This window comes from Castor canadensis, chromosome 6 (genome assembly GCF_047511655.1).
Source record: "Castor canadensis chromosome 6, mCasCan1.hap1v2, whole genome shotgun sequence".
NCBI classification, from domain to species: Eukaryota; Metazoa; Chordata; class Mammalia; order Rodentia; family Castoridae; genus Castor; species Castor canadensis.
Window position 1 is genome coordinate 92,765,203 of NC_133391.1, and position 144,179 is coordinate 92,909,381.

General features: G+C 33.9%; 1 protein-coding gene across 1 annotated transcript; it reads left to right on the forward strand.

Moving 5' to 3' along the window:
* Nucleotides 1-10,162: 10,162 nt before the first annotated feature.
* Nucleotides 10,163-109,721, forward strand: St8sia4 (ST8 alpha-N-acetyl-neuraminide alpha-2,8-sialyltransferase 4). The gene is made up of 5 exons (XM_074077033.1): nt 10,163-10,785; nt 17,206-17,337; nt 25,951-26,208; nt 62,833-63,126; nt 105,386-109,721. The coding sequence occupies exons 1-5, from the start codon at nt 10,673-10,675 to the stop codon at nt 105,666-105,668; spliced, it is 1,080 nt and encodes a 359-aa protein (XP_073933134.1). The 5' UTR covers nt 10,163-10,672; the 3' UTR covers nt 105,669-109,721.
* Nucleotides 109,722-144,179: the final 34,458 nt, after the last annotated feature.

Sequence of the window (144,179 nt, forward strand, 5' to 3'; positions counted from 1 at the left end):
CTGTCTTCAGGTTCAGGAGATCAGCTCTGTAATTCACTATTTGTCCTGCTTTCGAGGTGGCTTTTCATTGTGCTTATTTATTGTTTCTGTGCTGAGGGCTTATTTCTTTGCCCTGCCCCTTTTCTCTGAGGTTGGGTCAGTGTTCCATCAGCCCCCTGTGCTGTCAGTGTGTTATGATGGTTCTCTGTTTGTTTTTCAATTTTGAGGGGCAGTTTGACTTTGGGTGCTGCTCACTGGCTCAGGAGATAAACTTTGTGATTCACTACCTGCTCTTGCTTCAGGGAGTGGCTTATCACCTGCCCACTATAGGCCTTCCTGCTTTTCCACCATTTGTTTACTTATAGTTCTGCTGAGACTAGCTCCTTGCTCCTCCCCCTTTCTCGAATGCACTTTCAACAATCCTACCCCTTCTACTGTGTGCTAGATAACAGTTTGCTGATTATTGTTCAGGTTTTTTTGGGTCCAGGGGTTGTGCTTGTTTATCCTGGGGGTGCCTGGGGGAATTTCAGAATTCCACATGATGCATGATGCTCACCTGTTTGGTCTGCCAAATGTCTCACAGGCAGGTTTGGAGCTGGCAGTGACAGTGGCAGTGGTGGCAGCCACAAGTTTTCTCAGTGTAACAGTGATGTGGAGAAGCTTTCCACAGGCTAGGGGTTCAGGGTGTTGAAATTTTGGTTCTCCTTGGTGTTTTATTTCTGCCAAGTGTGGCTTTATGGTCTCAGTGAGGTTTTGGAGTCCCAGAGCTCATTGGATCCTCTTCTCAGGATTTCTTATCTATTCAGGATTTTTTGTGTTTCCACATGAATCTAAGGATTGATTGTACTATTTTTGTGACTAAATGACATGGAGATTTTGATGGAGGTTGCATTGAATCTGTGGTCTGTTTTTAGTAGTATAGCCATTTTAGCACTATTAATTCTGCTGATCTGTGAACATGGGCAGTCTTTTTGCAACTTCTAGTTTCCTTTCTTCAGTTTCTTTAATATTTTATTATATTCATTGTAAAAATCTTTCAATCCTTAGGTTTATTTCTGGACATTCAATTTTTGAGGCTTTTATGATGAAAATTGCTTTGCTGTTTGTTATTGGTACATAGAGAAGCTACTGATTTTTGCACATTGATTTTGTATCCTACTATTTTGCCAAATGCTTTCATGAGCACTGAGAGGGTTTTTTTTTTTTTATGGAGTCTTTAAATTATAGGATCATATTACCTGAAAATAGGAATAATTTGAATTTTTGTTTTATTGTTTGTATCCCTTCTCTTTCTTTAACTTGCCTTATTGCTCTGACTAAGAATTCAAGTACTGTATAGAACAAAAGTGGAGTGAGTAGACACCATTGTCTCCTTCATGACTTTAAAGGAAATGCTTTCAGTTTTCTCCCTTCAGTACAGTGTTAGTTGTAAGTTTATCATATATAGCTCTTTTTATGTTAAGGTACAATATATTCCTTCTATTCATAGTATTTTCAAGGATTTCATCATGAAGGACTATTTAGTTTGGTCAAAGACTATTAAGAAAGAAAGACTAATGATCATTTGATTTTGTCTTTTATTCTGTTTATGTGCTGTATTGTTTATTGATTTACATGTGTTGAAATATACTTTCACAAAGACAATTTGATCAAAGGGTATGATCTTTTTTGATGTGTGGTTAAATTTAGTTTGCAATTTTATTGAAAAACTTTGAGTTTGTGTTCATCAAAGAAAGTGGTCCATAATTTTTTTGTCATACTATTATTGGTTTGTGGCATTAAGTTGATACTGGATTCATAGAATGAGTCAGTAACATTCCTTCTCTTTCTATTTAATGGGACAGTTCAAGGAGTATGGGTGTTAGTAGACTATTTCAAGAATGAGGGGTAGAGGGTATAGAGTTGAATGATAGGGGTGATTTCAATTATGATATACTGTAAAAAGCTTTGGTAAATGTTGCTTTGTACACCAAGTACAGCTATAATAAAAATAATTTAAAAAAAGAAAGTCTGGTAAAATTCAGCTGTGAATCCTAGGCTTTTCATTTTTGCAGATACTTTATTACTGATTTAATTCCCTTCTTTGTTATAGATTTATTTAAGTAATTTATATCCTCTTGGTTGAATTTTGGTAGATCCTATACATCTGTAAATTTATCTGTTTTTTCTAGATTTCTCAGTTAATTAGAACATAAGTTTTCAAAGTATTCTCTAATGATCCTCTGGATTTCATTGGTATTTGTTGTAACATCCTTATTCTCATCTGTAGTTTTATTATTTTTTGTCCTCTTTCACTTTCTTTTGATTTGATTGGCTAAGGTTTTGTCAAACTTGCTTTTCCCTTTAAAGAATTCTGTGTATTATTCATTTATTCTCCATTTAGTTTACTTCTACCCTGATCTTTATTATTTCTTTCCATTTAGTACTTTGATTTGGTTTGCTCTTATTTTTCTAAGAGCTTGAAGTGAATAATTAGATTATTTATTTGAGATTTTTTTTAATGTACATGCTCATAGCTATAAACTATACTCTTAGTGCTATCTTTGCTAGGTCTCAAAGGTTGTGTTTTCATTTTAGTTAGTTTCTAGGATTCTTTTTTATTTCCCCTCCTATTTCTTCAATGACCCTCATATCACTCAAAAGTATATTATTCAGTGTCCATGTATTTGAATATTTTTGTAGTTTCTTTTGTTATTGATTTCTACTTTTATCCCATTGTGGTCTGATAAAATAAAGGAAGTTCAATTTTCTATGTTTGTTCATATTTGACTTATGTACAAAGGTATGATATGTTTTTTAGAAAATTCCACGGGCTGCTGAGAAGAATGTGCATTCTGTGCCTATTGGTTGGAATATTCTGCAGGTGTTTATTTAAGTCTATTTGATCTATAATGTCAATTAATTCTGAAATTTCCTTGTTGACATTTTGTTTGGACAATCTATATTTTGGTAAGAGTAGGGTATTAAATTCACCCACTATTATTGTATTGGGATCTATTTGTGCATTTATGACCAGTAATATTTGCCTTATGAAATTGGGTGTGCCAATGTTGAATTGTTCTTTTTTTTCAATATGAAGTTTCTTGCTGACTAATTTTGGTTAGAAGTATGCTATGTCCACTATGAATAGTTACTCCTGCTTGCCTTTGGTATCCAAGTGCTTAAAAAACATTTTTTTTATCCTTTCCCTTTAAGTCTGTATTTGCTTTGCCAGTAAAGTGCATTTCTTGTAAATAACAAATGGTTATGTCCTTTTTTTAAACTAATCTCCCAATCTGTGTCTTTTGATAGGAAAACTGAGACCATTGATATTCAGAGTTATTATTGAAACATATGAAGTAATTCCTGCTATATTAGTGTTTTTGTAGTGTTTGATTCTTCTTTACTGTTCATCTGATTATGTACTTGAATAGTAACATCTATTCTTTCGTGTATTTACATAGTTACATTTGTCTTTCTCTTCTGCATGAAGGATTCCTTTAACTTTCTTTTGAAGCACTTGTTAGTAGTCAATAATTGTTTTAGCTCTGTTTATAATGGAAATTTTTTTTCTTTTCTCCTCAATTATAAAGCATAACTATGCTGTATACAGTAATCTATGTTAGCTGTTTATTACTTGAAATAATGACAATTCCAAGGCCAGTTATTTTTAACATTTCTGTTGAGAAGTTTGCTGTTGTTCTGATGTCTTGTCATTTTTCACATATAGCTTGACCTTGTCTTTCCTTGTTCTGTATGTATAATGTTTTAAGTATAATATGCTTTGGGGGAGATTCTTTTCTGCTCTTCTATGTTTAGGGTCTTAAAACTCTTCTATTCCTTAATGAATCTCCTTTCTCAAGATTTGAGACATTTTCTGCTATTACTTTATTGAATATGTCTTCTACATCTTCAGCTTGCACCTCTTCTCCTTCTTCTTTGTCCATTACTTGTAAATTTGATCATTCAATAGTGTCTCAGGTGTCTTGTATAGTACATGTATTCTTCTTTAGAGTTTTTTGTTGTTGTTGTTCTTTGTTTGCATCTGCATGTTTAGTGCATTTACCTTATTGTCTTCAATTTGTTCCAGTCTACTAGAGTAGCTTTCAGTTGAGCTTTTTACTAGACTTATTGGGCATTATATTTTGAGAATTTCAATTTGATTTTTTAAAATTTCTACATAATTATTGAATTCCTCTTTCATCTCTTGCATTGTCTTCTTTATTTCATTTAGCTCTTTGAGATTTCTTGGAATTCATTCAGCCATTCATTCATGTCTTCGTTTCATCAACCAATCCTATAAGCATTTTCTAAATTTGCCTGAGATTTCATCCACTTCTCTGTTACTAGTCTTTGGCACTGTGAAGTCATTGACTTTTGGTAGAGTCCTGTTGCCTTGTTTCTTGATATATTTTGTGTTTCTACATTGAGATTTGTGCATCTGAGGACAAGTCAATAGTTGGAAGTTTCAATCATCTGCAGTCTTTTAGTTGAAATATTCTCAATGTTCAAGCAAGACAATGTAGTGGCCAGGTTAAGGTGCTATTTCTCTCCACTGGACTGAGAGATATAGTTCAGCAGCCAAGCATTTGCCCATATGCTCAAGGCATGAGATCTGATCACCACCACAAAAACTAGCAGGAGTCTTGTAGAAGGGTGAAATGTCTGCATCTGCTCTATTTTCAATATAGAAACACTCCTTCTTGTGTACTAGGAGCTGTTGCTGGCTATAGTGAGCCAGCAGTTTCCCACTTGCTCTAGAATCCTGAAGTTTTCTTCCCCACAGTAGCAAGCATCTAAGCTCATGTGAGAACCTAGAATGCATTGGGGAGCAGGGAGCATATAGAACACGGATTGGGCAAGGGGAGAATTTCAGGACATAGACACTTTGTCTTCTGATCTCTATGATTTCAGTCTCTGCCTAGCATTCACCTCCTTGTGGGAGAAGGAAGGCTACGGAAGTCATATGATTCAGAGAGTTTGATTCAAGGAGCATCAGAGATATGATTCAAGAACCTTAGTGTCGCCTTGCACAAACACATATCAGCTTGTAGTTCTCAGAGATGTGTCTCAGTGTTTTCAGACACTATCCATCAGTTCACCTCTCTGTGTTGGGGAGGAGAGGGTGGATAGTTACATGAGTCAGAAAGTCTACACTAGGGACCCTCAGGCCTCCCTGATAGCAAGTACACACATACCTGGATGTAGATGTCAGTTATGGGTCTCAATGGTTTCAGACCTAGCTCAGAAGTTCACCTACCTGTAGGAAAGGAAGCAGCTGTGGAAATAACATAATTAAAAAATCCTGAGCTTTGAGTTCTCAGACCTTCCTGACAGTAAACACCCACTAGGATACATTTCATGGAGGTAGGTCTCAGTGCTTTCAGACTCTGCCCAGCAGTTTACCTCTCTGATGGTGGAGAGGAGATTATTGTACTTCCATGATTTGGAGGAATTGGGTTTTGGGTCCTCAGCTGCACCTGGCAGTCAATACAGATAACCAGGAAGCAGGAGCTGGAGGCTGAAGTATAATTTCAAACACTGGCTCAGTGCTCAGTTTTCATCATGATCCTCAGGCAATGGGAATAACTTCTTGCCTGGTATGTTGGGGGTCTCTGACCACCTGACCCTATGCTGCCAGAGCTTCAACTTCTCTGCTGGTCCACATCCTTCTCCATGATAACCTCTCATGGCCATCTCCAACCCAGGCTTTGTGACAGTTTACCAAATAATATCTGAGTCACAATTTTTACTTGTTTTCAAGTTCCTAGAGTAGCTCAGTTTCAATAGTTCCTGCTCTCAAGATGGTGCCTTATCACTCCTCTGTAAGAAAAGGGAATGACATAATGTCTTTCCTTGCTGATGCTAGCCTTCCACACCAAAGCAGTCACTATCTCACCAAATTCTCACACTTTTCTTTAAGGTTTGCAGGACTTGTGAGCTTATCCTGCAGCTAGATTTCCAGTCAGTCTCTGGGGCCATCTGGTTTACCATGTAATTTTTCCCTTTGCTTCTCTGGCCCCCATGGATACCAGCAACAAAACATTTGAATGCAATGAAAAAAACTTCAATATCATTTATGTTAACTCCAAAACAACAAAATACTTAGAAACTGTAGACCTACCTAAATATGTTTAAAGTCTCTGTGAAGAAAATTACAAACTCAGATTAAAGGAATCAAAAGAGTTACTAAATAAAGAGATAGCCCACATTTATGGATGGAAAGATTCAATATTATCAAGATAATAATTCTTCCCAACTTGTTCTATAGATCCTGATCAAGCAAAACACCAGCAAGTCATTTTGTGGATTTCAACAATCTGATTCCATAGTTTTTCACCAAGGAAAATAATGCATGACCAATGCTCAACATCACAATTAGGAAATTGGGGAATAAAACAATAATTAAATACCACTATACACATATTACAATGGCTAAATGCCAAAACATTGACACTCCTAAAAGCTGCCAAGAGTATGGACCAGTAGGGACATTCATTCATTGCTGATAGAAATATAAAATGAACAATAACTTTGGTAGTTTCTTAGAAAACTTAATCTTAATTTAAAATCTCACAATTTTGTTTCATGTTTTTTACTTAAATAAGTTGAAGACTTTATGTGTACAAAATCCTGTGCATAGGTATTTGTAGCCTTTTATTCACAATTTCTTAAATTTGTAAGCAAAAAGTAAATGGATAAACAAATTTATAACTTGTTTATAAAACTCCATAATTTGTTTATTTGTTCATAAATGGATTATTCAGTGCTAAGAAGATAAAAGGGGTAGATGAATCTTTTTACTCCCATTACTAAGTGATACAAGCCTAATATAAAAGAATTCATGCCATGATTCCAAAAGTGCTGTATTTGGAAAGGCTAAAACCATAGACCCAGTGAAAAAGATTAGTCGTAGACAGTCTGGGGCCAAAACACTGAGAAATTTTCTGACAGGTAAGGCATTTTTTGTTACAGTATTTTGCATGTCATCATTCATCATTCATCTACAACATGAATGAGACCAAGAACCAATCCTAATGTAAACTGTGGGGTGATGAAGTCATATTAGTCTATATTCATTGATTATATAAAATGTATTGCTCTGATCAGAAAAGTTGATAGTGATGGAAGCTATGAGTGCATGTAGAAGACAGGTATATTTGGACTCTATGTGTTTTCTGCTTAATTTTTCTATAAACCTAAAACTGCTCTAAAACATACTCCATTAAAAAATTACCAATGTTGGGTGTGGTGGTGCAGGCCTGCATTTCTAGTACTTAGGAGACTAAGTAAGCAAGGTTGTGAGTTCAATGTCTCCAAAAAAAAAAAAAAAAAAGAAAAGAAAAGAAAAAGAAATAAAAAATGTCGAGTCATTAAAAACCTCTCTAAGTGAGAAAGGTTTTTATGTGCAAAGCCAGCACATAGAAGTTTGAATTTCTATTAAGATACAGAATAAAGTGGCATTTTAAAACCAAATATTATTACTTGCATTATTTATTTGTACCATAAGGTATAATTGCAGAATCATGCTGAATAAAGATAAATATATTTTCTTCAATGCTGATACAGTCCAATGATAGAATGGAAATTTAGGAAGAAAATTCTTCGATTCTCAGTATCTCCAAAATGACATTGTCATGGAAGGAGGCAATTCCAGAAGACTCATTGTATAGACACTACTTACCTAATATGCATAGCTCTTATACCTAATGATGTAAGGAGAACCACACCATCCTTACGTCAGCCTAAGTGTCGTTCTATGTTTTTATGAGCAAATTGTGATCTGGATACATACAGATTTTATGAATCTAACCATATCAAACACCTGCCATTATATTAAACACCAAAAGCTAAATTTTTTTAATAAAAGAAGGTGGAGCCGTAAGTCTCACAGAATCATTATGGGTCATTCAGAATTGTTCAACCTAACAGAAAAGTCTATAACTAACAAACTTAGAAACAAAATTGCAGCCTTCACTTTTTGTCTTCTGGGCATTTAAATTTGTGTTATGTGTTCTCACAACTACTTCTTAGAGTTATTTTGGTTTGCCATAAAGTCAGATAGATAGTGTTTCCTAACATAATTTACAGCTAAATAGATGAATTAAGCCATTTTTATCTTGAGTATTTTCTTGTGACTTTCTCATTAAGCTCCAAGTTGTGAAACTGTGAAATACTGAGACCACACTGAAAACTTATAGCCTCCCTTTCCAATTCCCATTTTAACAGTGCTGAACTGCTTGAAAGTTCCCCAAAACACTGGTGGTTTATTTATTCCTGTCTGAAAGGGCACATGACTGCTTCTTCCCCTTCAACGTTTGACCTTCTCTGCCTGGGTAACTCCTTAGGTGTGTAAGCCTGTGAAATCTGTGTCTCCATCCACCAAGAAGCTTCCCTTCCCCCTGTTGTCAAAAACTTAAATACCCTATGTACTTCTACACAGATACCAACTGGTATTTCAAATTGTATTTCTAGCTCATTGGTACCATGTTGAAAATTATTTGTTTTAAGAGCTGTCCCCCTCTGAGTCAGTGAACTGCATGTTTGTGTTCCTATGACCTCAAACACTGACAGATACATAGCACCTGCTCATGGAATTGGATAAATTTAGTTTCATGATGCACAGTATTCCATCCCACTCAGAGTTGTGCTTTATTTAAAATCCAAAATAGATTCATTTTCTTACAAAATGTAACTTAGAGAATTTAGTATCCTAACCATGGCTTCCCCTCATCTTTCCAGTTCACTTTAACTTAAAAAGATGCTGTTTGTTCTCGAAGTTTCTGCTAGTTGAGAAGTCAGTGTAATAGAAATGCATTAACTTAAGAGGGATTTGCCTAGACATCAATAAACTCAAAAGGCTCCCAGCAGGCCACTTGTAGTGTCAATAAAGGCTCATAATTACTTGCTCCTTGGAGCATTTTAGACCCAGCTCTTTAGTTCCATCTACTGCAAAGACTGAGCCCAGGGGAAGATTGGCAAGCATTAGTAGACACCCTGGTTTTTTTGTTTGTTTTGTTTTTCAGTGCCAGAGATTGAACCCAGAGCCTCCACAGCTAGGTAATGGTTCTACATCCTCACCTCTGGAACCTTGGGTTTTTAAGCAAAGGTTCTCCTTGTTATTTAAACTGTTGGAGGAGGAGTAACTCAGACCTCCCGTTCTTGTTGCAGGCAGGAGAGGGGAGATTGGTGATGACCCTTACAATTCCAGGTGTGGAAAAGTGTATACTCCAAAGGACAAGAGTGGATTACTACTAGTCACTGGTCAACCTGAAAGGGCAAGGATCTTGATTGGGACCATTGCATAGAGACAGTGGAAATTCTGACTTTCAAACGCTTTCTTATGCTGAGTAGCAAGTGCCTATTGGGGTGAGGCAGGAAACCAAAGAAGAGTGAAGACGTACTCAGACTTGAGAACCGAGAACAGAATTCCACATGTACAGAGAAGTAAGGAAAATGGGAAGAGGGAAGAGAGGGTGAAAAATCTGAGGTTAAATACATATCAGTGAGACTTTCAGAGAGGAGAGTGCCTTTCCTTCTTTTCTTCTTTCCTTTCTTTCTTTCCTGAGCATATGAATGTGTTTGCGATGTGCTTGGGTTTTTTAAAAACAGGTCAGGTCTAGGCAGCTGCTTTTTCTGAGAATCGTGTGTCTCCACCGTGAAGTTTAAATGGTATTGGAGTTTCCTTGACTTCTTCGTGAGCGTTTACGAATGACAATAAGAGAATCACATGGATAGCCACAAAGTTCCTAATGACACCTCTGACTTCACTTGTTTCCCGCAGATTCTTGACCCGACTTCGTCATCCACTTCCAATTTTAAGTGAGATCAGTGAATCGACTCACGTATGTTTGTACTTTCCAGATGGAGCTGCGCACGGAACAATGGGGATCCTCCTTGCTTCCCCTCCCTGCTTCTCTCCCTCCACCTCGGAGGGCGTTTATTTGCGTGTGCGTGTAAGTATGTTTAGCAAAGACGCCTGGAAAAGCGACTCTACTTGCAACCCACCTCCAGCTCTATCCAAAGCATTCCTCCCGCGGGACGAGTCTCTCATCTGTTTCCAGCTGAGGTGCACCTACTACATGGATTCAGACAGTCTATCTTGGAGCTTCCGGGTCCGGAGAGCTGACGCTTTGGTATCCTTGGAGATGGTGTATGCGCGCGTGTGTAGGGTATCTGTGTACGTGTGTGTTAGTGTGTGTGCTTTAGGGGTGTGTGCTTGTGCTCAAGCTTCCTCTTAGGCATAGGGCGTGCAGACAGAGACCGCGACGTTACTCTCCAGGCAGCTGCCAGTAACGCGAGGCAACAGCAGCCTCCGCCCCCTCAGCCCTGTGATTGGCTGGTTTTGCTCATCATTTCCCTGCTGGCAAGAGGGAAGGGCCAGTGACGCCCCCGAACCCAGCTGCAGAAGCGGTCGCCACCTCCCAAGCACAAGGTGTCACATTTGAAAAGAAACCTGAGCCCCAGGGAGGCAGCGCAGAGAGACCTGGGCAGCGCTGGCGCGAACCGCGCGGGAGAACACTGGGCAGCAGTGGAACACCAGCGGGAGCTCCGCCGCAGAGGACCCTAGCGACCTGATCCTGGGATCCTGGCAGTGACGCTCTCCTCTCATTTTTCAGATTTTTTTCCTCTTGACTATTTCCTCAACACGGAACCTTTATATCAAGAGAAGGTGCGGGAGCTGGGGCAACCAAGACTTTCCCGGGCACCCAAGATGCCCTCCATTAGGAAGAGGTGGACGATCTGCACTATAAGTCTGCTCCTGATCTTTTATAAGACAAAAGAAATAGCAAGAACTGAGGAGCACCAGGAGACGCAACTCATCGGGTAAATGCAAAGCTTCATTTCAGGATAAGACAAACAGTCAAACTGTAAATGAAATGTGCATATAGACGGTAGAGTGACTGTTGGGATACTCTTTGTGATCGTTTGAGCTTGTGTGTGGTTAGTCTCATGAATTAAATAACAAAGGCTGTTGTTGAGGTATGTGTGCTTCTGTATGCTGTTCCTAGTAAGAGTTCAACTTGCCCTGTACAGTGGTGGTGACACTTGTTATTGGCGCTGGGTGCTCAAAGGCCAAAGGAGAAGTCAATGCAGAAGTGTCAACAAAGAACGTATGCCCTTGTCCTTTTAATCCATGGGCAGAACTCAAGTGAGATGTCTTTATTTACCAAACGGTTTCCTTTCCTTCTCTGTCTGCCCTGTCACTGTAGGGACACATTAGAGAAAGCCGGTGTCCTGAGACACTCAAGTTAAAGCATACAAACAAGGAAATGGGAATCCTGTGATTTCTGCTCTTTTTGACGTCCGGTAGATCTGTGAATTTTAATTTGAATTAGAAATTACAGTACCACCTTACTTGCTCTTCCATGGGTAAAACCTTGGGGTGTATGGTTACAGTTTTAGAAAGAAACTGGGTACTTTATCTTCACAGACTCTCTTTCTGTTATTTCTTGAATTTGTCTAGAGGAGCTCAAAATCTCCCTGCCCCATTAAGTTCTCTAAATATCACACTTCCTTCCTCCCTCCCCCTTGCTTCTGTGCCTTTGAAGTTTACCCACAGGGTAGTGCAACTTTGTGTTGCTTATATAGCTTGGAAGCGTTTTCTGAGGATGTGAACCTTACTGTCAACTCTGTTCAAAGTCCTGTTTCGGAAATCCTCCCTGGTAGGGAGCCATCCGCTGTCGGAAACTCTGTACTGGCAGAAATGTCCTTCTGGGTTTTATTTTCTTAAGATTATTAAAGCGAAGAAAGGTAGTATCATTTTGCGTGTGTGTGTCAGTGTGCGTATATATTCGTGTGTAGCACAGGACTGCTAAAACACACATTATTCAACTTCTTGCATCACATTTAATATTCCTGCTCTTCCCCTGTAAGTGAGCAAAACGCAGGTTCATTCTTTCAGAGGAACTGCTTTTCTGTAGAAATCAGGACAGCAGTAGTATTGGGACTGGAAAATAATTAAAAAGCTAGTAAGGACTGGGTTTAAATGATACTTATGCACCAGCAAATCTATTCAGAATCTATACTGGCGAAAGGAAAAAAATAAATAAGAGCCATATAGGGTCGTTTACACAGGAATGAGTGGTTTGAAAATCCGATCGTGACAACTGTCAAAAAAGAAGTATGAGGTGGAGGGGGAGCTTCCCTGGCAGACCTGTGCTTGCCAGACAGACAAAGAGGTCTTTAGCAAGGTGGTGAACCCGCGTTTGGGCGCTCAGGCTCCGGTGAGAGGCAGAGGCTGCGGCGTGAGGGTCTAGGCTCTTTGTTCATTTCCTTCTGGGCTACTGGGCTCCAAGGATGAGCCTCAGCCCAGACAAAGCGGCCAAGGCTCTCCGGGACTCTGAGGGTTTGGGCCCTGCGCTAGGGACCCTGGAGAGCAGGAATAGGCAGCGTGAGTGAGAAGAGGGGATTTATAAGCTCCCCAGCATTCTCTCAGAGCCTCCCTAAACTGCAGGAGTGGACAAGGAGCGCAATGGGAATCCCTTCAGAGGAGTTAACATATCCAGGACACTCCACATTTCACAGGCTACGTTCCTTCTGTGGACCTCTTCAGGCCGCGGCCCGGGTGTGGGTGCAGTCCTGGGCGCTTAGGAAGAAGAGGCGGGCAGGGGCGCGGTGGCTGGACGGACAGCCCAGCTTTCTCCCGCACCCGTTTCAGGCGGAGCTACGGTTTCTTCCCAGGTCCTCTAAGAAGGCGTGGGGCGGGCGCTCGTGTTAACCAAACAGGAAGAGAAGTGCGCCCCGGGTCCATCTCCTCCTCCCGGAGAGCTAGCATCTAGGGCAAAAGAATGTGTGAGCAGAAAGGAAAACAGCCTTTTTTGCAAGAAATCAAACTCCCTTGTTTAAAAGAAACAAACAAGAAATCACTCTCGATGCTTAGCCGGCAACCCACTTCGTCCTCCTTAATTAAAGCCCTCAATTGCAGTCCTTTGGGGCGAGGCAGAGAGCTGGCTTGCCACCATCCCTCTCACACACAAGCCCTGAGGCGCTCTGGCTGCAGTGGCCAAAACCAGGCAATTCCCAGTTGGGATTGCCGGGAACAGTTCGAGAAGGGTACCTAGTGTCGCTGAGTGCTCATTCCCTTTTCCCAGGATGAAACATTAGTGGAAAAGCTGGTGATCACAAACTCATGGGTTCAACTCCAAAACGGTGCTACTGGTGGAGCAGTTCACTCATCAAACAATCTAATATCTCAATTACTTCCTTTCTACCCAAGCTGGAGAGGCCAGTTTTGAGATGAGTTAAACTAGATTGGAGGTTAAGCTCAGGAGCCCAGGTCAATACTTCATTTTTAAAGTGAAGGAATAGAGGCAGTCTCTGGCCTTTGGGAGGCGCTGCATGCCTGATGCGCGGGCAGTAGTTTCAATGAAAGGCCTTCCAGTCTTTTAATCTGACGCCATCCCTATAAATTCGTACTTGGCTTTCTTGCTACCATTTTTATTTTCAATAGGCAGGCAGTTGCTTTTTCTATTTGATGCCTCTCCACTTTTAATGGAAGGTCCCATATAGAGTTAGTGGGATGTTTCTCTTCTGTATACAATATTAAGCAGTCATTCTGTGCAAAAGGAAAAAGAACATCAGCAAAACTTTTCCATGAAACATTCACCTTCTCATGTTCCAGAACACTAGCAGCATTCTCCCTCCCCCAAAAAGGAGTCATTGCAGAATAGTTCAAGTAATAATAATTGAATATATAAAACTGATCTTTCCATAAAAACATACAAAGTGGTTATTATAATAACTTAGTAAATAAAGTTTAACTCACAGCTAATTGGGTGTATTAAGTGGTCTATTTTTGACTGACTTTTTTCTTAATGGGCCTCACGTTTGGCCTATGATTTAACTTTCTCTATGTACCTCTGATAGGTGTAATTGGATGGATGTAGGTTTTAATATTCCCACATATAAGATATATAAGTATGCTCATTTAATGAAACTAGTATTTAAAAATGTGACAAACTTCAATATCACACAGATACGTGTTTTGACTGTTACTCCTTGAAACTTTGTATACACTATTTTCCTGGTTAACCACACATTAGACATTAACTTACTGTTCCTGTCATCTAGAGGTCACCTTTATAATTGGCTGCTCACCTTAGGTTATATTACTAAACAATCAGCAGAATTACCTTCAAAAATGATAAACTTGATAGTGGAGATAAGCACTCATACTTAGAATATTATTATTATTAGACAAGTTATTTCCTTTTTTCTAGGGTAGAATATACATTTGTAAATCAGGAACCCCACTTCAACATTACATTTGCAACTGAACTAGAACCCATAAGCAATAAATTAACATAGAGCATCGAGTCTCTATTTATAGTTATTTTTGACAGATAATAGAAACACAAAATCATCTTGCTGTTTGTGTTCAGGCTTAGTTTGATGTAAGTTGTTTTCCTTTAAATGACTTTTACATTTTTTAATTAAGGAGAAAGTTTAACTTAGTCCAAAGGGAACACGTTCATTCATTCTAGTCAGGTCAGGAATAGTTTCAGTGGAGTTGAATGGGCTTGGGGAAACTAATTTTCAGCATTGTATTTAATTGCATTTGTTGCCTACTGTAGAAGTAACAAAATAAGTTGGGGTAAAGTCTAGAAACTCACATCAAAGAAAAAAAAACTGTAGATATTGGGTAACAGAACCCATGATTATTTCTAACCACTGGTGTCTCAGACATGATACTCTTCCTGGATTTTTCTTAGCTTCATATAAGCAGAAAACTTTGCAACATATTGTTTTATGTTGAGTGATTTCTTTGACTCATTTTGTTTTTTCCCCTTTAAAAACATGCGTTGAGTATTTTTGTGGCTAGCCCAGTGCAGCTGTCCAGAAGTCGTGTCCGTCTAGAATGAGAAGCAAGCAGGGGATGGCAAGGCAACATCCTTCTGTGCCTTGCATTCACGGGAAGGAAGTATTTACTAAGTCAGAATGCTACCAAACATCAGATGTGAAAATTCCCTTGGGATCCATTTCACTTTACACTGAAAAAGAAAAAAAAAGAAAGAAAAGGAAAAGGAAAGAAAAAAAAACTACTCTAGAGCCTCAGACTGCACTACTAATTTTCTTTCTCACAAATGAATGCCATTGACTATAAAGAACAAATGTGACTACTTGTAGACACTTCCATTCAAAGTTCTTTCCAGACATAAAAGCTTGAAATTTGGCCTCTTACCAGTTCAATAAAAAGAATTAAAATGTCATAGTAACAGGGTAGCATTGTGTTCATATAAAACTGACTTGAAGTTTTACAATTACTTTCTATTTTAATCATGGAGGTTCTGAAAAGACTACCTATCAGGTCATCATAAAAATAATTGGGCAGGCAAAATGCCCAGATGTCAGTGTAGCAGTCTTCTTTCAATTTTAAAAAGTGCAAGCCCATGTATGTTTTTACTTCTGTGAAAATGTATTGGTGGAAGGAATTATTGTTATAATCACAGCAATCTGTGAAAAGATGTTATGGACAGGCCATTTATTAACGGGGTGAAGATTGGAAAGACCTATCCCTTTTATCCCAGAAATAGAGGTAATTTTTGCCAGTTCTTTTAAAGGCATTTTTCCAAAAATGTGAGGGTTAACTCTTGCGCATATCCACATTTTTGTCCACGTGTAATTATTATCATTAAATGTGTAATCTGAAAATTGACTTCTGGGTCACTGAGTAGTAAAGTGCACATTACGTCTCCTTGCATTCTAAGTGATCTGTAAAATGATTACTATCAGCCATGCACAGGCATGTGAATGTGTCATTTTCATCAGTAAGATTGTTTAAAATACTATTTTTATGGCGTTTTTAAGTTCCACAGGGAGTGCCTTGACATGATGCTTCGAACTGCTTCAATTTTAACTACATGTGTAAAAAAGAATGTAACCCAAAATACCAAACTATAAGCCTCCAGTTACAGAATTCATCCAACAGCTGTTGCACAAGCAATGTTGCCATTGATAGTCAGAGAAGATTGCCTACATAATAAACACACATTTAGACTTTGTGACAGAACAAATAATCATGTTACTTTTTAGCCATGCTTCTTAGACTCTAAAACTTGAAAGGTGACATATTTAGGAATAAATGCACATATTGTGAAGGCTTTGGTTTTTGTTCCTATATCACAATAAGTGACCTTTTCATTCTCTGAATCTGGGTTTATGTCTATAAATTATAAGGAAAACAGTCTATTGAATAATTAATGATTTAGCTATAAATGTCCTAATGGTATAAATGATATCATAGGTGCCTGTCATCATCACCAATATCACTAGCACCTCTGATATTCCCATTCTAAATGGAATTATAAGCCATTGCATATTAGATAATGTTATTTTGATTGTTAAGGTTAAGGTAAGGTCACTGTGACCATGAAAAATTATTGCTAGTAAGCAATATTTTCTAGCTTTGAACACAAAGCTAGTAAGCCACAGAACCAAGAACATTCCCTGCTCTCCTGATGTTCTAAAGTTTGCATCATCTAAATCAAAAGTTTTTCCCATTGTGTTTATAGGCCTTCTATGAAAGTAAAATTAATCTTGAAAGTCACAGTTACAGAGATACAGGATAATTACCAAACATTATGTCTTTATTACCTAACCAGAGTAATGGGATAGTAGGAAATGGGGCTTTGAAGAGAATTCTTTTTTCTTTAAATAACATTAGGTCTTTACTTTATACAAAACAGTTTCTGTTTAAAAAGAATGTTTGTTATGATGAATTTATGTTTGTTTGTTTGTTTATTTATTTATTTATTTTGGTCCCAGTATTTGAAATCATGGCTTTGTGCTTGGTAGATAAGCCCTGAGTCACTTGAGCTGCACCTTTAGCCCTTTTTGCTTTGGTTATTTTTGAGATAGGGTCTCATGCTTTTGCCCAGGACTAGGCTTAGACCGCAATCCTCCTAGTTAGGACTCCAGTCAAAATAGGATCTCAACACAGACATATGCCACCACACCCAGCTTCTTTTTTAAGATGGAGGTTTCGCTGACTTGTTGCCTAGGCTGGCCTCACACCACAGTCCTCCCAATCTCTGCCTCAAGAGTAGCTAGGATTATAGGCTGAGTCACTGAATCCTGTCTCATTTAATTCTCACAGTACTAGTCATCATACTTATACCTTTTCTTTTAACCTGCAAAAAATACTATATCTAATTTTTACCAGTGGCATGAATTAAATTATGTATTACACTAGTTAGACAAAATAGTTCTTACTTTCACAAACCTGGCATTTTTGTGTTGTTTCAGAGATGGTGAATTGTGCTTGAGCCGATCGCTCGTCAATAGTTCTGATAAAATCATTAGAAAGGCTGGCACAACAATCTTCCAGCACTCTGTAGAAGGTTGGAAAATCAATTCCTCTTTGGTTCTGGAGATAAGGTGAGTTTTTCAATAAGGCACAATAAATTTCACATCATGTTCTCAAATACATTGTGATTGTCAAACTTATATTGAACACTTGATTGATAGTTTAATTATAAATTCTTTAATAAAAAATTGAACCAGCTGTACTTAATGTTGATCACTGAAGAATATAAAAACCAGAAAAAATGAAATCATTGTATAATCAAACATTTAATGATTAATATGTGAATTTTGAATGTATTCTTTTATACTAATGGGATAAAATTTTCAACTGAGTACTAACATTTAACACTTATACTGGATTTCTCAGGATGATCATATATTTTGAAAATTATTTTTATTTCTTCCTTATCAGACTTCATTTTGAGTGTCAGCTCTGATTTTATTGATTTGATTTATCCAATGGTTTTGCCTGTGAGTTCATGTAAAATGTAGGTAAAAAATCAGAAAATAAGTTTTCTATACTACTAGCTTAGTCTGTAAAACTAGGGATTTTAGCTGAGACTAACTCTTGAAATAAAATTCAATGGGTACATATATCCATTACATTTTCTATTATTAATAAGGAAAGCAGGGATATGCTTTCCTAACTATGGAGGAAGAAAGCATGTTATTTTTTATGCAGTTCCATTACAACCCTGTTGTTTGTTAATTTTAAATTAAAGCATTTTAGACATGAATCGGAGCTTTAATCAGAACTGTAAAAGTGATTTACACAATAAAAATCACTGCATTTTTCTAATATTGACAAAATTCTAAGGATTGTCTGGTTATTAACACAGATTTTGTTAGATTACCTTACTGATTACAAGACAAGGAACTGACCTACTCGCCTAGGTTTCTACCTACTCATTTTTCTTCTCTTTCTTCTTTTTCTGGTACTGGGGATTGAACCAAGGGCTTCACAGCATGTGGCAGGCAACTGCCCTACCACTCGAATCACTTTCCAGCCCTTTTGTTTCTGTGTTGTGTTTGAGACAGGGTCTTGCTGTGCTAACTTTGCCTGGCTGGTCTTGAACTTAAGATCCTTCTGCCTCAGCCTCCTGAGTAGCTGGGATTATGGATGTATGCTACCACATCTAGCACTTAGTCCTGTCATGGTTCATGTCTACACATAATGCAGTTTATAAGCAACTAGAAAGAAGAGTCTATGACACATAGATTTAGAGTATGCATAACAATTCATAGAATGTGTTTCAGCAAAGGTACTCACTGCATGTTGAAATTTACTGGAAAGAAGGTCTGGAAATATCGAAAGAGATGGATGTCAGAGAAACTCAGGAATGGGTAGACCACTTTTATCTTAAAGGTTTGGAAGTGACTGGAAAAGGAAGCAGGAATAAGTTTACAGCAATGTTGAGTGGTATGTGTTTGGTTGCTTCTAGTTTAGGGGAAGTTTTATGTATTATTGGGCCTAGTGTAGGATCTGATAATTTTATAAATTGCTATGCTCTGCATAGAATATGCCTTGCAAGTATGATTTATTAGACTGGATAAAGAAAAAATTTAAAGTCAATATTAAAAATCAGGAGATTCCTTACAATAGTATAGACATTTGAAAATTCTGGGTCTGTATTCTTCCTCAGAGCCATTTGATTAAAGACAGGAAGAACAGTCTCTCTCCAGTTTGACATTTTTATACTTGGAAATCTGTTCTCACACAATATGTGTACAGTGTCTTACTCTCTGTCTCAGCTCCTTGTTTGAACTTCAGAAATCTGTAAGAAATAATTATAAGGAATGGGGTGATACAATATAAAAAGTGCCTATATAATTTAGCTTAATGATTCATATTTCTCGGAGATAGTTTGCTAAGAAAGAAATATAATTGACTAAACAGAAAACATCTGATTTATGAATAAGTCTGCAAAAAGAAATTTCAAATTAGGTAGTTTGGCAAGTAAAGAGCCAATTAGATTAGGCAAAAGGGAACAGATAATTAAGAAATCATAGTTCCTTATTTTACATATCTAGCCAGGCTAAATAATATCTCAGATGAATTAAAATTTAACAAGTGCATGAAATAAGTAACACTAATCTAATTAATATTTCCAACCAGTTTTCCTAATGTCTATAAAAAATGAATACTGCAGATATTTATGATACACATGATTTACATTTTGCTAATAATTAAGCTATTGAAGCTAAAGGTGTTAAACATAACTTAATCCAATTCATTTACTGCAACTTTACAAATGAGTGAAAGTTACATTTGCACTTTCAAAGGTGAGCTGTTTTCAGTTATAATAACTGGTAACATGAATGAAATTAGTACTAGCTATATTTATATGGTTCTCCTTGATCACTAAAGATGTAAACAATAGAAAAACATTGAGAAAATATTGAATAATGCATAGAAAGTTGTCTCTTATTTCCAAAGAGAATAACTTGTAGAATGATCATTGTTCAATGTACAGTTCATAAAAATTATAATTGTCTTTATCAGCAATACCTAGTGAGTATTAATCAGTTTAATGCTTGTAATAAAAATTGAGAACAAGAAAATGTCTCATGTTTGATTTAACTTATGCAAATATGTTTTGAAATTCCTGCTGGTTAATAATCATCAAGTAGTTTGGAATTTTTCTCCTTATTTCTTCTTCATCTCTCTAGTCTTTATTTAAGAAAAACCTTATCATTTGGATCTCAGTATATTGTGCAAGCCTTTTTCAAACTTTACTTGGATGTTTTTGATTTAACTATTCAAACTAATTGTTTTTTCTTGTATGACTGAACTGTACTTAAAATTCTTTCTTATTTAAAAAAAATCTCATTATCTTTTGTGATATTCCTAATAAATTATTTATCAATCCATTAAAATGTGTAATAATTACTAAAGATAATTGTTCTTTATATTTTAGACATGATTTTCTTTCCTATTACTAATTCCTTCAACCTGCATGTCCACTATCATTTTCATAAGCACATCAGCTATTGGTCCATACATATTCATCGAGCAGCTATACATCTGGAGGGATGTTTAACAGAATGGTACCACGTATTAGTTTATTAGTACTTTGAAGATTCATCAAGATTTAAGGAGTTAAATCATTTTACACCTAACTTCACAGTTAAAATAGTGACTTTGGTTTAAGGGCTTGATTTTGTTGTTAATAGTTTGCGCTCTACTAACGTAACTTAACAAATGGCACATAAAATGCATTTGTTACCCATTGTGAAGAAATCTGTGAGCACTGTACAGAGAGATTATTTGATCATGTCCAATACTTGTAACAACATATTTTCAATATTTGGGTTGTCTTTTTTGCTAATTTTTCATATATTGAATAAAATGCCAAGAAGTACATATGACAAATATAGATGTAGAGAAATATGTAAGCTCTGCGACTCATCAGAACAGCTTAATCACATAATTAGTCTGAAAAATATTTTCAATTCTTAGTAGCATATATATCAAAATTTTTAAACCAACAAGACTTTGAGTTAAATAAACAATTACAAATTTATATATGTTTTCCTGTCAAGAAGAACTTGTTATTTATTATGTTTCTAGATTTAATTTAGGGGAAGCTCCCCACAATTGTTAAGTGACCAATAGAGCTACTCTTGGGTCACAAAGTTTATTTGGTGGCAGACACAAATTCTGTTGTTGTTTTTTTTTAATTTGGCCATTTAAAAATTATTGTATTCTGTTTTTCTAAGACCAGTAAACATTTCAAACATCATTTTAAGCATCAAGTATAGAACATCAAGTATAAAAAGTATTGCATTATTTGGAGATTAGATTAATCTAATCCTGTCTTATAAACCTAAACTCTTAATTTAAGAATAATTGATAGCTATCTTGATTGCAAGTCACCTATAGGTGTCCTTTTAAAAATTATTTTTTTTATTTATTCATATGTGCATGTCTTGTTTGGACCATTTCTCCTCCCTGCCCCCCCACCCCCACCCTATTCCCTCCCTCTTCCCTCTTATCCCCCTCACTTCCAGGCAGAACCTGTTCTGCCTTTTTCTCCAATTTTGTTGAAGAATAGACATAAGCAAAAATAAGAAAGATACAGCATTTCTGCTAGTTTGACATAAGGGTAGCTATACAGAGAGATTCCTAGCATTGTTTCCATGCACAAGTGTATTACAACTCAAATTGATTCATCTCTACCAGACCTCTTCTCTACTTCCCAGTCACCTTCCCAGAGTGACCTCTGTCATTTTAAGGTTACTATATTAACTCCTGTACAGTGAACACATCAAACACTTTCAAGTTTCAGGTTTCCTACCTTTCCCTGTTCCTCATGTATGTGTTCTCCCCTTAGCATGTGACCCATGTCTAACAATAATACTGCATTTGTTTTAGGTCTAAAGTCCACATATGAGGGAGAATGTATGACTTTTGGCCTTCTGGGCCTGGCTAACTTTGCTTAAGATGATGTTCTCCAGTTCCATCCATTTACTTGTGAATGGCAAAATTTCATTCTTCATGGCTGATGTCATCTCTGTCTGTTAATACAAAGTCTTATCACAGAATGAGCCTTGGAAGACTATATTTCAATACTAAAATTACAAACAATTAAAAATGCATCTTTAGAGTATGTAACATTTTTCTTTGCTCTAAAATGACAAAATAGAAGATATTATTCATCCAATTTTACCAAATTCTGAGCCAGGAGTTAAGTGGTAGTAGTCTGAGGTGCAAATGTAACTAAAAATGCTTTTCTTGAAGTATTTTGGGGCAATTTTGAATTTTCATTTGGTTGTGATTGTTTAGAATGTTTCTTTTAATACTAGAATATCTTTCCTATAGTGGGTAGAACCAGCAAAAGTAATCTTTTGAGACAAAATTTGTGTTCTCTTTCTTTTTGTTTGTAGGTATAATAAAACACTTGGCATTTCTTAAGGTTTTGTTTTAGAGAACTGTGCCGTTACCAACTGAGCTGATTTAGTGATATTTTTTTTTGTCTTGAATCACTATCCAGAGTTTGCAATGTCTGATTCTTAATATATGCATCATACCTAGTTTGATTTTCAACTTGTGATGCATTCCAGCTGTATGATTTGTCACACAAGACTCTCTGACCGAGTTAATACTTTTTAGATTGAATTTTAGCTGCTGCAGCACGTATGCTTGTTGTTGACAAGAACCCTACATGAACAAAGAGTGGCATCTGGTTATAGGTTAGCTATATTTAACATTTCACAAGTGAAAACAATGTTTAGTAAATTAATTCTCTGGAACTGTGCAGCTGCTCTTTCAAGTGATGGGTGATGTTGAAAGGGAAGTTCTATTTGAAAATTCAGTTGAGAAGTTTCTGTACAGAAACTATTCCTGTCAGTTTAACAGTCTAAACCAACCTTTCAGTTTAAGCCAAAATTTCTTCACAAATGATAGTTTTTTTATGACTAAGATTTTTTAGTCCTACTGAAAGTGAAACATGTTTTCAGATTCTTTCAGTTATTTTTACATTAAAACAGTTGCTGGATATAGGTGTTTGTTTATCTAAATAAATTTCAAGAGTTGCATTTGAATCACCAAATGACAGTTAAAGACCTCTAAAAATCTTTTATTATTGTTCTTTTAAGTCATACACAGAAAACACAAGCCCCCTCCTTTGAATATCTGTTACTACCTTGATGACATATTAGGAACACTTGTACTTGTATAGACTGTATATTAAACATTAGCTACATTGATTCAAATTTCTTTAGCTCTCATAAGTTAAATTGAAATTTCTTTTTCTTATTTCTGAAAAATATCAATTATGTTATGGGCAAAGGTATAGATATATACCCTGGTGAAACTTAAACTTTTTTAGTTCAACTTAAACATAGCAATTTTTCATACTTCCAATGACATTTAGCTAATTATATGTAAGTACCAGTTTTAGCTTTAAAATTTTTCCCTATATGTTAATATTCTGGACAACAAGAATTGTTAAAAATCACAGAACTTTTCAAATTCCACTATACCTATAACTTTAAATTTGTGTTTAGCATTCTAGGGAGACAAAAAGTAAACTTTCCTTACTGTTTCAAAAATTATTATGCACTTAAGTCACAAAGGTTTTCACTCATAGTAATCATTTTCAATCTTTAATATATTTATCTCAGATAATTTTTTCATGTATAGATTTAAGCACTAAAATAGAAATTAAAAATTTGATTAAATAGAAAAAAAGAACATACAAGAGTCATTTCTCTTACTCATTTGTCAGTTTATAAATTTAAAATTTACACTAACAATTGTTTTAAATTTTGTCAAAGAAAATTTTCATATATTTATTTTGATCAATCTACATGAATTATTTTTTATTGCATTAAAAGGCACTTTTACCATTTTACTGCCACTATTTAAAAATAAACTGCTACACTGCTTAATATAAAAATCATCTTTACTTACTAATTATATCATTGAACACTATTTTATTCCAAGGGTTTGACAAAATCTTGTATTTTAAAACTTTCTTCAGCTCTTTTAATCTTCTTTTTACATCATTTTCTCAAGCATGAATAAAATAGAGATGTTCCATTACACTAAGGAATTTATAAGACATATTTTAAAGTGTTTTGCTGGTCATTTTCTTTTACACAGAAAAAGTACTGTTATTGGAAAGTCCCTCTTGCTATTAGCTAACAGGTATGGAAGTATTAACTTTTTAACGAAGTTAAAGGGATTTTCTCTCTTTTGCATTTCCAAGCTGCAAGATCTTCTTTCATATTTGCACCTTTAGTCTACTCACCTCAAGCTTGTAAACGTGTCACTACTTAGACCATGCATCTTCAACTACATTTACAGCAACCCATTTAAGTGATGTTTAAAGGAAAATGATAGCATCATCTAGTTTGATCATTTAACCACATCCGTGCAGTTTTTATTTTAGAGCTCGGCTTGTCGTTTAACAGGAAATGAGAAATTTTTGTTGAAAGTCAGGTGTCAAAGTTTTACTTATTCTTCCCTAAATAAATGGCAGTTAAAAAGTATAATCCAAAGTTTCTTTTTGTTGAAACTTTTAGTTCTATATGCTAACTTTTGTGAAGAATCACTGTGCTCTTGACATAATGAAAGCCTTCTACATTTTTCAACTTATAAACCCTATCGCTGCTAATTTAAACTCTGTTCCTCTTCATATGTAATATGTATTTTATTAAAGATAAACTGCTATGGTGTTGAAAGTATTTCTACCAATTTTGTGGTTTCATTAGTTTCAGATATAAATTACCTCATCCAAAGACTTTTTTTTCTGATCATAGTTACTAAGCCTTCTTATTCTGAAAATTATTATGACCTATCCCTGCCTTCTCTCAATTTAATGAAAGCTACCCTTAATGTTATTTGAATCCACAAACTTACATGGAAAAGTCATATCTCTCTTGTTGCTGGAACGGCTCCAAATCATAGCCATCTCACATGCTAATTTGAGTACAGAAGCATTTGGGAGGTCCACATGACTAGACACTCACACGGTTTAGTTTATACATCCTTGGCAGAGATTGACGCCCTTTCATCTCAGATTGCAACTTGGCCACTTCATGCCTGTTTTCACATCTTTTGATGCCTTACTTAAGAGCAGAAATCAACGTAAACCAACATTAAACACTTTTCGATCAATTTTCCAAGAGCAACAGAATTATTAGACATAATAAATGACTTCCAAATTAAGAGGAACCAATAGGTTCATCAGGTGCATTTCTACATTATGCCAAGATTGGGCAGCTCTCTGGCCAGCTATGTCTATTTTCTCATTTCCCATCATCCAACTATTCAACTATATAGCATATACATATATTTTATGTTTGTATGGCATCTCACATCTGTGATCAGTTTGTATATTAGGATCGGATAGGCTAAGCTTCCATTTAACAAGACATCTTAAAATATATTCACCAAACAAGTTGGATGGGAAGTTTATTTCTCTCATGTAGTCATGCATATTTAAGAAAACCAATGCGTAGGACCAAACCAAGATTTACTCCTGTTTAAGATCTGGGAAATATTCTAGATGAACATCTAGTGTCTGGGTAAAACACTGAAAATTCAAATACTAAAAAGTAAAATGACAATAAGAGACAATTAGTGATTTTGCTGTGTAAAATACAATGCTGTATCTACTCCCTTTCCCTTTACTGTACCTATCTTACTTCTGCCCTTTAGAATGTGGAAGAAAACTTTCATATACATTTAATAATGTAGCAATGTAGTTTTAATTCTTCTTCATGTTTTATAAAATATATGATTTATATAAACATGTATGTTTTGTTTACTGGGAAATTCAATCTTTTTAATAGTGTTAACTATGGTCTAATCAAAGTAACTTCAAGTTATTTCCATTCTCCATCACTACATATCATAAAAATAACTGTAGAAAATTGAATAAGACTGGCAAAATATCTAGTTATGCAAAGTCTAGTCACCATAACTGTATTTTTACTTAATAAACTAGGGTTTTTTCAGTATATTTGGATAAATGAAGTGCTTTTCATTCCACAAGCGGATGTGTATACTATACATTTATAAAACCACTGTAAACATTGCATGAAAGATTTTTTAAAGCACATTATATTTCCTACAAAATCTACTTATTCACTAATTCATGTAATTTTGTAAATGACTTCAACAGTTCTTGGGTATGCTGTAATTAATGCAAAACTTTGCTTGTGTTTCAAATATAGGAAGAACATTCTTCGTTTCTTAGATGCAGAGCGTGACGTCTCTGTGGTCAAGAGCAGTTTTAAGCCTGGTGATGTCATACACTATGTGCTGGACAGGCGCCGGACACTGAATATTTCTCATGATCTCCATAGCCTCCTACCTGAAGTTTCACCGATGAAAAATCGCAGGTTTAAGACCTGTGCTGTTGTTGGAAATTCTGGCATTCTGCTTGACAGTGAGTGTGGAAAGGAGATTGACAGTCACAATTTTGTAATAAGGTGAGTTCTTTTTTTGATTTAGGCATTGTATTTATTCAAAGGCATTTTACTTAGAAACAGACAATTGGCAGAAATGTTCAAATTCAATATTAAGTATGAGAATTCAAACTTTTATCTATGATTCTTTGGCTGTGCTGTATCCAAACCTACCTCAGAAGAGAAAATTAGAATTACTTTTCATTGGAAGAAAAGGTGATTGTTGTAGCAATGATTAAAACAGCCTTGGGGGCTGATTAAAAACAGGGTTTGGGCAAATAACAATTTTATTACATTTCATACTTACAAAAACAGTATTTTCTTAGTGCCTTATCATTATGTTCATTAGTTTTGTATCACTTAATTTGTGGCATATGATTACGGTTGTCGATAGTGGTACATGCATGTAATCCCAGCTTGCAGGAAGAAAAGGTAAGAGGATCTTGGTCTAGGTCTGGCTCCAAGGAAAAACAAAAACCTTGCCTGAAAAATAGGAAAAGCAAAATAGGGCTAAGGTTATGGTTCAAATGATAGCAAGCATGACACCCTGAGTTCAAACTCTAGTTCCTTCAAGAAAGAAAACAAGATTATGGAGATTCCTGAGCAACGATGTCATAGATGTAAGCCAGTTTTACTGTTTTTATTGATAATGATTTTCAAAATTCTAAAACATAATTTAAAAAGATTATGTTTGGTATCCGGCATCAAATTGCCTTCATTACTCTTATTTATGGCACTTGTATATGTGAGTATATTTTACTTTTTAAGTTTTCTCACATAATTAAATATGCTTGTTTTTATTGATCATCACCAAACATTTGATGAATTATGTGGCTGGTGAGCTTTTTATTAACTAAAAAAATTATGAAGAGAAATGGAATTTTGATATCACTGATAATAGCAGTTTTTAATTCATAATTCAAATATCTGTACAGTTTTTGGCTTGTTTTAGTTTCAAAAAATTGTTAAATGAATGAAATATGTATATTGAAACATGAAAGATAGGTGTATAATATAAAGATATTTGGAAAAGTATACCAAATGGACATGTTGGTAAATTCTTTTTTTTTTTTTTTAGGAACAAGAATATTTATTAAGTCTTTTTTTTTGGCATACTCAGTCATTTTTCTTTCTTTTTTTTATTGTTTTATTATTCATATGTGCATACAATGCTTGGGTCATTTCTCCCCCCTGCCCCCACCCCCTCCCTTATCACCCACACTGCCCCCTCCCTCTCCCACCCACCTCCTCGATACCCGGCAGAAACTATTTTGCCCTTATTTCTAATTTTGTTGAAGAAGGAGTATAAGCAATAATAGGAAGGAACAAGGGTTTTTGCTAGTTGAGATAAGGATAGCTATACAGGGAGTTGACTCACATTAATTTCCTGTGCATGTGTGTTACCTTCTAGGTTAATTCTTTTTGATCTCACCTTTTCTCTAGTTCCTGGTCCCCTTCTCCTATTGGCCTCAGTTGCTTTTAAGGTATCTGCTTTAGTTTCTCTGTGTTGAGGGCAACAAATGCTAGCTAATTTTTTAGGTGTCTTACCTGTCTTCATACCTCCCTTGTGTGCTCTCGCTTTGGTAAATTCTTGATGTCCCTTAAATACATGCTGGAATACCTGTGAAAATATAAGCCTAGAAAAGATCTTCTTGAAATAAACTCTTAAAAATAGTTGATTGTGTATGCATCAATAATGAACAGAACACTATTTTTTATAAAACAATTGTAGACATGAAAAATCACACTACAGCATTATCAAGTCAATACAATTTTTTTTCATTATTCATTTATTCATATGTACATACATTCATTGGACCATTTCTCCCCTCTGCCTCTTGCCCCCTTTCTCTCCCCCATATCCCCCAGGCTTGCAGGCAGAACCTGTTCTGCTCTTTTCTCCAATTTTGTTGAAGAGTAGACATAAACAATAATAAGAAAGACATAGCGTTTTTGCTAGTTGGGATAAGGATAGATATACAGAGCAATTCCTAGCATTGCTTCCATGCATAAGTGTAGTACAACTCAAACTGATTCATCTCTACCTGACCTCTTCACTACTTCCCTATTACCTTCCCATATTGACCTCTGCCATTTTAAGATTACTGTTTTAGCTCTTTTGTAGTGGGCACATCAAATACTTTCAAGTTTTGGGACTATCTTACCCTATTCCTCATGTAGGTGTCCTCCCCTTAGTGTGTGAAGCATGTCTAATAATATTACTGCATTTGTTTTAGATCTAAAGTCCGCATGTGAGGGAGAACATATGATTTTTGGCTTTCTGAGCCTGGTTAACATTGCTTAAGATGATGTTCTATAGTTCTATCCATTTACTTGCAAATGATAAGACTTCAATGGCTAAGTAAAATTCCGTTGTGCATAAATACCACATTTTCTTAATCCATTCGTCAATAGTGGGGCATCTTGGCTGTTTCCCTAACTTGGCTATCGTGAATAGCGCTGCAATAAATATGGGTGTGCTGGTGCCTCTGCAGCAACTTGAGTCACGTTCCTTTGGGTATATCCCTAGGAGTGGGATTGCTGGATCATATGGCAGATCTATGTTTAGTTTTTTTAAATAAGCCTCTATATTGTTTTCCAAAGTGGTTGTACTAGCTTGCATTCCCACCAGCATTGTACGAAGGTTCCTTTTACCCCATATCCTCACCAATATTTGTTGTTGTTGATGCTCTTGATTGTAGCTATTCTAACAGGGGTGAGGTGGAATCTTAGTGTGATTTTGACTTGCATTTCCTTTATGACCAGAGATGGTGAGCATTTTTTCATGTTTTTTTTGGCCATTTGAAAATTTTTTCTTTTGAAAAAGTTCTGTTTAGTTCAGTTGCCCATTTCTTTGTTGGTTCATGGACATTGGGGGACTTTAGTTTTTTGAGCACCCTCTATATTCTGATTATCAGTCCTTTGTCTGATGTGCAGCTAGCAAATATTTTCTCCCACTCTGTGGGTGGTCTCTTGAGTTTAGAGACCATTTCTTTTGTTGTGCAGAAGCTTTTTAATTTTATGTAGTCTCATTTGTCCATCCTTTCTCTTAGTTGCTGAGCTGCTGGGTTCTATTGAGGAAGTCCTTGCCTATACCTATTGCTTCCAAGGTAGTTCCTGTTCTTTCCTGTACTAACTGTGGAGTTTCAGGTCTCATATTATAGTCCTTGATCCATTTTGAGCTGATACTAGTACAGGGTGATAGACATGGATCTAGTTTCAGTTTTCTGCAGGCAGATAACCACTTTTCTCAGCAACATTTGTTGAAGAGGCTGTCTACCTTCCATCGAATGTTTTCGGTGCCTTTGTCAAAAATAAGGTAGATGTAGGTGTGTGGATTCATATTCAGGTCCTCTGTTCTGTTCCACTGGTCTTCATAACTGTTTTTGTGCCAGTGCCATGCTGTTTTTATTGCTATTACTTTGTAATATAGTTTGAAGTTGGGTATTGTGATTCCTCCAGCATTGCTCTTTTTGCTGAGTATTGCCTTGGTTATTTCGGCCTCTTGTGTTTCCAAATGAACTTTAGGGTAGATTTTTCAATCTGTCATGAATGTCACTGGGATTTTGATGGGAATTGTGTTGAACATGTAGATTGCTTTTTGTAGTATAGTGTAGCCATTTTTACTATGTTGAGTCTACCAATCCATGAGCATGGAAAATCTTTCCACCTTCTGTAGTCTTCCTCAATCTCTTTCTTCAGGGGTTTGTAGTTCTCCTTGCAGAGGTCATTCAAATCCTTTATTAAGTTTACTTCTAAATATTTGATGTATTTTGAGGCTATTGTAAATGGAATTTTTTACATATATTCTTTCCCAATTTCTTCATTGTTTGTGCATAGAAAAGCTCATGATTTTTATAAGTTAATTTTGTATCCTGCCTCCTCGCTGAATGTGTTTATGGTGTCTAGTAGTTTTTAGGTAGTGTTTTTTGGGTCTTTAAGATACAGGATCATGTCATCTGCAACTCCTAGAAAAACAAGAACCTTAAAAGAAGAACTAATACCAACTCTCCTTAAATTTTTTCCACAAAATAGAAAGGGAAGGAACACTGCCTAACTCATTCTATGAAGCCAGTATTATACTCATCCCAAAATCAGACAAAGGCACATCCAAAAAGGAGAATTTTAGGCCAATCTCCTCACTGAACATAGATGCAAAAATCCTCAATAAAATAATGGCAAACTGCGTCCAATAACATATCAAAGAGATCATTCACCACAACCAAGTCAGCTTTGTCCCAGGGTTCAAGGGTGGTTCTACATAAGCAAATCTATAAATGTAGTATATCACATTTATAGAAGCAAAGACAAAAACCAGCTGATCATCTCAATAGATGTAGAAAAAGCCTTTGATAAGATCCAACACCACTTCATGATAAAAGCTCTAAGAAAACTAGGAATAGAAGGAATGTATCTCAACATTGTAAAGGCTATATATGACAAACCTATAGCCTGCCCATGACTTGCATGGGTGTGCTACATTAACCTGGCTAGGAGTAACTGGGAATGAGAAATAAAAGAACACATACAGATATACAGGCATAAAACAGAAAACTGGGATCAGGAGGGCTACACATTCCTAGTGGGAAATGTGAGCACCTACCTGAACCAGAGTGTTTATTTTATAGGTAAGTACAAGAAAAAAGACTCAGGTAAAAATCAAGCTTCAACAATTCTTAGATCTAAGGTAAAAGGAATGAGGTCTTGTGGACTAATTTTCCTAAGGCTATAGAAGCTTAATTACAACACTTCTGTTTTGGAATCATCAAGGCATGAAGGACACCTTATCTAAGGTATTGATTAATCTGGTATCAGGGAGTCTCTAAATAGTTCTGTTACTTTATCTAGTTTTGCATCAGGGGGCTGGTATGCATACACAGCAGGTTGTATTCTTCAAGGAGATGTGAGAACAAAGGTCAAGATACCAGATGCAGGGAAAAATATGGTAGGAGAGACTGTGCAAGCTCCTACTATGGAGAGGCTGTGCAAGCTCCATTATTTCCCAGTCCAGTGTTCATACCTGGTCCCCAACATCTCTCCCTACTCTATTTCTTAAAAGCTCCCAATACATTTCTAGGTCTATTCTGAAGAGTCACCTTTTGATCTTTCGAGCTCCAACTGAAAGAAAGCAAAAACAACAAATTATTAATAATACAATGCCAACAAAATATCAGAAGAAGTATTTCAGAGTACCTCAAGTGTTAAATACTTGTAATTCATCTAAGATACTCTGCTTTATCTGCAGGAGCAGCTACCTGATTGTGTGCTCGCTGAATGGCTGAAATTTGCTGTCTTAAGGCTAGCAGGTTAAGGGAATCATTGTTATTTTCCCAGGCTCCCATGATGTGTGCTTTAATGAGCTTCCATGGGAAGTCTGTGGCATTGTAGGTGCTGCAGTAACACAAATATGTTGGAAGCCTGCATGGCACAGTAAGTCTCGATGGAATTTCAGCATTTGAACTTCATCTCCCATAGCCAGCAAACCAGCTTCTAGAGAATTTAAGTGAATATCAATTTTTTCATCTATAGCAACTTTTTGTTGAAAGACATAAGTGACATTTTGTGTTAAGGTATTAATGTAATGAGCATTTTGAGTGCTTTGGGAGAGGGCTACTGCAGCAGTAGTCATGGTGGCAATAGCAGTAATGACTGGCACAATGCCTGTTATCAAGAGCCCTATAAATTTTTTTTCTGTTACTAATAATGACTTTATTTCTTTGACAACATGTAGTCCTCTATTGTGATACCATGGTCCCATGAAATTTGTAGGTAGGAAGATATAGGGGCTTTGTTTTACTATAAGTAGGCTGCCATTTATGTAATTCTACACACATGAGGTTAAATTGCAATTAGAATAAGAGATATCAAAAATGGTTCTATTTTTAGAGATGTTAACTGATCCAGCCAATAAAGCAAAAGGATGTTGAACACAAGCTTGCAATCCTTCAATAACAGAGCTGCCTAAATGGCTAGTTAGATTAATATTAGCAGTAGCAGATCCAAGTTTCCATATATCTGATTGAATGGCTTCTCCATCTGGTCCCACCAGAGCAGTGGTCCAATACCCCATTATAGTTTCAGAAGTGCCATTAGAAGACCAGTACACAAGCTTATCTCCTGCAACATTAATAGCCATTGGAGAAGCAAATATGCATTGTTCCCATGTGGCTCCCTTATGGGGGTGCCAAGGAATGCTTTTGTCCAAAAGGTGGAATGTGAGTAACATCCATCAGCCGTAATGTTACAGGGCAAAGGCCATGAAGGTTAACTCCCTCAGCAGGCACAGGCAAATGAGGAGCACATTTTGAACATGACTTAACAATCTGTTGAGCTTATTCTTGGGTGATATGAAAATGCTTATGAAGAGCTCTGGAGTTTTGGTGGAACTGAGAATGACTTTGCATGGCCTGGTTTACTGGTGATGAGGTATCCACTGTAAAATTAATGCAGAAACCAAGGCATTGGCCTGGTAATTGCCCTCTGCCAATGGCCCAAGAAGGCCAGAATGGGGCCGGAGATGGCCCACAAAATAGGGATGTTGGCATTGTTGTAATAAAGCCCTTAACTCATGGAAGAGATGAAAAAGCTGTTCATCATTAGCAGGTCCTATATAAGCAGTTTCAATAGTCTTAAGTACACCATTAACATATGCACTATCTGTATACAAATTAAAAGGAACATGAGCAAAGTCCTGACAAGCCAATATAACTGCATGAAGCTCAGCATGCTGAGTAGTGAAAAAACCTGTTTGTACAACCTTTTGTCCCTGAGAGGAAAAGTAAGCAGTGTTTCCAGAACCTGAAGCATCAGTAAAAATCACAAGAGCCTGAGATATGGGATCCTCTCAGATATTTTGAGGAAATATAAAAGCATGTTGAGAAGTAAAATTAAGAAATTTAGAGGAAGGCAAACATTCTTCAAACTGTGTAAAGTTTGCTAATATATTTTGCCATATGGCATCAGTATGCCATAACCAAGCCTGTTGTTCCTTGGTAAATGGGACAATAATAAGAGATGGTTCTAGTCCTAGCAGTTATTTCCATACTGTTATTGATACTTACTCTGGTTTTGTTTTTGCCTCTCCAAGATCAGGGGAAGCAACACGCCATGTCATAGATCACTCTTTAGCTGCCTTTGCGGTGATGGGCAAGCCATTCCATATTAAAACTGATAAGGGCCCAGGCTATACATCTACTGCCTTCAAGGCTTTTTGTTCCTCCTACAAAATTCTTCTTGCCACAGGCATACTGTACAATTCACAAGGCAAAGGTACAATGGAACGAGCTCACCAAATTTTAAAAGTTCAATTACAAAGGCAAGAAGGGGGAGATAGCTCCCCAGCCATTCAAATTAACAAAGCTCTTTTTACTTTAAAATTTTTGAATTGCTCTAAATCTGGCTTTACTCCAGCTGAAAAACACTGGAAACAGCCTAACAAACAAAATTCGCCACAGGTATTGTAGAAAGATGTAATGACTGGGGCCTGGTAAGGCTCTAGCCTGGTTTTTTAAAGGGGTCTAGGCCATGCTTGTGTTTTTCCACTAATCAGCCATCAGATGCAGAAGCTCCACCTGTCAGAACCTTCATATAACATTCTCAACCCTCTGATGGTTTGTCCTAATCCCTCCTCTCCATATTTGGAAAAATCCTTAGGACAAACTCTTCTTTACGGAATCCTTTCTCATCCAAAACCATTCCTTTTTTCCTTTAACTTTTCCCTAAAAGTACACTCAGTACCTATCTATATCCATTCCTTTTTTCCTTTAACTTTTCCCTAAAAGATTTTGCTTTCCTTTAACTTTTCCCTAAAAGTACACTCAATACCGATCTATATCCTTCTTACTTATTCACTTTGTAACTTGTATTTTAAAATAACTTATAAGAATTTTAAATTTAAATAAAATTGTTTTTTCAATTAGCCTTTGTTTTAAAGACACCTTTTGTTAATTATAATCTAATTATAATAGAATTGAATGCAAATTGCTTATGATAAAATGAAACAGATTAAGATTAATGTCCATAAAATAATGCCTGTAATTTAGTTAGATATGATTGACATACCTTTGAAAAACTGTTTTTTTTAATATAGCAGCAAAAGAGGTGGGGAAGAGAAGAGATCAGAAACCTTGTATTTCTTTACATTAATTTTATAATAAGAATCATTCTAAAGATGTTTAAATAAACATATATGTAAAAAAAGTTTTAAATTAGGCATGCCATAAATGTCAATTTAAGCACCCATAGATTTAAGAGCTCAAGAACATGTAAAAATATTCTAAGTGGCCACTTTTAAAAATTTTTAGGAGCAGATTGAGAAGTTTCCCATTCTCTTCATTTTTTAGTACTCATTTTGGGCAGCTTAACAGCTCAAGCAAGAGTCAATTTTAGGAATAGTGTTTTGAGTCAGTGTCAGTCTCCAATAAGGTTTTTGTCTCTAATAAATTACTCATACAATAGCCATACACAAAATTTATACAACAAAACACAAAATAATTACATTAATACAATAGCTATACACAAAATTTACACAATGAAACACAAAACAAATACATTAATATACACAAAATTTACACAACAAAACACAAAACAATTTCATTAATTTCGAGTGCACTCTTGGACATTGAAAACTTTAGATTTACCTCAAGTCTTAAGCATCTGTAGATAGATATCTTTTTCTTTTGATACAATTTGTCCCATATTTATTATTCCCGATTATATTCAGAATTGCACTCTCCCCTTACCTTATTTTCCTTGTGGATGCGTCCTTCCGGAGCATTCCCTTGCATTACCCAATGAGTTCTGCTGTAGTCAGGCCCCATGATTGGGTGCCATTTGCCTGCAACCTGCTTGGGTGTGCTGCATGAACCTGGCTAGGAGTAACCAGGAATGAGAAATAAAAGAACACACACAGATATACAGGCATAAAACAGAAAATGGGATCAGGAGGGTTACACATTCCTGGTGGGAAATGTGAGCACCTACCTGAACCAGAGTGTTTATTTTATAGGTAAGTACAAGAAAAAGACTCAGGTAAAAATCAAGCTTCAACAATTCTTAGATCCAAGGTAAAAGGAATGAGGTCTGGTAGGCTAATTTTCCTAAAGCTATAGAAGCTTAATTACAACACATCTGTCCTGGAATCATCAAGGCACACAGGACAACTTATCTAAAGTATTGGTTAATCTGGCATCAGGGAGTCTCTAAATAGTTCTGTTACTTTATCTAGTTTTGCATCGGGGGCTGGTTTGAGGACACAACAGGTTGTTTTCATCAAGGAGATGTGGGAACAAAGGTCAAGACACCAGGTGCTGGGGAAAATATGGTAAGAGAGACTTGCAACCTCCTATTATGAAGAGGCTGTGCAAGCTCCATTATTTCCCAGTCCATGGTTCATGCCTGGTCCCCAACAATAGCCAATGTCATACTTAATGGAGAAAAACTGAAACCATTTCCCCTAACATCAGGAATGAGACAAGGTTGCCCACTATTCACACTCCTATTCAACATAGTCCTGGAATTCCTAGCCAGAGCAATAAGGCTCGAAGAAGAAATAAAAGGAATACAAATAGGTAAAGTAAATACAATTTGTAATAACAAACATAACTATTTACATAACTGTAAACACTTTACCTTATTATTTTGTCTTTTCTCCATTGGGGGTAGGGTCAAATTCTGATTTAAAACTAGTTGAGCATTTAAAAAAAAAACCAATCACTTAAATTGAATGAATTGTGAGAAAAACAATTAACATATAGATATGCAAGGAAAACTTCATATAAAGTGAAGGAAAGGATACTTGATGAGGGATTGAAAACAGAATTGGAATTAATGAGCTTCTAACATTGGTTTCTGACTTTACTATAGTTGTGAAGAAAATGTATGACTTCTAAAATTTCTGAAGTGACTAAAATCACTGGGCAGGTAAAATAAAGGAGTAGAAATGTGAAGGTAAATTGGAAAGTGTTGCTATGTTAGGAAGAGTATTTTAAAACGTGATTGGTACTGGAGGAAATTTTCCAAATGTGACTCACTTCTTGATCTTGTATTCCTCTTACCTTTGGCATTGGGACCTTTCTTAGCTCTTAGGATCAACCCCCTCTATGACTCCAAAGTGAGCACTGCTTTGACTTGTGGGTGATGAGAGTGTCCAAACACCTAGTCATGCAGTTTAATGTCATTTCATTGATTTTGCTTTCTGTTAACCCAAGTTATACTGACTTGGTTCTTTGCATTATTCCAATTCAAAAGTTACTGGATTCTCTCTCATTGCACTGTATCTCCAGTGATTGGATTCCTACCTCCTTTCTGTTTCTTAACAATGACTGGTGTCTGTCCTTGCATTATAAAACAGCCTCTCACTTTTTATTCCTTCATTCAGTTCTTAGAAACTGTCTATCAAGCACAATATCTCACTTTCCTCTAATTAGCTTTGTTTAAACACCTAGGATATAGTCCACCCATGAGTAAAATCCTCATTCCATTTAATTCTACTTCCCAACTCTTTTATTGAACAAATAAGAGTGGAGTTCTCTTTCACTGGCCAAGCAGAAACACTAGGTCACCTGGCAGCATTATGCTCACAGTTCTACTATAAATGATTGGGAATTTAGATCACTACTAATCTACTTTGGGCTCCTCTAGCAAAATACTGAGGATCCAGGGATATGGCTAACACATGTTTCTCTTCCTTTAATGACTCAAACACCTTAGTTTGTGCCTATTTTGTAGATTTAAAAACGTTTTCTTCTCTATTAGATTACTAAGCTCACATTGGAACTTTAGAATAATGTTTGATCATTCTTACAGCTACCCAACTCCAGTAATTTCCAGTACACTGGTTTAACTGTTTTAACTGTGTATTCTGTGGGTCCTGCATTTTTAATCTGCCTTACTGCTAACTGGCAGATGGATTTGTGGGTTTACTGTGGTTCTTAGGTCACTATTGTCCATCAGCTGAGGATGAATGCTTCAGCAAACAGCAGGAGGAATGTCTTTCCTAGGTGGGAAGGTTATTGAATCTTCAGTCATAGTCAACCTCCCATGATGTGTGTGTGAGATATGAGTTTTATCTGTTCTCAGATTTACTGAGTATGTGATAAACACATCCAAACTTTAAAATGTAAAATTCTTTTCCAGCATACTTAAAAATAATAATTAGTGTGGAGAAAATACTTTGAAAATGAAGTGGTATTTAATAGTATTTAAGACTACTATTGAAATAGTTGACCAAGAAAAGATTAAGATAAAATAAAATCAGCTATTATGTCTGAATATATGGCACAGAGAATACATACAATTTCAACTTATAGAAGACTTATTTGAATAATTATTATATGAGAGTTAATAAATAAAAATAAGCTTATTGGAGTTTAATATGTATTTCAGGCTTTGGAGCATAATTGATAATTTTTTCGTTATGCTTTCCTATAAATTTACAACCTATGAGAGCCCATGTTCTATTACTGCTGATAAAAATTACCTGTATATGAAACTAAAAATTTTTGATCAGGCTATGAATTATTTTGTAAAAAGGAATTTGTTTTGGATATAAGCACATAAAGTTATACGTGAAACCAATAACTATATTTGTCACTTTCAGATTCACATACATTCTCATGTGCACATACAAATATCTTGTTTAAATTCTGTTTCATGATAAGTATGCATGGGAAAATTATAATCACTGTAAAAGTAGCCTTAGCCTATTTCTTTCCTTAGCATCATACACTCAAAATATATCCTGATCTATTCTGAAGTTCATATCCTCCTTGACTGCATTACATGAAACATTCTCTACCTCTGCCACAGTTTCCTTGCCCTTTGGCATTTTCTTATTACATATTTATCTCTTTAGTGTTTGTCTTTACAACTACATGCAAGAGAGAAATATTTTTATAGCTTCATTCACAGTCCATAGATAAAAGTATTTGACATTTATATATGCTCTATAACTATTTACTAAATGTAGATAGGGAGGAAATTAGGCAATAAACAAGAAAGAAAGAAAAGAAGAAAGAAGGTAGGAAATAGTCCATCATTTGTCACTTTGCATGAATAGAAACCACTTACATACAGTTCAATCTTGTTCTCAGTGTTTTTAAATATCTGGAGTGAGAGTACCACATCATCTCTGAAACTCTGGCCTGTTCAGTTATTATCTCCTCTAAGCCATGGGTGGCCAAGAATCAGAGGAGGGTGCAAACCCTTTTTGTAGTTAATGCAGAAGCCTTCATGCTGTCTGTTATGGGATAAAAGATTTGGTATCTCTTGTCTGCACTTTAGCTCACAATCTCACCAAAGAAAAGAAAGATTTCTGCTTTATCTGCCTCTTCATTTGCTCATACTAATGTTTTTATGTTTATAATATTAGGGTTTAGAATTCGAAATTTGTAATATGTGCCATTTGGGAAATTTTTCATAAAGTTGAATTTGCATAATTTCACTATTCTATAACCTAATGAGATGCTGTAAGGAAGAGGTTACTATATATATGAGCATTTGAGATCTTTTTGTAATTTTTCTCTTTCTATGCTCTCATCCTATTATATTATTCCCTAAATACACAACATTTTAAAAGATGATAAAGCAAATTGAGAACAAATCCATTGGGCTAGTTAAATTTTTGTGACCTTAACTTTGATGAAAGGTTTTTAAACCTTCCTGCATTAACATGCATTATACAAATCATTGACTGGTGCTTGAGTTTTATAAATGGTAGAGTCTCTTAGAACTGGAACTTCATGAGGCTCTTTGTACTTTTCTAAGCTATGATTACTAGTTTTTACCTTATATTTTGACAGTAATGGAGGCTGAATTCATGGCCTTGAGCTCATTTGACTGGCACATTGCCACTTGAGCCACTCTGGCAGCCCATCTATAAAAAAGCAAGAGTAAACATATTAACGAAGGCATGAAAATTATCACCACAGTCATTTTGTTTTATTTTTTATACATTTTTACTAATTTCCAGAAACAGATGTTGGGCTGTTCTAGATTAATCTGTGAACCAGAGGAAAATGGATCAGAATTTTCTGATTTTCCAAGAAAAAATCTGATCTTCCAATAAAATATTTAGAAAGCATTGCATTTGTAGAAACAATATCTGCATAAAACCATCTTTTAAATTTAATAGCTAATTGAGGAATATATTCCTGAGGATTCATTGTATCATTTTAATTATGGATTTGTATGATCATGTACTATATTCTATAATACGCAGTAGTGGACACATTTGGAAGTTTTTCTCAATACTTAGGGCTAAAACCTCTATTCTTTTCCTCAAGGAAGCAATAGCAAGAAATCAGCTGTTCATTAGCATTGAAGAGTAGGTGGTTGTGGCAAAGTTCAGTTAGCCCTTAAGAGCCATCGTTCAAAAGAGGGAAAAAGCTTTATGTGAGAATACAAATTTTGTCACTTCTTAATAAAGACTGTTACTTGTTGTCGATGGGTATATGATACTATTTCATCCATTTTATTAATGAGCACATTCCTAAGAATGTAACATCCTTCAGACTAGTGAGCCAGAAAAATTGCTTCTCTGTCTGGCAATATTGATGAACCAAATTCTTCCAGTGCCGAAATGAGCTGCATGTTAGGTCCTTTAGAAAAGTTCATTAAATGACATGAAACTCTGAAATCGAGGAATTGTGTCAGGAATAAAACAGGATCCAATGTTACCCTGTTTTTCTTGAAGATAAAAGTAAGCTAATTTCATTTTAAAAGTGCTGATTTGTGATTGATAGGAGGTATGTGTAATTTAAATGCACAGCATGTGTGATAGAGATAAAAATTGAACTAATAAAGATTAGTATGAGATAGTTCTCCAGGTGTGTGTGGATTTTTTTAAAATTATTTTTACTTTTACTGTACTTTCTGTTTTGACAGTTTTATTATGTTACCCTTTAGTAACTGATGTTTGCAATACTCTTCAGAAAACAAAATTCTAATATGATTTATGAACATCAACAAATCATTTGATTGTGGCCCTTGAGTCTTCAACAACACAAATAGCCTGTGCTTCCATTTTATTTATTTATTCCCTAGTTTTTCTACTAGATAACAAATTTGTTGAGGGAGAAAAATTTATGCCTGGTCTGTTTTCTGTAGGGTTGAGCAGTATAGAAGTTCCTTAAGAGTCAGATTCACTCAGATATATCCTCAGGTTGACCTCTACCTTTATGAAGGAAATTACTATCTTTAGATAAAATCTTTATTCAGTATTAATGAAGTTTTTGGCTTGACTTTTTTTTTAATATTCCTTATCTGTATATCTTAATGTACTTGTGTATGCAAATGGAATCTCTTGATCCAAACAGTTGTCCCATTGGGGGAGGGGAAAGGGGCATACAAATGCTGATGATGTCTTTTGGATGTGTAGATTTGGAGGCTGTTATTTGCAATATGCAACACGAAATATGTTAAGATAAGTCCGTGAAAGTGACTATGTGCATTCGTAAGAGGCATTCTCAATGGTTGGTTTTTAAAATCATTAATTAATCAATTATGTTCAATGCTGGTGTCAGTGAGATATTACATAAAAGGGATCCCTAATCTTGCCATTATGTGCTGTTTGAGGGAAAAAATTCATGAAGATAGGAAAATCAATTAAAGTTTGACTGTGATACTCTAAGTGATTAAATATTCATATGATTTCTATAATCTGTCTCATATACACGTGTCTAAAAAAGCAAAAAGATAGAAAATTTATTTCTTGATTAGAAAGTTCAAAAATCATAATTGAAACACTATTAAGTGCAGTATGATCATTTATTAATATGCAAAAACCTCAGGATGCCTTGTACATGTTTCCTTAATAAGCAAATATTATGCTGGATGGAAGGAAGCATGGCTGAAATTTAAAAAAAAAAAAACAGTCAAGTTGAAAATATTTTCATACCGGCCTGCGATCTCTTCTGACAACAGTAGCTCAAAAAATCTGATAACGGTCTATGATGTTACATATTTTGTCACATGACTCCAAAGGAGGAAGTCTCTGACTAATATATCCTAGCATTCATGTGTCAGTTACATATTGTCTGCTACCTGCAAGATAAGAAGAATAAATGGAAGCATAACATCATATTTTATTTTAGTATGATCTCTCTAAACTATTTTTTCAAAGATTGATAGGAATTTTGAATACTTTGGATTTTACTCTATTGAAACTACAGGAAAATGTGATTTTCTTCTATGAGATTCCTATCAGAGTAGGCACAGGCCATGATTTATACAAAAGAATTCAGTTACATATATGATTTCATTTGCAATATTCTCTTTTTCCTCTTGAGCACACTTCTGTTCTTCAAATAGCCTCCATGACTCTGATATTGTTGAGTGCTGATCTTCTATCTTTTGTTATTAATTAATAAAGAGAAATTCCAAATTTTTACTTGAGTGATGCTACATTTTTAACATTGATAGAAAGAAGGAAAAATAAGACATGAAAATTGGACAGCATCAAATTACTACCTTACACTAATACTTATGACATCAATAAATTTAGCAGCCCCTAGAAATAATTTAACTGCTACACATATAAACTAGAATTTTAGAAACAACCACATTGATTTCATATTATTCTTACAGTATTTTTTAAATAAAACAATTATTTTTTCAAAGGCACTGATAACTTATTACTCTATTTTATTCACAGAATAAACCATAATGTATGTCAACCATGGGCCAGTCATAAGCAGGACTGGTTATAGAATTGAATATATTTACCTTTTTCATGGAAGCCTGGAGCTGAGTTGGTTCAGAAATAAACTAATAATCTGTAAAGACACATGGAGAATTTAAAATATGTGTCTATGACTGTCTCTGTATATTAAATAATGTGGAAGGAGTTATACTGTTTAAAATAAGGCATGATGAATAAGGTTGATCAAACTCAAAATTTTACCTAAAGTCATTTAGATATTCCAGAATAACTCCCCAAAGTTTTCTAATCTTCAGATATTATATTCAGTGAAGGAAGAAATTTTTGATAATTTTAAAGTACTAGTATGCCATATATCATGCAGAACACAACAAACATACAAACAGCTTATTGAATTAGACAAATCACCAACAGATTCATTCACCTTTACAAGGTTCTCAACAACATTCAACATGGTTCAAATGTCCTGATCTATGATAACTATTTATAGAATAGTTGCACTTGCTTTTGTACTTTATGTGTAATTTTTGGAAAAATCTGAGTAGCAGCATTTCTGAGCCAAATTTTATTTAAGTCGAATTATTTTTAATGATGGAGGGTAAGAGGGGAGGCGGGCCAAACCATGTATACACATGTGAGTAAATGTAAAAATGATTTTAAAAACCCCAGAAGCTTGAAATAATGCCTACCATATGGTAGTAAATACTTACTAAATGAATTAAACTGCTTCTACAAAAAAAAACCTCTGCTATGAATGCAAAAAAGAAACCTCATTAAATTAACAAAACTATTAATTATTAGAGGAATTGTCCAATTGATATTATTTCTAAATTTCATATTTGAATTATCTAACTTATTAAATATTGCAGTATAAATATATAGATGATAATAAACAGATAATGGAAAATCAGAAAGTTGATAAGTAAAGGAAAATGTGTGAGACAGAATATGACTATTATTACTGTTATCACTAGGCCTGCACAGGAAAATCATCACTCAATATAGCATCCCAAAGTGTAATCAGAGTTTATTGTAGGTGATATTGGATGAGATTTTAACCTTTCTATACTTTAATTTTTTAATTTAGAAGTTGAACTCTTTATCGCTACCTAGTGTGTTACAATTTACCTATTCAAAGAGATCAGAAAATGATAGACTTCTACCTTCTGACATCCAGCCAATGTTTATCCCAACACTTGTTAATCTAAAACTATGCTGTGAAATTTCACGAATTTAGAGATTGGAAGACAGCATATTCCATTTATTCATCACTATAAGTAGAGGAAATCAGCTTTAAATATCTACCTACCATATGTAACTTGTTTAAGGTACCATTTGAATCCTTTCTTTGGTTGTTTTTTAACTTGTAATAGTGTATGTCTTACATTCTCAAATATTATTTAGTGGTTAAACTGTTTTGGGGTTTCATAAATAATATTTAAAGTGCTTTTTAATTTCTCTGAAGTTAACTTTAAAGTTTTTTGGATAATTTACTCCCATGTTAATTTATAAAAAATATTCTAATATTTTTACTGCCTATACTTTAGAATTTTATAGGTTTAACAGTAGTGGTTTTCTAGTAGGAACAAAAATATTGACCTATCTCCTAATAGTGATGCTAGAGGTGGCAGAAAACAAATCTCCATTCCATGTCCTCTGTCCTCCTCTTCCTCACCTTGTTGGAAAGTAATGGTGAACTCCTTCCAATCTCTGGCCTAGCTGGGATTGTAGGAAATGTCAAACAGTACTTCACTGCTTGTTTTTCTTGGAAGAGAAATGTCCAGACTGGATAGCAAGTAAATGTGTTACTGCACTGCTTTTGGCATTATGTCACGGATTCTGGTGAGGGATAATTAACAGCTGCAAATGGTTTTGACTGTTGAATGCCACTGCTCACCTTGCTTAAACAGAGATACTAGACATAATGTATTTGTTGTGAGTGATTAAGAAATTGTTAATTAATAGCTTAAAAACACTTCAACTGATCAGTTCTAGAAAATTTGTTGGAATTTCTATTTAATGTTTTAATTCATTCCTTTCTATTTCTTTCCTTTTCTCTATTCTACTTTTTTCTCATTTTCCCTTTAGCCTAAAACACTTTTATCCATTTAATTCTTTTTCATTTCTTAACGAACATCCTCACTACGTGCCCTGAATACTTTCTTCTCCTTAACTACCTCCTTCTTACTTTCTTCTAGGAGAATATTTTTCCCTTAAAAATAAGAACAGCAACTATATATTAATAGAATCACTAAATAGTTACATATTAGTGTAATAAAATCCTTGCTACACAAATTGTGGTCCTGTCTCACCAGCATCAACTGGAAACTTGTTAGAAAGGCAGAACCTCAGAATTTGAGCCAGACCTGCTGACTTAGAATCAGCTCAGGATCACAGTGTTCAGATGGCTCTTATGTGCAGTAAAGTCTGATAAGGACTGGCTTGGTCAGTGCCTTCTAGGCAAACTGGAGCTTTCTCCTCCAGTGCTGATTTAGTTACCCTGTCCCTTATGGACCTAGCAACAAGTTTAGTACATTGAGGTACACAGCACGAACTGAATACAGTATTGAATAAGTAAATGAATGAGAAAATTCAGGTAGAATTTGATAAAAATTTGGTTTTGGTTTGTATTCATGCATCTCTTGCTGCATAATTTAGAAAATACTGATATCTAAAATTAAAATGTAAAAAAGAGTCAGATATAAAAGATAGCCCAAACCCTTATGAGAAAATACATACAAATAACAAATGGTATAATGAAATGTGTCAGAGATTAGAGATCAAGAAAATTGAGTTTCTAACAATTATTAGAAATGTAATATTAAATATTATTATTTCCACTATCCAATGAGGTTAATAATAACAGGCTTGTCAAAAGCAGAGTATTTTACTTAGTTAAAACATAAAATGTAGAGTAAAGGAAACATAACTGTAAAGCCAAGCTAATGAAAGGTGATATTAAAACATATATATTTTAAGATGATTATTTAGGTTAAAATTTAATTTGCCACTGTATTGCTGAGCAGCCATGGCTCAAAGGGAAGCTCACTGACTAAAAATGAAAACTCTCATTGCCTTATGTAAATAAAAGAAAACCTCTCTTCAAGTTTATCAAATATGTATAAAGTTGACTCTGAATAACTGAATATAACATGAGATGAGAAAAGAACATGGGTCAGATAGATAAGAGTATCTAAAAAGACATTATTAACATTAGATATAAATGTATTGAGGATATATACATCCTCAGGAAACTAAAATAATGTGGTAAAGATGTATTACTCATTGATGATCTAGCTTCCTAAGAAAAGGGATGGTATTTCTCACACACACACAAAAAAAATGGAGGCATTGACTACCTTTGACTGGTTTAATGCATTTTTATAACTTAATCAATTTTTGATTCTCCACTGCTGGGTAACTTATGACAAGCTTTAAATCATAACTTTGACCTTCCATGAACATAAACTCTTTTATCATAAAATAGACCATTTTCTAGGACAGAAAATTGGTATTTTCCCTATATAGTCGTAAAGAATGTCTTTAATTCCTCCCCCTTCAAAGTTACCACAGAATATATTTTTCCTTAACTACAATATAGAAAATACCAAACAAATAAGTTTGTGGTAGAGAGCTAATTATAAGACATGAGGATGATTTTTTTTTAATTTTATTATGTTAACTTTATATTTTAGGAATAGTAACATTGTTAATGTAATATTTGTTGTATGTACTTTGTACCTTATTTCTTGATGTTTTTCATAATGTGATGTAGGGATGGATGGTGGAAAGCAAGTGAAAATCAAACAGGAAGCAAACACATGGATTTGTTCAGTAAATGAAAGGTACAAATGACAATTAGCGGGAACAGGCCACTTTAAGAAAATGCAGGGCATTTTGCATATCAAATAATAAATAGAAAACCAATCCCAAAGAATCCAAATTGGACCCAATTGATTCCTCTAAGATTGCTATTCTTAGGTTAACAAAATGTATTCTTGTACAGATGGAGGTTTCATTGACTCTCTTAAATGTACCCAGTAAGTTGGCAATAGGACAACACAACTTTCTCCTGTCCAATTCAAAGTCCAATACCTTTCAAATAAAGATTAAAAACACTTCTTTCCATTGCTTTTTCAAAAAAATGTTTTTATTGTTGTGCTGGGTGGGGTACATTGTGGGATTTATATAAGTTCTTGCAATTTATCAAACATATCATATTTCAATTCACCCCTCCACCTAGTAATACTCAAGTGAGAGGATTTAGATGTATGCTTATCATAAAACATTAAGAGATTTTCTATTTATTCTCTACTTTTTGGAATTTTTGAGACAGGTTCTTGCTATGTGGGTCAGGCTGGCATGGGACTTTCATGCTTCCTGCCTGTGTACCTCCACTGGGATTATAGGTGCGCACCACCATATCCATCAGTAATTTTCTTAATAAAAGCATATTCCAAATTTTGATGGCAGCATGATAGACAGATGAAGGAATCCCATTTTAATGTTGGATATTTTAAAAAGTACCAGTAATTAATTCTTCAATGTGTAAGCTAACAAAATGTAACCATCTTTAAAAAAAATCAAATAAATCCAATGTCAAAAACACCAAATTCAATTTCATAATGTTGATTAGTTTCTCCTATTGTGGTGTATAGACTATAATATGAGCAGTCCTTTCTTCCATGAAGTCTTATGTTTGATGTGCCAAACACAAGATGGATAAGAAAGAAACTTACCACCTTTTCTCTTAATGGAACTAATACCATAACCAAATGACACAAAATAATAACTAGGTTTTCAAGTCCTACCACTTTCATTTGATATACTTTCAATCTTTAGTGATAAAATCACTCCTATTAACCCTATTCTCCTCATATGAGGAAAATAATCTGTATCTGTTATTTTTGCCTGTGTGCAGAAATAAAATAAATGTGTATTAAAGTGCCTACCATAAACATAGCATAGATTTGTTATTCAACATAGTTATTCAATCAATTTAAATTTTTCTTCTGATGGTTTGGGATTAACTTGTAACATATTCATGGCATTAAAATTATGTCTGAGCCTTACGCATACAGAAGAAATAAACATTTGCAGTTAAACAGTCATTGTTGCTAGGCAGGACATACTCTCCCATGCAATCAAGTTGAAATAATGCTCATTTGTGAATTAAGAAACCTGGATTGTCTTGCTGATGTTTCAGCTAAATATAGTGTGACACCAAATAAATAATATAAACCACTTCAGATTTTGGTTTCTCCATGTGATCTGCCAAATGAGGCAGTTGAACTAAATGGCCATATAAATTCCCTATGACTCTGAAACTCTAGTTCTTTATGATTCAGTAGACAATGCCTTTGGAACAGTTCCTGTGAGTTTCTATTGTTGTCTTGATCTTTTTTTCCTACTCGTTGCCATATTTCATAAATAAATTTCTTCCTCATCAGTGAATTTGTGGAAATAACATGTTCCACTTTATATTTTCTAATCTGTCTCTTATTTCCTTTGGTCCAAAAGTGTTGCTTTTCTTCCTAATGAATGTAACCAAGTTTGTTTAGATGTAAAATAGGAGAAGAGTATATCTGCTTAGCCAAAGAAAAACAAACCTACTTTTGAATGATTCATACTGATGATTGCAAATATGATGATGTTGCGCCTAGGGAAGTCACAAATTATACAGAAGGTATAAAGAAGAAACAGTCAATGCAAACATTATGAAGAAAAACGGAAGTTCTTTTACATCAGTATCATTTTGCATTGCTTTAGGGGAAAGACCCTGACATCTTACTCAGAGATCTGAGTTCCCATGTCTCCTTTACTGGCAATCACTCAAATTCCTGAAACTACAGAATGGAATCTTTAACTAATATTTTGCTTATACTATTGTATACTAGAAGTCATTATGGTACCAAATGTTAACGAAAATTACACTTTCATGGTTGAATTGCAAGAGATTTATGTTTGAAAATTGATTTACCGTCTTTATTTTGTAGAATGGGTTTCACTGTTTGCGTGACCCCCATGAACAAACGTGTATGTGTGGATGTGCGTGTGTATACACACACACACACACACCTGAGTGGTTCTCCATGGAGTGTATACTGATACTGTTTCCAAATTTGGAACAAAACCATTTTATTAAAAATTTATTTAAAAATATTTGAAGATTATTAAAACTTCACACATAGGAAGTACAACATTCTGAGAGCATGAATTAGTCTTATATTTCAGTACCAAGAGTATTTAGGCAAAATTGAGATTGGCATATTTTTAATCACATAAACTTCAACTCATGAGATTTATAAACTTTAGATTTATTTATTTGCTTTAGGTGTTTTGTTTTGCTGTTGTTGATGTTATAATTCTGTTTTGTTTAATTTGGGTCAGATATATATTTGGATACTTAAAACAATTCGAAGGTTTGAAGGGGCCAACTCATTCGTAGAAGGTTTGGCTAGCAAGTGCAAGGCCTACATTCAGTTTCCAACACCAAAAATAAGTACATAAATTAAAAAATTTTCAAAATTTGAAACTGCAATATTGGGAGATAAATTGGATTAAGTGTTTTCCATTTACTTATTTTGTTTACTTTGTCTTAAATTCTATTCTAAAGATTTAGCAACTATTGGGATTTTCCTCATTAGTAAAATGTAACTACTAATACCCAATTTTATGTGCTATTTAGGTGTTAAAAAACTTTGATATGTGTAGTTCCTGACACAAGGTAGTAACTAATAGCTTTATTTTAGTGAATTTTGTACTAGCAATATAGTCTTAAGTCAAAAGTGTGGTGACTTTATAAGAAATTGAGGTTAATTTTTTAACAAAAATTCAAGAAATGCTTAAAATAATTTAAAAATTAGATTCTCATATTTTTGAATATTGCTATCATCTTTCACATAAATGTTTAGATTCTAAATATGATTTTTAATTTAAAAGCATTTACATGGAGTTTAAAAATGGAAGCAGTTGCTCTTTTAATTTGTTTTCACATTAATTCAATAAGCATTCTCTGACTTAAATGAATAGTTATCAAACAAAATTTATAGGTAGTAGGGATAAGAAGATCAGTTATATTGTCTAATCTGTTTGGGGGTTGGAGTTTGGAGAAGGAGATAGACATGCACAGAGGAATAACAAAATACTACAATTACAGTTATAATAGAAATATAAAAACCATAACTGGCAGGGAGACAGAGTAATTCATTATAAAAATGAATGAAACTAAGTGTTAAGGTGGTTCTGTTAGAAAAGGGAGAAGTAATTTCCTTTCTAAGAATTCATTCTATTTTATGGATCTTCTTGCCTTCCCTCATTTTTATTAACATACAAATATTACAAATTAATAAGTTTTCCTTGTTCACATTTTCCTGTTCATCATCTTAACAAGGATTTGTGTGTAGGCACTTTTCAAGATTGATGACTGAGATCACTGACACCATTGAAAATAATTTCACTTTTTAATTTTTTTAAAAATTTAAGTTAAGCATGCCTTGTCCTTACTTCAGTTGCTCATATTCCTCAAGCATAAGCTATAGGTAATTTATGAAATGCTTAATTTGATGCCTTTAACATTGCAGCTATATCTGGTCTATTCTTTAAATGTTTGATGAGAAGATTTCTAAGTTTTGTCAACTTTATTATACAATACACACTTACATATCTCCATATTTTACCTGACATTTGACATAAAGTAAAATACTATATTGGTTAAACAAGAACTTAGAGCTCCAATTTTTAAAAACCACAAGTTTAAACTGTTATAGTTTAAGGAAGGGGGAGGATCCAAACAATTGGAAGAAATCTAAATACTATAGTTTATTTTTTCACTTATCATCCCTATGTGTCAGCTCTTCTTGCAATACTTTTGCTTTAGGAGTATTTTTTTAAAAGTAGAATAGTGAAAAACATTTTATCAACATTCAGAATTTCTATAATCTCCCTAACTTATTTTGAATGGTCTTAACCCTGCTTACAAAAACACCAGTTACCTAAAACAGGTACATCAGCGTTACAGATCATGTTTCTTATTTAAACATAAATAATTCCAACTTCAAAAACTTTCTCAGTATTGGTCTGTTTTAATAACACTTGTGCCAGAAACAATTTTCATCTTAATCCATATATATTACATGTATATAATATCATATATGCATATATCTGTTTGGTTCTATAAATACATTCACCCTATACAAGTAGCTAAAGAAACAAAAGTAGAATAAAGACACAAGAAAGTGATTTTAACCAGAACTATAATTAGTTCTTATTCTAAAAACTCATATATAGCAATAGATATTATCTCTTGACTTAAAAAGTATGACTTTTTCAGGTTTAGAGCTAAAGTATGTCAAGTCATTTTAGGCAGAGAAATGCTAATTTATTCACAATAGCCAAGCTATGGAAACAGCCAAGATGCCCCACTACTGATGAGTGGATCAAGAAAATGTGGTATTTATACACAATGAAATTTTACTCAGTCATGAAAAAGAATGAAATGTTATCATTCGCAAGTAAATGGATGGAACTGGAGAACATCATTCTGAGCGAGGTTAGCCAGGCTCAGAAGACCAATAATCATATGTTCTCCATTATATGTGGTCTTTAGATCTAGGGCAAATATAGCAATGTTGTAGGACTTGAGTTACAGGACAAGGGGAGAACATATACAGGAGGTATGGGTTAGATAGACAGAAAACTCAAAACATGAAAGCATTTGATGTCCCCACTCTAGAGGAATTAATACAGAAACCTTAAAACGACAGAGGTCAGCACAAGAAGGGGATCAGGAACCAGTATAAATACCAGTTAGGGATCAACCTGGGTTGTAACACATTTGTACATGAAAGCAATGCTAGGAAGCTCTCTGTATAGTTGTCCTTATCTCAACTAGCAAAAATGCTTTGTCTTTCTTATTATTGCTTATTTCTACTCTTCAATGGAACTGGAGAAAAGTGCAGAACAGGTTCTGCCTGGAAGGGAGAGGGGAGGGGGGATAGAACTGGAGAAGAGTTCAGAACAGGTTCTGCCTGGAAGAGAAAGGGGAGGGGGGAGAGGATGGGGGTGAGGGAAGGAGGAAGAAATGACCCAATGTATGCACATGTGAATAAGTGAATAATAAAAAAAGAAGAAGAAAAGAAATGCTAATTTATAAATAAAGGGAAATAGATAAAAAAGAACATGTAATAGTCCAAAAACATTTAAATCTAAGACAATGTGATGTATAGAGAGAAAACTCTGGGAAGTTGTGAGACAAGTTATGAAAATCTCTATTAGGGATTCTGACTGAAACCACTGACAATTTTTGTTTAGGACAGGACATGATCAAATGTGTATAACATTGGTCATGATAACAACACAATGCCATGTTGAAAACAGAGGTTGATAATGTAGACAGTTTTTGTGACCTAAAACTGATAAAGCAACATCTTCCAATATATCTTAACAAAGATGCACAGTAAAAGTATAATTTATGTCAATGAGCCTACTCTTACTGTCATTCTACTAAAGTAATATTACTGTCTTTGGACATGTGCACAGAAACTAAAGAGACTATAACAAATTTTCATAAAATTATATGAAGGAATTATTGTTATATACTTACAATCCACTTATTATTCTTCATTTTTTTGGTAGTACTGGGGTTTTATCTCAGGGCCTCACACTTGCTAGGCAGGCACATTACCACTTCAGCCACTCCACCAACATTGTTGTGTTGGGTATTTTCAAGATAGGTTCTCATGAACTATTTGCCCAGACTGGCCTCAAACCAGGATTCTGTTGATCTCTGCCTCTTGAGTAGCTATGATTCCTGGCATGAACCACTGGTACCTGGCTTGTTCTTCTTTTTTAATACTGGTAATCAATGACCCCAAAGTTAATTAATGGGTCTTGGTAATTGCTTGAAAAATAATTAATAAGTAAATAATTGGGATAATAGTTCAAAGAAGTTTGGAGGTGTCTGAACTGAGAAAATATCCATATGAATAGAGAAAAAGGAATATATTCAAGAGAAATTTCCTGAAAGGAAGTTTTAGGGCTTTGTAATGAGTCAGATGCAGAGGGTAAGTTATTGGGGTCAAGGCCCTTCAACCAAATAAAAGTGTGACTGTTTAAAAAAGACTAAGAATGATTTTATAAAATAAATATGATGTAGAGAATAGGAAGTTGCCATGGGCCACCTTGTCTTAACAGAAATTGATGCATTCCTTTTTTATGTACTCATGATGTAGTAGTTTCTGAATTCTTGATTGAAATTAGAATGCTTAAGTCATCTGAGAATTATACTGTTTTCCTGGACTCAGTATTAAATAAATCATATGTGTTAAATTAGAAAATATTTTTCAATCTTGGGTTGTACTTCCCCTCAAAAAAAAGAGAGAGAAAAGATGGAAGATCAAAATAGTTTTCAGATTTTAAATTTTTTCTTTAAAAATTAAAATGAAATGCCAAAGCCATGCTGTTGAGACAAGTGTGATGCTACAACCACTCTATGTTACAGACTACAAAGATATGTTTCCTATAATCCCTGTGATGATCTCATGGTACAGAATTTATTAACACTATGAATTGCAGAGGGGAAAATTATGGGTTTTCTGCTTTTGTTTTCTAGCATGGGTGATTAAAGTACCAACCACAATATTTCATGAATGCTGTTTGCCTCTTTTTAATGCACAACATAATTTTTTAGGGTATAAATTCCATGCTGAGTCAGTCTTTCCTCTTGTGAAATAGTAGTAACTTCTCAGCAACCAGAGATCAGTGGAGTAGTGCAGTTTCCTGAGGGGTACGAGCAGAGTAAATCATAATACATCCTGAGAATTCTTGCTTGGTTCCCCAAATCCTAGTCTTAAATATCCTACTTATAATTTTTTTATTGCTCAAGGCAGTGAACAAGGAATTCTCAACACTGCTAGAATTTTCTCTTCTACCTCTTCTGAAAAATCAAAATAATCCCTTTTTTTAATGCAAAGAAATTATTCAGAAAGACTTGATATTAATGCTATATGCAATTTCAAAAACAAAATTACAATGATTCAAATAAATATCAGTCTTGCTATAATATATATTCACTTTTGTGAGAACAGAAAAATCATTCATATTAAATATGAATGGTCTGTAATAAATGGTGAAACAGATCACATTTAAATTACTTTGATTATTTGTGTAGCATAATGACAAATTTCTACAAATGTTCATAAGAGTATGAAGCTCAAGACATGTAAAGAACAAAAGATTGGGTTGCCAGAGTTGCTCAAATGGTAAAGTACCTGCCTAGCAAGCATGAGGCCCTGAGTACTGCCCCTAAAAATGTATTTTTATATGTGTTTTTATTTACTTATTTACTTTATGCATTAAAATGTTTGAGTAGGAAATAAGGAATTCGATTCCTTTTTCTCTTTTTCTACACTGGCTTTTTATTATAGATAGTGGGAGTACATTGTGGCATTTACAAAAGTTCTTATAATATATCAAATATATCACACTTGAAATCATCCCCTCCACAATTCCCCTTTATTTCCCCTCTCCCCATTCCTGGAATAGTTTCAACAGGTATCATTTTTATTTGACATAAACAAGTCAAATAACCAAATAACCTTAGTCACCTATCTCCTGTGTGGAACTTATTTTATCCATATTAAAGTATTATAATTATGGTATTAGTCCATTGTGTTCATGTGAGAATTAAGTGATTATGTTTCTGTGGTTGTGTGCACATGTGAAATTATATATAATCATATTTTAGTATCCATGGATGACTTTAGTTCTGTTCATTTGGCAGATGTTTTATTCACATTATTACTAGTATATGTTGAGCTTTGAACTAGTAGGTCCTGGAAACATGAAGAGAAATTAGATACAGTCTAAGAAGCCCACAATCCAGTGGAGAAACTGGCATAACCATGTAATTAATATACAGTGTGATAAATTCAATGAGAGGAACAGAAATTATGTTGCCATTGTCTCAGTGAAGGCAAGATAGCACCTGATTAAAAAGTATTAAAATTATACAATCCAGGATTTGGTACTTAGCTCTGATGGCATAGAGAATTAGTGCTGACCATGTCAATCAATAGATGCTCAATTTTAAGGAACGAAGTTACAGTTTCTAACAGAGACTGATATTCTGGATTCTTGATTTTGAGTTTCATTTATTTGAAGTCTCATAGATGAAAATGTTCACAAGCAGTAAATGTGGATGGTTACTTAGCAAAAATCTAGGAAGTTATAATTAAAAAACTAAGAGTGGCAATGAGAATAAGTAAAAGGGGGTCATACTTGAATGATTATGAGTATGTGACATAGAATTTGATGAGCAGTAAGGTAGAGTGAATAAAAATAGGGATAATTTAATAGGTATTTCAGATGTTCCCATTTTGGTGACAGCAGAGGTGATAATGACTTAGTGTTAAGAAATATAAAAGAGAGAAGAGCTAGCAAAGATTTTTCTCCCATTCTCTAGGTTGTCTCTTGATTCTGATAATTTCCTTTGCTGTGCTGAAGTTTTTTTTTAATGTGATACAATCCCCTTTGTCAATTTTCACACTATTTCCTGAGCAATTGGAGGCACCTGCTAACTGAAGACCTGCAGTAGTCAAAATACTAGATGGGCATTAAGAGAGAAGATAGCTGATACCAAAATACTACAAAATGCCAATAATGAAAAATTTATGTTACACAGCAACTACATGAACGTTTGTTGCCCTTTTTGGCACTTGAAATCTGAATAACTAGCCAGATTATTTACAGGAATCCATAAACTTGTAGAAAGGGGTCCCGATGTCTACCACAAAAGAAAAGAAGATATTTTCACTCTTCAGTTCCTCTCAGCAAGTGAATGGCAGGGTGGCCAAAAGCAGTCACGTCAGATGTATTGTATGAAAGATGCTGAGATTACTGAAAATCCAGAAGTACCCTGGTAGTAGAGAAATGTTGAGGAGACTGTGTCAGGGATCTAACAGATCCTTTGGGGTCATGATAATTTTAGTGATTTCTGTTGCCCAACCACCCTTCCAAGAAATCTGATTTAGCAAGAGTTGATTTCTGGCTGTTGGGTACAATCAGCCAGAAGAAGTGAAAGTAGAAACAGAAGAAACATAATTGAAATTTAAGAATACAAATACCAGAAGGCCAATTAAATAAGGAATGTTTTAATTATTGCTGGTTTGTGGAATAAAATTTTGACAATATACTCTTCAGTAGTCGTGTATTAAGTTTCATTGATATAACTGCTTAGGGCCTTTAATAAATGATGGAAGATGACTCAAAATACTTCCTGAACACCTACTATGAGACTGTTGGGCAGGGAGAATACAGTGGTGAACTAATTAGCTCCCTGCTCTTCAGGACCTGCAATCTGTTGCCATTTCAGATTTTTCTGTTGCCTTTGATGGATACATTGTCAAGACATAGATAGAGAATAGCATTAAACTCCATCTTCAGTATTGCTTAGTGCATGCAATCCTGCATTGATAACCAGAGGCTGTTAGACTTCATTTTTAATTGAGAAAAATGTTTGTAAATCATTGTCCTTATGATATCTTATGTTTATTCCATTCTTTTCTGTGTTTCCTTTCACCCTACCTTCTATTTTCTTATCTCTTCTTGAAAAGCAAGTTCTGCTTCTAATGAGTCACATCAGTGAAAATTAAACAGGCTCCAAGGCAAAAGCTAATAACTGAAGAAAGAGTGAACTTGATTAACAATGTGGATTTGCAATGAAATACTCTATTATGTCTCTTCTTGATTCTGCAGATTCTTGCTGAATGTTATGGTAGAGCTACTGATGATAGCATAAGAAACAATTTTTTTCCTTAGCTGAAATCTTAGAATTAAGTTTTCCTTTAATCCATTGCTTTATATCAGAGAAGATATTTGCATTTAATTTTACATTTAAATTTAGTAAATATACTCATAGCCTTGTAGTATTCTCTTAATATTTTGAGATTTTTCATTATCCTCTTATTATTTAAAAAATATTTGAGATTCAATGTTGAGGGGGATTTGTCCTTTCAACAATAACCTTTCACTTATACTTTTTAATAATGTACATATTTTCATTAAGATATAAATCTGTTAAAGGGAAACAAGAAAAAATCTATACATTTTAAAGTATTTATTTCAAAATTGAACTCAGTATATAGTCTTTACTAGTTCTTTCCTGCTTCCTTCCATCCAAGGCCCCGCCTTTGAGGAGGCCTGCTGGAAGGGGAGTGAGAAAAGAGAAACACACTCTTTGTCAACCAGACTTTCAGAGCAGGCCTTAAGTCAATATGGTTGTGACCTCACAGACATACCAGCTTCACATACAACTGAACTTGTGACCAAATCTATATTGATTTTTTTGTTTTGATGCTTCTTATACATGTTGGGGAATTAAGTGACCCACAATGTTTAAGAGTGTGGGCTTAAAACCTGCCTCTTTCACTTACAAACTATATAATTTTGGACAATTTATAAGGAGTTCAGTTTTCTCATCACTGGAAAAATACAACAATAGTGTCTCTTACAGATTTATTGTGATAATCACATATGATATTATACTGAAGCCAAGTGCTATCTAGCATATAATAAAGTTCAATAAAACTTATTGTTCTTTCAGCAATATAAAAGACTTACTATCATACATGTATTATTAATTATATTGTGAAGTTTTAATTGGATGACCTTACTTTCCTGAAGTTTTGACTCACTATTTTCTTTTCTTAGTACAATTGGCTATGTCTATGTGCCTTTAAATTTTCCATATTGCCTAAAGAGTCAAATTTGTTTTGTTTAAGAGTCAAGATTATTGCAGTTTGGCTCTATCAGCCCCAGCTTCTAGGAGCCAAAAACTGAATTCCACCCATAATGATTTCCTAAATGTGTTATAAATAAAATCTGGGATTTCTTACAAGGTTCTTCAGAATGATCTTCTTATTTGATATGTCTTTCTATTTGTCTGCATGTGTTTTAAAAAGCTTACAATTGCAATAAACTGTAGAAGGAAAGAACATAATATAAAAAGAATTGGCACAATCTAGCAAGTTTTATTAATATAGGGAAAGCAAAGTTGAGAGGTAATTCAGTATTCATTTCATTTTCTTAATTTTTCATTCCATTTCACATTTTAATTAGTGTTAGCTTTATTTATAGAAAAAGATTGAATGTCAGAATTATTTTTGCAATGCTCCCCCCCAACTCAGTACAACAATAAAGAAAAAAAAAAAGAAAAAGAAAAAAGAGTTATAATCTCAGAGAGTCTGAGGTCACAGATTTGAATGGGAAATCCAGTACCCATATGACTACTGGTAGACATGACTGAAGACAGAAATAAGACTTAATATCATTTATTTCTTAAAGTTGAACCCAAAGTGGGATAAATATCAAAGTTATATTAAAAATTTTATTTGTTTTGTGAATTTCCTTGGTAAACTTCTATCCCATTGCCCATCCCCTAAATCTAAATAAATTATTCCATCATGACTAATTTCATGAACAATTCCATTTTTGTTTTGACTGAAATGCCAGAATGATAGTCTAATATATTTCTCAGTGTACAAATCTTTGTTGCTAGAATGAATTTTATTTTGTTTCATTCTGTGAATTTCCCTAGTAGTTAGATAACGCTATTCTTCCCACCCTTACCAGTAATGTAAACAAATCTGGGTTCGTGGAAAAATTTCCTTTTATGTATAGTAACATCATGTTTTCCATGAGATGTGTTGTTTGCATTTATTTATATCAAGTTGAAAACTTTACCAATTGCTATCTTATCAGCAAGCATAGTTGATGGTGTTTGTATATGTGTTTGCATATTTGTGTGTTGATACATCATACTAAAATGCAAATCTTAAGAGTAATTTTTCATCTTTCTTTTATATATTGCTTACTATATAATGACATACTACATGTAAGTCAGTTTCTAATCCTGTATTTCCATATATGAAAAGTTATTATCAAATACTTAATTATTTTACTAATATTTTGAAAATCCTTTTCCTCAAAAGATTTGATGTACAGATTTTATGCTAATTTTATAGATATTTAGAACTTTGTCTAATAACTGCTTAGAATTTGGGAAATACCATGTCTGTGTGCCTTATATAATTTGCTTTAGAACTGAGATAGATTATGATATTAAAAAATAAGACTAAATGATGAAACACTTTTCCTTTTATATAACATACAGACATGTAGACATTTCCCATAATTCTGAAATAAATCATGTTACTCTTAAAACTATCCTGAAGTCATTGTAAGTTGGAATTTCTAAATTGAACAATTTAGAAAATTTTCTTTTATAAACTGTAAACTCTTAGACATGTTTCCTAATCACCTTGACTTTAGTCTTTCATCTAAAATTGGTGGTAATACTACTCCTATATGAATCATTTTAGGTTGAGTATTCAGGACTATTTGGAGCCTCTTACTATCACCTCAGGAATATCAGAGACTGACAGGTACCATATTCCAACTCCTCTAGCGATTCTGAGAGGAGAACCACAAAGCCAAAAAAAAAAAAAAAAAAAGAGCAAGTAGCTGGTTATTTGTTCTTTTAGCTCTTCATGATGAAAGCAGACAGGATCACAAGTTTTCTCTGGGGTCAGAAAAGAGAAGAGGCTCTCTTCAATTTTCCAGAGAATTGGCAAATGTAGTACCATTGGTAAGGATGATTTGGACTGAGGGATTTCAGTGCTAATGCATGGAAAGACAGGGTGAGATTGAGCAAAGGAAAAGGATGAAGATTATGTGTTAGAATTTGTTTGAACATTAACTAAAAGTAGGGGAGGGAAAAGAGCCTAATCTGTAATCCACCCAGGCTTGTTTTTCCTAATTTAATCTATGTTATATGTGTAAGGATTTAAACAACAACCTCCAATTACACAGGACACCTTGTCTTACCTCAGTATCTTGTTGATTAGTTTTATAAATAGGACAAATGTGTTACAACACACCACAGACTGAATAAATAGCTCGCTAAATGGAGAGCCTTACTTTAGTGATATTACTACTAATATGTGTCAAGATTACATTTGGGGCATATAAAATTGTTAAATAATTGCATAGTAAAATAGCCAGAAGAAAACATTCTGAACACTGAATGTTATGTTTCAATAAACTCTCAATAGATGAATAATTAGAAGAGAGACTTCCTACTTATTTAGAGCATAGAAATATAGTTTAAAAGAAATGCAGAGAACATCAACAAAGCCAAGAGATATTCTTGCTAGGGAATTCTATTATCTTGCTATATTCACGCATGCAAAGGCATTAATTTCCTTATGATGAAGATTATTATGTTGAATGGATAAACCAAGCTCAGAAAAATAAATATCTCATGTTTTTATTCATATGTGGAATACAGACCTAAAATAATAATAATAATATGACATGATTGTAAAAGGGGAACCAGTGAAAGGGTGGAAAAAGGAGAGAGTGATGAGCATGTGAATATGATTCAAGTGTACTGTATACATGTATGAAAATAGAGTAATGAAACTACCAAAAGCTGTTAAATGTGGGAGAAGACAAAGAGGGTTAAGAAAATAATAGAAGGGGTGAATTTGGTCAATGTGTATTATATACATGTATATAAGTATCACAAAACCCCTTTATACAATTAATTTAGGCTAATCGACAAATAAATATTTCATACCCCTTTGAAAAATGTATCTTCACTTTTGCATATAAAGAATACTGAAAAGTCATCATGTTAGTATGAGATAATAGAAGAAAATTCGGTGCCTGGAATACAAGGAGAGCCTCTGCATTCCTGCAGATGTTTAATCAATAGTGCAGAATCCACACAGAAAAGTTGAGAACTGAGAATTTAAGAGCAAATAAGAAGATTGACTAACACATCCGATTTTTTGTATATGTTTCGTATTTTTTGATTTATCAAAAGTAGTTTGGCAGTACAAAAAAAACCATAATTTGGCGAAAGCCAGTATAGCTTGAGCCTGCTCAGAAGCTCTGGCTCCCCAAAATTCATCATTTAAAGATTGGCAACTCATCTGTTTTATGCTGTTGAGAGTAATATGAGTCTCATATCACCTCATAAATGCTTGACACACATGCTGGTTAATATTATCATCTCTAAAAGAGTCTAAGAAAGAAACTTTAAAATTTTGTGACAGAGAATACATTTATAACCTTGCTCAATCAGCAATATTGCTGCTAGCAACAATCTCAAGTTCACTGTTCTACTGAACTGCTGGACTGCAGCATGACTGGCTGGTTATTTTTGCTTAAGTTTTTTTTCCTTGAATATGTGACATTCAGCTAATTATATGACTTAATATCTGACTCACCCATACAGTGATTTACTGGCCACATGTGGACATGGTATTACTCTATTCCCAGTGAAAAAGTATACAGATTGCCCCAGAAAAAATAAACTAGAGTTCTAGTGCTAGCACAGGTTATATTTTGTGATTTTTTTTTCTTCTGTCTTGTGGTTTTCAGCACATCAGTTAGCATCTTTTACAATACCTGTTTGGGCTATGTTCAGTTGTAGGAACTTTACATGTGAATTTATCATTCTCTGATCTTCAGTTTGCTCTTCATCAGCATCAGACTCATGCAACATTCTCCAATCGTGTCAAATATGTCGGTTTGTCTCCTAGACCAATCCTGTTCTCTAGAAATATTTTATAAACTTCTTTTTGCTTCTGAAATGGAAAATACTAAGCTCATATTAATGATTTTTTTTACCGTTTAAGAGATGGATACCCATACAATCGTGTCAAAAGTGTGTTTAGTCAGTCTTAAAAGAGTGGATGTTGGCAAAGATGAAACAGCATGCAGGACTTTTAAATATGTAGTAAGAAAATTTCATAAAAATATAGTTAAGTAATGTTTTCCTGAAAAGATAATTCAGTAAAATGTAATTTTCACTCTTTTCAATTGTGTCATTTCTTATCATTTTTACGTTATGGTGAAAATAAAGTATAAATGCTTCTCTACAGCAAGAATCTTCTAAAAGCAATTGGTGAGGATTTGTTGTAGCAGAAATATACAGAACCATGTTAACCTCATATTAACAAAGGTTCTGGGCATTTTGCATGAAGAAAAATGGTCTATACTAACAATCTTTAGGAGATACTTAACCCCCACAGTATTCAAGTTCATGTTATAATAAACTGGGTTGGGATTATAGATTAGTTTTAATATGTGAGTGGTGCCTACGATAGTACTTCAAAAATTATCAAATCCTCGATACACTATTAATCTCACAAAAGGCTGTCCAGTTTGACATCTGTTCATGTATAGCAATGGTTTTTTAACCATTTAACTGAAGATCAGAAATGATAAATTAACATGTAAAGTTCCTACAACTGAATATAGCCCAAAAAGGTATTGTAAAAGATGTTAACTGATGTGCTGAAAACCACAAGACAGAAGAAAAAAAATCACAAAATATAACCTGTGCTAGCACTAGAACTCTAGTTTATTTTAAAGGTAGTCCTATTCTTAATGTCCTTATCATGAGTGATATCTTAATTCAATCAATGGCATGGAACTTGGGCAGAAAAAGTCTGATTTAGAGATTGAAAATGCAAGATCTTTTATCTACAAATTCATAAATACTATCATGTGTTAATGTTTTCTCTCAGTAGCTCACACTAGGTGGTGTAGAATTTGCTCAACAGAGAAAGATGAAAGACACTTGATATAGGTAAATGGTATAAGAGATCTAGGAATTTTTAAGAGCAGAACATACATTTTAATTAAGATTTAACGTTTGAGAATTTAATTAATGGGGCAAAATCTACAAGGAAGAGAAATTTGAGAAGTTTTATTAATGCAACCAAACCTGAAAAATGCAAAATAGAAGAGCTGTTGTATTTGCTTTCTTTTGAAAGGCATACAAAGGAGAAGAAAAAACTAGTATATTGAGTTTGTGTGTGTGTTTTTCACAAATGTGTAGATTGAAAAAAATTCAAATGAATTTTTTATAGATAGTAAATTCTTGTTTGAATAAGATCTGAGTTTCCATTTACCATCTGATTAATTCTTGCCACTTTATCACATTAATATAGTTCAAAAAAAAACATGGTATTTCAAGTCAAGCATCCAAAGATTAATGTGATCGAATCAAAATAGCACCAAAAAACAGTTGGAGATAAATTCAAGGTACTTTCCAAAGATGTCATGTAATACAAGAATGGAATTAGGTTACATAAATAAATTTTTTCATGTTCTTTTTAAGTCCCTGTTGCTCTGTGGAAAGATCAGAAAGACAAATTCTGTCTCTTCCTATATTTGCATTCCATAGGGATTTAGAGAGCTTAACAGGTAAAGCAAGTGACTTGAGGATGTCCTAAAAAGGAACAGAAAGGACAATATTTCATCTTTTAGTATGGGCTTTACTACATTCCTTAAAAATCTTAGACAGTCATATTAAATATAATACCTTCATTTTTCTTTTCTTCCTCATATAGACCTATAGAAGAAAATTGTAAGTAGATTTGTTTACAATCCTATAAGGAATTGTACTTTTCCTCTAAACTCAGAGTGTAAAAAAAGTCAAATTCATTCAGTAATGTATGTAAAGTTGTTGAAAAGACTTAAGGTTGACAAGCAGTGCATATTGGAATATTAATTCCAATATGTTTTACTTACTTAACAGAACACCATATGGTTTAGATTGCCTATTGCATGGCGACAGAGCCCTTGTGAGTTTACCATCATAAATTCACTTACTATGAATTTGTATCATATGTCTTTGTGAAGATAACAGTAAGAATATTCTTAAAGAACAGATTGAATACAAATGACAATTTGAGCCCTATACTGGGAATTAACATCCTTATTGAAAACAATCTTTCTAAATTTGTGATGAGTTACTGAAATATAATTTTACCAGGCAGATTATTTGGGTGATTTTTTTCACATAGTGAGAAAAAAAATCATGCTTGTTCCTCATTCTTCTTTTCATACATACCATTTTAAGAGTGAATGTTTCATATTTATTTTTCATTTTTCCATTAATTTTTCCCCTTCAGGTGTAATCTAGCTCCTGTGGTGGAGTTTGCTGCAGATGTGGGAACTAAATCAGATTTTATTACCATGAATCCATCAGTTGTGCAAAGAGCATTTGGAGGCTTTCGGAATGAGAGTGACAGAGAAAAATTTGTGCATAGACTTTCCATGCTGAATGACAGTGTCCTTTGGATTCCTGCTTTCATGGTCAAAGGAGGAGAGAAGCACGTGGAATGGGTTAATGCATTAATCCTTAAGAATAAACTGAAAGTGAGAACTGCGTATCCATCATTGAGACTTATTCATGCTGTCAGAGGGTAAGTGACTGGGAAGGACCAGTCTGTCCTTGGCACAATAGAACATATAACTAATCATTTCCATAGACAGGAAAGAACCTCAGTAAAATCTCCAAGTGGATATATATTTTCATTATTTTATAATGGTTACTTTATTCACAACATGAATTTTGTTTGTGTGCTTATTATTTCAACTCATCTTCTTTCTAAGCAAGTGATTGAACGTGACACTTATTCATGTCTGCTCATGAATGAACTACTGATTTTTATATTTTTCTGTGCTAAAGAGTAATAAGAATTCATAGTGAAACTGATGAGTCCTTATTATAACAAAACTACAAAAGAAGTGCTACATGCCTAGTTGGCAGTATCATGGAAGCATAAATGTGAGACATATTTAAGGAACAGTTAAGTCCCACCTGTAGCTATGAGCAAGGAGGCTGGCTGAGATAATATGCCTTAATGCTTCACCCCAAAGTCACAGACGCCACATTTTACAAATGAAGGCAACACTTATTAACACAAACTCAATAAAAATAGAAGAAATAATCTCTCATAAAAGTAGCAAAAGACCATAAGGACGAATTCAGTCATTCAGTTTAGTGTGTAAAATAAATAACTCACAAATATTTACTTCATATATTTACTGAATGTAAATTGAATGAGAGATACAAAATTGAAGAACTGCTGATTCCCTACCTTTAGGAGATGCATCAGCTTTATGGTGGAACCAGGCATGTACAACTCTAGAGGAATAATGAAGATATATACTATTAGGAATACATAATTTGTTATTCAAATTCATAAAGAAACATAAAAAGTGAGCTTAGTATTTGAACTGGTTTTAAAACAGAATAGCAATCGTCAGGGGTGTAAGAGAGAGAGAGAAAGAGAGGGAGGGAGAGAGAAGGAAAAAGAGAGGGAGAGAGCTAGGGAGAACACAGAAGGAGGAAAGAAAATGTTACACCTCATTTGAGGAGAAACTGAGACAAGTAAAGTGTTAACTACACATGGAGCCCTTCGGTGTGTTATTAAGTATACATTTAGCCATTTGGAGCATTGGAAGACAAATTGGCAAAGTAAGTTGGGAAGTGAATTAATTTTAAGAAGCACAGTTAGATGTTTGCATTTGAGAAAGTACATCTTATAATTACAGATAGTGTCATGTAAAGAAATTACTAAAGACACAAAGACCTACTAGTCCTTTTGATTTAATTTACTTATAAGATATTAATGACATAAGCACAGAGTGGTAGAAATGAAAGGGAATGGTCCATTTAGGTGACCTATTAAACACAATGCAGAGAATTCCTAAAAGAAAAAGTGTTCCACACCCAAAGTTAAAAATATTTTACTTCATATTCCATAGAAGGGATTGGACTAAGGTGTTTTTGTTTTGTATTGTTATTGAGACACTTTCCTGTAACAATTCACCATTTCCTATTGAAACCTCCAGAGAGTTTCTTGTATTATTGTGCACACAATTAAGTTGCATTGTTATAATTAGAACAAGGTTATTCAACACTCCTGTTTATGTTTGAAAGGAAGTTTCAACAAATAAGATAAAATATGTGCATTTGAAAAAAAACTAACCATAATTTTTAAAATATAAATATTGTTAGCAATTAAAATTTGGCTCTAAAAATAATGACACATTCTTAACAAAGATTGACATTAGAGCACATTTTATTAAAAACACATTTTTATATTACCAATATTCATTATCTTCTTGTGTGAGAAAAAAAAATCTCACTTTTTAATCTTAGACATGCATACTCCAGTAACAAATGATTAAGATTTAACAACAAATACTCTGAATATTCCCTGACTATGGAAATCAAATGAGAAAACTTAGCATTATTCTGAATTAATACTTTGGTTCTCTGGATTCTGGTTTATATTTTCCAACTCATCACCAAAGTCAAAGCATGGAAAAAGAGGCAAGGTTGAAATAGTACACTTTTGGTAAGTTCTTATGCAGGTATATACACATACACATGTATGAGGCAGTCTGGTTGTTTTGCTCAGGTTGTCCTCAATATTTTGGGTCAGGTGAAACTCCTGCCTCAGCATACACCACTACATTTGGCTCATATTTTTTGAATGTAAAATTTTCAGATCCTTTTAGCTAATTTACCAATACTCTTTTTTTATATTTGGTTTCACTCACTTTTCTGCCACAAGTATTTTGATATAAACTACTTCAGTGATTCCTAAGTGTGTTACAAAGAGCAATAAGATCAAACTTCTGATTTCTGGTATTCTTTATTGTGGTGACTGTGTTTTAGGTATTTTTGACCTGACTGATTTTGAATTCTCTAGAAAGAACACATCTCAGAATGTTCCTACTCTTGAGTCTCCACAGCCCCTTTGAAAGTCAAGGGATTGAGTTCTACACTGTGGCCAAGTCTATAAAGTAGTTCTAGAGAGGCCTTTCAAATGTAATGGAAATTTGTACACCTGTGTATGTGAAAGGAAATATTATGGATATATTGAAACAAATACATTAAAGCACACCATACAGAATTTCAACATAATGTGTGTAGCTAAGTTTCTGAAAGAGAATAAGGAACTGTGAACCTTGGTGAAATAAAAAAGATTTACACGAAATGAAAGCAAGGACAAACTCCCCAAGGACCTGCTCTTTGAGAATGTGTTTTAGATCTTTTTTGACTTATTATTTTGAAACCCTGTGGTTAATACAGTTTTACAAAATAGTTTCATATCCCCTGTTGATTACCGGAGTTTAGTGATTCTCATGGAAGTTTATGGTGGGACTTTTAGGGTGGGTCTGATAACAATGCTGAAATGTGAAGGCTTTTCCAAATACTGTCCTTGCAAATAGAAAATGCAATAATGGAAACCAATATCTTTACTCATAAAGATCATTTAGGTAATAATCATATGGTCAGGTTTCATTCTTCTCTAGAAATTGTGAAACTTTACCAACTTTAAATACTTATTTAGTTCTAGGTTGTTTTAGAAACTCTAAAAATGAAAACTATCAGACATGTAACTCAGACACTCTTGCATTATGTTTCAATGTATGATCATTTTTGAAGGTCATGTCAACTGAAAAAAGAGGAACTATATTGCTAGATTTATAATTTAAGAAGAGTCTTTCAATAGTGAAAGAATAATCTAATTGGTACAAGTAAAATACAAAATCACAAGTTCACAAGAATGCTTTACACTGATGTGGGATCACACCCTTTTTATAGGTATTTCCTCAAAATCCACATGTGGTCTACATTTTTTTTTATCATTTTGCTACTTTTCTTGTAAAGAAACAATTTTCATAAAATTTGAAGAATAAAGAAGACATTTTGAAAATTTTAAATTACTTAAAATTATGATACAATTTGTTCTTTATATATACATTTATGATAAAATTAATCAATGTAGAAATTAAAAATCTCCTAAAGAAATATGTAGCCTAATAATGTATTATTACATTAAAAATATGATATACTTTTGCAATATATAATATTCTTATAATTACTTTGAGTCATAATAGCCATATACAGTTTTGATGAAATGATTTTCCTTTATTTTCTTACTGACAACATATTTAAAAAATTGCACAAAGCAGACCCTCAGGTTCATTACCAAAGTACCATAGATAATTTCATAAAGATTCTAAAAATGTGAAAAGGTGACTAATAGGAATGTAAAAGAAGAAAAGGTGGAGTGTAAGAAAAGATAACAGAGGGGGAAAATGTCCCCCAAGTGTGTGGAAGTGTCATGGTGCAACCCATGGCTTTGTTCAATTAATATATGCTAATAAAACATTGAGGAAAGAAAAGCAGATCCTTTTATTGGATAGATAGATAGATAGGCAGAGAGAGAAAGAGATAAAATGTTTTAAAATTTGCTTTTACATGCAAAAAATAAACATGTATTTTGCTATTGGTTCCACAATCAGAATCACATGTACTATTGTTCAAATTTTGATATAAATTAACATATCTGATATTTTCTCATCAATATTATATAGCTCATTCTTTTTAAATTGTAGAGCATTTAATTTTGAAAGCATTGTATATCTTTCTATAACTTATTTAACCGTTCCTGTATTCTGGATACTTACATTATTTCCTGTTTGTTTTTGTTTGGAATGATATTATTTTCTTTTTTAAAAAATTTGATTTCTGGTACAGCGGTAAGTGTCTGTAATACCAGCTTATAGGGAGGTTAGGATAGGAGCATCATGAGTTCAAGGACAGCCTGGGCAACACAGTACAATTTGGATTGTATAAAATTTCTTTATATAATATAACATATTTAAAATATAAAACTAATATATGCTCACTCTAATAATTGCAAATATGTAAAGATGCGTAAGTAATCTGCTGCCACTCAACTGCAGTGTGGTGACATTAGCAGCACTTCAACTTTGCTCTGTATTCTCCTATTCCCGTTTTCTGTGCTTATGCACACATGTGCACCCATACATACACTTAGAGCATTTTCTTTATTTTTCACAAAAAAGGAGAATGTTAGTAAACATGAAGTGTAGATGGGTTTAAACCTACTTTTCTAAATTCAGACACTTAAGAGATTAACTGTTTAAGTTTTTATCTGCTTGTAATCACCTTTGAAAAGAGTTAAAACATTTACATTTAAAACTTTTGGGCCTTAGCAATTGTTATCTACTATTAAAATATTTAGACAAAAATGAAATACTCTAATTATAAAATAAGTACAAGTTAATTTTGCCATAATTAAAATAATATTTTTTCCTAATTTGTCACATTTTAAGTATTAATTTTAATATAGTGGGGACTTTATTATCATATGATACCCTGCTGCTTTGTATTTGTCAAGATGAAACTTGGATTGAGAACTCACAGGTGATGATTAATATAATGAAAGTATTGATATTAGCACCAATATTAAGGGATGCCTTCACCATAGTAAACATTTTAAAAACATTCAATATTTTTTAGAAAAAAACATCTTCACCAAAATGAGGTGCAAGAAAACAATAATTAAGTTCATACAGACTTTTAAAACTTTTGTCCAATGGAAGTGACTTTTCATATTTTTATTTGCTTTCTTGTGGAGAAAGTATATAACTCAAATATTTGACAAAAACCTTAACAATCTTTTAAAGTTCAATCTATTAACTATACAAGTAATGTATAAGTGTGAGATAAATTGGCTACATAACTGCCCCAGATCCTTAGTGAAATTTAGACTTTTTATTTGAAATGTCTAGTAATTGCTTGTTAATCTGCAGCAGTGTTTTTCAAATTGGAGTTCATATTTGAGAAAATTTTATTATTGTCTGTCTAAAACATTGTGCAATGATTCAGAGAAGAACATTGCTTTAGAGAATTTTTAGAATAATTTATAAACTTTATTTTAAAGGGAGGTTGACATAAGCCTCTCTTTTCTGTCTTTAGATAAGACTAATTCTCTGATCTCGGATTTATAATTACATATGAGCATTGACATAAATAATCATTTAGATTCCTTGGGGCTCCACACCAAACTGATTCTGCATTTTTGATCTCATTACATGTGAGAATATGTCACACACACTTTTCTGCTTGATTTTCTGACACATCCTCAGAAATATCTTGTCTATAGCTTCCTCCTGAAGAGACTTATTTAACCTATGCTTATTATGATGTAAAGATAGCTTAACTAAATACTCCTCTTTAAAGTAATTTGTTTTGGAATTAAAATAGTTTTCATATGATTCAGGATCATAATGAAATGTTACTTTCTGACAATAAAATAAATATATTTACATACACATATACACAATGATGTGTATGTCTGTATATGCATATATGCAGGCAAATATTATATAAAGAGATGAACACAGATACTTATGTTCCATTCTCAATTTGTTCCTTCTATGGATATCTGCAATGATGAAAGGCTTACACAACGCATAGCTCCTATGATAAACATAAATGATTAAAAATCTATTCCTATATTTTATTTGCTATATTTATGAGAAATAAAAATTATAGACATGAATGTATGTGTGTATTTTGCACACTACATAAATTTCCTCTCTATATATACTTTCTATCTGTATGTTCATATATATACACACTATATACACAGAGAATATATATCATTCATGTATGTATAACTCAATGTACTTTGTGTGTATTTATATATATATATATATAGCATAATATGTACACATCTCCTACGCATATGAGAACTACTTTTGACATTTTTTTCTCATTTGTGGATAATAAAAGGTTAATATTATGCTTGAAAATTCTATGATCTTTTTAAAATTAAATCTAATGATCACGAGAGAAATGTGAAATTGTAAGATAAATTGACTATATAGAATGTAAACATGCATATAAATATACTCATATATACTTTTCATGCGTGTATTCTCTTATATACATAAACATACTCTAAATACACACAGAAAACATATATCAATGTAAGGACTGCTATCTATATTATATAAATTAGCAAAGTATATAATATGCTAATATAGAATAAACTAGCAGTATCTATAAGTAATATATGATGTGTATGTCTATATATAATAGTATATATTTATATTATTTCATGTGTGTTGCTTTGTTGATGTTTTCCATATCTAGCACAATGCCAATAATATATTGGTTTTCTTTAAAATGATGATGAATTGCTTCTTCAGAAACACTTTGTAGTCCCTTGAGTTTTTCAGAAAGTTGTTTACCATGCTTGATACATAAGAGAAATTCACTATTTTATAATTATGTTGTTTTAATTTGACATGCTATCTTGCACTTATTTCTAGGCATTTCATATTTTAGTGTTGAGAAGACAGATACTCTTTTATATTATTGCTTTGATTAAATAAAATTTTAATAATTTCCTCTCATCCAGAATATGAGATTGCGTTCTCAATAATCTGCATATTTCATGGACATATTTCTTAATTTCTTTATTAAACAATATTATGTTGAACAATAACATTTTACTTAATATTTACTTCAAAGTACCATCTCACTCTTACAGTTATTTGTGTACTTATTTCACATATAATGGTTAAGACCATAATTCAACCTAAATATGGTCAAAACAATAATTCTCATTAACCATAGGAGGGAAAAATGTCTAACAAAATTCTAAACAAGTAATATCTCCTGCTAACCTCTCATTTGGGTAGTTGTCACTGTGCTATAAAATCCTTAATTGGTTAGGCAAATATGCTTCTAAAAGAAAGAAAACACATTATTTGTGTAGTTAAACTGTGATTTTTATGATTCTTAAAAAGTAGATTGCATTTTCACATGTTTTCCAACATCAACCTTTTTTTAAGTTTTAAGGTTATCACAAAAATACCATCTTTCAGATTTCAGTTACGGATTTCATCATTCAGATGGAAAATCCGTTTTTTGTAATGTGTGCAAAATAAAAGGGTATATGAAATTAAGAAGTCTCCTTCTCAAGGATAACTTCGGATGTCCTTGGGTCACAAAAAAATTTCAAATAGGCCAGGTTCTCAAAAATGTCCCCAGTAGAAGAAGAAGCTGAAATAGATCATCTTAGACTTCAGGAAATTAGTTCATTAAAGTCATTAAAATGGATTATTTTAGAGTATTGAATCAACTCAAAGTTACACATATGGAAAAGTATTTTTAAAAAAATCTTTGAAAATGGAAATGTTCACTTCAAATACTTTCTGAAAATGCCCTACTTGTTTTAAATTTAGTATTATGCTAAAAACATTTCCATATGGTTTCTATTTTGACCTATGAGCAACACAGTTGTAATATTTCTTTACAAAACATGTGTCCTAGTTTAATGATTTCTGCAGCTGCACTGCGTAGTAGGCATTTTAAACCCAAGATATTTCTATGATAGGATAACTCTATGATACACTATTTCTGGCTATATTGGAAGACTCTGACATGCACACTTCTAATAAGGCAGTTTTTTTGTGGAGCCTTTATGGCCTCTCTAATATTGGCTTATTCTGGTTTTCTTCCTTAATAGGCAATTTTCTCTCTTCTCTACATATATCATTCTTAATCTAAATTTTAAAGTAAATTCCAGTTGGGCACAACTCATCGCTCTTGTTTCTTTGTCTGAGATTGACCTGAATTCTGTTTCTCTGTATTCTCTTCACAAGTGATTTATGTCTTTATTAAAAAGTCATCAAAATGTGTTCATATTTACCTCTGTAAATTTAGATTATAAGCTCCTTGAGAGCAAAGATTGATTTATTCATATCTCTATGTGCCTAAAAAGAAGCACAAATTCCCCATATTGTTAATATTGGAGCACATGTACCCAGGGGCAAAGTCATAGTAAAGGAACGCTGAAGTTTAGCTCAGAGTTACTCTTCTAGAGTGCATGGTGGCACATGCCTGTAAATCTGAGCTACTCTGAAAGGAATGATCACTGAGTTTGAGGCTATCCTGGGCTCTATAAGGAGATCCTGTCTCAAAACAAACAAATAAATCAACAAAGAAAAGAGGAAAAAATGAAAAAGAAGAGAAAATAGGGATGCAAATGCAATCAAGCAAAAGATTTCTTTATCAGTCTGTATACCACTGGAAATGGTATTTGCCATGGAGTGTTATGTTAACAAAGTGGGGAGATAGGCCTGTGAAGAAGGCTTGAACCCAAATAATCAGGAGAGAAATCAGACAGCTTGTCTTCCAGCAATTTACTAATTAATCTAACTGATGTGTTCAACTTGTGCCCAGTATCTACTATATTGTGAATTAATGTTTACAAAAATTTAACTGCCTGTGGTGTTGTTGTAATATAATGTGAGACCAAGTTCTGATTAAAAAATAGTATATCATAGTTATGGCAGCATTCAAACTGACTATCTGCAGATTAACCCTGGTCACCTGAGAAAGTGACCTTAGTTATAAAATATAGTAACTTAATTTTGCCTTAAATATTAGACTTCAGAATCTGGTAAACTTCATTTTTAAATAATATTTTAATTTTAATTAATATGTTAATCAATACAATTTTAAATAATACTAATTTATCATGGTACTTTCTAAAGGAAAAATCATTGCTACTAATCCTTCAGCAAGTGAACAAATTCATTTTCATCATGTTTAAATACTAAGGCTTAAATTCAGTAATTAAAGCAAAGCAAAGTAAAATACTGCTACATTCAAGAGCTACAGGGAGAACATGAATTCTTTTCATAAGTAATATTCATTACATGCTTTTGGTTTTTCTATTGCCTTTCTACTTTTGAGAGATTCACTTTTCTCAGTCAACCCAAGAATTTCCCTTGTTTTTCTGACCTTTCATTAAAAAAAAAAGAGGAATATTGAGAACTATGCAAAACATGTGTTGAATTAATCTGGATAAAGTACTTCTGATTTAAATGCAGGCAACTGGATAATAACTACATTCAGAGATTTCTTATATTTATATGTTAAAAAATAGTTGTGGATGTAAAGAGGCAAGTATAGTTAATGGAGTGTTAAACAGGGAGCATGAGTAAATACTGAGTTTGCTAAGAAAGGTTATTGAATCAAGTATCCCATAAATTTCTAAAAGGTTGCAATTTCTTGTCTCCTTGAAATACTTTCAATGTGTTTTGGCCTGACAGTAAAAATTCAGAGTAGGTTTTTTTTTTTTTTTCATGTCACCGATCATAGTCTATCAGCTAACACCAACTTCTAAGTGGTTGACAACAAGGTCAAGAGCCTCAGGCCACAGCTTTCAAGCTATGGTTATAGACATTTGTAATGCCAGCTCAATATATCACTAATAAATAAAACAAGAAGACAAAAGATTTGGGACTTGACCACTAGAATTGTAATGGAGGAAACATTCTTTTTCCTTTCTTTTTTATTATTTATTCATTAATTCATATGTGTATACAATGTTTGGCCCATCTCTACCCCCTTGCCCCCTCCCCCTCCCTCCCTCCCCACCCCCCTTGCTTCCGGGCAGAACCTGTTCTGCCCTCTTCTCCAATTTTGTTGAAAAGGAAACATAAGAGATAATAAGGAAAAAAAAAGCATTTTTGCTAGCTTGAGATAAGGATAGCTATACAGAGAGATTCCTAGTATTGCTTCCATGCACATGTGTATTACAGCGAGAATTGGTTCATCTCTACCAGACCTCTTCAGTGCTTTCTGGTCACCATCCCATAGTGGCCTTTGTCAGTTTAAGATTATTAGCTCCTCTTCAGTGGACACATCAAACACTTTCATGTTTTAGGTTTCCTTCCCTTTCCCTATTCCTGCTGTACACTTTCTCCTCTTAGTCTGTGACCCATGTCCAATAATATTACTGCATTTGTTTTAGGTCTCAAGTCCGCATATGATGGAGAACATATGATTTTTGGCCTTTTGATCCTGGCTAACTTAGCTTAAGATGATGTTCTCCAGTTCCACCCATTAACTTACAGATGACAAAATTTCATTTTTCTTTGTGGCTAATTCCATCATGCACAAGCCTAGTAAGATTGCATTACATAAAATATTAATTCTTCCACTTTTTACAGATCAGTGGTCATCAGCCTAATCATTTCCTTCAGATGATTTCTATGTTGGTCACACCATTTGTGGCATAAAAGGGAAAGGAAAATCCTGAAGTACTTTCCTCAGTTCAGGAGAGATACTTGCTATTACATCTTAGGAACTCTGGTCTTTGTTACTATTCTTAAGTTATTAGCTATTCAATTACTTAGCATAATATTTGTTCATTCCCTGCCCCTCAGAAAGCTTTACTTCTACCTGCCTTGAAAGGCTTTTACTTTCACTGAAAAATTACCACCTTTCCTTCCAATATTTGAAGAAGATAATAAAACAACTTGGACATACATTCAGTTGTAAATACCTGATAGTTAATCCTCACAAAAGGATAAAATTGTTGTTGAGGTTAAAGAAGGTAATCATAGGATTTCTGAATAGACTGCGGATTTGAGGAGCAAGAAGTGGGAAATGTACGCAGCAGCACGAGTAACTTCTGTTGTTCTTGTTAGCATGTTGACTGTGTGTCTTCACACATTGGAGCAGGGTTAGATGGCACAGTTAATTTCAATTCCAGAACACTGTAGGTGACAAATGACTGCTTTGTGTTTGGCAAATACCTACTGCCTTTTGCTTTTACTTGAGTTTTCAGCACAACATTTCATGATTAGAGCAATGGTATTGTTCAGTTTCATTCCCTGATTAGGATGTTGTTGTTGTTGCTGTTGCTGGTGTGTGTGTGTGTGTGTGTGTGTGTGTGTGTGTGTGGTGAGAGCATCATTCAAATGCCATTGCCTTACAAACTCAATTACAGACCCTCAATTCTACCCTGCTTCCACTTTCATTGTCCAAGCAATCATTCAGGAACTATGTGGATTGTCAAATGGAGCACATTGCAGAAAACCTGGATTGGCAATTGCTATTTTATCAGTAAATTCTTACCAAGATTAAGCTGCTTTTGTTTCAGACTATGCAAATTTTCATTGTCAATACCCAATTGATTTCATAATGAAAATGCAGTTTGTGTTGCTTGTTTTATTCATTTGAATCACAATCCTGAAAAAACCACTGCCTTTTGATGACACTCCAGAAATAATAAAATCAATGGAGGGGTCCATTTCTCCTTTCTGTAAAAAAATAAATTAATTAAGTAGTAGTATAATAAAACAATTAAAAATATTTAGGTAAACAGCTTGTATAAATTTCCCTTAATGAGTTATATGGGCTCAGTTTTCTTGGTTGTCTTAAAATTTCAAGAAGATATACCAAAAGTAATTAAGTTGTACTACTAAGCACCAGAGTTTAGATTTAGAGCTTCTTTATTTCAGATACTAAGTGATATTTGTAGCAATCACAAACTTGAACAGTATTAAATAGTTTAAGTAACCATGTGACAACTGGTTATATCTGAACAATTTAACATGTTAGGGTTTTAACAATACAGTATTACTATTTTTAATAGTTTCGTCTGATATAAACTAACTTCTTATTTCCTTTTTCTCCAGTTTATTTTACTAGTAGTAAGATTATTACTTGTAGCTAAATTGTGACTTTGCTTTTTATTCCATAGATGATCTACTCTCAACAGAATTCGTCCAGCTTTAGACAGAAATTATTATATAGTCACATATTAAATATTTGCATATGACAAGCTGACCTTACACCAAAATATCTGTTTCTCATTGGGGTTTGAAAAAATTGCATAGTAATTATAAGCATTTGACACCTATTTTAAAATAATGTAAATTTGGAAAATAGTGTTTGGGTGGGATGTAGGCACTTAGCCAAAACTCTTATCTTTGCATTTGATTCCAAATACTGAGTATTTTTTAAAAAGGGAACTTGATACTTTGAATCCATCTGTCAAATAATCCATTACCAGATCTCAGTTAAAGTCACAACCAGGAGCAATCATTTTTAGTTTGCTAAGCTGGCTAATTTTTTTGGTTCTTTTTTTCTGAAACAGATGTCTCAAAAAAGAAATATTGTCAGTTTCAAACTTAGTAATCATTTTACAGGAAATAATTAACACAGAACATATGCAATAAAGTATTTTAGAAATATACAAAGTAATGATATACCTATCAAACTGGATGAAAATGAAATGCAGATTTTTTTCATTCAAAAGTCTTTATTGAAGCAACAAAAACTTGAAATCACATAATTCTACAACATTTAGAAAACATGAATAGGTTTGCTCCTGCCGTAGCACATTCACTCCTTCACCTATGTGAGGAGGTAGACTAGGAGTGAAGCTATAGGAAGATAACAACAACATGTGCTTCCTCAAGTGACAGAATTCCCAGATTGAGAGCCCAGAGGTTTACATAAGGAACTGACAAGGTAATTTCGGATTGCTTACCCAAAGGTCTTAGCTTGAAACAGTTGTCATTGTCACTGGTTAGATTAACAGAGGAGTTTCCAAATAATAATTGAATTCAGTTAATAGTATAAACCAGAAATTCATAGTAATGCCCATTCCTGTGCTGTGTCATGGCTGTACTGCATATCAGTTGTCTTCAGAAATAACTTATGATAATGAATCTAATACCTAGGATTTGAATAAATAATAGCATTAATTGATGTCTCAATTTTAGAAAAGCTTTCCAAGACATGTAATTCTACATGCTAAAATTTATTCCAGAAAGGGTTAGAAGGCAACTACTGAAATTAGTAACCTGTTTAGTAAATAATTCAAGGTTACAAAAGTTGTCCAAAATAGGTTTATGGGTCTCTTCTCCCTCTAGCATGATATATGGTAAGTATGGCATTTCTCTTACTTTGGTTTTTTTAATTAAATTGTGTGCACAGGAAATAAGCCCTTGGATTTCTCACTGTGACATTGTGATAATGAGGAGACATACTGAGATTACTAATAGTTTAGGTGAGGGTCAGTGACAGTGGTGCTTACTGGATAACAGAGCAGACAGAAGCAATTTTTTAAAAAGACAAACTAGACAAACCATCTTCCTTTGTTATACTCTTTGGAATCAATGTCTTAAAAAACTTCGATGATTATGTTTTTATATCCTTATGTTACATAAGAACCAGACTGTCAGAAGAGCAAGCAGGCCGAGTAGAGAAGAGATCCTATAGTAGACAAAGCTTTTAAAATGTGTTGCTGCCCAGACCAGCGGGCAGATGATGGAGGTGTTCTGCTCCTCTCCAGGAGTCATGCATTAGCAAATGACTTTGCATCACTTAACCATTGTGACTCACGCTGAAATGAACCACTTGGGGGAATTTTGCACCCCCTTGAATGCTTTGGACCTTTCAATATTTAGAGTTGATTGGGGACTTTCTAACCAAGCTGCTGTTAGTGATATTAAGGAACATTCACATAACTTATTCTTTATTCCACTACAGCAACACATTGAAAATAAGTTTCACAGTCTCTTTCAAATTCCCCCATCTTTTACCAAAAGGAAACTCTAGAATTGATCACATGTATGGGTGTGAGTGTGAGGGGATGTGACTGTGTGTATGGTCAAGCTAGTATACTCTATACTTAAGAATAATTTAAAATAGCATTATAATCCTCCATAAAAATAAGTAGAAAATCTTTTAAAATGTTGAAAAAGATGAAAATTTATAACTCTTAGAGAAATTAAATGCATTTGAAGAGCATTGACCATTTCCAATTCAGGCATTAGATGAGTTGTTATATCTCATTGACAAGACCAAATATGATATGATATATGATTTGATATAAAAACTCTGCTTCAGGAATGATTAAAAAAATTACAGGTGTACTTAAAATATTAAAATTATATAAGTATCATGTAAACGTATAAGAATATGGAAAACACTCGATATCTGACATGTGACATGATCTAGTTAAATTTCTCAAGAGCTGTTCAAGAGAAGACACCCATTTAGAGGCACAGCCAGAGTTAATGATTCCAGCAGTAGCTCTTTCTACCAATCCCTCTCAGAACAGTGTAACTTTATATTAGTATGATAATATTAGTGCTATTTTATCATTTATTTTTGACATATAATTTTCAATAATACTATTGATTTATATAACTTTGTACTCTACCAAAGTAATATTCAAAATGTGAATGTATTCCTATTTATATGAGTTATCACAGATTTATCTGTTTCTGGCTTGTGTCTCCTGGACAAAGATAAAATGAGGATTATTTTTCACAGACAAGAGGAAGAAACAACTAAATAAACTGTCTATCTAGCTGAGGATTTATAGCTCAAACCACAAGCTCAAGTTTTTAAATAATTCTGAAATAGAATTCAAATGGTTATTTTTTCCAACTCTAAAAGAGATAGAACAAATTCTATAGCTGGGTTCTGAAGCATTTGATTAAATTTAAGTTCATTTATCTACTCAGGCTTTCAGCTGACATCTGCAGAGCAAAATCAAGTTCTCTTCTGGAAAACTGATTGATGGTATGCTGTATTATTTGTAAAAGCTCAAACCATCTACATTTTAAATATGTTACAGTAAATGAAATTTGAAGTAAAATAAGGCATGTTAAAGTATGTATCTGGCCAGAGAACAAGTGAAATTTATATCATAACTAAATAACAATTATACCTTCTATGTTGATAAAAATTTATGGGAACAAAATGAAACTTTCATTTAGAGTAAGCTTTGTCAACATAGTTTAAATAAAATTTGCCTTTATTTCTTCATGATAATAGTGAAGCAGAGCTAATTGGGCTGTTTCCTATGGTCTTCACTGTCCTGAAGTTCTTCACAGCCCCATGTACACCTTTGTCCCTTCCATCCAAATAATAGACAATCCACTCATCTTGGTCTCTGGCTTCACCTAGCTCTGAATTAATTTCATTTTTCTGTCTGTCTTTTGAGTGTAGAATGAGGTATATATATATATATGTACATGTATACATGTACATATATGTGTGTGTTAGTATACATATATATGCATGTGCATATGCATTGATTCAGGCACTCTTAGAAGTACTGAAGACTGTATGTCATCTAATTGATGATTCATTATAAAATAATAACATTAAGTTGTTCTTCGGCAGGTTGACTGCCTTATTTTTAATATCTGTGTAGTTTGGATGTTGTGGCTCAGTGCTGTAATCCACAGCTACCTGGGAGGTAGAGATAGGAAGACTGGCATTTGAGGTCAACCCAGGCAATAATTTAGTGAGACCACATCTCAAAGAACAAGACAGGCATGGTGATTCTTGGCTGCAATCCCACCCACATGGAAGGCAGAATTAGGATCACTACCCAAGGCTAGCCTTGAACAAAAGTAACACCCTATCTATGGAAAATAAAAGGGTTGGGGACATCACTCAAGTGGTAGAGTACAAGCATGAGGTTGTGAGTTCAAACCCCAGTATCATAAAAACACACAAACAAAAAAACCTGCATACAGTAACTTTGTCTCAAATATATACCCTTTGAGACTGATTTAAGAAACTGAGTACTAAACTGTTGTGGATGTAAGGCAGCACCTTTCCAAGTAGAAAAGCTCTTTTTAGGCAACATGAGCTAGTAAAAGGTTAACTCCGAGTTCTCAAGGAAGGCAAACAAACCTGCATTTATAACACCTACTGATTGTCGTAGTTGAAATGCTCCAAAATGTCAAGGAACTTGAAAAATTCCAGAAAATCTGACAACTGCTTTGTGAGTCAAAAAGAGCCAGGGCATAGAATTGAAGCATGGTTCAAGGAGATTCTTTTGTTAGGTGAAGAAAACCTGAAGCCATCGGTGAAGCCTCATTGAGTGAAATCCTTCCTATCACACTGGGAACACTATCAGAAATACCTATTTTAAGTATTATAGTATTTTCCTTTTATTCTCTCTGTCATTGTTGTTTAGATTGGCTAATGCAAATGCACTGGCACATAGTCATGCATAGTGGACATTTAATATAGTAATCCTTAAACTAGAGTATCTAAGCGTTATTGACTAAAGAAAAAGTAATTAGACCTTCACCTGTTATTGAGCTCCACCTGGCTAAATGCTTTTGAATAGCATGTAAGTTTAATAGTGTTTATCAGAAATGGATGTTTAGTCTAGTCTTATTAGTATTCATTTTTTTCATCATTTTTTCTGATTTGTAAAAAATCATAGTTTTATTAGTAATCATGAAGACATGGTACAGTTCATGTATTTTAATTTGTCTACTATAAATCCTTGAGAGAATGTTGACAGGGTTTAAATTTTTCTATTTTATTCTGGAACTTTGTTATTATGACATTAATTCACACAGGTAAGACATATGTTCATTTACATAATTAGAAAAATGTGATTTCTTGGTGAATTAGCCTGAAAGCCTACATGATAGTAGTAAAAATGATCATAGCTTGTCTGAGAAAAAATTTTACTGTCATTTCTTTTAATCATAACTAAGTATATAAGATAGTTTGTGATAAAGTTCTGTACAAAAAGAAGTTTAAATTGTGACAAAACATGTTAATGTGTTATAATAAGAATATATATATATATGTGTGTATTGTGTGTGCAATTGTGTATTGTGTATACACAGTATATGTCAGCTCTTGTGCATCTAAATCTAATTCTAGCACTCTAATGAAGATCTTATGAAGTAATTGTTATTATAAATTCATTTCTATATAGAAAGTAGATAATTGTATGCAGTGCAATAGCTCAACTTTTTAGAGGAAAAATACTATGCTGTCAATTATCTATTCGGAGATTGTTTAAGAATTTAAAAGTTATTTAAGGATTTAAATATTATTTTTTCTTCACTTCACAATTAAAATAATCTAAAAAATCAAAGTGATTTAGAAACAGATCTTTTGCAACAATACTTAAAATCGTACATAGCTTCACTATCACTGTTTTCTAGCAGTTTTAAACTTATCAAAGGAAATACTTTTTCTCAACTGTGATTTTGGGGGTGGCCTTACCGTCAAAATAGAATAGAAGCTGTTTCAGCTAATACCTCTTTTATTCATTCTTGTGGTTGAATGTGCATCCATTTCAACCATTCAATCTAAAATATTTCAGTATTTTTTGGATGAAGAAGATTCACCCAGTGCTACAGAAATATTAAGTGTTACAGAGAGAGGATCTGTGTCATTTGTTTCCATTACCTGTTTTGTCTGGAAGAAAGAATTCATTAGATAGTAGATAAGTAAAATTGATTTAGGGAAAGTAATGAAAAGTAAGATTTATGGATGAATATTCAAATATGAGTAACAGGTTGTTATTATCTCAATATTTATATATTTCATCTACAGATGAAATCTATAGATGAAATAGAATCATTTGAAGCAGTTACTAAACTCTGTTCTCTGTTGTTTATAGTTATACCCATAACAGGGAATCTTTTTTCCCAGTGATTTTAAAAGGGTTAGGGCTTGGAGTTTACAGTGAACAGTATATGATTAGGGTATAAGAGAAATGCCAGTATTCTTGAATTATCCTAGAGAGAAAATTCTCAAATGAATGTATAAGATGAATTAATAAATTGGGTTATTATTTTTATATTTTCCCACAAACTTAAAGAAAACATCTGATGTGGAAAGTAAAGCTGCAAGAATGTGTCTGTCTGTCTCTCTCTCTGTCTGTCTGTCTCTCTCTCTCTCTGTATATTTGTGTGTGCATCTCTCACTCTTTCATTTCCTCACATTTTTCTCTTTCTCTTTATACACTAGTTCAACACTGACTCCCTGATAAATCTCTGATTGACTCTGGTTTTATAAGTGGAAAGTAGAAATAATAATCAGAATTGTCTCTTATTTCCTTTAGTTATTATTGTATGTGTGTGTGTATATGTGTGTGTGAGAGTGTGTGTGTGAGAGAGAGAGAGAGAGAAAGAAAGAGACAGAAGAGAGAAAATATGTGTGTGTTTGTGTTTTAGCACTAATGAGACAATTCCCTATATTTCTGTCAGAGCTCCGCAGAGTAAAGTCAGTAACATGAATGTATTTTACCTGGAAATTGGAAAGAGACTCTCCAAAGTATTCCATTTTAATGTCAGCCCAAAACAGTAGCATTTTTATTTGATGGATTTTATTTTTTGCCAAGTATCAAATTTGCCAAGTCAAATTTAAGTAAAAACAAAATCTAGAAAGTATAAATCACTTTTCTAGACATGTTTCTAATTAAATATATTTCAAGTGGATTGTTTATTGCTTTTTCTTAACACTATTTGTCCCCCTTTGAGATGGTAATATTGATTTGGCAAGTTGGATATGTCATGGAATTTGATATGTGTAATAAAAAAGTGAAAATTACTTTATTCCAGGTTATTCTTAGTAAGGAGTATTGCATATTTTACTGAGAAAGAATGTTGACCTTTTCTACCTTAGGTTTTAGAAGAAATTCTACCTCTTTTTGTATTTTTATCAGTTAGGTCAACACACGTAAAGGCTAATCTCAAAATACCTCACAAAAGGTATAAAATGTTATATTAGACCCTCAATCTCATCTTACCTTTTAATAATTTAACATTTAAATTTGAAATAAATATAACCTACCTAAAAATAGTATGGCTACATTCATAGTGTTCCAGAGTTCCAGTTAAACATGGTGTTTAGGGCACAGACCCTGGAGCCCATTGTTTCTGAATTCCCCATTCCATACTCACTTGCCAGCTTTTTGAGCCAGTTACTTATACTCACTGTACTTAGTGTCCTCATCTCTAAGGTAGGGTTATTAAGACTACCTATATTATAGGGTTGCTGAAAGAATCATTTAAGTTACATGTAAAGCACTTAGACTGTGTCTGGGACATCATAAATGCTAAATGAGGCTTAGCTCTAATTAATGCATCACTGAAAAATAGATGCAGCAAATTGGGTAATTAAGGAAAGCTCATTTCTCTCTCAAGTTATTCCCATCTCTCTAGACACCACCTTCCTCTTCTGCTATTTTGTTTAAATTGCTCATAGTTATTTCTAATAAAGTATCTTGAAACAAATGAAAGAGATTTCATTGGAAAAGCAAGTAGGAGACCCAGTGATGACAACTTAATGTGATTTAACATGATTTCAGAAAGCAATCTACTCTAGCTAAGTTTATTTTCCCTCTTCTATATATTTCTCAATTTGGCTTGAAGACAACTGATGTTTATCTTTCTACTCTGTTGAATACTAATAATAGATAAGATGCAACCAGTCTAAGCTTGGCAAATGCAATAACTATGTTTTTATTGGTAAATATCTATTATCTTTTTCCAAACTATTTCTGAAATACCATTTGGTACTTACAGAATCTATAGTGATATTTTCTTTCCACTCTAAAATTTATCCTAAGCTTTTCACATGAGGAACAAGTGTGACTTCTGGTAAGAAATTTGGTAGAATGAATATGAATTAGCAGAAAAGCTTATCCCAACTACCAGGAAATGCAGTATTACATAATGTTAATGGTCCAATGTTTATCTTTCACCTAATATGGACATTTTTAAATCTCAGGTGGCCACATTTAAGCTGAAAATAGAATTTTAATGCACTAGTGGCTTTTTAAAAAATATTTTCCTATTCATTTCCCTGATTTATGTGATTACATGATAATTTTGTTATATTTGAAGAAAAAGGAAACTTCATTCAAAATAAATAAAGAATGATTCTTGCATGTCAGGATATCCCATACTTCTGTGAACAATTGACTAGCTCCTCATGTAGTAATACAAGGAAGAAAGAAATGTTTGCCCCACTAATGACGTTCCCTCTGCTAATAGAGTAGAACTTACAGGTATGTTTATAATTTGTAATTTAGAAGTTTGTGTACAATAGGAAAGACCCAGTTAGTTTCACATTTGAGATATACATATGTTAAACTTATAAAAGCAAGAATATAAATTGGAAGACTTCGCAGACTTAGGTCTTTCTTTTTTTCATTTCATCCTTGTTTTATGGCTTTGAAAAAATATGAAGGTTAGGTCACTTTGATCAGGAGTGACAATGTAGAAAAAAGAAGAAAAAACAAATGAGCAAAGAAAAAATAAGAGTCCTCTAATAATAATATTTAGATGTCCCTTCTAATAATATTTAAATGTCCCTTGATAATAAATTACAATCATTGTCACAAAGAAGGATATTTCATTTTCATGTAGATAACCATGAATTTACTATATTTAAGGTTCAAATGAAAAATTTCAGGACATTAATATATAAGTATATTATTCTCTTATGTCAAAAAATCTAAAGGAATTTATGTTTTGTTATTTCATTTTTCTGCCTTTCTAATTCTGGTAAAAATTGATGTCAGAGCCAGACACAGTAGCATTTACTCATACTCTCAGCTACTCAGGAAACTAAGGAGAAGAATCACCTGAGTCCAGGAATCCCAGGCCAAGCTGAATCACCTAGTGAAACCCCATCTCAAAAAACAAAAATCCTTCAAGTTATATATACATATGCATTATATATGTGTGTGTGTTTATATATTTGTATTGTATTTTGTAGTAGGAAACCTCCTTTGATTGCTGTACCAGTAATCAGTTGTTAAAGATGATTTCCTGATCAGTCCAATACTCTTTAATTCTATCATCTACTCATTTATCAAATATTTATTGGTATGTGCCAGGAATTTGCTAAACCTGAGATAAAATATGGATTAAATAAACATAGTTTTTATCTCATTCATGATTTTGTCAGCACCAGGAAATTATAGTATAATATGATAGGTGTGAGACTGAGGAAGAATGGTTGTTTGGGAGGTATTGGTTCTTCTCGCAGAACCAATTTTTTTAAAAAAGCCAGCCAGAGAAATTTGTGTTTTAATTAATGCTAGGAATAGGAAAATGTTTCAGGCAGAGAAAATGAGACACATAAAATTACAGATATTTTTGTCAATAATTTTTATTATGTAATAATATCAGCTAAAACCCAAATAACACAATGTGGCAATCTTCACTGAAGTGATTTTCACAGTATTAAACAATAGAGTGGTTGAAGTGGCAGACTGCCTGCTTAGCAAGTGTGAGACCCTGAGTTCAAGCCCCAGTGTTGACAAAAAAAGAACCCTGTGAGCAGTTTCTGGTATCAGTCTAATTTCCACATGAGGAAACTGAAGAGTAGATTAGGTGAGTAACTTGTCCAATAGGTTAGGTGAGTAACTTGGGTCTTGGTCAGCCAAGACCCAAAGATAAGTAGCTTGTTTTCATCATCTGCACACCATATCTCAAATTAGTACACTGTTTTTTACTATGGAAATTCAATAATGTAGAAATTTAATTTATTATTCTAATTTCCATTTTGCAGAACAATAGAACCTATATAATTATTGTAGAGACTAGCTTATAATAGCTGTAAGAGTCACCAAGAAAGCCTTTGTGCCACTTATCATGAAGGAGAAATCAGTAACAAACTAAGAATTCACTTCACTTCAGCAAAGACTTTTATATTGTCCCATACGTAAGGTCCTACTCTAAGAACAAGGATTCAAAAGACGAGTTAGTTTTATCTCTGCAAACAATTAGTTGACCATTTTTCTGCAGGGTGGTATGTAAGCAAATAAGAATATGTGAAACCTATGGAAAATACAACCAAGGAGAAGCTGAATGTGATGAGGTCAAAGGCTTTGCCTTATTCACATTTGAATTCATAGCAAAGTGTCTAACACCTGCTTAAAGTTATGTATCAAGGCTTTTTGATGACTGGTCAAGGTCCCTAATGGTTCCACATTGCACCAGACATTATTATAAACAATAACAGCTGATTTCTACAAAAATATGAAATGGATAACTGGATCTACCAATGTAATATAAAAAGAAGTATCACTTTAATCAGGCAAAATCAAGTGATATTTCGTTAAAATGAGGTATTTGGGACTCTGAAGAGTGGGATGGAAGATCGTAGAGTAATAGGATATATGAAACTTGAAATATAGGGGATAAGGAACAAAAGCATTAAAGCAGAAAAGCTAGAGAAATGAGTATGAGCAGGGAGAGAATTTAATAAATAGTTTGATACAAGATTCTGAATGATGGAGCAAGGGGCCTTATTCTTTTGAAACATAGAGAATCAGTAGAGATTTTTGAGCAAGAAGTGACAATATTAGAGCTGTAATTTTATAAAAATTAGTGTTTTATTGAATAACTGAAGCCTATAAGAATATTTTAGAAGGTAATTTGTTAAAATTTATATAAATTAATAATGGTCTAAAGCTGATCTATGGAATCAAGAAAGGAGTGAGAGAAATAGAGAAGTTAGCTAGAGGTGTATTAAGTTTTTACAAGGCTCTAATACATTTTAGTGCACTAACTTACATTAACTGAAAGAGGACAAGTCATACTTTGAAAAGAAGAGCACTTACTTTTATTTCATTGATGGGAACAGGAAATCTTTCTTCTTGTTTTTTTCAGTGTCTGTGGTCCAAAGCATGTTTGAAAGTAAAACATCTGTGATACTGAAATATCTTCAATATTTTCCACATGTTTGGAAGGCTTCCCTCAGGCATATGTCCCAGATACTCAGTTTCATATTTTAGTGATAATTGTGAAGACTGTGATACTGTGATGTTCTCCCAAAACCCCCAAAGAAAGAATAGTCTAACCAGAATAAATTAAGAAAGAAAAGATAAAACCTAAAATGTGAACTGATTTGTATCAAAGCTCCTGTTTGAAGTATAAAGAAACATACACTTTCCATATATCTAAATACTGTCTCTGTTGTTGCCATTCAGAATCTATTTAAACAAAGATTAAAAATGCTATTTAACCTAAACTGCATTCTGTTGTAGCATATTTCTAAGTATTATCCAGGGTCAGGACTTAAACATTATGGCCTTAGATTCAGGGAATAAACTTATTTTTCACTTGAATATATACATTTTTCATGTCCTAATTTTATATTGCCTAGTCATTCTTCCCCAAATTTTCAGAAAAAAGGTAGAAAAAATTAGATTGAGAGTTTGAAGGGGACAGGGCATGATGTCACATACTGTGCTCCTGGCTACTCCAAAAGTGGAGGTAAAGAGGATCATAGTGGGAGGCCAACCTGGTCAAAGATAGTACAAACTAAAAGACAAAGTACTTGAGGCATTGCTCAAGTGGTAGTGCACCAGTCTACCAAATCTGAGGCTCTTACTTCAATCCCCAGTACTGTGAAAAAGTTTATGTTTTGAATTTAGTTTTGGTGGTACTGGCATTTGAATGCAGGGCCTACACCTTGAGCCACTCCACCAGCCCTTTTCTGTGATAGGTTCTTTCTAGATAGGGTTCTGTGAAGTATTTGCCAGGCTGGTTTCGAACTTGATCCTCCTGATCTTTGCCTCTTGAATAGCTGGGATTATATACATGAGCCACCAGGCCTGGCAAAGAGTTTATTTTTTAAATAAAATCTTTTGTTTTGGACATCCCTCAGAAATCTTCAAGCCTAATTTATCTAAGGTCACTTTAGGTGAGCAGAGATAGTGAGGAATGGAGGGAGGATGGTCCAATGAAGCAGAACGGAGACTGGAAGATGGGCTGGAGGAGAGGTGTGTGTCTTCAGGAATAGAATGACCAGGCAATAATAATTCCAATATTGACTATTCATTGTGATATTTAATCATCATAATTAGTCAGTTTTGTAAGTCTCCTGGTAAGATGAGAGGAATTGAGGATCAGAAGTAGTACAATGAGAAAACAGAAACTCTGAAACAGTAAGAAAGTTGTTGAAGAATCTAGATAGGAAGTTTGTAGAATGGAAAAGTGATTTACTTCTTAATATTTAATTCTAATACTATTGTATTGCATTTTGGAGCCTTTCTTGATTGGCATCAACAATGCAGCAAGTATAGTCTCTTTTTGTTAACCTTACAAACTGCTCACTGAACCTGTAGGTACCAGAATAGAGGTTGAGAGTCACCCTAGTGCAGGGACTATGTCTGACCTGATCTTCGCTTACTTGCCAGTGGAGCACATGGCAAATGGTAGAACTTCAAAATTAAGTAGCTGCTGAAGGACTAGTTCAACAAAAGAAAAAAATCATTTCCAAATTAATATGTATAGATAGATAGAATAATATGTTACTAATGACCCAATGGCAAGTCAGAAATTTCAATTAATACTTATGAAGAGAGTTATCAGTAGACACTTAGTGCAAGTCCTTTGTATACCTGGTTAGATTAATTTTGAGAAATCATGGCTGTAAATTTTCAGAACTGACACATTGATCATACTATATTTTAGAAAGTTATTGTTAAAATATTGTACATAGTTACAACTTAAGTAAGCATATAAAACATAATATTTTTATTAGAAGTGATATTCACATACATAATTCTTAATTCTCTGTTAAAATTAGTTGCTTACATCTTTTTTGAAACTAATTTTACTTGTACATTCCCATACATATGTCTTGCATGTCTGTATACTATACAAACATGCACAGGCATACAGACACATAGTAAACGTTCAGAAGAGTGTCTTTGTCTATATAACATGATACTTATTTGCCATGTCATTGTTTGAGTTTTTTGATCATTTTTTTTTAAGACATGGTTTCACTATATAGCCCAGGCTGGCGTTAAACTCATGATCCTCCTGCCTCAGCTTCCCAAGTTCTGGAATCACATTTATGAGCCACCATACTCGGCTTCATGTCATTCTTGGTGATGTGTCCATACTTCCTTGAAATTATGAGCTTGTTACAAAATGTTACCATTCAGACAGATCATTGGACTTGTAATTGGGTTTGAAAGGTATCTTTAATTCAGAAGCATAAAATACATGTTTTCATAGATATTTGCTGCATACACAGAGTTTTTAACTTAAAAATAATTTAGACGGCAAAAAGCATGAAACTCAAATAGGAAACTATCAGCCATTTGTTATATAGTACTAATAATGTGCCAGGTACACCTATTTAGTGTCCATAACAATGTTATATATCCTAATTATATTGATAATTAAACAAAGCACAATGAAGTTAAGTAGCTTGTAGAGGCCTGTGCAATAACTAATGGCGCTTGGCTTTGATTCCCATCAGTCTGGCTCCAGAAAGTGTGCCAAAACTACTCACAATACCATGCCTTGCCAAGCTTTATTCCTTTTATTTGTTTGCTCCTGGGAACAGGTCTTATGTAGCAATTCTGGAAATGGCAGCAAAACTCTTGAGACTAGGGTATATAAACCCCTAGTTTCATGAAGTGTTGCATCTTTGTGACCAAAGACTGAAAAATTATCATGACTACATTCTTAGTGACATAGTATAAATAGATCTCTTTATCTTATTTTATTGTGTTTTTAAAGAGTCAGTTTTCCTTAAAGAAGAACATGTTTCTAGGTAGAAATGTTGTGGTCATTCTGGGTATGCAAAACATTTTAGAGGTTAAGGAAACTGGTCATTTATTCTATTTTCCTATTCAATTATGAGTTTTTTCTTCTGTTATAGATGTATCACTGTCAATATCCTTTGTTTTTCAGCTTCTTTTTTTATTACTCTAAAGTAAAATTGTGGCAAAGGAAAAATATTCAGAAAATAAAAAGATTTATTGAAGCATTTAGGCAATACCTGGGAAGAATCAAGGAAAGAGTGGATAAAAGCAGATATATGTACTTATATTTGAAAGAGGATATCATTTATATTTATAATCGAGGAGCAGAAAAATAGGCAAATGAGAGGGGATCAACCCTAAAGAAAATTGTTTTGGGGGGTATCTTGGGAGAAAGAGTGCAGGGAAGACTGCTTGGCTCACAGGGTTTTGCATGGGCTCACAGGGTTCTGATGTTCTCTGGGATTCTTTAGGCAATTAGCCAAAGAGAAGCTGCAATGCAAGAGTGCACACGTGTGTGCGCTGGTGTTCTTGGATACAAAGGAGTCACCATTTATAGGTAGAGATGTGTGACTTGGGTATACTCATGGACCTACAAAAGCCTACTTAAACCCCTGTCTAAAGGTCCCTGGACTGCTTGAGGTTCAAGTACAGTCTGCACCAGGATTCACATTCATTTTACTGTAGGTCCCTTTTCAGAACTTTGCTATTTTCCTGATTGTTATAATTAAGCTAATGAAAATTCTCTTCAGTCTTAGAACTATTGAGAAAGTTTCACAGGAAACTGTGCCTTTGAATAAACTGAAATTTTCCCTTGCTTAATCAGAAAGTTGTATTTTATATCTTTTGACTTAAACAAATGCCTGTGGATGAAGAATTTACCTTATCCACCATAGCCTATACAAACTGATGGTCCTCCTGTAGAACTTGGAACCTACTTACTTAAATTCTCAGTAGGCAAAGTACAGATTTAACCAGGGGAAGTAGCTGTAGATGTCTCTGAAGTCTGTAAGCGAAGAAATCCAGGGTACAATTTAGGCTTTTGGCTCAAGAGGAGCTTTTTCTCAAAGCTGTACTTGCAAATCCAAAGGCCAAACCTGTTTCCATCTAGCACCAAAACATTTGATTCCATCATGAGCAGCCTTCAGAAAGGCTTTCAAAGTGCAGTAAGGAGTAGCAGAGTTGCTCTCTAGGGGGTACTCTCCGTAAATGGCCCTGAAAGCTGCTTGCCTGCCACAAAAGAGGAACCCTGAAAAGCTAAGGGAAATACTCCTCCTGTCAGCACATGTCAATGTATTACCATCAGCTTATTAGGATTTTGCAAGGTAGTTGGTTTATGCAGGCCCCAGTAGTAATATACAGGAGACTCAGAAACTTACACCCTCCCACAGGAAGCAAGGACTCCCCTAGGATAGGTGAATGGGAATGGATTAATATTTTTTAATTTCAATCATAAATTTTCTCTGAATGGTAAGATGTCCCAGGAACTATAAATTAAAGTGTACGATTTAGTTATGCCAAAACGGAAGTGCTTTAGTTATCTCTCTCTCTCTCTCTCTCTCTCTCTCTCTCTCTCTATATATATATATATATCTGTATACACATATATCATATGTAAGTGGGTACACAGACTTCAGTTTGAAACTTGAATCACCTAACCAGTGTTTTTTAATTGTGTATGTGGTGCTGTTAGAATCCTGGCATCAGGGAAGAGTGCCATAATAAAATACAGGATGTTGATAATCTTGAAAGGCACTCCACACTGTTCTTCTAGAGCTACAGAGGTTTCTGACATGAGTGTCACTGATATTTAAGGAAGAATTACAGGGATAAAGGTACATCCTGGACTTCTTAGAGTCACTTGTGGCCCCACATGCAGCTTACCTCTGAGTCCAATGAAGATCTGATTAAGTACTGGGCCTGCCCACTGTGAAAAAACAGTCTGCTATCCCCCAGCTGCCATTCAGAATGTGAAATCCAGGATGTGACCTGTCAAGATGCGCCACTTCAGTATGTTGTTGCGATGCAGCTGTCACTGAGATATATAAGTCCCCAGAGAAAAACAGTCGAACTGTTTCCATAGGGGATGAATACAAATGCACAGCTTCAGTCATATTTGAATGTGACTTTTTCAAGGGGATGATCTATATTAAATATGCAGATAACTGGAAGTGACTCCAGTACATTTTCTTGTTGTTGATTGCCAAGCATTTTCCTTTCAGTACATATTTGAAAAGGATGAGAGACACTTGGAAATCATTCAGGTTTGAGATACAGTTGCTGTCCTCTTTCCTCAATGAGGGGGTAATTGATATAGATCCTTTGAGTATTTCAATGCAACAGCTGAAAAAAGAGGATTTTACAACATTTATTTAAAGACTTATTTGGTATTTATTTCTTGATATTTAGCTTTTTCCATCCAATCTTATCAATTTATAGCACTAGAACCAATTTTATTATATAATTTGAAATTTTCTCATTAATGCTAACAGAATCAGTGAATAAGATGAAAATTTCTTTAAAAAGGGGGAAAGAAAGTTATAGACTGGGTGAAATATACCAAAGTGCATTATATATATATATAAGAAAATATCACAGTAAAACTTCTTTGTGCAATTAATATTTACTAATTGAAAAAGACTAGGGATTCTGTAAGCATTTTTCCTGTAAGTAGTTAGAACTTGAGGCTCAAAAAGTGTACCCAAAAAAGCAGCAATAAAGTAAGTTGAGAGCCTAACTTCATATTAAAAGTTCCAGAAATGTAGGAACCAGAATAAAACTAGTCCTAATATATCTCATAATAAAAATGTTTTATCATAGGTCTGGTTTTAGCTGGGATTTTGTATATCTTCAGAATCAACAGCTTCTTTCTAATAGCAAAAGGAAAATGGAAAGCAAAAAGGAAAATGGGAGAAACATTTGATTCATCTAATACTATAAGTAAGAATCATTTTGATATTTCAAACTACTCTATTTTAACTTTCAGAATACATTGTTAACTATGTATTCTGAAACTTATGTAACTATGATACACCTGTGAGATGTGGAGATAGACATGTATATTCACATAGCCAGCTATATATGACTCTATATTAGTTATATATAGAGTTATAACTCTATATAACTAATATATATGTAATGATACTTAAAAGCATATCTATAATTTTTCTCTATCTTGTTAACTAGAAGAAAGTGTTCTCATATATAGTGATAATCTGCAACAGTTTGTCTCACTTATTTATCTCAGAAACTCTAAAATCTAATAATTCATTAATTTACTTAACAAGTATATTCATTCTTGCTATGTAAACGTTTTCAGTGGATAAGTGCTTATAATTTGTGTGTATATAAATTTAGAATTTGTATATTCCAGAACACCTAAAGCCATCACTGAACTATGAAATAACCTTAACACCTTCACACATGTAATTTCTTCATTGCACTGTGACAGATTTTTCCCCTGAACACCTATCATATTCCCCAGATGGCTTAGCCATCATCACTGGCAGATCATGAATAATATTTTAGGTTGAACAGATGTAAGCAATTTGTAATTTTTCCCCTTTCTAAACTAGCTTTGTTTTGATGAATCAACTGGAAATTGAAACTTATGTAGAACTTCAGTTTGTAAAGGAGCAGTGTTTTCCCACACAGGGATATATAGTCAGCTCTTAAATATAGACAAGAGGCAGAGCACAAGGAAACTGGCCATGGTGTGTGACAATATAAACTGTAATATATCATCATTTAGTATTATAATGTAGTTGCACTTTCTTTAGTCTATATAACCACATATAAAAATATTTAGATTTTTTGAAACCAAATTTCCATTAGGTAGCCTCTGTTTTTGTCTGATTAGAATATTCTTCAAGAGATCTCTGGAAATACAGAAAGTGCTGCTGAAAAAGAAGAGAAAAAGAAATGAACTGCTTTTCTGCAAGGATGTATTTATTCTGCTAAATTATATTTTATATAATTATACAAGTTATAATGGCACTTTTTACCTTAATACATTTGACTGAATTTGAGACTGGCAATTCAGGGTTCAATGAAACTCTTCACAAGCTACAAATTAGCTAAATGAGCTTTAAATAAAAAAATTAACAAAAAAGCAGATCTTGGTGGTATACACCTTTAGTCTCAGCTACTTAGAAGGCTGAAGCAGGACGACTATTTGAGATCAGGAGTGAGAGACCAACCTGAGCAACATAGTAAGATTCCATATCAAAAACACAGAACAAACAAAAAGAAGACAAAAATATCTACATGAAACATATTTAAATCCTACAATTAGAAAATGTTCATTTATTCATACAAGGATATGCCATTTGTAAACAATATAACTTTCTTTACAATAACCAATTGCCAAGCCTAAAAACCCATTTATGGAGTTTGTCACTAACCAGATGATTCTCTCAGTGGAAAGAGCAGTCATGGTGAGGATTGTCAGTTTTCTTTAAATTAGGGCCCGTGGGACCAATCTTAATCTCAACTGGTCTAGAGGAGATAACTGTGAATTATTGAGCATTTGGGAATTTGAAAATTTATATGCTGCAGAAAAATTTAATGACAAAATATGACTGGTTAAAAATGGCCATCCATAATGCTTTTCTTATTTCTATGTTCATCGCTTCATTGCAATACCATTGATTTAGAATGTTTAATGGTAATACAACAAAATACAGTTAGGCAAATTCATAGAATATCTTCAAAGCTTTTCTAACTCTTATCCTTTCTGAAAACATGAAATCTCATGCTCTTTTTTAATGACATTTAGAATTTCAAAGTAAGTTAACTAGTATGATTTTAATACAATCAAAACAACTATATGTTTATGCACTTCTGTTTCCATTCTACTTCAGAAATTCATGGTTTCCTTCTGGAGTAATAGACTGGTTAAAGATATTATTTTTCAAATTTCTCATTATTGTTGCCATTTTGAGGAGCTCTTTAAATGTGTTCTTCAATTTAATTAAGAAGCAGAAGGGATGGCTTACCTTGGCTCCTTTCTTCTCATAGATTCTGTCATTTAATATTGCTTAAACATATAAATCAGTTTCTGAATTCTTAATTTTGCTGTGATATGTAATTTTTGGGTTAAAATGAAAAGTTTTTTTTTTCATGTTTGTGTAAAATGGAGACTCTGGAAAGCTATTAGAAATCCTCCAAACTTTAAGAGCTTCTTAGTATTCAGTGTTAAGTTTCATTTATTCTTAATTTGAAACAATGGGTATTAAGACAGTAACTGACACATTTTAGAGATGTTTTATTAGTTAAACTACATCATTATAGATTCAATGTGGGATTTCCTAATATTTAATTTTTCTTTTTCATTATTTAAATGGGATTTATTCTGGAGTACTTTATTCCTTTTTGTGTATTTTTACTCCCCAGATTTATCTCTTGCTTTCTGCACCTTATGTGTATTTTGTATATTATGGAAGTTTATACAAGAAATTTGAGTCAGCATACAAAATAATATTACAGGAAAGTACTAACAGAGAGAAACAGATGGCCAAGAATATTATACACCATAGATTGCTTGTCTTCAAATATTTTTGCTCAAGAAGAACCAACCACCAAACAAGTGATTTGAGATTATTATGTAAATATTCCTCTTGAACAATAATAACAACAAAAAGCCACTTCAATTACATTTTCATTTTAAAGAAAGTTTTGTTCCCCCTTTTTAAGTTTATTGTTATGAAGTCTAAACTAATTATCTCCATCAACTTATATTCTTATTCAGAGTCTGAGGAAAAAACATTTGTGACTCTTGTTGAATTTCTATTGTACCAGTGTAGCTGAAAGAAAACAAATTGTTTGCAATAAATGGCTGTTTTTCATAGTACTCTAAATTTCTGTGAATTTCATGATTGCTATGCTAAGTCGAATTGTACAGTTCACATTCAAGATGGATAACTCATTATCATTTCTCCCTGCCTTTTCAAGTTTACCAAATTCAAAGAAAGTAGCTTTTTTTTTTTTTCAGTTCTTCATTTGTTTTACCAGATAATTTTAAGCCCTGGTTGTGTAATGCAGGCAATAATTCATTACTTTTTCAAAACAAAAATAAACTAAAACTCACTATTTGAGCACTAAATGGGCATGTGCATAGGTAGTCTACTTGAATTTTTTAAAAAGTAATCATCTCAACATGATATATTGTTTAATTTGTATAAATATATATATAGTCCTCTGAAATATTTTTTACATGGTAATTTGTAATTCCTTCAGCATTTTAGAAGTTAAGATATTTTATCCTAAATTTATAAATCAAGAATCTGAAAAACAGACACTAGAAAGACTAGCCAAGACACACAAGAAAAACAAGAGGCAGTGCTTACTTACACTCTGATAGCTGACCTTACTCTAAGGTCTAGGATTTTCCACTGTATCAAAACTTCCCAGTTATACAAGTAATAGGACCAATTTCACTCTTCTTTTAAATGTAACATTTGTACATGAAAGCAATGCTAAGAATCTTTCTGTATAGCTATCCTTAACTCAACTAGCAAAGATGCTTTGTCTTCCTTATTATGCTTATGTCTTCTCTTCAACAAAATTAGAGATAAGGGCAGAACAGGTTCAGCCTGGAAGTAAGGGGGGAGGGGGGAGAGGTGGGGGAGGGAGGCAAGGGGGAAAAATGACCCAAACAATGTACGCACATGTGAATAAATGAATAATAAATAAATAAATAAATAATGTTTAGCTTTCTCACTTTGAAGACTGTGATTTGCATAAGTTATGCATATAATTTATAGGTATAAATATTTACATGATTGACAGATGGATAATCTCCATTAAAATTGTTTTATATTCAATTCCTTTAGGGTTATACTTCCCTATTATGCAATTCTTGAATGTTTCAAACCACTTAATAATATTAAGATAATATAATTGAATCCAGGAATGTCATGTATAAATATTTAGTGTTACTGTTTTTTACATTGTTGATGTTAACAATTTTATTGATATACAGTTTATTCATTTAAATTGTGCACTTGTTATTTTTAGTTTACTGATAGAGTTGTTTAACCCTAATCACAATCAATTTTAGAATACTTTCCTCACCTAAAAGAAAGCCTATATCCACCAATACTTCTTCACCATTTCCTCTAAACCTTCAACTCCAGTTCTTGGCTACCAATAATTACCTTTCTGTTCTGGACATTTCATTTAAATAAAATCATATGTGTGTTATTTGGGAACAACTTTTCATTTACCATAATGTAAATGCTGATCAGTACTTCATTTTAATTGTCATATGATATTTCAGTGTAGGAATATAACACATTTTATTTGCCATCTCTGGTTGATAAAGATGTAGGTTGCATCCACTTTCAGGTCATTAATGATAATAACAATGTCAATATCTCTGTGCAAGTTTTTTGTGGATATCCAGATTTTCAGTTCTCTGTTGTTTTTTCAAAGAGGAAAATGAACAATAGAGATTAATTTTATTAAGTAAGTTTTCCAATAAGGAAAAAGTGAAAAATATTAACTGAGCTGTTTTCTGGATACAGCAGGGACATAGCCAAAGAGCAGATTGAGGGATAAAAGAGTTACTAACAGCAGACATGAAAGGTAGGGAGATTCTTACTAAACAAGCCTGATAGACTTCCTGCTAAGGACAGGTTAAAAACTTTGACATCGGAAGTGGGGAGGAGTAACTTGGTTTTATGTTAGTCATGGTCACGCATCAAGGGTAGGGTTATCATTATTGTAGTGGCTTAGCAGAGTATTGCTGAAACTGGACTCAGCCAGGATGGATATGGAAGGCCAATGTCGAGGCTTACTTGAGAAGAGGGTTCATAGAAACTTAATGCTTGGTCAAGAATTGTAATTATACACGTAGGAGTGCAATTGCTGCATCTTATAACAACTTTATGCTGAAACTTTTGAGAAATTCCTAGACTATTTTCCAAAGGAGCTTTATCATTTTACTTTCCCTCCAGCAATATGTGAAAGTTGCAGTTCTATTACATCCTCATCATCATGTGATATTTTGGGGGAGAGTGCTAGGGTTTGAACTCTAGGTCTTATGTCTGCTAGGCAGTCACTCTACTTCTTGAGTCACTCCACCAGCCCTGATCTGTGTTTGGTGTTTTCAAGACAGGGTCTGAGCCTGGCAACACATGACTTTTTATTTTATAACTATTCTAGTTGGCGTGAAGTAGTATTTCATTGCAGTGTTGACTTGCATTTGACTGATAGCTGATGGTGTCGAATGCCTTTTCATGTATGTATTCACTGTTAGGTCCCAATCCATGAGACTAGTGCATAGGGTGTGAACGATGTAACAGAAAAGCAAGAAATGAGGCAGAAGCAAAGTTTTACTCCCTTTCCAAGGGTGGAAAGGAATAGATACTAAGACATAACATCCCAGAATAATGTTAGAGCTGGATTTTATTAGCATTTGAAATGTAGAAGGAATACAGTGCTGATATTTTGTTTTCTTGGTTTAGCTAGCTGGTCCATGGAATCTCTGGAGTGGTCAGTTTCTTAGTATTTTGCTAAGGTCTTTTCTATGCTATCTTGAGGTCATATTCGTTGTCAGCAAGATGCAAGTGGGTTTCCACTTGAGATCAGAAAAACATTGCCTGAAAAACAAAGTAAAATAGCGTTCCTGTCAGACAAGATTTGGAGTTCTTTACAAAATGGAGTAAGTTAGGTGTATTTCAGTTGGGGCCTTACATTGGTCCTTTGTTTCTCTTTTTCTTTTTTTTTTTGAAAATTTGGGTTATTTGTCATTTTAATATTGATTTGTAAAAGTTATTTATCTCTTTCAGATACAGATCACAGATATGTAACTAACCAATATATTTTCCCACTTTGTGAGTTTTTCCCTTTTTTGTGATGATATGCAAAATGTTTCAATTTTAAGGAACTCTTTTTTTCTTTTGTTTCTTGAGTTTTTGTTTTCATATCTATGAAGATTTGGACAAAGAGTACAATTCTTTTTTCCTTTGTTTTTAAAAGAGTTTTAAGAGTTTAATCTCAAAATAGACTTTGTTTTATGGACCATGTAATTTTTGTTCCTGGTGTCATAAAGGGGCCCAAATTTATTCTTCCAACAATACATTTTAACTGAATAATATGAGACGCATCATTACAAGGCCAAGTCTTAAACAAATGCAACTTCTTATACAAGTACCTGATTTTGTAGTACTATTTTCATTTTTTTAGCTTTTCATTGCAAAGAATACTATGTTCCATAATATGATTGTCTTTTCAGCTCCAATTTGATTGTTTTATTTCTTCAGAGGAACATTATTTTCAAAAAACTTCTCTATACTAATCTTTTTTTCTGTCTTGTAACTATTTTATAATTGTATTTTATAAGTTAAGTGATTCTGCCCAAAAATATGTCAAATGTATCAGCATTGACCCTTAAAAGTGAAAAGGTAGGAAACTTAACATTGATTCTATTAGATTGGTATTTCATCAAATAGAGATTGATATGTGCAGTGGAAAATAGATTTTTATTAGTATTTTAGTTACTGAAAATATTGCATATGATCTTATATCCCTTAAAATTTCAGTGATACAAACTTAAAATTATTTCCTAATTAATTTTATGGAGAAGAATTACGGCCGTAGCATTTCCAATGTCAGACAGCTGTGCTGTGTAACTTGGATCTAAAGGCTTGCATCCCAGTGTCATTCTTTCATGGGGTTTTCCCTTAGCTGGGCTAACCTTCCTCCACTTACACGCTTATAGAAAGCCCTTTATTTGAGTGGTAAAGTGATGCCAAGGACAAGTCAACTGTGTAAATGGGCAGCACCTTCAGTGTCTGATCCTTTACGGCAGGAATGAAAATTCAGAACTGTGTTGAAATTGAACTTACTTCTTTATATGCTGTTAGTTTGATACTTGCTGGGAAAGATGTAAAGAACTAAGAGATTTTCTTTTGTGTGTCTTGATTTTATTTTGTCACTTGACTTTCAGAAGTCTGACATTTATCTGATATTAGTTTGTAACTTTGATAGTAAGAATTTTGCATTATTGAATGGCATTTAGATCGTATTTGTTGGCCCCTAGTCCTATTGAAACAGATTTCAGTACAACTCCCATCTGGAGGAAGTTAATGTAACCTATCTATAGATGTAAACTGGGCATCTCTACTTGTAAATAGGCCAAATGGAAATGAAATGAGACCATTAGGCCATTAGAAGAGCTGTTTCCACTTTGTTTTCATAGTAAAATTGACTTTTATTTGGAACTTGTCCTTTCATTGGCTGGGAAATATGAAAGAATAATCCTTAGGTTATTCATTGGAATAAATGTTAATATAAAAGAAAATGTGACAGGAATAAACACCTCTATCATTTTAATCTTCCATTACCTAACTGATTTTTACTAAACTTTTGGGTTACCTGCACTGCAATCCCTTGTTTTACCGACAAAAATAGAATTATTATTTATTTCTTCTCTATTTTCTTTAGATGATAATGTTAAAATGTTCTATGAATATGTAGTGGAACTATTGATCTCTTTCCAAATGATGTAAACAACTCATATCTAGAAATTTTTCAATTGTTTACTTAATATTAAATTTTCTTGTTCAAACCTTACAGTGCTATAGGTAAGGAGGAATGTGTTCTTTCTCTTTTCTGTTGTGAGTGGTTTGCTAGAGCGGTCTTAAAGTGGTTCACCAGAGCTAATCTGACCATCTCTTCCAACATGTATCCACTGACACTAGGTTGGTAGCTTAAAATGAGCAATTTGGGGAATATTTACACTACAGAAATTGTGAGTGCTGCAAATCAGTAGCCTCCCTCCTCCCTATCTGGTGTCTGCAGTTAAACTTTTACTAAGGTACAACTTCTTGGCTGAAAAAAATTTAGAAGTTATTTTATTTCCTGAGCTACCAATTCACTCTATATGAAACAGAGATCACATTATATATCATAGTACATATCACAAGATTTTCTGAATATCATGAACGCTAGGATAGTGAAATAGAATTGCTAATATCACCATGAGAGTCATTGCTCAGTAATAACATACGAGACAGTATAACCAATACAATATAAGCTGATCTAGGATTTTCTAACACTGTATCTACTGTCAACTTGGTGATATACACATATACATAGGCACATAAAAAGAAGAGAGGTGATATTCAGAACTAAGGGTGAGTTTTTTTCTCTATGGCAGACACCAAAAGACAAACGTAATTACTAGATATAAAACAGAGATTATTCAACAGAATTATTTATTCTCATCTTTCCTATATATAGATTACTGCACCTTTCTTATTTTGTGAGTCCTGTATGCGTCTGGTGAATTAATCCTCTAAAGTTTGATAAAACACTGTCTGTATTATATGAAGGGCCACCCCAGAAAATATTTCCTTTTTTTATCTCCTACTTAATACAGAGCTCTGCAAACAAAGAGCACATAAAATGAATATTGACCAACAAGTTATAAATTTCTGCTTTCATTTTAATGACACTTCAAAATATTTTAAGATACATTATTCAAATCTGCATGGAAATTCTTACCCTTTGATATAGTGTCACTGCCTTTGGCATTTGCAATGTGGTTAAGTAAATTACATACTGAAACCACAAAACTCATTTTCTCACTTCAAACAATTTTTAGTGTACACTGGGAAAATTGGGTATTGTATATTGGTCAGATCTTATTTAATTTTGAAATTAAACATTCATATGTAAATCACACAACTATTTACACTGGCCTACTAATCACCACAGTGCTGTACAGATCTTTATTTGTCTACCCAGTAGACTCCATTCCAAGCTGAATGCTCTAGAGAAGTTGAAGAATCCAAGTCCTAGTTAGCTAGATAAATGCAGCCTTAAATTCTAGTCCTATCACCTACAATCTCTAGGACCTTAAGTTGCTCATGTAATGAGTGTCCTCCTCTGTGAAATAACAATGTCTATTTTGGTGCTGATAAATTAAAAAAATATATAAATCATTTAATGTTATCTCTGGACCTTTATAAACACTTAATAAGTTGTTATTATCATCACTACCTTTTAATAAATTGTGTATCTGTTTACCTCTGGGTCTACTCTTCACTTGTCAAATGACATTAAATATGCCTCTCTGCCACCTTGTTTCCTCACATTAGAAGAAAATTTGAGATCTATGCCTTCTTGCCTCTCCAACATAATGTAAGGATTAATTCATGGTGGATGAATTTACTTTTAGTGACTACATTGGTGGCACTTCCATTTTCCTTTAAAGAATTTACTGTCAACCCATCTTTTTTGATGCCACATAAGCCATTTCATAATCTTTCAAAGTGTCATGAATTTTCCAAAATAATTTCAAAATGATATTAAGTTTTAAACACCTTTAAAAAATTAATTAATGCTATATAGTATACTGTAAAGCAATGAAAAGGCAATTACTATAACAGGTTAGAAGAATTTATTAAGTAGTTTCTTGGCTTTTCAATATATAACAAACTTAACAAAGGTAAAAGAACAGAACATTGAGGTACAAGCAAAATGAAAATAAGTCTGTTTTATGGCAAAAGAAAACTTTCAAAGCACAATAGAATTTTATAGATAGAGGAAACCCCAAGCAAACTATAGAATGAAATGTTGGTTTCTCAGGAAACATGTGTTGAGGTTAAATGATATGACCACAAATTTTCCAGGCAACATATAGTGTTAAAAGAAGTTTTCAGGAGAAAAATGGTTTTGTGTGTAGAATTGGAGAAAGTGTTCTTTTGGAATATGTTGAGTGCTCACTAATGTCATTTACCATGTGTGAGGCTGTTAGTTATATTCTTTCATGTTTACTCTCTGTTTTATATAGTCATAATGATTTCCTTCATAACTAATTGCATTCCAAAAAGTGAAGCAGCTTTTCCAAGAACTAATAAGCAATATATAGATTTGAACCCATATTTGTAGTGTGCTGCTTTGGCAAGTGGAAACATTCTAAGTTCTGAGTTTGTTTAAAGTAAGAACTGGGGTTATGTGTTGGAACAAAGGTTCCATGGCGGGAGTAGTGAGATCTATGGAGGCTATTACAAATGGTCAATTTATACATAATATTCAGAGAAAAATTTTTACACAACAGGAAAGACATAATATTAAAGCAAAAGAGAAAGGAGGGAGAGATGAAAGAAGGAAAGGAGCAAAGGAAGAAAATCAATTCAAACTAGTTTAGTTGAAAAATATCCTGTATATGTCTAAGGACAACTGTAATACATTGAGATGTAAATGAGCTGGAACATCAAACGGATGCAGCTTGCCTTATAATGTTTATTTCTGTGTGTTTGGGTTATAGGTCAGATGTCTTGTTTTTCTTCCCTATACATTCCTCTTTTCTTCAAAATATCTATAGACATGAGGAGCCTACATTAATTTTATAGTCCCCCAAATTAGTTTACATAAAAATACATATAGGCAAGCTAGAACACTTGCTGAATTGAAAACATCGCTAAATTTTAAACTATATTTCAATACATGTAAGTTTGAGATAAAAATTAGAATTCATTATACTGAATTACATTATAAATTTCATTATTTTATAAATGTACTATTCTACTTGCTTTGATAAACTTCATAAAATTATAGCTTCTACATGTCAGTTTGTATATAAGTAGACAATTTCAAGTATAGGTTTTAAAACTTTGCTCAGGGCTAAGGCTTGCAAAGTTGACAGCTCTTGTCTAAATGATCATGCTAACAGAATTAAAAAATAATATCTTTTCTTGTCCTTTTCAAATGTGTAATTTGTTCATGGTTAAAAACTGCATCTCAATAATATCAATCGGTCTATAAAACTTTGAGCATAGCAATGAATTTATAGTAGTTTGTACCAACTCTATTTGTTTTATCTTTTGTTCTATTTAGTTTCACAGAAATGTTATTACTTGTGGCCTTCACTCTTGACCTTCTTTACATTTTTCTTAGCTTATCTTTACATGTCAATGACATTTATTAAGATCTACTTTTCAATGATGCTTTTTAGAAATCAATAGGACAAGTGGTACATTTTTTGTTTCCCCAAAAATATCCTGACAAGTGGATAGTTTATTTTTTCTTTGAAATTATTCAAGTGGTTGTAATCCAAACTTCACAAAACGTACTTTCTTCTCCTGCTAGAACTTCAGAAGCTACATTAATTAATCTATTAGGTTAACTGCAGAAATAATTGAGCAGAACTACAACAAGATGATATAAGGTACTTTTTATGGTTGGAATTTTGTTTTCAAAGCACTATCCTGACACCTTCAATAATTTTGTATGTGTTTTCTCAAGGGTACCATGGATCAAAAAAGGTTGAGTAACTGCATATCTCTGACACTGTTTTGAATCATTTGGGTGAATATGCATTCTTTCATCATTTCTTACGGACATTGCATGAATTGTTAGCTAACAATTCATATTGCATGTAGAAGTTGCTTTGGTATTTGAATTTGTTCAACCATAGTTACAAGGTCTTCCAGAATTAAGAGATGGAGAGCATTTATTGACAAGACCTTGGAGTCCCATACAAGTAATAAAGCACAATATTATTTCCTTCTACTAATGTTAGCCTTTCTTTAAAAATAATTCAGCATGAACTTCACACTGCCATATTTTCCAAATCATTGACATTCTCTCATGGAAATACACATTTTTTGACTGAGGTTGAAATTGCTTCACCTAATTTAGAAATTTATAAATAAAATAATTTTAACTAATCAATTTCATCATCTGGCCTTTTTAAATAACACAGATCATACTCACAAAACTTTTCTATATTAATTCATGTTAGCAGTACCTACTTTCTTAGAGTGCAGAGACTTTCTGGCAGTAGTCTCTTCAAAGTCTTCAAACTGGAATTTGACTAAGCTTCTTGCATGCAATCACTGTTTGTGCCTCTGTCAGGATATTAACAATATACAGGATATCATGATTTTACTCGTTTTAGCTACTTTTGAATTATGAGAAAATTTTCAGCTATTCCTCTGTGAAAATTACTTATAGATCTTCTTTACTGAGAAGAGATTTGCTCAAAACTATTCTGATAATACAAGCTTCATAATACATTTTACATAGTTCAAACCATTTACTCCATGGCATTCATGAAATGAGAGAAACAGAAAATGTGCAAAACTGTGGGGTTGGATGCCTACCTAGCACAGAGAAAGCCCAGCACCAAAACAGAAAGTAAGCAAAAAAAAAGGTTAATTTTCACTGCAATAAAGAGAGATATGAAGGAAAAAAATAGAATCACAATGGCTAAGTATACTTTCCGTGTGATCTTTCTGCTGAGGTTTGGAACTACAGTATTTCTATAATCAACTGAAGTAAAATAACATTTTAGGGTTTTTTTTAATACAATGCAAAAATGTATTTGATTTCCTTTGCAAAGATTCATAAAAACTTTTTTAGCTGGGCATGGTGGCCAACGTCTGTAATTCCAGGTACCCAGGAAGTGGAGCAGAGGAAGATTTTGGTTTAGTCCAACCCAGGTAAAAAGTCTGTGAGACTCCCATCTCAAACTAAAAACCTGGCCATGGTGGTACATGCCTATCATTGCAGTTATGAGGGAAGTTTAAATAGGAGGACTGCAGTATAGGCCAGCCTGGGCCTAAATAGGAAACCTGATCTAAAAAGTAACTAGAAGCCCAAAGCGCTGCGGTCATGACTTAAGTGGTACATTGCCTGCCTAGCAAGCAGAAACAAGGCCCTGAGAGAAAAAGAAAAGAATATGATATAAAATCAAAGGCAAATATATTTAATATAGCAATGTTCACAATATACCATAATCTTTACTTTACATTTGAATGGCTGGATATATATTCCACCAAATTAAAGGCAGTAGGGAAATTTTTAAAAAATTGTTTGTTGTATTTATAATAAGACAACTTTTAAAGTAAAAGAAATCTATACTCTTCCCCTTTTAGCTATTTTAATATCAGGTCATTGTTTTTAAGAAAATGAATATGTCAAGAAGTATTGGAAACCCCCTGTACTCCAGAGGTAATGCTTAACTTGGGAGTTTGCATGCTTTTCAGGCCAACAAAATTTAGCAACGATAGAATTAAACACGTTGAAGTATTTTATTGCCTTTGTAAATGAGTACTATGAAATACTTATCAGCACTGAAATACATTTTACCTATTTAACGAGAGGTTAAAATGCATAAGCAGTGAACTATTTATCAATTATTCTATTTGTGATTTTTGTTGCTGATATTGTTCTTGTGTTAGTTGAGGTAATATTTTTAGCCTGCCTTTTTTCCATCCATCCTTCCTTCCTTCCTTCCTTTATTCTCTTTTTGGTGGTAGTAAGGATTGGACCCAGGGCCTCATGATGCTAGGCAAGCACTTCACCACTTGAGCCAGGCATCCAGTCATTTAGATTATATATATATATTTTTTTCTTGAGGTAGGATCTTACTAACTTTGCCTGTGCACAAAGTTAGTTTTAGTGAGATTCTACAGTAATAATAACTCATATTCTAGGCCCTCTGGCTATTTATATGATCTCATGAATAAGCAAGAAAATAAATGTTAAAGAAAACCTAAAAGCATAAAATTTTCTAAGTACTTAAAATAGCTTTTTTAGTAATATTTCAAAATATTTGTCATAGAGATACAATTAAATTTTCTACATAGTGTGCTTGCTGCAGGGTATGTTTTGTGTTTCTCTAAATTCTTCTGTTTTTTTTTTTTTCTTCTTCTAGTTACTGGCTGACAAACAAAGTCCCCATCAAAAGACCAAGCACAGGTCTCCTCATGTATACACTTGCCACGAGATTCTGTGATGAAATTCATCTGTATGGATTCTGGCCATTCCCCAAGGATTTGAATGGAAAGCCTGTCAAATATCATTACTACGATGACTTAAAATATAGGTACTTTTCCAATGCAGGTCCTCACAGAATGCCATTAGAATTCAAAACATTAAATGTGCTGCATAATAGAGGAGCTCTAAAACTGACCACAGGGAAGTGTACAAAGCAATAAAGCACATTTTGAAACATAAACACTGAATATAATGTCTTTTCTGAAGATGCTTCTGCAGATTTGAAAATTGGATCCAAAATAAGGCTGTATCAGTATTCACCAATTAACTGAAAGATTGATAAAGGAAATTCATGTGAAATCCACTACCAGCTGATGAAATACCTGCAAAGTGCTCTAACAATTCAATATTTCTGACTTCAAGGGTCCTAGTAAGTGCCACTTCCACTAAGAATACAGTTTGAATGTATAATCAGTAGTGTTTACAAGATCCAATAATGCACTCATCATTAATTAACAAAGCAAATGTATTCATCACTGTCGGGCTGCCACTGCAATGCCAAGCACACTGGAAGAGGAACGCGGTAATACAACTCAGCCCTTGGGAAATTAAATCATCCTTGTCAGCAGAAATCAACATGGAAACAGTTTGAGCAGTGAAATCCATAAGATTAAATAACTCAAGTAAATGCCTTCAGTCAGGACTCTGAGTCTGATCATGTATTTCATGTTTTTATTTATGATTTTGCTTGTCTTCTGGAATCTCTTTTGGATTGGGTTATTGGGGTGCTTAGAAATCTTTTTTGTGGTACAGAAATGGGAAATATATATGAATGAGAAAAATAAAATGTCAAGTAATCTTTTCTAAAGTTCTTATATTTTTAAAAGCAATCACACCAAAATTTTTAAGTTTTATTCTGCACAACTCTAAACCTCCAGATTATTTTCCAGTGGTGTAGAAGGTACCAGTCAAAGTATACCACTCAGTAATAGTGAACCATTCTAAAGAAGAGATATTCCATGTCTTCTAAGGTGATAAAATTAGCAGAAAATCGCACTTTTGGTACCAAAGATTATATTCATGTTTCTACGCAACAAACCATTTTCCTTTCATCAAAAGAGATCATTATTAACATGAATATATTATTATGCTACTAATGTGCAACTGGTCTCTAAATTTTTTTAAATTTCCAAACTCAAACTTTATTTTTATTTTATACCTTTTACACTTCATAATAATTTTTTATGGAAGCATTTTGCCCTTTAGATTAAATGTTTGATGGATATAGCTGGAATGTGACCTCTACTTCTTCAATATTCCCCTTGTTATCAAATATAAAGATGAGCATGGTCTTTATATCATTGTTAAATTTCTTAGTGCAAAAAACCCATGATTACTGGAGTGTTATTTTCATAATGGATGTGGTTAATTTTAAAAGGTTTAACAATGAAATTGTGTGTCAGTATTTTGGACTTAATGTGAATTCAATTGACCAACATTTTTCTGTAGTTAAATTTGGTCATATTATCACTGAATGTGTTTGTGGAGAAACATGAAATTATTCATAAAGTAATTTAAAAGAATTTAATATATAGCAGAAATTACAGAATATCAGTAGGACAGTTTTCTGATAACTTATATTACAGTGGTAGGTGACTCTGAGGGCAAATTGCTTCTTTTGAAAGCAGAAGCACTGTGTTCTCACTTCCTCTTTGGCCTGAAACAAGTTATATGACTTCTTGTTTCTTGGGGACAGAAATATGAGGAAAGAAGAAATAGTACAAAGAATAACTATGTTTGTTTCTAAGTGAGGACAGTCTGAGAAATGAATGAAAAGCACGGAGAATAATATGATGCATGTGTTTATGTGTTCATGGAAAAGGGTAATCACAGTAGTATAGTCATCAATATTTTACAATATTTTAATAATATGTGGTATTATTTTTTAAAATATAGTAGAACATTGGAATAGAGAAGACAATAATTTCTGTGAATTCATGTATCTCTAAAGAAAGCAAAATAGAATTCATATGGGAGATTCATAGCTAAAGATGAATACAACTTAATGTAATTTTATCATTAAGTTTCTTATCTATTGGACATTTTAAAAGAATTAGATACATGTTTTGAATAAAAAGTTGAAAAGTTTGATTTACCCAAAAAAAAGAAAAGCAGGTGATGTCTGACATCTGAGTTTGGACTATTTTCTGATCAGTTGTTTTAGTAGCCTTAAACATGAATTCAATAGAAATCTAGAAGTCATAAGTAAATTTTTACAGGTAAAATCCAACATATGTCTTATAAAGCAGAGCAAGGTACCTTGCCACTTTTACTGAATTTTAAGCAACTGTATTTAAACAATTTTCAGGCCACAGCAAACACATCTCAGCCATCCACTATTCTGTATTGATGTTTTTCTCATAGATGCATTGGGTAGTGCCTTTTTAGCGTCTTCACATTGCTTTTTTACCCTGCGCTTTGTGTTCTCAAAATACTGCCCAGTTCTGAAAATGTTCACCTAAAAAGGGCTTCAGATTTGACAGAAACTATTTTTGTTCATCTCAGGGAACTTTCAATACTTAAGAATGAATTCAATTAAAGATATTTAGTGTTCAAAGAAGACAATTGTACCAGATCATTTCATTCTCCAATATGTACCTTTCTATCTGTTCTCCCCCTTCGATATCTACCAGGGCCTTCTTCTAAGAATAGAGCAAGGAGATCATTGAAGGCTAAAAGCAAGCATATGAAAAAAGGGTTGAGATTTAACTAACAAGGGGGCATAAGGGATGATAACAAAATCAAATCATAAGTACATACTTGATGTATCTGGGATTCTTTTCTCTTGAAAAATCATATGTTTGCAGCTTTAATTTTTTATTTGTTTTTCATGATTTTACCCTGGCAATGCTCAGGCAGCTGACTGTGAAGTATTCCTGTTCTTTAGGTAACATGCTTGTTACTGTGCTGTTGAATAGACCATGGAAACATTTTCATCATTATTACTCAGCCTGTTCTATGATTAATATTAAGTTGCTGAAATAAAAACTGCATCAGTAATAAATTTTCAGGGCAAATCTAAGGATTCGGCCCAGAAGACTGATGAAACTACTGTGGAAGTTTTTCTCACTGAAAGAGGGTGCTGGGTATTCAAGTGTCTACATGTGTTGTATATCATATGACTTGTATATCAGTTGTTAATGACAATTTCACATAGATGCTTACAGAGGTGATTTACTTAAAAATGCTAGAAGTAGTGTAACTAGTTATTCAGCTACTACGCAAAACAAGGGTAAATGAAGTAATTTATTTCTAATTCAGCCAGTTAGTCATAATGCACATATTGTGGTATTTGGTTCATTAAAGAGTTATTTTAATGTGGTTATTGTAAGGACTATAATTGTGAAAGGGGTGTGGGAAAAGTTATGTATAGTTAGTTGTTATCTCTACAAGTTAGGACATTTCCCCATCACACATTATCAATACACCAATGTTTTGCAAATCGAGTGAGGGTTCTTGTAAGTATTCGATAAAAGAAAATCCAAATAAAGCCCACCTAGAAATAGATATTTTATTATATATGTGCTATAGATATATCTATATAGTACAAATAGACATGTGTGATGCATATATACAATGTTATATATGTGCATTTGTGTGTATACATACCAAGTCTGAAATATGTACACACTAGGTTTGTATTATCTTACGTCTTCAGGGTCTGCACTGTGAATTACTCTGGAGATAAATAAGACCACTTTAGAATGAAGAAGTTCTTCTGAGACTTCAGTTACTAATCTGCTTTAAGAGAAATCTGCTTTATAATGAATTCTATGTTGTCCATACCTAGATTTACAATAACAGACTAGTATTTCTGAATATTTCAAAAAATAAAGAAGAAAAGGAAAATGAAAAAAAATGTCTTCAAGCTGGCAATGTATTAAAATTGCAGTTTTCAGATTGCAGCTCCAGGCCTTGTGTATCTCATTTAAGTGGCACCGTTTAGCAAATACTGTTTGTTTGTGTTGGTAAAAGCACAAATACTTCAAATGTATATAGCAGGAAAAAAGAGTTTACAGACATAGAATTGCTGCACAGGATAATTGCTACTGAGTATTTCTTATACCGTTTGTGGAATCAGAAGATGAGGTTTAGTCTGTCAGGTTCATTCTGTTCAACACTGTTCTCCTATTGTTTGTGTATAGCAGTTGGGTATTATTGTTTTATCATTTGTGAAATTGTAAAATAAATTAAATCACTTGTTCTTTTTTCAATTTTTCTCTTATCTCTTTTATCCATGCCCTCAGTTTCACTTTCTACATCATGTGATTGTATAGAGTAAGTTTTTGTTACCTCTTTGGTGTTCCCTATGCCTCAGCACCAGTCATTGACAACTAGACTAAACATTTATTTTCGTATGTGAATGGGGATACAAGCAGTGTCAATACCCCCACGAACATCTTGAAATCCTTAACAGTATTCCACATGGTTGTGGTTTTGAAAATGGAGCATTGCATAAGCGACAGTCATTTATATCTAATTTAGACGCCCACTGACTGAAGTAACTGAGACATTGAAACTCCACAGCTGAAGTAACTACTTACCTACTGCCTGCTCTTGAGCTGCCCATTAGTTTGTGAGTTCATCTGCAAACTGCTGCTGTTTGCAGTGAGTTCCAGGAAATTATTCTGAAATACTATATACTTAATTTTTTTCCCATGGCTCCCTGTAACTTCTAGATCTGTTTTAAGACACTGAACTGTTTTCTGGAGAATATTTTAGCTGTAGTTTCACAAGGACACTATCAGCATTCTATAAGTGAGAAACATTTTCTTGAAGCTATTAAGAAATCATTAACAATGGTTAATGAACTTGTGTTATTTATATTTGTGTGATTAAATTTACATATAATCACACCTCCTCATACAGAACCCCAATTTTTAATGTTACAGAAAAACTTACAGAATTTAAAATGAGTATGGATTTTGGTGACTTTAGAATCCATTTTCCAGGCTGGGCACAGTGCTTCATTTCTGTAATCCCAGCTATGTAGTAGGTGGAAATGGAAACGATTGCAGTTACAGGCCAGCCCTGGCAAAAAAAAAAAAAAAAAGCAAAATAAGTTAATAAGTTAGTGAGACCCAATCTCAACCAATAAACCTAGAAAAATCCAAGACCATACCTGAAAGATAACTAAAGCAAAAAGGGAGCATGGCTCAAGTGGCAGAGCTCTTTCAAGTCACAGTACCTTCAAAAATAAAAAGCATCACCTTTCTAAGAGGCAATGTTAAAGATAGTTTATTTCTACTGTCAAAAATATTATTTACAATATTTATTATTTTAAATGGATTTAAGTGTGTTCTTGTCCAAAATCATGGCTAAATTTCCTGTGAAATTAGTACATTAGTACATTGTTATTCAACATGCTTTGCAAGAAAATGATTTGTCCTCACTCACACAATTCTGAAGTGCTCTCAGGAATTAACAAGACACTAGTACAAGCTCTGAGAGGTGGAAAATAAAAACAAATTTAAATTTCCAGCAAAGAATGTCCAAATGTATTCAATTGTTATACCTTTAGTACTGGTTTTAAAAAGTGACATAATTCATGATTTTTATAAGCTTTTTCACAGAATTAAGAAGTGGAGCCAGGCCTGTGATTCACACCTGTAATCTTTACTTGCAAGATGCAGATTTGGAGGATGGAGGTTCAAGGGCAGCTCAGGCCAAAAAGTTAGCAAAAGCCCATCTCCACCAATGAAAAGCCAGGCATAGGCTACTTTCCCATCATTCCAGCTACATGGGAAGTGTAAATAGGAGGATAGTGGTCCAGGTGCAGCTTGCATATAAAGGCAAGACCTTATTTGAAAAATAACTAATATAGAAAAGGGCTGGGTTCTTGTCTCAAGAGGTACAGCACCTGCCTGGCATGTACAAGGCCCTGAATTTAAACTCTGAAACTGTAAAAGAAAAAAGAAAGCTAGAAATAGATTTTTATTTGCCTTATAAATATCAATAATATGTGAGATACTCTATGAGATATAATGACAAATTGCACTGTTCCCTCATTTCTTGATATTATACAGTACAATTTGAAATGCAGGTATTAAAATGAACTACTCACTTTATTTGGAAGAGATGCTACAGATGCTTTGTCAAAATGTGCTTTTCTAAATTTTTGTAGACATTTTGTTAGTTCTGGTTGGCTGAATCAAACTATTCTAATTTACAAGGACTTACACAGTTAGTTCAAAATAAACCTTAATATATATTCATAGAAACTCAGAAATTTATGGGTCCAGTTCATGTGTCTTATGTTAACAATACTTAAATCATCTATACTCTGGGCCAAACATTTCTTTATATATGTATATATATATATATATATATATATATATATATATATATATATATATTTATATTTATATATAATCTTAAAAACAAGTCTATGAACTGGGCACTGCAAATATCCCACTTTTACAAGCAAGGTTAAAGGAGAGGAAATAGGGTGGGCTCAAGGTCACACAGCTAAGAACTGAGAGAACCAGGACCCGAACCCACTGACACCAGTCTCCACCCTCTTTGCCATCACATTCTGATGCTGCCTCATCTTTTCTAGCAAGAACTTCCTTGGGAAACTAAGTAACTAGATTATTGTTTAATGACCATAGACCAGAGCTATGCAAAAGTATATAGAAAGATTGTATTTAGAATTTGGAAAAGTCTACAAATGATCCCTTCCTCAAAACAGCATAATCATCTCTAATAATAAAAACAACTGCTTTCAGGTCAGTCTCTCCCCAGGATGGTGCTAAGTAAAACTTGCCAATTCAGACTTCAAACTCTTCTTTTTATTATTATTCTTGCTTTATGTATCAAAAAATTCATTACAGTACTGTGATTTTAAAGTTGAGGTTCTTATTCAAACATTTTGATTGAACTTGAGAGTTCCCTGAATCTCCATTAGCAGCTGTTTGCAGAACTTGCTTAAGGTTGAACTTCTGCAGATGACTAAACTCATAAACTTGATATTGATTTTGTTTCCTTACTGTCTCTGTCTTCCTGGGGATGGGAGTTAACTAATCTCTAAATTCAGGAGGCAGTCCAATAGTTTCCCTATATATTAGTTTCATTGCTCAAAGCCTGTGAGAACTAAACAATAATCCTGAATATAAAAATAAAATTACTGTTTAATCCATTCTTAACAGATAAGAGATTCCAGTCACTTGATTGCTCAATTTCTGAAATTCAGTAACAAAAATATGTGAAAGCATTGCATATAAATATAAATGTAGCTATCTATATGTTTTGTTTCAAGATACCTGACTCAATCACTATTGTAAAATTTCTCAAGTAAACATAAATGCAAAATAGTGTTGATGTGTTCCACAAAAATGTATTCCATAAAGGACAACTCTATAGATCTCCCCTTTGAAAATTCAGAAAATGCGTTAACATAATAAAAGAACTGAGATGTAATAAAGGATGGAATTTCTATTGTTTAAAAAGCCACAGGTAATTTAAAATAACATTAGCTATGAAATTATTTTCTGGGGAGCATACACTGAATAATGCTTATAAATATAACAAAAAAAGTCCAAGAACAGAGAAGATATGAGTTTGATTTCAGCCAGGTGTGATGGCACAGTCCTATAATCCCAACACTCAGGAGGCTAAAGTAAGGGGATTGAGAACTCTAGACCAGCCTAGACTATAGAGTATGAGGTCTGGGCTATATAGTGAAACCCTGCCTCAAAAATCACAAAAACAAAAACAATGAGGAGTCTCACTTGCAAAGACTAATACTTACTTTACTAGGGGCTTTCTTTGACCATAGATTTATCAACAATACTTTTAAACATAAAAGGCACTTAAACTGATACATTTATTCTCTAAATTACTTTTATAGAAACACTTTCTTTTATAGAATATTGACCATAATATAGCTACATTTCTAAGAGCAGACCCATTAGTAAACTCTGTTGCTCATTGTAGATTGCACACACAAATCAGTTAATTTAAGACAATAGTATCACAGAAAGCAAAAAACAGTTGCTGCAACTTGCTATTTTGAATTTTGTTGAAACACTTGAGCTATTATTATAGCAAAACTTACCCTCTGCTGTCTGTCCAGCTTCCCAACACCATGCATATGGGCGGCCATGAGCACATCTGCCACACTGCCAAATCGTAAGCACACTCAGCTGGTAGCAGATGTTTTCCAGGAAAGATCACTGCTGCTGGAGTTGTTCTACCTTTGGCTTCTATGTTAGTTAATCTCCATGGTTGGGCATAAGGCCGTTCTGTTCAAATGGATCATTTGTCTCTCAGGTATAGAACAATAACAGGTAAGGTGTAGGCTCGACTGTTTTATATTTATCACGTTCATGTATCTATAAGCATTGTAAAAGTCTCTACTAATAGGTCAAGTTCTTTCTCTGTTAAAAAATGACCCTTTATTTTACTTTAACACCTTATTTACATAGGTCTTAAAAATAAAATATAAGGCCTACTGGGAAAAAACATTTCTTTTCTGCTTTTTAATGACCATTGGTATAATTCAGGTTTGTGTTTTTGTATGATTTTCTGATAGTTGTGTACATTAATAGTTGCCAGTCCTATTTATAATCAAAATAATAAGCATATATTTATGCATTTATTTCATTTAATTTGGTAGAGTCTGATAACATGTATTTCTTCTGTGAGTTTATGAAGTAATCTGTATTTATTTTCAATTCTTGATGGCATATAAAATTTAAAAGAACCTCATCTATAAAATACTATTTACTATTCTATCAAACATTTGGAACACCTTTCCTCATAATTTCAAAATTTAAATAGAAATGATACACAGGAAAACAAATAATATTTTTTGGTGAAAAACACTCATTGCTAGAGACTTGGGGAGCCTACAGGAAACTGGTGGATGGCGTCACCAACTTTAACCTACAGAAATTAAGAGTCAAGAAAGCATTTCCTGGCCAGTGCCTGCTGGACTGTTAAAGGACATCTTTAATTCTATTTGACAAGTACTTATTAACTGTTAATGAAGTGCACCCAGAGGAGCTAGCAATATTTACATCTGTATAACTTCATTTCAGTTGTTGAAATCACAAGCAACATACAACTCTTATCACCTATGAACATAGCAGGCAGTTGACTTGAGAAGACATGAAATAAAAAAATTTCATGGAAGATCTGGACCCTTGTCTGGTGTACTAGCCATACTATTTGTATATAGAGGGCACTGGGACATCCTTGTTAAACTTGAAACATCCTAAGCAGAGAACATGGGCCGCGTGGGTCATGGTTTATGGGTGGATGGTAAAATTGAGACAAGCAATGTCCCAGCAAATAGGCCAAATAATATTTTATTAACATAGAAAATCCAATAACAGAAACCAGCCTTTCTGTGTTTTTTTCGTTAATATAAACAGGAGAGTTTGAAAAACATCTATTATCTTAGAAAATGTAAATACCTTTAAATTCCTACTTATGAAAGCCACACTCCCCATCCTGAACTCATGTTCCCATATTCATTGTTGAATTACAAATTTAAATTAAACTGAAGTTTACCCTAAACCAAGCATTTACCACCAAAACCAAGTGAGTGAATATCTGAAATTATTCATTGTGTAATATGTTTCATTTGCAAATATCACACTTGAAATTTACTTTGTTTTCAAAACTTGGGAAAATAAAAGAAATTATCTTGTACTTGCTTTTAAGGAATGGGTTTTCAAATGATTTATTTCGAATACTTCAATAGCTGTTTCCAAATTACCATAATTCTAATTTTTTTAGGATGATTCTAGAACCTAAAAATCTACCTGCCAAAACACTGAAGATACAGAATGTGTATTCTAATATTACTTCTCACTCATGGCCATTACTTCTCTCTCTCTGAAATGTGATTCTGGAAGATTTTTTTCTGCCTCCATACCTCTAAAGAGCTTATCTGTTCTTCAGATAAAATTTTTGTAAAACCTCAGTAAATATATGAAGAAAATAGTAAAATCAATAATCTATTCAGAGAACATGTGTATAGTCATATCTTACTGTAGGTTCCACTTAAAGCACATTTTGAGCTGGTGTGGGTGGCTAATGCCTGTTATTCTAATTGCTTGGGAGGCTGAGATCAGAAAGATCATGGTTCCAAGCCATCCTGAGCAAAACATTTGTGAGACCCTCATCTCAACAGAAAAAGCTGAGCATGGTGGTATGTATCTGTAATCCCAGCTATGGCAGGAAGTCCAGGCTGCCTGGGCAAAAAGTGAGACTTGATCTCAAAAATAATCATAGCAAAAAGGGTTGTGGGCATGGATCAAATAGTAGAGAACTTGCCTAGCAAGGATAAGCTAGGGATGTGGTGAAGTTGGTACAAAGGTGGGGAACAATTAAAATAATTTACCTCTTACTGAGAGATGATTAAAGTAATTTTGTTAGCAAGGGAATGCTAAAAGATAAATTTGGCAGCAATCTTGAGAACAGAACATTTTGAACAAAGTTGACCTCTTGGGGCACTACTGTAATCAATCCAGTTTAGAGGTGATGGTGGTTTAGTAAACTGTGGAGAGGTGTGGTCAGATATAATATACATACTCTTAAAAAGATAGAGCCAACTGTATTTGTTGGCAAAGTCAATATAAATGAAGGTAAAGGACATGAGTCAAGGATGACACTTTAGGTTTTGTCCTAAGCACCTGGAAGAAAGTGACAGAAATATGAATCTAGAATTTAAGAGAATGGCAGAAACAAATATCAGCTTTGTGAATAATAGAGAATGTGTTGTCCCAGTCAGACTTTGGTTATTAGTCATTTAAGGTTTACCTCAGCTGAAGAGAGATGACTTATATTAGGGGCTTTCATATTCCATGACAGAGTGAGGCAGGAATATTAAGATTCAATCATCTGGGGTCAAGATGAGACAATAAATAGTTGAGCTCTCACACTGTCCAATGGGGTTGAATGAGGTTCTCCATTAGAGTCTGACTTCCTCTACTACCCAATCATTCTTTCTTCTTTTTCTAGTTCACAGATGTCAGTTTCTAATAAAACCAACTTAGAAAACTCCATTGTAGTATCTGCTTCAGGAGAATTCAACATGTGATTAGTGCTAAAAGCAGTACAGAAAACAAATAATAAGACGCTATCTTGTTGGAAATAGGAATCAATTTCATCCCAGTTGGTAGATGGACCACAGATATCTTCCAGCATAAATTTGTACTGAGTTGTTAAAAACATCACTCTTGAATTCAGGTGGTGTAGTGGTACCACAGAACAAGCACAGGGGAAATAGTAATTACAAGGAGTACAAGATTGAATTGCTATTGTTAAGCACAGTAATTGATGCCCAAGAAAAAGATAATGAAAACTACTGCCAATTAACATGCAATTTAAAAGTAGTAGGAAAGATGAACAGACTCTCAGAAAGCTCATACAAATACATTCTTATTCTGCATTGAGAAGGCAGAGGAAGATGAGAACCAGGCTAAAAGTCTAATCTTCTGAATAGCAGAGTAGCGCAGCTCCAAAGAAGGTAAAAATCTCACCCAAGGGCATTTTTTATGTCAAGGCCCAGGATGGAAGAAAAATGATAACAACAACCAAGCAATCAACAAACAACAACAACAACAACAAAAAGAGTCTGACACATGAGCAAATGCCTCCCAAAATATTGAACTTTTGGATTTTCCTGTATTGCATTCATAGTGGTCTTCAGGAACACAAGGATAATGACTATTCACTTAGCACAGCTCAAAACACTTCCTGCTTTGATAAATTGTAGAGAAATGTTCACAGTCCATAACTGGGTTATATCTATGTAGGATCAAGCTCAGGGCTACAAAACAAAAGACTCTGGTCTTGACTCCCTCACACATTTGTTGCAAAATCTCAGCTTTTTGTCTTATCTGTTAACTGCAGAGAGTATAAATACTCTCACAGAGTATGAGACTTAGACAAATAATAGTTGATGGAAAGTAATTTCTTACCAGTAATGGTGAGAAAAGTTTTTTTTTTCTTTCTTTTCTTTATTGTTGTGATGGGTAGGGTACATTATGGCATTTGCAAAGGTTCTTAAAATGTATTAAATATATCATAATTGAATTAACCCCTTCATCCATTTTCCTTTATCCCTCGCACCCCAGACTCTTGGAATAGTTTCAACAGGTATCATTTTTCCATTTATTTACATGTGTACAAATGTTTTACACAGCATTCGCCCTCCTACTCCCTTTACCCACCCCATCTCCCTGCAATCCCCCCCACCATGAGGATATATTCCAACCTCCTGTTCTGATTTTATAGAAGAACAAAGAAAAAAAGAAAGAAATGACATTTTTGCTTGTTTGAGATAAAGGTAGCTTTCCTAGGATCTTCCTTGTGATATTTCCATGTATGTATGTATTATAACCTCAGTTGGCTTATCTCCTCTAATTTTCTTCATTCTGCCATAGTCCCTTTCTTATGGTGATTTCAGTCCCTTTAAAATTTTATATTCATTCTTGTATAGAGAGTATATCAAACTTATTCAACTTCTTCGCTTTCTTGTTTTACCCTATCCTTCCCATCCCTTAGTTTCAACATATTGCTGCATTTGTATTATGTCTCTATTCTACATATGAGAGAAGGCATTTGGCTTTGTCCTTCTGAACCTGGCTAAAGTTAGTTAAGATGATGTTCTCCAGGTCCATCCATTCACCTGCAAATGACAAAATTTCATGCTTCTTTGTGACTGAATAAAAGTCCATTGCATATAAACACCACATTTTCTTAATCCATTCACCAGTAGTAGGGCATCTTGGCTATTTACATAGCTTAGATATAGTGAATAGTAATGTAATAAACATGAATGTGCAGGTGCCTTTATTGTAACCTGACACGCATTCCTTTGGTTATATCCCTGAGAGTGGTATTACTGGATCATATGGCTGATCTATTTTTAGTTTTTGAGGAGCCTCCTACTGTTTTCCACATGGTTATACTAGCTTACACTCCGACCTATTCTAATAGGATTGAGGTGGAACTTAATGTGGTTTTGATTTGTATTTCCTTTATGGCCAGAGATGGTGAGCATTTTTTCATGTGTTTTTTATCCATTTGGACTTCATCCTTTGTTAAGGCTCTGTTTAGTTTATTTGTCCATTTCTTCATTGGATCATTGATTTTTTGGGGGAGTTTAGTGTTTTGAGTTTCCTATATATTCTAATTATCAATTCCTTATCAGATGTATAGCTGGCAAGGATTTTCTCCAATTCTGTGGGCAGCCTCTTCAATTTAGAAACCATTTCTTTTGTTGAGCAAATTTTTAATTTCATGTAATCCAATTTGTCAATCTATTCTCTAAGTTGCTGAACCAATTGTGTTCTACCAAGAAAGTCCTTGCCTATGCCTATTGCTTCCAGTGTATTTCTGCTCTTTCCTGTACTATCTGCAAGGTTTCAGGTCTTACATTAAGGTCCTCGATTTACTTTGAGTTGATACTTATACAGGGTGACAAACATGGATCTAGTTTTAGTTTTCTGCAGGCAGATATGCAGTTTTCCCAGCAACATTTGGTATAGAGGCTGTCTTTTCTCCATCTTATGTTTTTGGCATCTTTGTCAAAAATTAGGTGGGTACAGCTGCATGGATTCATAGCTGGGTCTTCTATTCTGTTCCACTGTTTTTCATATCTGTTTTGTGCAAGTACCATGCTGTTTTTATTGCTATGGCTCTGTAGTTTAGTTTGAAATTGGATACCTCTAGCATTACTCTTTTTTCTCAATATTGCCTTGGCTATTCATGGTCTTTTGTGCTTCCAAATGAACTTTAGGGTTAATTTTTCAGTCTCTGTGATGAATGTCATTGGGATTTTGATGGGAATTGCATTGAACATGTAGATTGCTTTTGGTAGTATGGCCATTTTTACATTTTACATGGATTGGTTTTTACCAATACATGAGCACAGGTGATCTTTCCATGTTCTATAGTCTTTGATTTCTTTCTTCAATGGTTTATAGTATTCTTTGTAGAGGTCATTCACTTCCTTTGTTAAGTTTATTCCTTGGTATTTGATATTTTTTGACGCTATTGTAAATGAAATTGTTTTCCTATATTCCTTTTAAATCTGTTGATTGTTGATGTATAGAAAGGCTACTGATTTTTGTAAACTAGTTTTGTATCCTGCTACTTTACTGAAGCTGTTTATGGTATCTAGGAATTTTTTGGAACTTTTAGATATAAGATTATGTCATTTAAGTTTTGTGATATTGTAAGACTATTAGATACTGAAAATGTAGTAAAGACACTAATTATTACAAAACAGAGTCTAAAATACTTGATTTTTCCGTGGTAGTTGCTCTATATGTTTATATCATTAAATGATATGTTTTGCACAGTCTTATGCTCAATAAAAGTGGAATCGTGCTTTACCATTTTGCCACCAATATTTACATGTAATATTGCTTAAACATTTTCACTATTCTTTAGTATTATAGTATATGTGTATAAATTTTTAGATATTTTTACTGTTGGAATTTTCAACTAAAAGAAAAATTCTCAGATAACAACCTGCCTGGAGCTTTCCAAATGCAGTCAGTTGCTCTCCTTGGGTCAAGATTTCCTCCATATACACACCTGCATGTCAGAATCCAAAACATTGTGTTAATTACAGGTTGACTCTCCAGGTAAACATTTCAGCATACCAGTGCATTTAAATCTTTTGCTTCAAAGAAAACAGGATATTTGAAGAAGAAAAGGTGCTCAGGTAACAAGGACCCTGACTGTACTAAATGATCCTATTATTGATCTAATTGTAGCATTCTGTTGCTGCTTGCTCATCATCCCTTCAGGAATTTATTTTTGTCTCTTTAATTGCATTTCTTGAAACTTAAACTTTATGAGCTATAGGGGATGAAAGATTACTTTTCATTACTCATCACTAGGTTCATGTCTGAGTTCTCTGTAACAAAAGACAGGTTCTCAGGAGAAATATACAAATTTATTTAATATAAATTTTATATGATATAGGAGCATTCAGAAATGAAGATTTAAAAAAACAGGAAAAGCTATTTAATTTTATGCTTAGGTTTGATACAGTGTTCAGTAATAGTGAAGCATGATTTAAAAAAGGGACTATGGTACAGTAGTAATGAATTGAGGGAGTGAAATTTAGCTCAGTATATTTGCTCAGATGTTTTTCTGTGGTCCTGTATTTCCAGAGATAAAAAATATTCCATTCTTCTAGGGATAGGGAAAATACCTCTTAAATGAAGGTTTTAAGACCTGCTTCTAGAGAGAAAGGCAGGAGAAAGTCACAGTGGCCTCCTTTGGTTTTGTAGCATGCTTAGGGAAGAAGGGCAAGGGAAAGGTGAGAGTGGTTTTCCTGGGTCTGCTGTTTACTGAAAAATCAAAGTGCCATCTTTAAGGGTAGCATGTACTGAACTTCATCAGGTACAAGCAGTATGTATGTTTTAGCCATAGTGCATTTTTTTCAAGTTCTTAAGTATACTATGTTCTTTCTATTGCCTCTGGTCTATTTAAGTTATAAAATCCTTCCTGTACCCCATTCCCACTATATACTATCTGCCTAACATCTACTTACCATTTGAGCCTCAGCTCAGGCATAAGCCTATACTCCCACTATCACAGCACTGTCTCACCTGCATTATTTTCATTTGTCTGTCTACTTCACAACACTGATAATAACTTAAGGAACTAGACTAGATGCTTTCAGTTCACCGTATTATGACTAGTGTGCTTGTCAAAGCACCAAATATATAGTGAATCCTTCACACTCTTAGTTAGATGAATTATTTAATTACTGCATTTCATTGACCCCCAAAAAGCACAAACAAGTTGCCATTTCTGAAATCAGAGTGTTTTATAACATTTTTGGTATTGAAAAAGTAATTAGAAACTGTTTTATTTCATATAAAATGATAGGAGATATACAACTGAGGATGTCATTGGTTCTAAATACCTAAAATGGTAATTAATGATGAAAGTACTTGAAGTTTGAAACCATCTCTTGCCTATTTTGTTTGACATTTAATAAATTACAAGAATAACAATAAGATGAAAACATGTTAATTACTAATCATAAAGTACTATTGACCAAATCCATTCTGTTGCATCTGACTTTCCAAGACAAATACTTTGACTATTTCTTTCATGCATCTTTACTTTGTTTGAGTAGCACAAATTGTTACAACTCAAAATTTGATCAAAAGGTATTCAGAAAACCTTGATGATGAATATGACCTCAAAACATTATCAGATTATCCACAAAGAAAATCTCTGCAGCTAGAGATAGGAAATTAAGTTAGCTAAATCCAGTTAATAAATAAAACTTTTGGAGACTTTATTCTGCCTATTACATATAAAAAAGTAGAAAAAGACTACTGTATAGTAAAAGAGAAGAAAGTAAGATCAGGCTTTAGAATGTGTTTATCCATTTAAAAAATATTATTTACCAAATTTTTAAAGCAACTAATTTTTAGTTGCTTTAAAAATTATTCCTAATGAGTAATCTCTCATTGGCTATGACACACAGGCCACCCTGAAAAGGCACAAAACATTTCACAGTGTATTTAAATCTAGAGTTCTTTGTTTTTAGTTATGAGTAAAAAAATTATGTATATATATGGGGCTTCCAGTAATACCTTATATAAAATCCAGAGCTCCAGTGCTTATTGGGCAGAAGGTCTAGGTCCCCTTGTTCTGAGCTGTCATTGCTAAGGGACTGTCTCCTCCCATAGCTTCTAGGTTTTCCTGAAGAATAAAACTCCAATTCATTAACCCCAGATCTGCCTCTGGGAAAAGGTTCTGGAGACATGATCAAGGCTCCCAGACTCTCTCTTTCCCTACACTTTTTATCAGCCTTCTGTACAGACAAGCCTGAATTGCTATTTTCAGAATGAAAAACACATCTAGGTTTAATAGTCCAATTTAGACCTAAATACATTGTTTTTATTCCATTGCCCTTCATCAACTACATGTGCTTTTACAATATAAATGGATAGGTGACAAACTTCAGAAAAACCCTTCTTCCTAGCTCAAGGAAGAAGCTGAATTCCCAAGAATGTGTCTTGTTTTGAACTCATGCTCAGAAAGAGAAACTGAAACTAAACCTGATATTAAGTGAAATGTATAAATCCAAGAAGTGGAATATTTTGAGGAATAGTACCCAACTTTCCAACTCATTCAAATACAATGTCAGTCCTAACCATGACCAGACATGGTCAAAGCACTCTGAGCCACTGTCCTCCTTTGCTCCACTACAAACTCAATGGTTCTCCTGCTGCTGACATATTTATTGGTCACAGTTCTGCAACAGAGCCTTCGTACTGCTCCACCCTCTCCTTAGAGTCACCTCTACCCCTGGATAGAAATATCATCACAGTTCACTTCTTTATCTTCTGTATTTCTCTGATATGCCACGGTCTCAGTGGACCTGTCCTAGCTGCACTATATTAAATTTATATCCACATCTTTCTGTTTTATTTTCCCCCCAACACTCATCACTATCTGATAACTGTATATCATTTACTTTTTTGCTCATTATTTACATCCCTTTGAGAAGGCAAGATGTCCACCCTTTTATTCATTGAACTACCTTCTGCATGTCAGTGTCTAGAACACTGTAGAGGCTAAAAAAATTTTAAAAACAATTTAAGGTCTAGGGTTACCATAATATTCAGGTCCATAATTCAAATAGCTAATAAAAGGATTGAAGTAGAAAATATGATATGTCTAATTAAAAAAAATTATTTTTATTAAACTTCATTAATTGTATACACTGGAATTCAATAAAAATATTTACTTAAAAAATATCTAATTTTTCAATTAAAAATGTTGAGATCAAACTTCAAACTTCATAATTTCATACAACATGATCACAGTCATAAATTTAAGATGTAATTAAATTATTCATTCACATATTCATTCTTTTAATATAGGGTTATAAATCCCTTTTCTGTGTTAATGTTGGTAACAACCTTGTGGTACCACATAGTCAGTTTGGCTTATATTAGTGAATTTTCAAAACAAAGCAACACACCATAAACACAGATTTTTAAGATTTTAGTTATAGAATTTCACCATGCAAATAAGAGAAAATAAAATTTGCTTATCTTACCAATGATTATTTTCTCTTCTTCCAAATATCAGATATGCTCTTCCAAGTATGTTTAAGACATTGGAATTTTCTCACATTTTCCTAGGGCTTCTACTGAAGTATAGAATAGAGATATGCTTCTCAGATTTTCAAAGAGAGTACTGCATTTCGCACTAATGTACATGTGCTTAAAAACCAGTGCCTATACTAATGGTTTTGATTAGTTACTTTTTCAAATTTTAATTTAGTTGTCCTAGAATTTAAATCTTACTATGAAAGAGCTCTACATGTTTTCAACTAATATGTGTAAAACTAAACATTCTCAAAACCAGACAGTTATGGACATAATCTCCATGGAACATTTGAATTTAAGTTGGAGTAAAAACCTAGGTAAGCAAAAATTGAGGAAATTCATGAATATTAAAACCAATTTGCAAGAAACGCTTAAGGAAATTCTCCAAGTGGAAACAAGAAAACATTACTGAAATGACAACATATGAAAGTTAATATTCACTGGTAAAGGTAAATATAGTCAAATCAAAACTACTCTAGAACTGCTATGACATTCTGTAAATCATAAATCTCACTAGTATGAAAAGGAAATGTCAAAAAAGCTAAAAACAACCACAGCTACAATAAGTTGTTAAAAAATACATAATACAAAATGTTGTAAATTGTAACATCAAAAATATAAATTGTGTGGAGAGTGTAAAAGAATTTTTGTATGCAACTGAAATTAGTTTGTCAGCAGTATAAAATAGTTTTTATAATAAGATATTTTATATATAAGCTTCATGGTAACCCAAAAGTAAACAATGATAGTAGATACTCAAATGATAAAAAGAAAGGAATCAAAGCTTAGCACTACAGAAAACAAGCATATCACAAAGATAAAAGAGGAGAGGAAGAAAGTAAATGATATGCAAGGCAATCAGAAAACAATTAAGTGGCAGTAGTAAGCCATTAGTCATTACATATCAATAACTACCTTGAAAAAAACTAAACTAAACTGTCCAATCAAGAGATGTACAATGACTGAATGGATAAAAAAAAAAGACCCAATGACATTGTGCTCATAGAAACCTACTTAAGTTTAAAGGATACACATAAACATAAAGTGAAGAAATGGAAGAAAATATTCCAGGCAAATGATAACTGAATGAGAGCAGGGGTAGCAATACTTATATTAAGTGAAGTAGACATCATGTAAAAACAAACCTGAAGAGATTAAGGCGATCATTATTTTGATAAAACTCAATTTATCAAAAGCATATAACATTTGTGAGTAGGTATCCTCACAAAACATCTAAATATGTAAAGCAAATATTAACAGATACAAAGAAAAACAAGCAATGAAATAATAGTAGAAGACTTTAGTACCCCAGTTTCAACAATGTACATCAACCTGACAGAATATTAATAAGTACATTCCAAAATTGTACTGGACTTTAGTTAAAATGGGCACTGCAGATATACAGAGAACTTTATAACAATAGCAGCAGAATACACATTTGTTTCTAGTAAACATGGAACATTATCCAGGATAGACCATATGGTAGGTGACAAAACAAGTTTAATAAATTTAGAAACATTGAAATAAAGTCATGTATTGTTGTTAGCCACAGAGGTATGAAGTCAAAAAAATTATAACAGGAGAAATTTTTATTCTAAGATCTTATACAAGACAAGATGACCACTCTCACTATTTCAATTAACATAGTACCAGAAGCTCTATAGACAGCAATTAGACAAGCAAAAGAAAAAAAGTACCTCTGAATCAACCAGAAATAAAGAAGCAAAATAATCTCTATTTGCAGATGACGTGGTTCTATATGTAGAAAATCCCAAAGTTGCCACCAAAAAACTGTTAGATTTAATTTCTGGTTTCAGTGAAGTTGAGAGATATAAAATCAGCATACAAAAATCTGTGACTTGCCTATACATGAATAGCAATCAAGACAAAAATGTAATCAAGGAAACAATCACAGTGAATAAAATGTTCAGCATGATGGTGGGCACCTGTCATTCCATGGGAAGGTATAACTAGGAGGATCATGCTTCAAGCTAGGCCAGGCATAAAAGTGAGACCCTGTTAAGAAACAGAGAGAGAGAGAGAGAGAGAGAGAGAGAGAGAGAGAGAGAGAGAGAGAGAGAGAAAACAAAAGAAAGGAAAAGAAAACAATAAAACAATCCCATTTACCCATTTACATAGCCTAAAAAATGCTTAAGAATAAATTTAACCAAGGAAGTGAGAGATCTGTACACTGAGAACTATAAAATAGAAATGAAAGAAATTAAAGAAGATACAAAAACTGGAAAGTATTTCATCCTTATAGATTGATTGGAAGAATTATTCTCAATAATATGTCCATACTCTCTAAAACAATATATATATTGTTTATATATTATATATAATATATATATTGTTTGTATATATATTGTTTATATATTATATATAATATATATATTGTTTGTATATATATTGTTTATATATATACATATATATATATATATATATATATATATATATTCAACACAATTCCTCAGATGCTAAGTCATTCTGTGAATCATTGAAAAGGAAGAACAGGAAGTGGGAATAGATTCTTTTACTGCAATAGGTAAGTACCACATAAGCATATCTATACAGCACACACCTGTTTCACAAGTTTACAAAAATCCTTAAAACATTAAGTAGCCTACAATTTTAATGATACTTTTATTAAAGGATATGCATAAAAGTATTTATACAAATCAATTTTTCAGGTTTGCTTTGCCACTTACACATAGAATTCATTCATAGGTGATTTTACAGTAATATATATGATATGTAAAATCTTCTATTTTAAGAGTCAGAATTTTATCTACTACCAGATCCACTGAGAGAGACTTCTCCAATTCAGGGAGTTAAGAAATCAGTGTGATGTCAGTTGTTTTCTAACATATGTTATAGTTGTCATGTTTTTCTACTATTTATTGTTCTTAGAAAGGGATTAGCTCCAGGAGCTATGCTGTTTTGGAAAAACATTAAAATGCCTTCATCTATTTGTAATTTAGATTAGGAGAATTCTTGGTCATATTGAATCTATTTAGGCATAAAATTACAATCATTTTGACATTAAATTCTCATTACTTTATTACCCTGGTGTGATTTTTTAACAGATATTTATAAAGTACTGACTGAAAATAATCTTTCCTTAAATGTGATTCTTTTGTCTACTTTTACTTCTGATCCCTACATTCCTTCATGCCAATATCAACACCCATTCATTTCTGTAATGAATTATGGAATTTATGTAAGAAGGAACTAGAAACAAAAAACCCCATAAAACTATCATTTATCCACTGTTTTATGTAAGGAGAAAAACTAGAACAAGAAGCAATTGGTGAAATGGTTGCTATTCTACTCACGTTTCTAGAGTCCATTGCAGCCCAGGAGTCCTGAGGCTGCAATGTCAGCAGAAAGAAATATTTGCATTGCTCTGTGCTGATGATTTGGGCTTCTACTGGGTTCTGCTGCATCACTGCTTCCCACAGTGCTCAGGAAGTGAGAATGCATAAGTCCATGACATAGACCTGCTATCCTCCAGCCTTCAGTTAACATATCCACTGAAGTCACCACAAAAGTGCTAAAGATGGCCTCTTGAGCATTTGAGGGCAGCTTCCTAACAATGTCCTGAGAACTTAACTCCTTTCTCTTACACACAATGCCCCTGAACTTTTCTGCCCTTTACTTTCTGAAAAAGCTGACATCCTCTACCCCAGACAATGCAGCTTTAAAGGAGACCTGTGGCTTCATTGTCTCTTTTAAGTGTCCCTTGTGAAAGGAAGTTAGTTCACAAAATCATGGTAGTTCTCTCTAGGATGCTACTGCAAGGTCAGCTCTGCAAGGGAGACATGAGAAAAAGATAAGAATATTTGACTTCAAACCTCCTGGCGATTTTCATTAAAAGATAAATCTGCCTCAATCTATTTTGAGCCTGAGTTTTTATAACACAATAATAAAAGGGATAGTGTGAAAAAGACTTCTTCGTTTCACCACCACATTTTTTCCTACTGCTTGTTCTAGTCTGTAAATATATTTAGCAAGTCTAAAAGCAATTGGAAAGTGTGTCACTTATGGTAGCTTTTCAGCCAGGTAAAATATTGCTCAATCAGGTTAGAAAATTCAAGATCTGTCTCTCCCAGTGAGGGTACCTTTGTCCATTTTTGAGAACCCAGCAAAAGTCAAAGTACTCTCCACCAGAGTCTTTATGTGAAGTGACAACATGATCACAGGCTCCATTGTCTGAAAGCATAACAAGAAGGAGAATGTCACCTACCATTTCAAAGTCACATTCAGCACTCCCAAGAGCCTGTAAGATGTTGAACAGGTGGCTTCAGAGAGGAAAACTTACCTTTCACTTATGATGTGTTTCAGATACACCACTGAGCCATGCCATAAGGATAGACTATTTCTTGAAGGTCTTCTGCTGCATAGTCAGAGACATAACAATCACATAGGAAGGGTGTGATAATCCCACAGGGGATAATTAGTAGGTCACAAATTTCCTGAGATGACATGTAAAACTGAAAGATTTAAAAAAATTATTAGTTCCTAGCATTTTAATATATTTAATACACAGGCAACATGAATTGTGATTAAAATTACTGTGCAATAAAACATTGGATTTTAAATCAAGAAAGATTTGTTGTTATAATAATGATATTGTTATCAGCAATTGGTGTTCTCAGAAGATCTTGCCCTTGTGTTCCAAATGGAAGAACCCAAGCAGAATACATGGAAGTGGTGAGGTAGAATAGCTTTATTGAGGGAAGGGGGGGGTCACCCATTCTGTCAGGTAAGGGAAGGGAATAGAAGAAGGGCTGTGGTCTCTTGGTAGGTCATTTTTATAGCATCTTGAACTTGGAGGTGGGGAGACAATACAACATTGCCTGGTTCCTCTCACCTGTGGACTAGGGGGAGGGACCCTTGGGATATGAGGAGCAGTCCCAGACTATCCCTATCTAGCCTGCCTCACACTGCTCTTGAGGGAAAAAATTCCAAAAATTCTTGTTTTGGGATTGTAGAGCGAAGGTGGTCCATCTTCGGTAGGTGCTTCAAGCTGACAAGGGGCTGTAGACCTTACTTCTTAGGAATATTGCACCTTTCCTATTGCTGTCTCTGGGGACTTGAACAGTGATGTTCCTTGGCTAAATCTTTGTCCAGCCCAATCAAGATTGCTCATGGGCATCCCTTCTACCTCTGGAAGTTGAAGGCCTTGTCTTGTCATGGTTTGGCTCCTAGAGGCCTTAATTTTAGGAGAGATAAATCCAATTAGCAAGTCCAAGAGTCATGACCCAAGTGTGAACACTGGCAGAAAAACCATAAGGGGCTTTGTCAGGTGCATTACCCAGGGTGACTAATCCCAAGTCTCAAATAATACTTTCTGAAAATCCAAGGATAGTTGCAGATTTCAGAAGTTTGGCTGTAAAAAGATCAAGGTTTTTTTTTTTTTTTACTTTCAAAAGTGACAACCATTAGAGTTTATCTATTTTAAAGTGTGACTATGGCCTTTATTAATTTTCTTGGTTATTAGTAAAGTTTTTGAATAATTTTTAGTAATATAAGAGAGGGATTTAGACTCACTTTTTAAAGGTTTGTTTTAGTTTGGACTAATTAAAAGGGAGATAAGTTGAATGGCCCTCTTGATTTGAACTGCCATTGTAATTGAGACCGTAAAGGATTGATGACTTAGGGCAATGTACTTATCATGGTCTGGGCATACCAGAGTACACAAGTTAGCCCATTTCGGGAGTATACATTGATAGAAACTTGTTTTGCACAAGGGAAACATGCCCTGTGGTTTCTGGCAGAAGTTGAGTTTTACAGAAAGCATATATGTGAATCCATTTTTTATTTGCCAGTTTGGGGAAGGTTATGGCTATTTATGACTACAGTAGTTTTGATTAGAGGTAAGGGCATGAGACTTGGGGAAGTTAGCCAAAGCCAGATGTCAGTCCCAAGAGGAGAATAAGGCAAAATACCCTAAAAAAAGTATTCCAAGGTTCTATAGTAAGCAGAATAGTGGTACTTGGGAGATGGGGCTGAGAGAGGTAAAAGTATAAGCAAATAATCAACCTAGAGCTTTTATTTATTGTTTAAGTTGAAGTCTTTTGATTCCTCCAGAAGATGAGCTTTAAATCTTCTATTGGCTCACAGGAGCAAATATCCCCAGGCTGTGCTTGTTCAGAGGTAGATTCCTCTGTTGCATGCTTTACTCTAGAAAGATGAATCCAGCTTTCTATTCTCTGCACCTTAACAGCAATGGGCATATCCAAGATCACTGGATAAAGGCCCTTCCATTTGGGCTGGAGTTGGTCAGTCAGGGCTCTTTCTTTCTAGGACTTAATTAGCACCTGTGCTATTTGGAGGTTTCCCCCTTTCATTGGGGCAGGTAGGATCTTGTTTCCCACCCTTTGGTGTTCTTGTTGAAATGTCCCTAGATCCATTACATACATTAAGAAACTGTCCATCTCAGGGTTGGTCACTAAGTTATCAGAGAGAAATGGCCTCCCATATAGCATTTCACAAGGGCTAAGATGAATCTTGGCCCTTGGATCATTTTTAATTCTTAGTAAGGCTATAGACAAAAGTTGGGTCCATTTTGCAGAGGTCTCTTGACAAAGTTTAGCCAAGGTTCATTTGATTGTTTGGCCCTTTTTACTTTACCAGAGGACTGAGGTCTTCAAGTTGAATGTAAATGGTATTTAATTCCTAAGGCCTGGGCGACTCCTTAGGTGACCTGTGAGATAAAAGCTGGTCCATTATCACTTTACAGTGTTTGGGACAGGCCAAATGTAGGAATAATTTCTTTTAGAAGGGCCTTTGCCACCTTGGAGACTCTTTCTGTTCGAGTAGGAAAGGCTTCAGTCTACCCCGTGAAGGTGTCTATAAAAACTAGCAACTGTTTATAACCTTGGCAGGGTGGCATGTGAATGAAATCCACCTGCCAATCCTCTCCCTGTTAAGAGCCTTGTCTCTGGATTGGCTCAACCAGTGTGGGGGGGCCTCCTCAGTCATGTGCAGCTGCAGCCATTACAATTAGAGTCTTGACTGGCTGGGCCTCTTTCTGGGAGCAGGGACAGTTCACCATCCAATGCCATTGGTAAACTCCTGTTTTGGAGCATTCGTGACAGGATCCTAGGAGTGGCTCTGGGCAATTCCCTGTCTTGTGCCCCAGCTTTTTGCACTTAAAACAGGATAGCTTTCTGGCATTTTTTTCCTAAGGATGTCTTCTGGTATTTGGGGTGTCCTCAATTGCAGCAGCCATAAGTTTGGCTTGCCTGTTTTCCTTTCTCTATTCCGTCCTTTCCTCTTTCAGGTCATGATTGTTATAGACCTGAAAGGCAATATCTACCAGCTGAGTTTTGTTGGTTAGGGTTCCCAGATTTTGCTTCTGAAGCTTTCATCTAATGTCTGAAGCTGATTGATTGACAAAATGGTGACTTAGGAGGGCAGCCCTTCAACAGACTCAGGATCAAGAGTAGTGTGTTTTCTAAAGTCTTCCTCTAGTCTATCATAAAAGGCTACAGGGTTCTTCTCTTGCTTTTTGATGATTCCTTTGACCTTGTTAGAATTTACAGGCTTTGTGGCTCCTGATTTCATTCCATGAAGGATGGTCTTCAACATATGGGCCCTCCTCAGCATTCCTCCTGGGGTGTTATAATCCCAGTGAAGCTCAATTGTTGGGACAGTGGCATCCTCTGGATGTCAGCTTATGGGCTCCCGAGCAAAGGTCTCATTTCCTCCCTATGGGCAACAGAGATTATTTTCCCTTTCTGTAGGAGTGCAACATTTGGCTAGGAGGAGCATCCCTCCAAGACAAATCAAACCTTAATGCCAAGGTCTGAAACTCAATTGTAAATTTATCTGGGTCCTCAGGATACCTCCCCAATTTTCCCTATACTGTTGGATATTATTAGTAGTGAAGGACACATGAACACAAATTTGATCCCTTGGGCCCTGATATTTCTCATAATGGGAGCATTGTTGGTGGGTCTCTGAGTAAGATTTCCTGTTTCAAGTGTGTGGTGGAATCATTGGCATTGGGGATGCTGAAGGAGAAGGAGTTGGGGGAGGAGTTTGGGAAGTTTGGCTCAGTGTCAGGAGTGTAAGGAACAGGTAATGGGGGTTCCTTTTGTGAGACATGTGAGGCTCTTTGTAGCAAAGGATCATTAAGGATAGCTATGTCTCTTCCTTAAGTTCTTGTTAGGGTCTGGAAAACCCCTTACAGAGGGTTGAGTTTTGATATAGGACCATAAAGTCTTGCACATATGGTGTTTCTCACCGTGTCTTTCTTTTTTTACAATACCATTATAAGATGGTGTCATAATTAAGACTCTCATTTTCACATCACCTTTTAGCCCTAATTGATATTGGGGTCAAACTTCATTATAATAATGAATCAAATGTCCCTTTTTTTAGTTTAGCAGTATCAAAGCATTCCCAGTATTTAAGGATAAAGCTAGGTAGGGAATCCATTGGAATTGAGTTGGTTAACTCCATGTAAGCCTGTGGAGAGAGAGAGGGAAATGGGAAGGGGGAAATTTACCCTATTGGAGAGAGAAAAACTAGAGCTTTTAAGATCAGTGGAATGTCCCTTATGTGTCTAGGAAGCCTTAACACAGGTCCTTCCTACCTGTTCCCATCAGACATCTTTGGAGCAAGCAAGTAGCGTGGTACCCTATCTTCTGTGTCAACCATTCTCATAAGGGACAGTCTCTCCATCCCTGCATGAGGATTCCTGAATGCTAACCCAATTATTATCCTAGTGAGGAGAGAATGATGATCAGAGAAATACACCAGACAATAGAATTTCACTAGGGTAAGATTTGAACCCATGGCCTTACTTCTGTTAGGCAGGTGTCCCATTGCCAGAGTCCCACAGCCAGCCCTTATTAGTACTGCGATGTGTCAGTACTCTAGACTTACTATAGACATCTATTTTTCCTAATATTTAGACTGACATGTCTCTTCTCTCCCATTCAACCCCAGGCAAGGTGGTAGGGAGAAAGAATTTAGGTCATTTAGAATATCCAGTGGGCTATCTTATACTTTCATCTCTCTGGTAGGTTTAATAGGATAGGATTTTATAAAATATTTGAGTCATTGAATTCACATTCTGTTATTCATAAGAAAGCTATGATTATGCCCATAATACTGACATCTATTTTTGATTGTATCTGAATTCAGTCTATGAATTCCAATAATATGTGCTTTTGAACAAACCATCTATTTTGAAATTTATATATAAAATGTTAAAAGTATGCAAAAATTGACTGGCCTCTGAGTATTTTATAAAGACATTTCTTTTTTTGTGGCACTAGGATTTGAACTTAGGGCCTCACACTTGCTAGGCAGATGATTATAAGAACATTCTTTGAAAGAGTTTCTATCTTCCAAACTTGAATTATATCATAAATAATTGTTACTTTGACAAGATCCTAATAACTAAATTTATGAAAAGATGTGTCAGAAAAAGATTATTAATGATGTTAAATAAAAATAAAGTGCACTTTATTTTTATTTAAGATCTGTCACACTGTGTGATTTATGAGAAGGCAGTTATTTGTTAAATATGACATGTCAGCAGTATATTCTTAGGTCCTAGACAAAAGCACCAAGATGTATGGATGAAGCAATATTTCCTCTCTCAAGGAGTTTCTACTTTCAGTAGGGATATGAAAGAATGGAAGCACAACACTCATTTAAGAGGCAAGACTGAATATTGAAGGAGTTAGGATCATAGACAAGGATGAATTTTAGGCTTCATAAATCTGATTTTAAAGTCTTGATCTGTTACTAACTAGATACATGACTTTAAGCATAACATTTCCTTCATATGAGGCTTAGATTTTTCATCCGTGAAATGGGCATAATGAAAACACAAAACCTTAGCATTACATTGTTACTTAAAAAATTTACAGATAGTTTGAGAGCTACTGGGGTTCATGAAGGAGTGTGAAGAAAATGTGGGCCATAGCTGAGATTGTAAATATGCATAGAATTTCAGATAATAAAGGGAAAGAGAATAAGTTTCAGTAAAGAAAGCAGAATAGGGAAGAAAAAAATGCTTACTTAGTGCTATATGATCACATGAGGAAAGGCAATGGCAGTTTGACTAGATCACCAGTAATGGTCCGATTGAATTGTTTATATGTGTGAAGCAAGTTTCTATATCTCTGATTTGTGAAACAATGTGTAGAAAGATAGAATTAATTGAGAAAAAGTACACCTGAAGGCCATCAGATTGAGAGAGTGGTGAATCAAGAGCTCTGTATTTGGTAAGTTGAATTTCTATAATCTTTTGACACTGTAGGGTACTATTGAGGAGTCAGTTGAATACATTAAATGTATTGATCTAGAGACAAGATGCTTTAATTAGAGAGGAGGTTGGTATTCATGGGGGATTATTTTGAAGCAAATGCCAAAGGGAAAGATATTCCCCAATGCAAAAAATGATCAGAAAAGGGTAAAAGTTGAAACTAGTATATAAGATGGAGATACACAACCTATGGAGACAGCAGAAATTTGAATGAGAAGCCATAAGAGAAATCTGATGCCAAAGAAATGAATTTAGAAATCTTCCACATAGTAGTAAAATTTGAAGTCATTGGAGTATATGAAAAGTATGAAGGTGAAAGTTCAGGAAGAATGGAATCTTGTCAGAGGGCCACACTTATGAAACAGAAGGGCAAAAAGAAGCTGAGGCAGGGCATGAAGAAGGTAGGAGAAAAACTAAGAACATAATACTTTACAGTAATTGGAGGGAGAGTGTTTTAAGATAGGTATAATAATAATAAAAAAAGATAGGAGGAGTGAACACTTTAAAAAGTACCTTAGAAAAAACATAAAGAAGAGCTTAGATAATGCCAGTTAAGATGGACAATTCCATCATTAAATTCCTCAAGGCAACAAGGGAGGCTTGAGTCAAAGGAATTTGTGAAGTTCTTAAATATTTTCCAAATATTTACTAGTTCTTTTTGCAATGATGAATTTTTTTCTAATAATCAATATTTCTTTATTTCTGTTCCAAACATAAGAATATCAAAATATCAGAATTTTCTTCTTTGACATGTATTATGATAATGTATGGAAGGATATATTATATCAGTTGTAGATGTTAACTGTTTTCTGAATTATGTTAGAATTAGCATCTCAAAATATCAACTAAGCATTTTAAGTCTCAGGAAATGCCAAATGACTCACCATATTTTTTCCAGTTAAATCAAAGATCAAATGGGCACATTATTTAATATGAATAGCACTTGGAATGCCTACTGATTTCCTTTCAATATTTTTATTTTCTCTGCATTTTTCACAGCTTATAGTTGAATAAATCATAAAAGAGAAAAATAGTGATTTGCTAAAACTAAAGGTATCTTGGTTCTGGTTGCTATCACAGAATACCAGACTGTTTGACTTAAACACCAATATTTATTCCTTACCATTCTAAAGGTTAAGAAATCCAATACCGAAGCCACATCAGATTTGGAATTTGCTAAGTTCCCCTTCATACTTTGCAGATGGTTGTCTTCTTGCTGTGTGTTGACAAGGTAGAGTCTCTCACTCTTTCCACCATGGACCTCTCAGAGTCTCTTTTGTAAGGGTACTAATCCCATCTGTAACCTCATACAATCCCATTTGTGCCTCTGAACCTAATCTCTTCCCAAATGACTCACCTCCTAATACCATCACATCCAAAGGTTAGCATTTCAACATATGAATTTTTAATAGACACAAACATTCAGTCTATGACAAATAATGCTGACACTGGAATTCAGTACAGAGAGCACACTCTTCTTGTGTTGTGGTGTTACATGACTCAACACTTCTTCATTAGGTACTTCCTGTATCAATCACATATTTTACAAGGATCGGTGAAATATGTGTATATAATATATGAAATTACAATGGAAAAATGTGATATGTTAAATATAACTGGATATTATTCAGTTCAGAATGGCAGAATAATGTAGACTGAATACATTGAAAACATATGCAATTAGGCATGGTGGCCAACCTGGGCAAAATCATTTGTGAGACCTTATCTCAAAGAACATGTCTGGTCATTCTGGCATGAAGCTGTCATTCCAGCTGTATGGGAGGCTTAGGTAGGAAAATCAAGTTCCAAAGCCATCTCAGGCAAAATCTGGGAGATTCTATCTGAAATATAACTATTGCAAGAAAGAGCATGGATGTGGCTGAGGGAGTAGAATGCTTGCCTAGCAAGTGGGAGATACACAGTTCAAAACTCCAGTATCACAGCACATATATGTACATATATATATATATATATATATATATATATATATATATACATGTAAAATATGCACTCAGAGGTGTTAAAAGTATTTAGAGACATATGGTAGAATCCATAGGTAGAGTTATTATCAGGAAAAGCTTATATTTCTTCACTTAGATCACTGCCATCTGCAGGAAAATATTTGTGAATTTAATTAAAATATAAAATGAGGCCAACTTGTTTGACATCTTTTCTTTTTACATGATACAAAAGAAAACAAGACATTAATTGGCTTAATTTCTTCATTTTGGCATTTGTGAGAATAGATTATTGCCTAATTAAAAAAAAAGAAGTGGACCTCATTTCAGTCTGGGAATCTTTTCAATAATTTAGGACAGCAAAGCTAATTTTAAAGAGAAATCTCTTTTAATTTGGAGAGTTTAAAAACATTAAAATGGACATTTTCATACTTATATTTAGGTAAATATCACACATTCTGGCTTTGGCACCCATTGATTTCTACCCACAGTGTCACTTTGCATGTAGGGAACATCAACAAGATATCTTACTGAATACATAACTTGAAGACAGAACCTTTTCAGTGCTAGGAGAAGCCATTCATCTGTTTGACTCCTGGAGCTAGCAATAATATTTCTCTTGTTACCAATCATTAATAACATTTAAGATTAATAAAATATCATGTTTGTTGGAAAAATGAGCAATTATAGTACAGCATTTTCTTGGCTGGTCTTCACCTAACAGCCCTCTTAAACCTGTTTACTTCATTTCTTGAAAGTCTAATTTTGCTTTATATTTTCATCTTAAATCTTCTACTTTTTACAGCTTTCTTTCCTTTGCAAACAACATGTTAACCTCTCCTTGCCATCACACGTATCTTCTAAAAATCAACTATTTGTACACTTTGTGTAATTTTCAAAGAACTTGCATCATCATAGCTAGTGTCCAAGAAACAAGATAGTAGAACATGACATTAAAAATATATTTCTAAGTGTTCCAAATTTTTATAATAAAAATTATTTCATAATGATTTTTGAACATTCTTATAAAAATAAATTATTTTATTAATATGGTATAAGTTGCTTCTTTTCAACTGCAGAATTCGCAGTTACCAGAATAGAACTTGAAGAGCCTCTCTCCCACTTTGACCTCATCCTCTCTCCTCCACCCGCACTCAGAAGGTCAAGCTGATTGTGCCCTGGCCTGTAAGATATGAAAACAAAAGTGAATGATTCATATATTCATCCAGATACCAAATGATTGAATTTCTATGTTGGAGTCAGTGTAGTTCAAGGTTAGGCTGATGGTTTTATGCTGGTTTCTAATTTTCTACTGTGTGTACTTTGTACTCTTTAAGATATATAAGATGTAAAGTACAGGAGAAATAAGAAAAAAATTATGTTTCACGCAAATGGTGACATACATAGACATCATCACTCCTAAAATATAGAGCTTATTTAGAAGGATACTAGGAAGATCTGTACAGCTTTGTAAATAATTGAGTCATAATTGATAATAATTGAGGGTGGGAATGCTTGACTGATCTCCATGCACACCTCAGAAGTCCTCTTGATAGCAGAAGACTCTCACCTGAGTAAGGATGGAGATGAAAATTTCCCTTTATTGGCTACTCAACTTCATTGAACTTCCTTGGTTAAAACAGACTTGCGAAAGCACTTCGGGAGAGTCATTTAATTCCATCCTGATCAAATTTCACAGGTCTGTGATTCAAATTATTCCACGTTGTCAGCTGCAAGACTTCATCAGGAATAAATTTGTTCTGCTTGGAATCCTTAGTTAGTATTCAAGAAAGACCTCTGTGATTAGCCAAATCAAAACCTTTCAGTGGCAGCAACCGCCACATTCAGACTGAATTTCTGCAGCTGACTTTTCTAACAAAACATTATCCTCTATTTAATCAAGGGCTAAAACACATGATTTTGTTTCTCATTTTCAGTAAATAATTGAACTGTGAGCAAATCCAGAGTCTGGGTGGGCTGAGAAGGCCCAAACCCTTTCCCCTCCCCAAGTGAATACAACATTTCTTCAATGCTACTACATCCACAGATCTCTAAAGTCCTCTCAACCTAGCTGTGCACCCAAGGTGACAGAAGTGAAGTATTCACAGCTCTTCTGCTGTGGAGAGCTGCTGAACCCAGACTACTCAAATTTGTGTAGAAAAATCTCAGCAAAGTATATCATGGAAACCTCTGCCTGACAAAACAGTTATGTTTGTATCGCTGCTTCTTGTAGGCAACTCATTTCATGGGGCTACCTGAAGCCACAGCTTTCCTATACTATGTCAGGAACTGGGACACATCTTTCTAGGACTTGTAAAGATTCTGAATAGCATTCTTGCTGTTGCTTTTATTTTATTTTTTAAGTTCACTGACTGGCATCTCTCCTAGCCTAAGCATGCATAGAAGAAGAAAACTCTGATTTCTTGTTTCATGCATGGTTAGCTGTTTATTGTTATCATTTGCTGGCCGGCTAAGCTTTTTGATGAGTTTAGAAGGCAAGCAAATAACTCCAGTTTACAGTTGAGTAACTTGGTGGGAGTGGAGGTGTGCTGTATTGGAGCTTATTTGGATGTCTCATGTTTTTCATGGTTTTGTGATGCTTACTTCTGCCTCGAAAATGGCAAGTAATCACTTCTGACAAGTCCTCCATCTTGCCTTAGAACATGTACTTGCAGGCATCACGTGCCCCTCTCAGCTCCCAAGAAAGTAATGATTCACTAATATTACAGGGGATATAGTTTGTTGAAAATCCTGAGGCAATGCTACTCAGAACTGATATTTTTCTTCCTGAGCATGCATATCATCTGCCTCATTTCTTTTGTGACAAACAGCTTTGGCAATTGTCAAAGAGAAAGTCTGTGGCCATAATAGAAAATAATAATAATAATAGTAGTAGTTAATAAGTGCTGTTTACTAATTATTCCAATTTAATCTTTATATTAACCATGAGAGCTATATGCAACTATATTATATTATTGAGGAAGGAAAATACAGAGATTAAAACACATCTAGCAAGAATTCAATACAATTGGCAGAATTATTCCTCCTATAATTAGCATTTGCATACTCTCAAATTTAAGTTTAGTAATGTAGCGTTCAAGGCAAATATCATGTTACAGACCATGAATTTGGGGAAAGGAAAATATCAAAATTAAGAAGGGAGATGCTTTCCATGTCCCACAGTCTCTCTCCCCAGCTAAAGAAAAAATTTTCCAGTTTAGGCATCTCTGTGTATGTGCTAGGTGAGAAATGAAGATGAAAAGGTAGAAAAAGCAATGGAAATGGTCCTGAGTTGAAGATCTTGTTTCTGGAGGTGAGGGGGTATGGCTAAAATAATTCTTATTGATAAAGGCCTATTTTGTTCATGCAACAATGAATAGAAGACATTCTCCCATCACAGGAGAGAAACAACAATGACTCAAATTCATTGAAATTGAAATGAGTACATGGACAACTTTGCATGAGTCACATGTGTGTTATGAATTTATTATGTATTTGTGGAACTTGTAATAAATATTTGTAGTTAAAATAAGTTAATTTACAAATACAGAGTTTGTAGTGATAGCAGAACAATTCAGGATGAGCAAGTTAGAAATGTGGTATTGGTAATTAGGAGAGAGAGCTAAACTAGGGACATCACTGATGAGTCATGCACAAAAATGCAATTGTGAGAGTCATCACATGAAATGTGATCATTGCCTAGGCATTTAATACAACAGCAGTTATGCTCAGTCATCTTTCTATTCCCACTTTCTTAAGCAATGTTGGACACCTCACTGATGGGACTCATTGAACAACTGTGTAACAAACCTGGTTAGAGAGAAGGATGGGAGTCAGAATCATGGAGAGAAGTCAGCAGCAGAATCTGCCAAGAAATGAAACTTCCCAAAGCAATCAAAATCTCGTTGAATATCAGGATAATCTTTAAAGGATACAGAGTATGTTAGAAATTTTAAATCTGTCTGCATATTAATAACACTTGGGAAACTTAAAATAAATGAATAGAGAGATAGATAATTGATAGATAGATAGATAGACAGACAGATGATAAATAGGCAAACCACTTAAGTCCAAAGCTCTTGAAGCAGATTACAGACATCAATAATTTAAAAATATTGTGCCTCAACTGCTTGTAATATTCAACAAGTCAGAAATGACTATTTTATGATCTTTATTATCTTTTACATCATTTTTAATAAAATTCCATACTTTCTACATATGAATGTGCATATATATGTATATATATACACATATGTATACATACACTTTGACTTTCCAAAACCTCTCAGTATTTTCAGTGAACATCTTGTTTAAAAACATCATTATCCTTCTGGCATGCAAAGTCTTTTTTAAACTTGTTTCTGTCTCACCCCCTACCAGTCATTAGATCTCACTTATTCCTGCTCTTCCTTACATTTTCTTTGTCACAATTCACATGCCTCAACACTACATGTCTCTTTGTTATAGGGTTAATAATTTGTTAAATAATCTCTTTAATTTGCATTGTTGGCCTGTGCAATCTGTCCTTTCTCTGCCTCCAAGCTTGCCTTCCAATGGGCAGATCACAATGTGCCATTCCAGGCTTAGAGCATGTGTGTATCATCACTGCATAGAGAAGAGAGTGAAAACCCCTCAGGGTTACATCCAAAATCCTCCAGGTGCTAATTTCATTATCTCTTGCTGTCGCTCCTCTCTCTGCAGTGTCCTCTAGGATGCACTCTGTTCAATCAAGTCTCACCATACACATTAGCTCCTTCATGTCTCTTCCTTCCCATACTCATCAAAATGGAAAAATTTTTAAAGTTAACTTGTTCAAAAAAGTCTTTCAGGAGTCTTTTTTCCCCCTCTCTAGTCAGAATTAATTTCCTTTTTGCTCTACTCTACTGTCACATTATATCTATATTACAGCACTTAATATATTACGTCTTACTTAATGGTTAATTGCTTTAAACTTCTTTCTCCCACACTAGCTTGTGATCCCTTAGAGGCCAGCTGTCAAGCTTTAGTATCTTTGTATTCCACATTTTATCTAGCTTGTATTTTGTATAGAGTAAGTCTTTAATATAAGCTTACAGCTCTGGCTTGAACTGAATTGACTAACTTATGCTAAAAATACTTTAATATTAATTAAAAAACAGAGAAACATGTTCTGGGAAACTAGGGAACACTTTTCCATCACAAGGGTATATTGACCTTTCATACAACTGATATGATCCATTTTCAATGTTAAGAATTTGTTATTGTTTTGTACTTATAAAAAAGTCTATTAAGCAAATATATCAGTTCCTTTTTTCATTTGACCCTATTATCTGTCAAACCAGATGCAATTTTTTTTTTAAATCCTAAGAGAGAGGATAGTTCATCTAACAAAACTGTCTTTGTTCTTTTGGGATTTAAGGTAAACTGTGTTTATGAAGTAATCTGTTTGGATTTAGCCCATCTTTTTGTTAGAACTAATGGATTTCTCTTCATATTTAATCATTATGGTAAAAACTATTTCGGAATAACAGTGGGCTTTACATTACTTTTTAAATGACAGCTTTTAAAATCTTGCTTTTTTCCCTTTTCCTGTAATATGAGCATCAAAATCACTCCCATTTTGTTGCCCAGGTTGTGCCATGCATTCTACCAGAATAAATAGTAAATGACTTTCCTAGCCACATGCTTTTTGCTCAACTAATGACCCATTCGGTTCTTGCTTCCCTAGGCATATAGATGACATAATCCATGGAGAAAAACTACAGTTATAGCATTCATTTTTAAAATTTTTCCAATAGTTTATAGAAAACCACCTTTTAAACTTGGCTCTAAAAATATTTTATTAATGCGACTTTCTAAAGCCAAATTAGACTCTATCTTAAAGAAAATCAAATAGTTCCTATTATGGAACTATTATGTGTTGCCTTTGTATTAGAGATAGTTTTTTTTTTTTTCTGGTTTGCTATTCAGAGAAACTAGCAAAGACACCCATGCTATTTGAGCATAATAACTTAATCTAATTTAGTTTCTGCTTGTGAGTTAATATGCATTCATTTGGTAAATCAAAAATTCAAACATGTGTGCCTATTTATTTTACAATATGGAAATGTGTCTTAACAGAAATTGTAGCTGGTCATAGAAAATCATATGACCTTACTGGTGGCAATGAGAGGAATCTGATATGTAATGATCTCTGATTAGATATGGCATTATTTTTCTGTAGATATGACCTGCAAATCAGAGACTACTGAAAGGCTATATGAACAGTCACTCATAGACCTATTTCTGTAAATGTCCAATTTGTTATGCAAAGTAAAATCATATAACATCCATCATAGGTGTCTGTTTTGGGGAGAAGGGGTTATTTTTTGTATGCTTGTGCACTATTTGCCTAAGAAGCTACAAAAATGCAAGTTGAGTCAATGCATTTCTTCTACTCTGTTTAAACTCTGTATACATATTTCGTATTTGCTTGTCTATTTATGAATAACCTCATTAATAGCCCCTCCACATCAACAAACAATCCCTCTGATTTTCCTAATATAAAACAGCAACCTCCCTATTGCCGCTTACTAGATCATTTGATATTGCTTTTTTTTTTGCAGTTCCAGGAATTGAACCCAGATTCCTCACACATGCTAGAAAAGTTCTCTCTTACTGTGCTACCTCCTTGACCCTTTCAGTACATTTTAAGTTTACTTTTTCATTATTTGTTCTTTACCAGGGGACTGAAGGTGTGGTTCAAGTGGTAGTAAACCTGCTTTGTATGCATGAAACCCTAAGTTCAAACCTCAGTCCCATTAAAAAAAAAAGAATTTCCATCAGAAGGTAAGTCTGATTAATGTATAATGTTTATCAGTTTTTTATCATCAGCTCCCCAGTGCCTAGAATGTACCTGCCACAATTTAGGTTATCTTTAAATATATATGGGGTTTTTAATGAGTGAACATTAAGTATTACATTTAACTCTAAAACCTAAGCCATATATTCAAGTAATTTAGTAAATTTATATAAAATTTCAGACTTCTATAAGAAAATGACTACTACTTCAGAAAAACATTGATAATAAAGTTGTATCTTTTTAACATTAGATATGATAGTAAATGCTGTATAACACTTATGCATAATTATGTAATTAAAAAGCATCATTTGTAGCTTTGTGGTCACTTTTAATGTTAGATTATGGAAATTGTAAATAATGTTATTTTTTTTCTTGTGAAGACTGCATGTCCGCGAGATGATCACAGCCTAGTGAAATAAGATATAAATAATCTCAAAACAGTGATTAATATGAGTCCTTAGAAATGCTAGTCATAACTATGTATTCTCTTCACCTTTGCAAGGAAAGGAAGTGAACAGGTCTTTCTTCTATAAGATGATAGTCCATAACAACCGGGCCTTGTTGTTCCTTCCACTCCTATTACGAGAGAGTATTAATACAGATCTATCTGTCCTGCAGCACTGCATCTTGATTGAGCATCACTCAACTCACTTGCATTAATTTTCTTGTTTTTATTTTTTGGTGGGACTGGAGTTTGGCCTCGGGGTATCATGCTTGCAAAGCAGGTGCTCTACCACTTGAACCACACCTCCAGCCCTCAATTACATTAATTTTAAAACATTTACATGAATGGAAGTACGTAATTTCTTGGTTTATATGATGAAAATATATAGCCCCTTCAAATTTTTCTCTCTTCAAACAATTGTTCATGTCCAATGGACATCAACAGAGGATTCCTTTCCCTGATCTACCAGCCACTATTTTCCAACAACAATTAGAAAACCATTTAAGATTTTTAATGAGGAAAGCAAAGTTCAGAACAAATCAGAGAATGCCAAATGAAGGGGACATGAGCCAGGTTTAATGTTTATAGAAAATGACCTGACAAATATAGTGACAATGGTTTGGGATAAAGAATTGGTAGTAGGAGTTGAGAGGAATAATGGATTTGATAAATAAATTAAAGGTAGATGTTAAATTGTCAGAGCAGTGTAAGTAGAGAAAGAAGGTTGAGAAACCAAAGAGAATACCCTGAATTGAGGACTAATACATTTTTCAAATGGAAAAGGAAAAAAATATCAGTTTGAAGCAATAAAAAATGCTTCAAAATTTAAATTTCTTGAATATTAAGTGTCTAGGAGTCATTCACAGGACAAAAATTAGTATAGCACTATATGTATGGATTTAGAAATCAAGAGAAGGATCTCTGTTAAAGAGACAAATTGAGAAATCAATACATTTGATAGTAAATGAAATAGTATGTGGTTATTAAATATTCAAATAATGAAGACTACAGAGGAAATGAAATAAAAATCTAATCATATGGATGT

Excerpts from the sequence above, each read along its gene's own strand:
- St8sia4 (XM_074077033.1), top strand. The coding sequence starts at position 10,673 with ATGCCCTCCATTAGGAAGAGGTGGACGATCTGCACTATAAGTCTGCTC. Across the intron at positions 10,786-17,205 it reads CAGGAGACGCAACTCATCGG|AGATGGTGAATTGTGCTTGA; the intron begins GTAAATGCAAAG and ends GTGTTGTTTCAG. Across the intron at positions 17,338-25,950 it reads TCTTTGGTTCTGGAGATAAG|GAAGAACATTCTTCGTTTCT; the intron begins GTGAGTTTTTCA and ends TTTCAAATATAG.